This window comes from Rhinopithecus roxellana, chromosome 9, assembly GCF_007565055.1.
Source record: "Rhinopithecus roxellana isolate Shanxi Qingling chromosome 9, ASM756505v1, whole genome shotgun sequence".
NCBI lineage: Eukaryota > Metazoa > Chordata > Mammalia > Primates > Cercopithecidae > Rhinopithecus > Rhinopithecus roxellana.
This window is the reverse complement of record NC_044557.1, coordinates 57,586,732-57,730,910: the sequence shown is the minus strand read 5'-3', so window position 1 is coordinate 57,730,910 and position 144,179 is coordinate 57,586,732. Positions and strand designations below refer to the sequence as shown.

Below are 144,179 nucleotides of genomic sequence, written 5' to 3'. Positions count from 1 at the left end.
TTAAGTGAAGGCATAAGGGTGGGGCCCTGATCTGATGGGACTGTTGTCTTTATAAAAGGAAGGGACCTCCCCACCCCCAACACCTGCACAAAGAAGTCATGTCAGCACACAGCAAGGTGGTGGCTGTCCACCAGGCAAGAGAAGAGGCCTCAGTTTGAAACCTGCCTTGCCAGCACCACCTTGATCTTGTACTTCCCAGCCTCCAGAAATGTAAGAAGTAAGTTTTTTGTTCTTGTTTTTGTTTTTGTTTTTTTTGAGATAGAGTTTCTCTCTTGTTGCCCAGGCTGGAGTGCAATGATGTGATCTTGGCTAACTGCAACCTCTAACTCCCAGATTCAAGCAATTCTCCTGCCTCAGCCTCCCGAGTAGCTGGGATTACGGGCATGAACCACCACGCTTGGCTAGTTTTGTAGTTTTAGTAGAGACAGGGTTTCTCCATGTTGGTCAGGCTGGTCTTAAACTCCCAACTTCAGGTGATCCACCTGCCTTGGCCTCCCAAAGTGCTGGGATTATAGGTGTGAACCACCACGCCTGGCAGAAATAAGTTTTTATTGTTTAAGTCAGGGGTCCCCAACCCCTGGGCTGTAGACCAGTATCAGCCTGTGGCCTGTTATGAACCCAGGCCACACAGCAGGAGGTGAGCAGTAGGCAAGGGAGCATTACCACCTGAGCTCTGCCTCCTGGCAGATGAGCGGCAGCATTAGATTCTCATAAGAACCTAATGAGAAGCCAGCTGAAACCGCCAAAACCAAGATGATGACAGTTAGATTCTCCCGAGAATCTAATGCTGCTGCTCAGCTGACAGAAGGCGGAGCTCAGGTGGTAATGCTATTGTGAAATGCGCATTCGAGGGATCTAGATTGCACACTCCTTATGAGAATCTCAAGTGTGATGATCTGAGGTGAAGCAGTTTCATTCCAAAGCCATCACCCACCACCAACCCACCTCTACCCTCCTACCACCCTACTTGGAAAAACTGTCTTCCACAAGACTGGTCCCTGGTGCCAAAAAGGTTGGAAACCACTGGTTTGAGCCATCCAGTCTCTAGTATGTTGTTATGGAAGCCCTAGCAAACTAAAATAGGTGTTGAAACCACCTTTGCAAAAATTACAACAGTGAGAAAATTATGGTAGTGAAAGAGATGGGATTTAACCAGTCCTCACCTTTCCTTTAGCTGCCCTTAATTATCCTTGGGGTTGGGCCAAGCTAACTTTGTGCGGAAACTAGCCCTTTCCCAAAACTCAACTGCCTTTGTAAACCTAATGAGAGACCGCCAGGCTAGGAGGATAGAGGAACCTGAATTCAGCTAAGGTGTAGACATAAAGGATTGCCAGACACTACTCCAGAGGTGACAAGATACGCAACTTCCTCTATTAGTCCTGCAGATAACATCACTCTTGTAGATCCTAAGATTGGTTTTTTGAGATATCTTTTCAGGCTTTTTGTGTGTCTGATGACTGATGGCTCCACTTGGACCTGCCACCTGCTCCTGTGACCCCACCCAGAAGTGACTCAATGAGCAGGAGGACCATTTCCCACACCTGTATAATTGCACCCCCCCAACCAATCAGCAGCAAGCACCCATTGTCTAGCTACCTCAACCTCTTCTCCCAAACTACCTTCAAAAACCTCTAGCCCCAAATTCTTGGAGAGACTGATTTGAGTAGTAATAAAACTCCAGTTTCCCATTTAGTTGGCTTTACATGTGTAAAACTCTTTCTTTATTGCAGTTCCCCTGCCTTGATAAATCAGCTCTATCTGGGCAGTGGGCAGTGGGCAAGTGCGCAAGGAGAAGCCACTGGGTAGTTATGCCAGGCGTTTGAAATAGAGCGACTCCGTCTTGAATAGGAGGTGGATAAAATGAGGCTGAGACCTGCTGGGCTGCATTCCTAGGAGGTTAGGCATTCTTAGTCGCAGGATGAGATAGGAGGTCACGAGATACACCTCACAAAGACCTTGCTGATAAAACAGCATGCAATAAAGAAGCCAGCTGAAACCACCAAAACCAAGTGATCTCTGGCTGTCCTCACTGCTCATATACAGTAATTGTAATGTATTAGCATGCTAAAAGACACTCTCACCAGTGCCATGATAGTTTACAAATGCCATGGCAATGTACAGAATTTACCCTATATGATCTAAAAGGGGGAGGAACCCTCAGTTCTGGGAAATCCCTGACCCGTTCCCAGAAAACCCATGAATAATCCACCCCTTGTTTAGCATATGATCAAGAAATAACCATAAAAAACATACAACTAGCAACCCTCAGGGCTGCTCTGTCTATGGAGTAGCCATTCTTTTGTTTCTGCACTTCTCTAATAAACTTGTTTTCACTTTATTCTGTGGGCTCACTCTGCATTTTTTTCTTGCACAAGTTCCAAGAACCCTTTCTTGGGATCTGGATCAGGACCTCTTTCTGGTAACAGTTACAATATCCGTTACAATATCCTATGTTTAAAAATCCAATACAAGGCCATGCACGGCGGCTCACACCTGTAATCCCAGCACTTTGGGAGGCCAAGGTGGGTGGATCACGAGGTCAGGAGTTTGAGACCAGCCTGGCTAACATAGTGAAACCCCATCTCTACTAAAAAATACAAAAAATTAGCCGGGCTTGGTGGCGGGTGCCTGTAATCCCAGTTACTCGGGAGGCTGAGGCAGGAGAATCACTTGAACTCGGGAGGCGGAGGTTGCAGTGAGTGTCACTGCACTCCAGCCTGGGCGACAGTGTGAGACCCTGGAAAAGAAAAAAAAAAAAAATACAATACTGTGGGCTGGGCACGGTGGCTCATGCTTGTAATCCCAGCACTTTGGGAGGTTGAGGCAGGCAGATCACCTGAGGTCAGGAGTTCGAGACCAGCCTGACCAACATGGAGAAACCCTCTCTCTACTAAAAATACAAAACTAGCCAGGCATGGTGGTGCATGCCTGTAATCCCAGCTACTTGGGAGGCTGAGGCAGAGAATCGCTTGAATCCAGGAGGCAAAGTTTGCAGTGAGCTGAAATCACATCATTGCACTCCAGCCTGGGCAACAAGAGAGAAACTCTGTCTCAAAAAAAAAAAAAAAAAAAAAAAGAAGAAGAAGAAGAAGAAGAAAAAAAGGCCGGGCACAGTGGCTCATGCCTGTAATCCCAGCACTTTGGGAGGCTGAGGTGGGCAGATCACGAGGTCAGGAGATCGAGACCACTCTGGCTAACATGGTGAAACCCCGTCTCTACTAAGAATACAAAAAATTAGCCGGGTGTGGTGGCGGGCGCCTGTAGTCCCAGCTACTCAGGAGGCTGAGGCAGGAGACTTGCTTGAACCCAGGAGGCAGAGGTTGCAGTGAGCCAAGATCTCGCCACTGCACTCCAGCCTGGGCGACAGAGTGAGACTCCATCTCAAAGAAAAAAAAAATCCAATACTATTACCTTCATTCATATATTCATTCATCCATTCATTCATTTTCTTTTCTCTTTTCTTTTCTTTTGTTGAGACAGAGTCTCACTCTGTTGTCCAGGCTGGAGCACAATGGTGTGATCTCAGCTCACTGCAACCTCTGTCTCCTGGGTTCAAGTGATTCTCCTGCCTCAGCCTCCTGAGTAGCTGGGATTACAGGTGACCACCACCACGCCCAGCTAATTTTTTCTTTGTGTCGTTAGTAGTGACAGGGTTTCCCTATGTTGGCCAGACTGGTCTCAAACTCCTGACCTCAAGTGACCTGTCCACCTTACAGGGGTGAGCCACCATGCCTGGCCTCATTCATTTTCGTAAATGTTTAAGAAACCTCTACTCTGGATGAGTAAAGGTCTAATGATGCTAAAGATGCTCTCTGAGGAGCACACAAATGAATAAGATACTTTCTCAACCCTGACTCAAAGGCCATATAATCGTTAGCATTGTTATTTTAAAATGCACATTTGCACACATTACTCCACTGATGTAGGAAAGATGACAGGACCTGACTCCCGGCCCCTTTCCAGATTTATCTCCTGTCATTCCTCTTCAAGTACCTTGTATTCTAACCACACAGGATTATTTGTTGAACTCTTTCTTTATTTTGGGACTTTGCTTAGTCCCCTGTGGAAATCCTACTTATCCTTCCAGATTTAAGAGAAGTCACACTACTTCCATGAAACCTTCTGGATTCTTCCATGCCGAATTAATTACTCTCTTACTGGTACTGATAGCACCTTTATACCTCTATTGTAGTATTTACTGTAGTCCACAGTTTAATTTTTAACACATCTCTTTCTAAAACTAGAGTGCAGGTGCCTCTAGAGCAGGGGCTTTCTTTTTGTTTGTTAGTTTTTTTCTTTTGAGATGGAGTCTTGCTCTGTCGCCCAGGCTGGAGTGCAATGGCACGATCTCGGCTCACTGCAACCTCCACCTCCCGGGTTCAAGTGATTCCCCCCCACAGCCTCCTGAGTAGCTGGGATTACAGGCACCTGCCATCATCCCTGGCTAATTTTTGTATTTTTGTAGAGACAGGGTTTCACATTGTTGGCCAAGCTGGTCTTGAACTCCTGACCTCAGGTGATCTGCCTGCCTCAGCCTCCCAAAGTGCTGGGATTACAGGCATGAGCCATCACACCTGGCTGCTTTCTCTTCTTTAACTTCTTTCTTGCATCTAGTACAGAGGCCCTCTCAGAGCAGGTACTCAGTAAGCATGAAGAAATGAATATGATGCCTTTGGGAACTTCAAGCCTACGAGAATGAGCCACTCACAAAATTAGTCCATAAGTCAACCAACCATCATTCATTTTTTAAATAAATATTTTAAGGGGAAATAGTGCACTAAGAATTTCGTTCCTCGGCAGGAGCACAATTTATATACATTTCTAAGACATATCAGGAATAGCTTTGGATGCATAAGAAAACAAAACAAAAATTTCCAAATAACAGAGATTTCAGGAAGACAGAAGTTTGATTTTCACTCATGTAGAGGAGTTTAGATAAGGGTGTCTACAGCTGATACAGCCAAACCGTGATCACCAAGGGCCCCGGCTCTTTTTATCTTGCTTTCTCACCCTCCAACATAGCCATTGCATTGCATCTATATTCCAGCTAGCTGGCAGGAGGAAGAGCCAGTGCGGGGCATGTGTGTTCACCCCACCCCAACACTTTCTGGAAGTTGCTCATCACACCTCCATTTCTATTCCACTGGCCAAAACTTAGTCACAGGAGCACACTTGGCTGCAAGGTATAAACTGTAAAATTCCAGGCTGGGCGCGGTGGCTCACACCTGTGATCCCAGCAGTTTGGGAGGCCGAGGCGGGCGGATTGCCTGGGCTCAGGAGTTCACGACCAGCCTGGGCAGCAGGGTGAAACCCCGTCTCTACTGAAATACAAAAAAAAATTAGCTGGGTGTGATGGTGGCACCTGTAGTCCCAGCTACTCGGGAGGCTGAGGTAGGAGAATCGCTTGAACCCGGGAGGCGGAGGTTGCAGTGAGCCAAGGTTGTGCCGCTGCACTCCAGCCTGGGTGACAGATTGAGACTCCGTTTCAAAAAAAAACGTAAAATTCTGGAGTGGGTAGAATATCTAGAATATCAAGTACCAGAATAGTGGAAGTTCCATTTCTAAGGAAGAAGGGAGGAAATGAATTTGAGACAGACAATTAAGTTTCTGTTCTTCTCAACGTACCTATTGCCTGGACCTTGTTTCCTCAGGCAGATAGAAGCTGCTGTACAATGTAGGGTACCCAGAGCCCTGTGTGTAGCTAGTTCACCAAAGTGGTAGATTTCATATGAGAAAATGTGCTCTGCGTTTCATCCTCTGGAATGAACTTGACATTTAATAAATAATAACAATTAAGGAGAAACCTTTGAAATTGACTTTGGACACTGCATTTTCCTCATTCACCTGAAATATCTCCTCCATAAAGGTCAGCTTTGTTATTCAGAAGGTACAACTTGATACACATCTTCCACTAAAATGAAATGCCTGGTGCCACGTTGCCAGTGACGTGTGGGGTTTTTGTTTTTGTCACGGGTATTAGACCCACATTTTAGTTCAAAACAATGACTGAATAAACCAGCAAACTCAGATTGGGTAGGAGTATAAATTCCCAGTCCCAGTACTGGTTTCTTTTTTGTAAATGGAAGAACAATGTCTTCCTCCCAGAGATTTTATGAGAATTAAGTGTGTGTGTGTGTGTATGTGGAACACCTTTCCATTCTCAAAGTGTATTACTGTTATAGGGCTTTGGGGGCAGTAAGCAAATATCAACCTATTTGATGTAAAAGATAAAATAGAACACAATAGCAACCATGCTGGAACTAACAGAGCAGGGGAGCTTCAAAAATAGAAGGGCCTGTTGCATACTGTTTGAATCTCAGGGCTGGACAACCTTCACAGAGCAGGCATATTTCCAGCGTGCCCGGCCACTGGGCAGAACTCCTGGGAGTTCCACACCACTGCAAGTCCTCTCAGAGATGAGTTGCATCTGTTTCTCACCCTGAAGGAAAGAGGGGAGAAGGGGAGGCTGGCAGGGCTGGGCTGGCCAGACGCCAGCTGAGTGTCCCAGAACTGGACTTGGATTGTGGAGGTTGAGGTTGAGAACATTCCCACCCCAGTCAAGGTGTCAAGCCACAGTACACAGGAGAAAGCCTCCAGCCCCAAATCAGGAAGCATATGAGCCTACAGTAAGTGGAGAGTGGCTGGCAGTGGAGACAAGTGAAGGGGTCACACAGAAGAGCTGGGAGTTGAAGAGGAATGAGATCAAAGCAAAAGGAGAGGGAGAACAGGACCAGGAAAGAGAAGTAGGGGTTGGGGGGACAGGCCTGGGAATCTCCTCGAATACCTATAGGGCCTACAGAGTTCAAAGGAATGACCTGGCTTCAAAAGCCACATGGCCTGGCCGGCATGGAACCACCTTAACATCAAAGCTGACCTGCCTTGAGACCCTCCCCTTCCTACGATTCTATTACTGTCAGCAGGATTTGCTGCTATAGTGGAACAACATGGAGTTTGATTACAGACACCACTGGTTTCCAATCTGCATTCCCTGGGCAGGTGGTACAGTTTATGTGCTGCACAAAGGCATCCCAGAGATGGGGGCACACAGGGGAGGGGAAACCCAGTCCATATCTCGGTCACCATGCCCAGGTGTGGGGCTGCACCTGCCCAGAGGGAAGAGGAGGCTCACTCTTTGCTCAAAGGCACCTGCAGGGCTGCCCCTCTCACAAAGTCCCAACATGGGACCGTGGGAGTCCTGGTCTGCCCCTGTATGCTGCAAATCCCCCAAAACTGCAACTTAATTTCATTTATAAAATATTTTAAACTAAATGTAAAAGTATACTCCCCAAAATGCACTTAAGTAAAGACCATCAGACCGCATTATCTTGTTTGGGGACAGAGACACCTTAGAATAAAGTTTCTTGCAATCTCTAAGCACATATCTGAACTCAATGTCAATGTGTTATTTACTTTGATCTCATGGCTCTGCAATGAACTTAGTCACATTCAGGCCTTCACGTAATTGAGTAGTGACCTGGGAGCGGTCTGCACAAAGCTAGAAAAAGGAACCCAGGCCCCATGCGGTGGCTCACGCCTGTAATCCCAGCACTTTGGGAGGCCAAGGCAGGACAATTGCTCGAGTGCAGGAGTTCAAGACCAGCCTGAGCAAATGGTGAAACCCCATCTCTACAAAAAAATACAAAAAATTAACAGGGTGTGGTGACTCATGCCTATGGTCCCAGCCACTCTGGAGGCTGAGGCGGGAGGATCGTATGAGAGCAGGAGGTAAGCTCAGTGAGCCATGATCACGCCACTGCACTCCAGCCCAGGCAACAGAGAAAGACCTATCCAAAAAACAAAAAAAAAAAAAAAAGAAAAGAGAAAGAAACTCATAGGCCAAGATGGGACACTGTGTCTCCCTGGCCCTGTGGGGATGGAAATAGAGGTGATACGGTGGCTGCTGATGCACAACTGTCTTGTTTTCAGGTGAAGGGCATTTCTCTCGTAGAGGGGAGGGCCTTGGACAGCCAATGCCATTTTGGATTTAACTCATACAGTCGTATCTCCTTGCTCTGATTCCACACTCACTGTATTAGCTTGCTAGGGTTGCCATAACAAAATACCACCCACACACAAAAAGTCTACTGAGTGGCTTAAATAACAGAATTTTTTTCTCTGGCAATTCTGGAGGCCAGAAGTCCAAAATCAAGGTGTTAATAGGTTTGGTTCCTTCTGAGGGCAGTGAAGGAAGGATCTGTTCCAGGACTCTCTAGATAGCTGTGGATAGCTGCCTTCTCTCTGGATCTCTTCATATCATCTTCCCTCTATGCGAGCCTGACCCTGCATACAAAATCCAAATAACGACATCAGTTGAGGCCCACACTAATGATCTCACTTAACTTGATTAACTCTGTAAAGAACCTATCTCCACAGAAGTTCAGATTCTGAGGTACTGGGGGTGTTAGCACTCTAACATATATTTTTAGAGGAGCACAGTTCATCCCATAACACCAAGGAATCTTCTAGAGACAATTTGACTTCCCTGAAGATTCTCCTACGTGGAGAGAATCCAGGGACCAAGCAACGAGCACTTCTCATTGTCAATGAATGATTTCTGTTAGTGAAATATTACTAAAAACAAAACTTCCTGCCAACCTAGAAAACCTCTCCACAAAAGTAGAGGAGAGAGGAAACCGTCTTATTATTCGGCAAACATTAAACCAGAATGTAATGCGCATCACAGGCAAACCGCTAAAAAGACGGCAGAGACAGAAAGAAGCCTCACCCTTTATACAGGGGAGCAGATACAACCCCGTCCATGCGTGTTCTTAAGATGAACAGTAACTAGTCCTCACATAAGAGGGCTTGACAGCACCATTTGCCACACGGAGTTCATTGTAAACTCACTTGGGAATTAGGGTGACCACTTTCTCTCCCACTCTGAGATGTATGCCAACTGTTTTAAAAGCTAAATAAACCTGTTGTCAGCTTTTGGCCTAGGAATGACTTTCCCAAGGACCTGGGAGCCATCATTTTAAAATGTAATCATTGTTTTGGCTGGGCACAGTGATCCATGCCTGTAATCCCAGCACTTTGAGAGGCCGAGGCGGGTGGATCATCTGAGGTCAGGAGTTCAAGACCAGCCTGGCCAATATGGTGAAACCCCGTCTCTACAAAACATACAAAAATTACCTGGGCGTGGTGATGGGCACCTGTAATCCCAGTTACGTGGGAGGCTGAGGCAAGAGAATTGCTTGTACCAGGAGGTGGAGGTTGCAGTGAGTCAAGATCATGCCACTGCACTTTAGCCTGGGCCACAGAGCAAGACTCTGTCTCAAGGGAAAAAAAATGTAATCACTGAGAAAAATAGTGCCCCTATCTCCAAGTTTTTGTGGGAGAGTAGAAGCCTACATTTCTATTGGTTTGTTTTCTCTCTTTCTCTAATAATAGAGACAGGATCTTGCTCTGACACCCAGGCTGGAGTACAGTGGCATGATCATAGCTCACTGCAGCCTCAAACTGCTAGGCTCAAGTGATCCTCCTACCTCAGTCTCCCCAGCAGCTGGGGCTACAAGTGTGTGTCACCATGCCCTGCTAATTTTTTCTTTTGTTTTTGATAAAGATGGACCCTCACTATGTTGCGCAGGTAGATCTCGACCTCCTGGCCTCAAGCAATCCTCCTGCCTTAGCCTCCCAAAGTGCTGGCATTTCAGGCGTGAACCACCATGCCCTCCTGGCTTATTCACTTTGAATCAATTTTTAGAAGTTTTAAAACATATTACGAACACTATTCCTTTGTCATATATTTTACAAACATTATTTTCTGTCTTTTCTACTTCTATTTATATTGTGTTTTTTTCCTATACAAACCTTTTTGTTTTTTAACTAAGCAAGCTTGTTAATCTTTCCAGACTTTGTATTTTGTTTGTTTGTTTGTTTGTTTGTTTTTCTTTCCTGAGACAAGTCAGTCTCTGGGTTGGGATTTTGTACTCTACGGCCACAGACAGCAGGAATGCCCAAAGCATTGGTTCCAACAACAGTGACCCAGGACATTCACTGCCATGGTCTGTGGCTGTTGGGTATCCTTTTTTTTTCTTTTTTTTTTTTTTTTTTTGATACTAAATCTTGCTCTATCCCTCAGGCTGGAGTGCAGTGGTGCAATGTCAGCTCATTGCAACCTCCATCTCCCAGGTTCAAAGGATTCTCCTGGCTTCAGTATCTAGAGTAGCTGGGACTACAGGCATGCACCATGATGCCCAGCTAATTTTTGTATTTTTAGTAGAGATGGGATTTTGCCATCTTGGCCAGGCTGGTCTCGAACTCCAACCTCAAGTGATCCACCTGCCTTGGCCTCCCAAAGTGCTGGGATTACAGGCATAAGTCACCGTGCCCACCTGACTGGTTGGTATTCTTGTAGGAAACATGCTGAGTCCCTATGGGTCACAGAAGTAAATTCAGAGATTGAATAAAATGGCCTCCATGTTCCTTTGAGGTTCTCAGATTTAAAGTCATTTCTTCCAGCTAAGCCCCAGCCTAGACAGGAATATTAGTCTGGGTTTATACTAAATAAATGATATGATTATCCAAGCCTCTGTTTCTTTGAATCAATTAAGGTATGCTTTTTTCCACCTTGAACTATCTGCATTTCAAAGAAATTCATTGTCAAGTTACTGAAGCTGTAATAACATTTAAAGAAAATTTCTGGACCATGCCTGATGTGATTCAGAAAAAATTCAGGGAATATCCAAAAATACAAAGGAATGAACAATAATAAAACTTGGCAGACCACTCAATGAAATGTCATTTATTATCTTGCAATTTACCTGAAACCCAATGAATGGCACAGGCCCTTCCTAATATTTCATTCCTCTGCTTTCCACAGTAGATTCTTAAGGTTTTCCAACCTTGCTTGTAAAAAATAATCTTTTATTCCCCTTCACTGCCCATTTCTAATTCTACTTTCTCTTCTTAGCTTTCCTGGACCATCACTGTCTTCTCTAGGTCTCAGGTGTACCAATTCCTTTTGTTTTCAGTATGGACTTCCTAACAATTAGGATGTGGAGGTCAAGGGAGAATGGAACAGGTTGCCTCGGGAAGCATTGAGCTTCCTCCCAGATTGAAAGTGTAAAAAAGAGGCTGGATCGACCGGGCACGGTGGCTCATGCCTGTAATCCAAGCACTCTGGGAGGCCGAGGCAGGCAGATCATCTGAGATCTGGAGTTCGAGACCAGCCTGGCCAACATGGTGAAACCTCGTCTCTACTGAAAAATACAAAAATTAGCCGGGCGTGATGGCAGGCGCCTTAATCCCAGCTACTTGGAAGGCAGAGGCAGGAGAATCGTTTGAACCTGGGGGGCGGAGGTTGCAGTGAGCCGAAATAAAGTCATTGCACTCAAACCTGGGGGACAAGAGCAAGACTTCTCTCAAACAACAACAAAAAAAAGCTGGATCCCACGCAGGAGATGGTGGGGCAGGAATTCTAATTATTACTGGAGTTTGGATTATATGATCTGGAATATTCTTTTCGAAACAAAGACATTGTCTCCAGTATGACTTAGCGCAGGCACACACAGACTCAAAGACTCAAAAACTACTCTGTAGAAGAGAGAATGTCTAGGTTAGAAACATTTCAGCTTAATGATATGGATCAGGACACCTTCAGTCTCTAGTTTAATTCAGTGTCAGATAAATGTGCTTGCTGCATTTGAAAGGCTTAATGATTAAAAAAAAAAGAGGCTGGAAGGAAATACGTGACTTTATATGCATAGAAGAAATCTGGAAGGGCATACATCAAAATGTTTCAACGTTTCATCTCTGAGATTGGCTGCTATGACTGTCATCTGGGATGTCAGATCTAGATGGATGATTTCAATGTTTAATTTTTGTTATTCACTATGTTTCAGATTTTCTGCATGAAAACAAGAATTATGTTTACAAACTAGTACCCACCCACCCCATCTCTATCTCTATCTTTTTTTTTTCTCTTTTGACAGGCTGGAATACCAGTGGCATCAGGACTGACTGGTAGAGGGCAGATCAGAGAGCTGTAAGCAGTGTATATCTAGCAGAAAAAGATGCTGAGGAACAGAGAGCACTACAGACATTATGCTGACACCCAGGGCTACACCCACAAGGAGTTGTCTGGGGACATCAGGTATGGCAGAATGACCCGAGGGGAAGCCAGGCGTGGTGGCTTACACCTGTAATCCCAGCAGTTTGGGAGGCTGAGACTGAAGGATTACTTGAGCCCAGGAGTTCAAGACCAGCCTGGGCAATATAGTGAGACCCCATCTCTACAAAATATTTTGAAAAATTTAGCTAGGCATGTTGGCACACACCTGTAGTCCCAACTACTCGGGAGGCTGAGATGGGAGGATTGCTTGAGTTTTGGAAAGTGAGGCTGCAGTGAGCCATGTTTCTACCACTATACTCCAGCCTGGGGAACAGAGAGAGACTCTGTCTCAAGAAAAGAAAGAAGGAAAGAAAGAAAAAAGAAAGACCCAAGGCCCATGGAGTTCATGTCAGAGAGGGAGCAGACTGGCTGGCTGTCATACAACTTGGTTTTAACTCAATGAAAGGAAGAGCTCTCTCACCCTCAGAGCTTGCAGAAAACCAAATGGAGATCCCTGTAAAAAGTGATCTCCTAAGGGAGCCAGGATGTGATGATCCACTGGGGTACACAGGAAGCAAATAGGTATTTTGTCCCTTACACACTTGAGATGTCCCAAGGGAAGAGCAAGGGTTCCATAGTGTGGAGAGTTGACAAAGACAGCTGCACTCCTTGGCTGGCTTTCAGAGTTATTGTGATGTGTGGTCGACTAAGTGGACCCAGTGAGGATATTGTCTTGATTTAACTAAAGTAGTTCCAACAAAATGGCTAAATGTCTAAAAACTGATGACTGCAAAACATCTAAGCACAAGAGAACAGCAAGGAAAAGGCAGAGCTGGCGCTTCTTCAACACTGAGAATTAGCTCTTTGTCAGCCACACACTCTTTGTCAGCACATAAATTCAAATCTGCTTAGAAGTTGGCTGAACACAGTTGAAGTGAACAGGAAGACTATTTGAACTATGAATTTACATCTGCTATCACTAACAATAAATCAAGCTGGAAGGGCATACTATGTCTTGAGATATTAGCCCATCATACTGTGAGGCCATCATGATTAAGCATTTAGAGCATTATTAATAATAGTATAATTATAATGAGGGCAAAGGGGGTGGATAATGTTAACAAAATAAACTTTGAGATCATTTCATAAGTATTATATCTTTCATCTTTATCTCATCATTTCAATTCTGGGTTTTGTTTTTTGTCTTTGTTGTTGTTGTTATTGTTTTGAGACAGGCTCTCACTCTGTCACCCAGGCTGGAGTGTAGTGGCATGATCTTGGCTCACTACAGCCTCCACCTCCCGGGTTCAGGTGATTCTCCCACCTCAGCCTCCTGGGTAGTTGGGACAACAGGCACACGCCACCATGCCTGGCTAATTTTTGTGTTTTTTGATAGAGGCGGGATTTCACCGTGATGGCCAGGCTGAAATTCTGGTTTTTTGTTTTGTTTTGCTTTTTTTCTTTTTTGAGATAGAGTTTCGCTCTTGTTGCCCGGGCTGGAGTGCAATGGTGTGATCTCAGTTCACTGCAACCTCAGCTTCCCGGGTTCAAGCAATTCTCCCACCTCAGCCTCCTGAGTAGCTGGGATTACAGGCATGCACCACCTCGCCAGGCTACTTTTGTATTTTTAGCAGAGACGGGGTATCTCCATGTTGGTCAGGCTGGTCTCGAACTCCTGACCTCAGGTGATCCACCCACCTCAGACTCCCAAAGTGTTGGGATTACAGGCATGAGCCACCTTGCCTGGCAAAATTCTGTTTTTGTAAATGTTTTGATATTACTTGTATAGAAACTCTAGACATATATAGAAGCAGTATTCCAGGATATTAGCATGTAATAGATTACTGACAGGTGTGCCCAGTGCCACATAGGAAAGGACAGTGGATTGCACCAGTGATTAGACATGGGATCTCACACGCACCAATTGATAGGAGAAAAATACACAGTTTAGAAATAGGAGGCTTGGAGATAATGAGTTCCTGTCATGGGAGCTGTTCAAACATAAGCTATGATACGTGGTCATTTGATGTCATGGTAGAGGGGATTGTAGGCCTCTTTGGAGACTTGGACTGGAGGACTTTTAAAGACTTTCCACCCTGAATTCTACATTTCTATGTCTCTTCTGTATTCTCAGTGTACTTCGGTCAACTTATTTCATGAAATTTATCTCATTCTGCCTTTCATTGTGTTGGATTTATATGTTTATTTGCCTCTTATGGTAGGTTAAGTTTTTTGAGAGAAAAGGTTATTTTGTGTGTTTCTTTGTAACCCCAAGTTACCTGAAACCATGCTTTGCACATTGGAGGCATTCAATAAATGGTTGTTAATGTAAATAGTAAAGCACCATTATTTTTAGTAAAGCAAATAGTATTGTCTGACTTCTTGGAGAATAAAATGATATATGAAAGACCGATGAAAGCAGTGGAGGAAGTTGTTCACAGATTACCTTTTAAGATTGTTTTTGGTATTGAATGCAGATCATTTTCAGTATTGAATGTACCATCACTTATTAAAATGCTGTTTTTGTGCAAAGATGGTGGGACTGCTCCATCTTAAGTAAGATGTGGCATCACACGAAGTTTTACTCTCCCAGCAAGAATAAATCTACATGTATTTGCTGAGGAGTTCTCCTGTGTCAAGAGCTGTGTTGTGCACTTTGAGGATTATATAATAACCATCAATATGGCTTCTGTCTCAAAACGCCCAGGATTCATTTCAGAAGACGACAGAGAAGAGGCACACATGAAGCCAAGAATGCTGAGATAGTAGGTATTACAACATCATAAACTGGTTCCAACTGAATGCTCTAGAAACCAAGGGACAAGGGGATCCCTGCGGGTCAGAACAATCGAGGAAGAATGACTTTAGCATGGCAGGACTGTCAGGATGGCATCCCATGTGTGGGACCAGCCCTTTCTTTGTGATCCATTCCAGACATTTGTTAGGATGCTGGGTAGAATGTGAGCCACAAGTTAGAGAGCTTCTTTGTTGTCAGAATCATCAACGATAGCCTTTTGTTTGCTGCCACAATTAAGCCCCTAACCCAATGTTTGTATCTATAAATGTGGCAAATTGTGGTTGGGATGATGTTGAAAATTCCTTCCAGCTATTAAAAAAATCTGCAATTATATAAGAAAAGATAATTTCCTGAGAGAGGAACAGATCCAGAGAACTTGGCTTGCCAGATAGGTCTGTCAAGGTATGTCCTTCCTTGCCTGAGGAAGGAAACCAAGCCTGAGAGCTACGTGGAAAAGAACACAGCCAGGCTGTGTTCAGGGCAACTGGAGCTGTGTGTGACCCTCGTGAGCCCCCTCTGTCCTGGCTGTGCTGTCGGTGTCTCCAGGATGGGTGGCCCTGCTGAGGCTGTCCTTGCTAACTTGGGTTTGGTAGCTGGCTCTGCAGTAGCGGCAGAGCTGCAGCCACAACGAAAATTGATTTTGTTCCATCCTTCAGTCAAATCCATCTCTGCTGCTAAACATAAGAGCTCAGCTCTTATGGCGGAGACTCTTAAATGACAGTTTCTGAAGGGAGGCTTTGCCATTAATGGATTCAAAGAGCAAGCTATTGTGAGCACAGCAGAACTAGAACAAGTAGACCTCAGGCAAGCGAAATCATTTTTCTATTTGTTGTTATCAGGGATGAGAATGGCTACACAGAAAAACAACTATCAGAGCCACTTGTGTTTTGTTTCTTGTTCTTGTATTTAACAAGTACTAATTGGGCAGTACTTGTTCGTTTATGTAACTGTTCATCGGCTCATTAATTCAACAAACTTGTTGCTGCTCCAACACATCAGGCACTGTGCTATATGTCTGCAGTGTAGAGACCAATAACATCCTGTCCTGCCCTCTTGGAGACACCAGTTTATGGGAAAGGCAGGAGAGAACAATGCACTGTGACAAGTGGATGTCAAGGGAATACAGGGAATGGGTGGTGGCAGCTCAAGGTTTGTAATCAGGGAAGAATTCCAGGCTGAAGCCTGTGTTAAACCTGGAAAGTTTGAAGGTGAAATAGAATAAGAGAATTGAGGCAAAAGGACCAGCTTAGACAGACACAGAGACAAATACAGTGAGTTCTCATATGAAATTCATTCATTCAACAAACTTGTATTGAGCATCTATTATGTGCCAGACACTGTTCAAGGTACTGGGGATACATCACTGAATCCAACAAACAAAGATTCCTGCCTTCATGGAGCTGATATTCTAGCAGGGCAGACAAATAAGAAATAATAAACATAATAAGTGAAGAATGCAGCATGCTAGAAGGTACGAAGTGTCTGAAGAAAGAGAAGAAAGAAAAAATAGACCACGGTGTGGGGTGGGGAATGCCCAGGATAGGTTCAGGCCTCTAAAGGGCAGGATGCAAGGGTCAGGGAGACCGCTCAGCGTTGCTGCTATCCTGAACCTTCCAAGTCTTCCTCCCCAGTCCTTCCTCCAACTTGTGCTTGAGCCATCTTGCTGAAATGGATTATGTCCCTCCTCTGATTCGAATCATTCCGTGGTTGTCCTCTGGTTTCAGGCTCAGGTCTAATCCCCTGAGCGTGGCTCGTGTGGTCTAACCTCTACCCACCTCAAGCTTCTCCTCTGGGGTTGTGTAGCAGGATGAGCCACAGACAAAACTCCTCAGACACCGAGTTAAAGAAGGAAGGGATTTATTTGGCCAGGGGCATTGGCAAGACTCCTGCCTCAAGAACTGAGGTCCCTGAGTGAGCAATTCCTGTCCCTTTTAAGGGCTCACAACTCTAAGGGGGTGCGCGGAAGAGGGTGGTGATCGATTGAGCAAGCAGAGAGTACGTGACTGGGGGCTGCATGCACCAGTAATTAGATCGGAACAAAACAGGATAGGGATTTTCACAGTGCTTTTCTATACAATGTCTGTAATCTATAGATAATCGATTAAGTCAGGGGTCGATCTTTAACTACCAGGCCCAGGGTGCGGTGCCGGGCTGTCTGCTTGTGGATTTCATTTCTGCCTTTTAGTTTTTACTTTTTCTTTCTTTGGAGGCAGAAATTGGGCATAAGACAATATGAGGGTTGGTCTCCTCCCTTAGTTGGAGACATCTGTTGACTTCCTCCCCACCATCTCTCTCTTTTCTTTTCTTTCCTTTCCTTCCTTCCTTCCTTCCTTCCTTCCTTCCTTCCTTCCTTCCTTCCTTTCTTTCATTCGTTCGTTCTTTCTTTCTTTCTCACTCTTGTTGCCCAGGTTGGAGTGCAATGGTGCGATCTCAGCTCACTGCAACCTCCACCTCCTGGATTCAAGTGATTCTCCTGCCTCAGCTTCCCGAGTAGCTGGGATTATAGGCATTAGCCACCATGCCCAGCTAATTTTTGTATTTTTAGTCGAGATGGGGTTTCATCCTGTTGGTCAGGCTGGTCTCGAACTCCTGACCTCAGGTGATCCGCCTGCCTTGGTCTCCTTAAGTGCTAGGATTATAGGCATGGGCCACCGCGCCCGGCCACCGCCATCTATTTCTCCCCCCATGCTTCCCTTTGGGATCCAGTGGTTCCAGAGAAGTTGGAGGCACCCCCAGCACCAAGCAGAGGCCAATCCACAGCCTCCACACCTGGCCAGGGTAACTAGTTGAAGGGGACTTCAGATCTAAAGTGATCTAGTTTGGCTTGTTCCAGGAATGCTGGGGACACAGGGCGTTTCTCCTGTTGTAGACAATGTGGTATGCAGAAGTGAGACCTGGAGCTGGGGCAGACACTTCAGCTCTCGTGGGGAGAATCAGCTTGCAGGTAAATTGGAAGACGGAGGAGAGAAGCAAGAGACTGGGGAAGCAGAGCCCCAGACCCGTGACACATGCGCGTTCCAGGACACAGGGCTCTCAGAGCAGCCTCTGCGTCCCATAGCAGTGACTGCAAAGCCAAACCCTCACGTCCCACCCCAGCCCTCCTGAGTCAGAAGCATGGGGTGGGGTCCAGCCAGCTGCATTTTCACAAGCTTCGCCTGCTCCTTGAAGTTTGATAACCACAGGTCTAGAGCAGTTGTCTTAGCCAATAAATTCACTTTATAGTTTAAGCCCATTTGAGTCAGTTTTTCCATACTTGTGTCACTTGCCCTTTGAACAAGAGGACTCAGGTGCTGTAAAGAAAAATGGGACTTCACTTGTGTTCCTCATGTCCTTGTAAACCTGCTCAGTGCAGGCTGTCCTCTTGCCATTGGGTGAAAATTTGGGCAGGCTGCATCACTTTTCCACCCTGTCTTTTTCTTTCTTTCTTTCTTTTAAAAAATTATTTATTGTGGTGAAATACATGTAACATAAAATCTATCACCTTTAAGTGTATAGTTCCTTTGCACTAAATATATTCATATTCTCATGAAACCATCACCATCATCCATAAGCAGAAAATTTTCACCCCTAATTGAAATCCTGTTCCCATTAAACACTATTTCCTTCTCTCCCCACCCCTGGAAACCACCATTCTATTTTCTGTCTCTGTGAATTTGACTATTTCAGGTACCTCATGTAAGTACCTACAATAGGTACTTATAGGAAACATACGGCATTCCATACAACATTCCAGGTACCTCATATAAGTACCTAGAATCGGTACCTAGCAGCATAATCTGTTCAAGGTTCATCCATGGTGCAGTATGTGGTAGAATTACCTTTCTTTTTAAGGCTGAGTAACATTCCACTGTGTGTGCATTCCACATTTTGTTTATGCATGCAGGTGTCAGTGATCACTTGGTTGCTTCCACGTTTTGACTATTGTGAACAATGCTGCCATGAACGTGGATATTCAAGTATCTGTTCGAGTCCCTGCTTTCCCTTCAGGGAAATTCTTATCACAGATTCACTTCCCCAATCTGCTCTCACTCTCTTCTCTCTCCCCTTGGAGTGAGAGGTGTCCTGAAATTGGTTCTGGATACTTGGAATACTTTCTCTTGCATCTCGAAGCCTCAGTTCGAACAAGCAACTCAGTATCCTGTAAAGCCCATGAACTGTAGCTAATCACCTGTTATCGCTCTGAAAGTCTGAGTCATGGCCTTACCCTCAAAGAGGAAAGAAACTCACATGTATTTTAGAGGCTGCCAAGCACTCTGGAAAGGGCCTTACATGTTTTTATCTCATTATACTGTGTAACGACCTTGTCAGATATGGATTCTTATCTTCTTTTACAGAAGAGGAAACAGCTTCAAGAAGGCAAGTCGTGTGTCTGAGTTCCCACAGCCAGAAAATAGAATCAAAACACAGGTCTGGGTCGGGCACGGTGGCTCATGCCTATAATCCCAGCACTTTGGGAGGCCAAGGCGGGTGGGTCTCCTGAGGCCTGAGGTCAGGAGTTCAAGACCAGCCTGGCCAATATGGTGAAAATACGTCTCTACTAAAAATACAAAAATTAGCTAGGTGTGGGGGTGCATGCCTGTAATCCCAGCTACTCAGGAGGCTGAGGCAGGAGATTCACTTGAACCCAGGAGGTGGGGGTTGCAGTGAGCCGAGATCATGCCATTGCCTCCAGCCTGGGCAACAAGAGTGAAACTCCGTCTCAAAAACAAAACAAACAACAATGAAAAAACCACAGGTACTGTTGGCCTGCTAAGCATTTCCATGATTTCTTCATTCTACTCTATATTCTTTTGTTGTTGTTATTGTTTTTGAGACAGGGTCTCACTCTATTGCCTAGGCTGGAATAGAGTGGCACAATCATGGTTCACTGCAGCCTCAAACTCCTGCCCTCCAGAGATCCTCCCACCTCAGCCTTTCCAGTAGCTGGGACTACAGGCACACGACACCATGCCTGGCTAATTTTTGTATTTTTTGTAGAGACAGGGTCTCACTACGTTGCCCAGGCTGGTCTCAAATTCCTGGGTTCAAGCGATCCTCCCATCTCAGCCTCTTGAAGTGCTGGGATAACAGATGTGAGCCACTGCACCCTGCCTATTATACTCTAGTTTCGTGTCTAACTGGAGAGACAAAACTGTGAACAAATGAAGTGTGGAGGACTGACCACGTGTTAACTCTTAGAAGAGAGAATACCAGGGTGAACTACACTGTTTTGAGAGTAGCCTATGGTGAAGGTTGAACTTGATCAGGACCTTGGAGAATGAATAACGTTTAGATAAACAGAAGGTAGAAGAGAGAACATTCCTGGGGTGAGGGGTACACTAAGGCAAAGGTAGGGAGGAGAGCATTCAAGGGACACACACTGGACCTTCCTAAGTAGTAGGTACCTGTCAGAGAGCAGTAAGCAATAAGGTTAGATCAGAAGGTTCTGCTCACATTTGAACCAAACTGGAAATCCAAGCTTTTTGAAAGCAACATGGCATAACACATACAGTACGGGGTTAGACTTGGACTTGGAACTCTGCCCTGTCCATGTGGAAGTCATTTAAATGCTCTGATGCTCTGTTTCCTTCGCTGTGAGCCAGGGATGATCATAGCTACTCCGTGCGGCTTTTGTAAAAATCCGTGATGGTGTGTGTATAAAGTGTCTGTCCCAGGCCTGGCACAGAAGTGCTTAGACGTGGTAGAGGTTGTTGCTGTCATCACTGTTATTGTTATACTCAGCAGTGCATTCATTGGTAGGGAAGCACTGGGAGTTTCCAGAAACAGGAGAGGCTGACTAGGAAAATTTGTCTAGCAACAGAATGTAGTCCGGATGGCTTAAAGATAATGTGGGAGGCAAAGGAGACTAGGAAGAGATTCTTAGGTTATTGGGACACAAACCCACAAGGGGCTGAGGCAGGGTGGAAGGAACTGGAATGAAGAGGAAGAGATGGCAGAGCTCACTGGGGCTTGGAAGTAAAGTATTAAGTAGAGAAAAAAGTCCAAAACAACACCAAGCTTTCTAGTAAGAATGATGAGGAAGAGGATGGTGTCTACTGGTGTCAGACACTAAAAATAAGGAGGGAGAGCTGATTGCCTGGGAAATACAGAGGCCCCAGGGAAGCTGTGAGGCTCAATTCTGGGCATGTTGAATTTGGAAGGATGATAAGACATTAAAATAAAATAAAACCCACTTTGTTTTATACATGGGGTGAGTTGGAATTGATGCCAGAGTATATGGGGAAAAATCAGAGTGCCAGAGAGAACATAGCAAGAGCGGATTGGGGAGTGAACTGACAACACTCTTCATATAAAAAGTTTTCATTGCCTGAAGTTAGTGGCAGAAAAACCACGCATTTGCTTGCCTGAGGAGGAAGCCACAGACCCCCGGCACCATGAGACCTGAGTGGCCATCCTTTCGTACCTAGTCCGTGGATAGCACTGCACCAGGCAGAGTGGCACGTGCTCCGTGCTATGGCTGAAGGAGGGAAGCCCGTGTTTATGGAAAGTTTCGTGTCTTCACTGCTGGGGAACTCTGATCTTTTGTCTATATATGCCTCATGTGTCAGCTAATATAATGCAAAGTTAATACAACAGCACTGATCCTCATGTGACGATGCTGGCATTCAATATATATTCTATTGGAAATTTCCTGAATATTTCTAGTTTGCTAGGATACTATTCAAGACCACTGCAGTATATATTACTTGAAAGAGTTAATATCGGTCCCCCAATACTTTAACTGTGACCCATTGCTTTAGAAAATTAAAATGGAATTAATTTGGTTTAACAATCACATGATTTTATCCTTCTTAGCTTTTTAGGAAAAAAAGCTTATTTCAGCAAAAATTACCTAATGCAAGAGCTGTTTTGTGAGTGAAGACTTTCTTTTGATTTCAAATCATGTCTATTTCTATGTAAATCACAGTGTTGATAATTTCTCCAAAGAGCCAGAACATCAGAATGTGGTCCATTTATTATTTAAATGAAATGGCATGCATCATTAGTTGAGTCCTTGAGATAGGTTCCATCTTATTGCTATTCTGAGCTCAAGCAGATTGTAAATGAAAGTCTAAATTTTATACAAGCAATGCAATGTCTTTAAAAGTGCCTTCCGGGTAGGAAGGGGGTGAAAGGAGAGAATTTCATTCTTGCTTTTGTTTCGGGGCTACACTGATGTCCAGTGTCAACTTGAGCATTTATTTGTGTGTACAAACAGACAGCAAACACAAACCTGAGATTTCAAATCTCTAACTTTTCTTTTTGGCACATGTTGCACTATCATAAGCTGCTAGACCAGGTAAATAGAATACCAAGCATACAGAAGGATGTTTTGATTTTTATTTAGAGAATTTGAATAATAAAATTTAAGATTTACTGAGGATGTCCCTTCTATGTACTCCCATTATACCCTAACAATCTCCGGCATAGACACACTGGGGTGTGTCTATTTAACTCTTCCTCCATGAGATTGTTGGTTCTGTGAGAGGAGACTGCATCTGCCTTGCTCGCCATCAGATCCCCAGTATAGTTCTTGTGTCAAATTGTAATATGCATGCAATACATATGTGAATATCTAAATCCAGGAACGATGGCAATTAAGCTGTTTCATTTAACTAGTTGCATGGAATGCTAAGATATCTTTCTTTATTATGAAAGGCTGGGCGTGGTGGTTCATGCCTGTAATCCCAGCACTTTGGGAGGCCGAGGTGGGCAGATCACTTGAGGTCAGGAGTTCGAGACCAACCTGGCCAACATGTTGAAACCCTGTCTCTACTAAAAAATACAAAAATTAGCCAGGCATGGTGGCATGCATCTGTAGGCCCAGCGACTCAGGAGGCTCAGACATGAGAATTGCTTGAACCTGGGAGGCAGAAGTTGCAGTGAGCCGAGATTGCACCACTGCACTCCAGCCAGGGCAACAGAACAAGACTCCATCTCAAAAAAAAAAAAAAAAAAAAAAAGGAATGATAGAAGCTTACAGCTATATAGGCCTTATAAGTGATTTAGTGAAGTGGTTTTCAACTTCAGATGCACTTTTTTTTTTTTTTGTGAGATGACTGCAGTGCGGTAGCATGATCTCGGCTCACTGCAACCTCTGCCTCCTGGGTTCAAGCAATTATTCTGCCTCAGTCTCCCAAGTAGCTGGGACTACAGGTGCGTGCCACCACGCCTGGCTAATTTTGTATTTTTAGTAGAGATGGGGCTTCACCATGTTGGCCAGGCTGGTCTTGAACTCCTGACCTCAAGTGATCCACCTGCCTTGGCCTCCCAAAGTGCTGGGATTACAGGCGTGAGCCAGTGTGCCTGGCCCACTTACTTATTTTTATTCATTTTTAGAGTATATATTTGTTGCATACAATATGTTGTTTTGAAATATGTATACATTGTAGAATGGCTAAATCGAGCTAATTAACATATGCATTACTTCCCATACTTTTTTGTGGTGAGAACACTTAAAATCTACTCTCTTAGCAATTTTCAAGAATGCATTGTTCTTACCTATAATCACCGTGTTGTACAATAGATCTTTTGAATTTATTCCTCCTGTCTAACTGAAATTTTGTGCTGTTTGACCAATATCTCAGCCCCACTCTCAACCCCCAGGGCCCACTATTCTATTCCTGCTTTTATGAGCTCAACATTTTTAGGTTCCACATATAAGTGAGATTATGTGGTATTTGTTTTTCTGTGCCTAGTTTATTTCACTTAACACAATATCCCCCAATTCCATCCATCTTATTGACAGAATTTCCTTCTTTTTTCAGGCTGACTAGTATTCCATTGTGTATATGTGCAGTGGACCCTTCATATCTGTGAGTTCTGCATCGGTGGATTCCACCAACTATGGATTGAAATATTTGAGAAAAATATGAATAGTTGCATCTGTACAGAACACGTACAGACTTTTTGTCTTTGTTTCCTAAATAAGACAATGTAATAACCATTTACAGAATGTTCACATTGTATTAGGAGTTATAAGTAATCTAGAGATGATGTAAAGTGCGCAGGAGGATATGCACAGGTTATATGCAAATACCACACCACTTTATGTAAGGGACTTGAGCATCTGTGGATTTTAGTATCTGGGGAAGGTCCTATGGATACTAGGAGATAACTGTACCACATTTTCTTTATCCATTCATTTATTCATGGACACTTAAGTTGATTCTACATCTTGCATATTGTGAATAATGCTGCAATGAACATGGGAGTGCAGATATCGCTTCAATATACTGATTTCATTTCTTTGTATATACACCCAGTAGTGGGATTGCTGGATCCTATGATAGTTCTATTTTTAATTATTTGAAGGACCTCCATACTGCTTTCCGTAATAGCTACACAAAGTTACATTCCCACCAACAGTGTGCAAAGGTTCGCTTTTCTCCACTCTCTCTCCAATACTTGTTATCATATGTCTTTATGATAAGAGTCATTCTAACAGGTGTGAGGTATATTTCTTTGTGCTTTTAATTAGCATTTCTTTGATGACTAGTAATTTTGAGCATTTTTTCATAAACCTATTGACCATTCATTGTATGCCTGCTTTTGAGAAATGTCTATTCAGATCCTTTGCCCATTTTAAAAATCAGATTATTTGTTTTTTCCTGTTGAGTTGTTTGAGTTTCCTACAGTTTGGCTCTGCCAAGTCATATGTTGAAATTTGATCTCCATTATTGGAGGTGGGGCCTGGTGGGAGGTGTTTGGGTCATGAGGGGTCTCTCATGAATGGCTGGATGCCATTCTCAAGGGTCTGAGTTCTCACTCTTAGTTCCCAAGAGAACTGGTTGTTGAAAACAGCCTGTCACCTCCTCCTCCCTCTCTCATTTCTTCTCTCTCTCACTATGTGATTTCTGCACACACAGGCTCCCCTTCCCCTTCTGCCATGATTGTAAGCTTCCTGATCCCTCAGATGCAGATGCCAGTGCCATGCTTCTCATACAGCCTGCAGAACCATGAGCCAAATAAACCTCTTTCTTTTATAAATTACCCAGCCTCAGGTATTCCTTTAGAGCAACACAGAGAGATTAAGACAGCATTCCTTATATTTTGGTGTTTGTTTGTTTGTTTGTTTTGAGACAGAGTCTCACTCTGTTGCCCAGGCTGGAGTGTAGTGGCATGATCTTGGCTTACTGCAACCTCCACCTCCTGGGTTCAAGTGATTCTCCTGCCTCAGCCTCCTGAGTAGCTGGGATTACAGGTGTGCACCACCACACCTAGCTAATTTTTGTATTTTTAGTAGAGACCAGTTTTCGCTATGTTGACCAGGCTGGTCTCATACACAATAAATTTTCCCAACACAATTTACTAAAGAGATTGTCCGTTCTCCTTTGTGTGTTCTTGGCACCTTTGTGAAAGATCGATTGACCATAAACACATGGATTTATTAATATTTCCAGACTCTCTATTCTGTTTCATTGGACTCTGTGTCTATTTTTGTGCCAGTACCATGCTGCATTGATTACTATAGCTTTGTAGTGTATTTTATTTTATTTATTTAAAAATATATTTTACTGCTCCTTGTGAAGCAGGATTACCCCATGGGCAGCATGCTCAGAACGGCAGCCTGTAGTGTATTTTAAAGTCAGGTAGTATGATGTCTCTAGCTTTGTTCTTTTTGCTCAAGATTGCTTTGGCTATTTGGGGTCTTTTATGGCTTTATATAAATTCTAGGATTTTTTTCTATTTTTGTGAACAAATGTCATTGGTATTTTGACAGAAATTGCATTGAATCTGTAGATCACTTTGGATATTATAGACATTTTAACAATATTAATTCTTCCTATCCATAAACTTGGGATATCTTTCCATTTATTTGTGTCTTCCTTGATTTCTTTCATCAATGTTTTATAATTTTAAGTGTATAAGTCTTTTGCCTCCTTGGTTAAATTTATTACTGTTTACATTTTTTGGTAGCTATTGTAAATAGGATTTTTAATTTTTTTTTTAAATTTTACCATAAAGTTTAATTATGGTTCAGAAAAAAAATGAGCAAATAACTTTCTCAGAAAAAATATATTGACTCTGTATAGATCACAGTGATGGGGGGAGGGGCTGGTAGGTTAAATTACTCTATTTTCTTTTTCTTTTTTCTTTTTTCTTTTCTTTTTTTTTTTTTTTTTTTTTGAGATGGAGTCTTGCTCTGTCGCCAAGGCTGGAGTGCAGTGGCACCATTTCAGATCACTGCAACCTCCACCTCTGAAATTCAAGCAGTTCTCCTGCCTCAGCCTCCTGAGTAGCTGGGATTACAGGCCTGTGCCACCAAGCCCAGCTAATTTTTGTATTTTTAGTAGAGACTGGGTTTCACCATGTTGGTCAGGTTGGTCTTGAATTCCTGACCTTGTGATCCTCCCGCCTTGGCCTCCCAAAGTGCTAGGATCACAGGCATGAGCCACTGCACCTGGCTTCTTTTTTGTTTTTTTGAGATGGCGTCTCGCTCTGTCACCCAGGCTGGAGTGCAGTGGCAGGATCTTGGCTCACTGCAACCTCCGCCTTCTAGGTTCAAGCAGTTCTTCTGCCTCAGCCTCCAGAGTAGCTGGGATTACAGGTGTGCACCACCATGCTGGCTAATTTTTGTATTTTTAGTAGAGACCAGGTTTCATCATGTTGGTCAGGCTGGTCTTGAACTCCTGACCTCGTGATCCACCTGTCTCGGCCTCCCAAAGTGCTGGGATTATAGCCATGAGCCACCGCGCCCAGCCAATTACCCTGTTTTCTATTCTGAAAATGATTTTAATAGAAAGTCCCATTTTCAGTCTGAGTATAAAGATACATATGCCCCAAATGGCTGAGAATAAATACAACAGGACATGCAAAAGCTGTAAAGCTAAGGGCATGCAAGAGAAAAATCTCAGAAATACCCAAAGTGACAACAAGGAATGTTTGGCTGGAACTTGAAGTTCTTTCAGTCATCTTTGTCTTCTGCTCCGTGTTTTAGGATGGGTGTGAACTCAATGTAATTTAAATTCCCCTTTTTGTCAATAGGATCTTCTCTGTACAGCTCATCCACTTCTTCATCCATGAACCCATCCCCCATGGTTGTCACCAGCTCTCACAGGTAATCTTCCCGAATTGTGCCAGTTACTTCTTCATCAAACCAAGCAAAAATATTTCTGATGACATCTTCAGGATCTGTGCCATTTAACTTCTCACCAAACATGGTGAGGAACATGGTGAAATTGATGGGGCCTGGAGCCTCATTCATCATGGCATCCGGATACCCATTAGTTGGACTCTTCCCCAGTGAAGCAAGCACATCCTGCAAATCTTCCTTGTTGATGAAACCATCTCTGTTCCAATCAATCATGTTGAAGGTCCCTTTGAACTCCTGAATCTGTGACTGGTCAAACATAGCAAACACATTGGATGTTGTGCACTAAGGGCACTTCTTGGTGGTCTTGGTGTTTCCTCTTTTGCTTGACATGATGGTGGTTAAATCCCAGCACAGCTACGAGAATCTGAGCACCTCACTGAGCCCCTCACTGCCGCTATATGTAATAGGATTTTTAAAAATTTCTTTTTCAGATAATTCATTGTACTACATACAAACTCTACTGATTTTTGTATTTTGAATTTCTATCCTGTAATTTTACTGAATTTGTTTATTAATTCTAACAGTTTTCTGGTGAAGGACTTAGGGTTTTCTATATATAAGATCATGTTGTCTGCAGAGACAACTTAAGTTCTTCTGTTCTAATTTGGATGCCTTTTATTTTTTCTCTCGCCTAACAGTTCTGGCTAGGACTTCCAGTACTATGTTGAATAGAAATGGTGAGAAATCGGGTATCCTTTTCTTGTTCCTGATCTTAGAGAAAAGGCTTTCAAGTTTTCACCACTGAGTGTGATGTTAGCTGTGAGTTTGTCACATATGGCCTTTATTGTATTGGGGTACATTCTTTCTGTACCGAATTTGTTGACAGTTTTTATTATGGAAGAATGTTGAATTTTCTCAAATGTTTTTTCTTCATCTATTGTGATAATCATATGATTTTTGTCCTTAATTCTTTAAATATGATGCATCAAATTTGTTGATTTTTGTATGTTGAACCATTCTTGCATCCCTGGGATAAATCCCATTTGATTATAGTGAATGATTCTTATGATATACTGTTGAGCTCGGTTTGCTAGTATTTTGCTGAGGATTTTGGCATCTATATTTATTGGAAATATTGGCCTATAATTTTCTTTCCTTATAGTATCCTTGTCTGGCTTTGGTATCAGGGTAATGCTGGCCTTGCAAAATGAGTTTGAAGTATTCCCTCTTCTTCAAGTTTTTGAAAGAGGTTGAGAGACATTAAGTATTAGTTCTTTAAATTTTCTTCTTTATATGAAATTGAGTTTGTTTTTTGAAGAGATAAACAAAATTGACAAACCTTTAACTAGACTAAGAAAAAAAGAGAAAAAAGACTCTCTCTCTCTCTCTTTTTTTTTTTTCTTTTGAGACGAAGTCTTGCTCTGTAGCCTAGGCTAGAGTGCAGTGGCACAATCTTGGCTCACTGCAACCTCCGCCTCCCAGGTGCAAGCAATTCTTCTGCCACAGCCTCCCAAGTAGCTGGGACTACAGGCGTGCACCACTATGCCCAGCTAATTTTTTATTTTTAGTAGAGATGGGGTTTCACCATGTTGGTTGGCCAGGATGGTCTTGATCTTTTGACCTTGTGATCTGCCTTCCTTAGCCTCCCAAAGTACTGGGATCACAGGTGTGAATCACTGCGCCCGGCAGAAGACTCTCTCTTTGAAGAAGACTTTCTCTAAATAAATGAAAGAGGGGACATTATAACTGATACCATAGAAATACCAAAGATTATAAGAGATTACTCTGAACAGGAGGTTCCAAGATGGCCGAATAGGAATAGCTCCAGTCTATAGCTCCCAGTGTGAGTGATGCGGAAGATGGGTGATTTCTGCATTTCCAACTGAGGTACCAGGTTCATCTCACTGGGGCTTGTTGGACAGTGGGTGCAGGACAGTGCGTGCAACGAACGACTGTGAGCCGAAGCAGGGTGGGGCATTGCCTCACCCAGGAGGCGCAAGGGGTCAGGGAATTTCCTCTCCTAGCCAAGGGAAGCCGTGACAGATGGTACCTGGAAAATTGGGACACTCCCACCCTAATACTGCGCTTTTCCAATGGTCTTGGCAAACGGCACACCAGGAGATTATATCCCATGCCTGGCTTGGAGGGTCCCACGCCTAGCCTCACTCACTGCTAGCACAGCAGTCTGAGATCGAACTGCAAGGCGGCAGTGAGGCTGGGGGAGGGGCATCCACCATTGCTGATGCTTGAGTAGGTAAACGAAGTGCTCAGGAAGTTCGAACTGGGTGGAACTCACTGCAGTTCATGGAGGCCTGCCTGCCTCTGTAGACTCCACATCTAGGGGCAGGGCATAGCTGAACAAAAGGCAGCAGAAACTTCTGCAGACTTAAACATCCCTGTCTGACAGCTTTGAAGAGAGTAGTGGTTTTCCCAGCATGGAGTTTGAAATCTGAGAACAGACAGACTGCCTCCTCAATTGGGTCCCTGACCCCCGAGTAGCCCAACTGGGAGATACCTCCCAGTAGGGCCAACTGAGAGACACCTCCCAGTAGGGGCCAACTGACACCTCATACAGCTGGGTACCCCTCTGAGACGAAGCTTCCAGAGGAAGGATCAGGCAGCAACATTTGCTGTTCTGTAATATTTGCTGTTCTGCAGGCTCCCCTGGTGATATCCAGGTAAACAGGGTCTGGAGTGAACCTCTAGCAAATTCCATCAGACCTGCAGCTGAGGGTCCTGACTCTTAGAAGGAAAACTGACAAACAGAAAGGACATCCAGACCAAAACCCCATCTGTATGTCATCATCCTCAAAGACCAAAGGTAAATAAAACCACAAAGACGGGGAGAAACCAGAGCAGAAAAGCTGAAAATTCTAAAAATAAGAGCGTCTATTCTCCTCCAAAGGAATGCAGCTCCTCCCCAGCAACAGAACAAAGCTGGACAGAGAATGACTTTGACGAGTTGAGAGAAGTCTTCAGATGATTGGTAATTACGAACTTCTCTGAGTTAAAGGAAGATGTTCGAACCCATCGCAAAGAAGCTAAAAACCTTGAAAAAAGATTAGACGAATGGCTAACTAGAATAAACAGTGTAGAGAAGACCTTAAATGACCTGATGGAGTTGAAAACCATGGCATGAGAACTACATGATGCATGCACAAGCTTCAGTAACCAATTCAATCAAGTGGAAGAAAGGGTATCAGTGATTGAAGATCAAATGAATGAAATGAAGTGAGAAGAGAAGTTTAGAGAAAAAAGAGTAAAAAGAAACGAACAAAGCCTCCAAGAAATATGGGACTATGTGAAAAGACCAAATCTATGTCTGATTGATGTACCTGAAAGTGATGGGGAGAATGGAATCAAGTTGGAAAACACTCTTCAGGATATTATCCAGGAGAACTTCCTAAACCTACCAAGGTAGGGCAACATTCCAATTCAGGAAATACAGAGAACACCACAGAGATATTCCTCCAGAAGAGCAAGTCCAAGACACATAATTGTCAGATTCACCAAAGTTCAAATGAAGGAAAAAATGTTAAGGGCAGCCAGAGAGAAAGATCGGGTTACCCACAAAGGGAAGCCCATCAGACTAACAGTGGATCTCTCAGCAGAAACTCTACAAACCAGAAAAGATGGGGGCCAATATCAAACATTCTTAAAGAAAAGAACTTTCAACCCAGAATTTCATATCCAGCCTAACTAAGCTTCATAAGTGAAGGAGAAATAAAATCCTTTACAGACAGACAAATGCTGAGAGATTTTTGTCACCACCAGGCCTGCCTTACAAGAGCTCCTAAAGGAAGCACTAAACATGGAAAGGAACAACAAAGCCATTGCAAAAACATGACAAAGTGTAAAGACCATCAATGCTAGAAAGAAAGTGCACAAACTAACGAGCAATATAACCAGCTAACATCATAATGACAGGATCAAATTCACACATAACAATATTAACCTTAAATGTAATGGGCTAAATGCTCCAATGAAGACATAGACTGACAAATTGGATAAAGAGTCAAGACCCATCAGTGTGCTGTATTCCGAAGACCCATCTCACATGCAGAGACATACATAGGCTCAAAATAAAGGGATGGAGGAAGATCTACCAAGCAAATGGAGAACAAAAAAAAAGCAGGGGTTGCAATACTAGTCTCTGATAAAACAGACTTTATACGAACAAAGATCAAAAGAGACAAAGAAGGCCATTACATAATGGTAAAGGGATCAATTCAACAAGAAAAGCTAACTATCCTAAATATATATGCACCCAATAAAGGAGCATCCAGATTCATAAAGCAAGTCTGTAGAGACCTACAAAGAGACTTAGACTACCACACAATAATAATGGGAGACTTTAACACCCCACTGTCAACATTAGACAGATCAACGAGACAGAAAGTTAACAAGGATTTCCAGGAATTGAACTCAGCTCTGCACCAAGCGGACCTAATAGGCATCTACAGAACTCTCCACCCTAAATCAACAGAATATACATTCTTCTCAACACCACATTGCATTTATTCCAAAATTGACCACATAGTTGGAAGTAAAGTACTCCTCAGCAAATGCAAAAGAACAGAAATTATAACAAACTGTCTCTGAGACCACAGTGCAATCAAACTAGAACTCAGGATTAAGAAACGCACTCAAAACCGCTCAACTACATGGAAACTGATCAACCTACTCTTGAATGACTACTGGGTAAATAATGAAATGATGGCAGAAATAAAGATGTTCTTTGAAACCAATGAGAACAAAGACACAACATAGCAGAATCTCTGGGAAATGTATAGCACTAAATGCCCACATGAGAAAGCAGGAAAGATCTAAAATCGACACCCTAGCATCACAATTAAAAGAACTAGAGGAGCAAGAGCAAACAAATTCAGAAGCCAGCAGAAGGCAAGAAATAACTAAGATCAGAGCAGAACTGAAGGAGATAGAGACACAAAAAAACCTTCAAAAAAACCATTGAATCCAGGAGCTGTTTTTTTGAAAAGATCAACAAAATTGATAGACTGCTAGCAAGACTAATAAAGAAGAAAAGAGAGAAGAATCAAATAGACACAATAAAAAATGATAAAGGGGATACCACCACCGATCCCACAGAAATACAAAATACCGTCAGAAAATACTATAAACACCTCTATACAAATGAACTAGAAAATCTAGAAGAAATGGATAAATTCCTGGACACAGACACTCTCCAAGACTAAACCAGGAAGAAGTTGAATCCCTAAATAGACCAATAACAGGCTCTGAAATTGAGGCAATAATTAATAGCCTACCAACCAAAAAAAGTCCAGGACCAGATGGATTCACAGCTGAATTCTAACAGAAGTAGAAAGAGGAGCTGGTACCATTCCTTCTGAAACTATTCCAATGAATAGAAAAAGAGGGAATCTTCCCTAAACCATTTTATGAGGCCAGCATTATCCTGATACCAAAGCCTGGCAGAGACACAACAAAAAAAAGAGAATGTTAGACCAATATTCCTGATGATCATTGATGTGAAAATCCTCAATAAAATACTGGCAAACTGAATCTAGCAGCACATCAAAAAGCTTATCCACCATGATCAAGCTGGCTTCATCCCTGGGATGCTAGGCTGGTTCAACACATGCAAATCAATAAATGTAATCCATCATATAAACAGAACCAAAGACAAAAACCACATGATTATCTCAATAGATGCAGAAAAGGTCTTTGAGAAAATTCAACAGCCCTTCACGCTATAAACTCTCAATAAACTAGGTACTGATGGAACGTATCTCAAAATAATAAGAGCTATTTATGACAGACCCACAGCCAATATCATACTGAATGGGCAAAAACTGGAAGCATTCCCTTTGAAAACACAAGACAGGGATGCCCTCTCTCACCCCTCCTATTCAACATAGTGTTGAAAGTTCTGGCCAGGGCAATCAGTCAGGAGAAAGAAATAAAGGGTATTCAATTAGGAAAAGAGGAAGTCAAATTGTCCCTGTTTGCAGATGACATGATTGTATAGTTAGAAAACCCCACTTTCTCAGTCCAAAATCTTCTTAAGCTGATAAGCAACTTCAGCAAAGTCTCAGGACACAAAATCAATGTGCAAAAATCACAAGCATTCCTCTACACCAATAACAGACAAACAGAGAGCCAAATAATGAGTGAACTTCCATTCACAATTGCTTCAAAGAGAATAAAATACCTAGGAATCCAACTTACAAGGGATGTGAAGGACCTCTTCAAGGAGAGCTACAAACCACTGCTCAAGGAAATAAAAAAGGACACACACAAATGGAAGAGCATTCCATGCTCATGGATAGGAAGAATCAATATCATGAAAATGACCATACTGCCCAAGGTAATTTACAGATTCAATGCCATCCCCATCAAGCTACCAACGACTTTCTTCACAGAATTGGAAAAAACTACTTTAAAGTTCATATGGAACTAAAAAAGAGCCTGCATTGCCAGGACAATCCTAAGCCAAAAGAAGAAAGCTGGAGGCATCATGCTACCTGACTTCAACCTATACTACAAGGCTACAGTAACCAAAACAGCATGGTACTGGTACCAAAATAGAGATATAGACCAATGGAACAGAACAGAGCCCTCAGAAATAATACCACACATCTACAGCCATCTGATCTTTGACAAACCTGAGAAAAACAAGAAATGGGGAAAGGATTCCCTATTTAATAAATGGTGCTGGGAAAACTGGCTAGCCATATGTAGAAAGCTGAAACTGGATCCCTTCCTTACACCTTATACAAAAATTAATTCATGATGGAGTAAAGACTTAAATGTTAGATCTAAAACCATAAAAACCCTAGAAGAAAACCTAGGCAATACCATTCAGGACATAGGCATGGGCAAGGACTTCATGACTAAAACACCAAAAGCAATGGCAACAAAAGCCAAAATAGACTAATGGGATCTAATTAAACTAAAGAGCTTCTACACAGCAAAAGAAACTATCATCACCATGAACAGGCAACCTACAGAATGGGAGAAAATTTTTACAACCTACCCATCTGACAAAGGGCTAATATCCAGAATCTACAAAGAACTTAAACAAATTTACAAGAAAAAATCAAACAACCCCATCAAAAAGTGGGTGAAGGATATGAACAGACACTTCTCAAAAGAAGACATCTATGCAGCCAACAGACACATGAAAAAATATTCATCATCACTGGCCATCAGAGAAATGCAAATCAAAACCACAAGGAGATACCATCTCGTGCCAGTTAGAATGGCAATCATTAAAAAGTCAGGAAACAACAGATGCTGGAGAGGATGTGGAGAAATAGGAACACTTTTACACTGTTGGTGGGACTGTAAACTAGTTCAACCATTGTGGAAGACAGTGTGGCGATTCCTCAAGCATCTAGAACAAGAAATATCATTTGACCCAGCAATCCCATTATTGGGTATATACCCAAAGGATTATAAATCATGCTGCTACAAAGACACATGCACATGTATGTTTATTGCAGCACTATTCACATTAGCAAAGACTTGGAACCAACCCAAATGTCCATCAATGATAGACTGGATTAAGAAAATGTGGCACATATACACCATGGAATACTATGCAGCCATTAAAAAGGATGAGTTCATGTCTTTTATAGGGACATGGATGAAGCTGGAAACCATCATTCTGAGCAAACTATCTCAAGGACAGAAAACCAAGCACTGCATGTTCTCACTCATAGGTGAGAACTGAACAATGAGAACACTTGGACACAGGGTGGCGAACATCACAGACTGGGGCCTGTCGTAGGGTGGGGGGAGGGGGGTAGGATATCGTTAGGAGGTATATCTAATGTAAATGAAGAGTTAATGGGTGCAGCACACCAACATGGCACATGCGTACATATGTAACAAACCTGCATGTTTTGCACGTGTACCCTAGAACTTAAAGTATAAAAAAAAAACCCACAAGAAAAAAAAAAAAGAGATTTCTCTGAACAAATTGTATGCCAACAATTGGATAAGCTAGAAGAAATGGATTAATTCCTCAACACATATAACCTACCAAGACTGAATCATGAAGAAATAAAACATACGGCCGGGTACGATGGCTCATGTCTGTAATCCCAGCACTTTGGGAGGCTGAGGTGGTTAGATCATCTGAGGTCAGGAGTTCAAGACCAGCCTGACCAACATGGTGAAACCCAGTCCCATCTGAAAACACAAAATTAGCTGGGCATGATGGAGCATGCCTGCAATCCCAGCTACTCAGGAGGCTGAGGCAGGAGAATCGCTTGAATCCAGGAGGCGGAGGTTGCAGTGAGCTGAGACTGCGCCATTACACTCCAGCCTGGGCAACAAGAGTGAAACTCCATGTCAAAAAAAAAAAAAAAATAGAGAATATATGAACAGATCAGGTCAATAACCAGTAAGGAGATTGAAACAGTAATAAAAAAAGTCTCTCATCAAATAAAAGTCTAGGATCTGATAGCTTAATTGTTGAGTCTATAAACCACTTACTCTTATCACTTGGTATTTTCCTTTATATTGACTTCCTTTTAGGCATTACATTTTAAAAGAAAACTGTGTATCATTTGATAGCTGGGCAATCTGTTTCAACTGCTATACATAGATGAAAAATGAAAATAAAAGTAAGGAGAATAAAATGTAATTAAGTTCTAGGTAGATAAAATTGTCTGCTGATGACACTCAGCCTGAAACTTGTCTCATTAAAAAGAAGTACTTGGAAAAATGTCATTAAGTTGAAACTTTCTCCTTGACAAAATGATTCAAAGAGAATCGAAATGGGGTGACTTTTCTATTATATGTGAGTCATATAATAAATTCTGGAATAATTAATTCTGTTATTAATGAATACATCCTGCATTCACATAGCACCTATAATTACCTCAAGAACCATGGTGTTCTACATAACATACTCTGTAAAATACCATGCTCCAGGCACAATTGGAGAACTGCTTGTTTTACGGATATTTCTGCAATGGCTGTCTAATCAGAATGATTAAAGATCGAAATACATTAAGGATAGAATTCTGGCATTAAAAAATCTGTATAAAATGGGGAAGAAAAGAAAAAGACAACTTTCTTTTGATATGCCCCCAAAAGGAAACGTCTACTGAGAACTTCTTTTATTGAGTTTCAAGTTCTTTACGGATTACTAAGTAATCAAGTCTGATGTCGATTACACACCAGTACACATTGTTTCAGTGCTCTCTTCAAGCAGAAGAAGCAAAAACACTGAGTGCAATTAAAAAGGTGACAAGAAAGAGATGGAAGACCCTACTGTTACTCGCAGCCAAGTCAAATGCAATTAACCTATGTTTTCTAAGGCAAAAATTTTTTTTCAGGCAAAGTTTTTCTTATCAGACATCCCTCAATGGGTTGAACCAGTGGTACAGGACAAATCATGAAGGGGCATGAAACTGATGTGTGCTTCCTCAAGCATTACTCTATAATGAGAAAACATTTCCTGGAACAAGCCTCATACTCTCCATCAAATGCAGACTTGGCACTTATTCCATTTCTTTTTTGGAGGCTGAAAATGCCTTTGTCTACTGGTGCTGTTTAAAAGTTGTCTAATCAACATCGCCATAATGCTGTGTCCCTCCTGCGAAAGCCAGCTGGGATCTCTGGTTCTATCAGGGAGCAAGTTTTAATACAGCCACTTTCCTTTCAACATATTGGCTGGGAAATCTCCCCTGCTGGGAAGTAAAAAGCTTTAATTTTGTGAATCATCAAAGCTTTTTCTTATACATGGTGTAGAATAACCTTTCCTTTGCAGAAGGTCTAATCCAATAGCCTCCCAGACCTCAGGATGTCACCAAATGGCATGTGCGTGCAAGAAGAACAAAGGAGGAAGCCATTCAAAGCCCAGCTGCATATTGCATAACACCTTGAATTAGAAAATCCACGACCCATAAAACGCTTACCTACTTTGTGGAGTTTAAATAAAGCAGAGTGCTGCTCCTCTTTAAAGAACTGCTTTACAGCTATCTTCCTGTCAAAATTCCAATTATTCTATGACTCAGTGGGTAAGTGTTTAGCTTTTTGAAAACTTTTTTTGGGGTAAGAATGTGAACAAGTTTTTATGAGAAGTTTGTAAAGGAAAAGTTTATATAATAATGCTCAGCTGCAACAAATACAATATATTTTATTTCATTATTTGAAATAAAATACTTTCTTAATGTTTTAAGAATTAGATCTTATCTATAAAATTGATGAATATTTTCTTTGGTACCTCTGAAAAACATAGCAATTCCCTCCTATCTAGGAATTAACTGGTATCTGTGACAGGGTTGGGAGTATTCAATATGCACCTCTCTCAGACCTTCGGACTAAGATTTCCATATAAGAAGAATCCCAGGCTGAAAATTTTTATGTACCAGGGATTCATTTTTCCTCATTTTTACAAAACCTGTTCATGGGCACTTTTTGTTTCATCTGTACCAAAGACCAGCTGCTGCTCACTTTCTCCACTTCCATTTAGCTCTGGGGACAAGGCTAGATGATACTTCTCAACCCCCCCAACCCCCTTGCAGATAAGCCTGGCTCTGTGGCTCATTCTGGCCGAGGGAACGTGCAAAGGAGTGATGCACTCACCTTCAGCCTGGCCCATAGAAACCTCTCCCATGCAGTCTTCTTGTCCACAATCCACTCACTAAGTGGCAAAGGATCCAGGCAAAGAAGTAGAGGCTCTGGGCCGGGCGCGGTGGCTCAAGCCTGTAATCCCAGCACTTTGGGAGGCCAAGACGGGCGGATCAGGAGGTCAGGAGATCGAGACCATCCTGGCTAACACGGGGAAACCCCGTCTCTACTAAAAAATACAAAAAACTAGCCGGGCGTGCTGGCGGGTGCCTGGGGACAGAGCAAGACTCCATCTCAAAAAAAAAAAAAAAAAAAAAAAGAAGTAGAGGCTCTAAAAGCGTATCCAAGTCACAATATGAACCATCACATGCCAATCATAAATATCCACAACGCTGAACTTGGAGTGAGAGATAAATTTTTATTGTGTTAGATCACTGATATGTTAGAGTGCTATTGTTTTTGTTTTTAAAGTAGCTGTTAATATAATTACCCGGTGTCCTTGCTTCTTTCCTTTGGTCTCCCTCTGCTCTCCTCTTTGTCTTGCTCCTATTATCTTTCCTTATCATATGATTAGGTGTTTCTGATTTAATAACCAAATCAAAATACCCTTAGTGGATTTAGGATTAAACCCTTGATGGTGTTGAAATAATAAGCAGACTCAATTGATTTAATTCGGAGAAAAGGTTTCACCAATTCGACTTCTTAAAACATTTACAAGTTAAATATTTAAGATAACGTTTATTAAACAACTGCTTGGGTGGATGGGCATTTATCTGGTTTAGAGATCACATAAGAATCAAGGTAATTAGGACTAACATGGTGATCTCAGCGCGAATGACCCAGAGGATGTGTACAAGACAAGCCTCTGCTGATAAGAAGGAAAACTAATGTGCATGAAACTTGGAAAGACAGACTTGGAAACTCAGCCAACTATCTTTATTTGAATGGCCCTGCGGCTTCTGGTGGGCATACATAGATGTTGAAACACAGGATCAAACATCTGTAAGAGCAGGCCAGAATGAGTATTAGTACTGCAAATAACTGGGTGAAGCTTCCAAATTCATTAAAGTTTCAAAAAAGCTTTTCACAAAAAATCTAAAACTAAAATTCCAGTCTGATTTTGCACAAGCTACTTTCTTTCAGACTCCGTTTAGTGGTTATAACTCACCCTCTTCTCTTTTCCATTAGGTGGTTCTCAAACTGGGCTCAGTTAAACCTGTTCAGAGACTGTCTCAAGAAGTGGGCTCCAGGCAATTCACTCTGGATTTAACCAGAAAGGCTTCATTTTGAGCTGTTTTGCAAACTGGGTTTTAGCATAAGCATTTATTTTTGTGTGTGAGTGGAAAGGTTCCGTGACTTTAAAGGGGTATAAACCATTGCTTTACGTCTTAGCTGGACATCACATCTATTGTCAGAGTTTTAGTCTCACAAATACCCAGTGATGTCCAAATCTGAATCTATGGCACATCTCCTTTCTGAGCACCCCCCTCATAGTCCCACTCACATTTCACATGTCCGCTTACTGGATGTCTCATAGACACCTCATCACAATATTCCTGAAATAGAACATATTATGCTGCCTACTCTTCTTCCTTAATTAATGACATCACCATTCACCCGATTACTCAACATAAAACTCTGAATCATTTGGACCCCCTTTCCTCTCCCTCTCTGTATCCAATCTGTCGTTAGGTTCTGTTTTGTAAAGCGTCCTAAATATCCTTTAAATATGTCCTTTCTCTCCACCCTCACTGCCACTGCCTTGGCGTAGGCCCTTGTCATCATCCTTCATCTGGATCATTAAAATACTCTCCAGATGGTTCTCATATCACTCTGCTTCGTGGCTGCCTTGAGGGTTTATATAAAATACAGCAGAACGCACAACAGTTAATATTTACGTTTAGCTTTGTAGTCAACCGATGCTTTCATGTACATTGTCATATTTAAGTCTCACAACATTCCAGCAAAAAGACATTGTGATTATTCTTAATTCAGAACAGGAAAATGATGCCTAAGAAAATTACCTTGAACAAGGAGTCTCACCAGGTCATAGTGATTTGAACCCAGATCCAAAGGCTCTAAAGTTTATGCTGATGACATTAAGCCATACCTCCAAACAGGTATCACCATACCTGAAACAGAAAGTGCACAACCTTTAGTCTGAGAAAGCCTCTTTATAGTCACGCCTCACAGAGCATATTTAGTAGTTAATAATAGAGTTCTAGAGTTAGAACTCACATTATAGTGTGAAACCTTAGAGAAATCTCGAATCTGCAGTTTCTTAATTTCTTAATCTGTGAAGTACAGCTAATAATAGAGTTTATCCTACAAGGTTGTTGTGGGGCTTAAATAAGGTCGTGAGTGTGAAGCCCTTCACACTTGGCCTGTCCCAGAGAAAGTGCTCAATGAATGTTTGTTCTTGGTACCGATTTATCAGCCTCATGCTGCACCATTTCCTTTCTGTCCTCCACCCTTCAAACAGACCAGACCACATTCTCCACTACTTCTTCTTTGAAGCCTCAAAAATTCAGGTTGATGACTCCCCGACCACTTTATACCACTCCTACAGTTATATACTTGGTCAGAGAGTATAGCCTTTAAGTCAGCAGTGGATTGTTTCCTGGGGTTGGTCAATAGGGCCTTGAGAAAGTCCCCACACAACAGAATGTTCTTCCCACAAACTTTCGCTGGTCTCCTACTTTAGGCTTCTCATCTCCTTGCCCTGCCTCTTCCCCATCCCCCGCCATTTCTTTTTTTTTTTTTTTTTGAGGCGGAGTCTCGCTCTGTCGCCCGGGCTGGAGTGCAGTGGCCGGATCTCAGCTCACTGCAAACTCCGCCTCCCGGAATTACGCCATTCTCCTCCTCAGCCTCCCGAGTAGCTGGGACTACAGGCGCCCGCCACCTCGCCTGGCTAGTTTTTGTATTTTTTTAGTAGAGACGAGGTTTCACCATGTCAGCCAGGAGGGTCTCGATCTCCTGACCTCGTGATCCGCCCGTCTTGGCCTCCCAAAGTGCTGGGATTACAGGCTTGAGCCACCGCGCCCGGCCCCCCCGCCATTTCTGACTTTAGATGTGTCCCCTAGGCTTGCCCTGGCTCCACTTCTGATCTCAGCTCCACACCAGTGCTGTGCTTCTGGGCAAGGCTTTGGCATCTTGGTCCTACTGTCTCTGGCGTCCAACCTCAGTCTGTCCTGTTTCTAGCTTTCCTGGAGCTGACAACTCCCAGGGACTGATCAACAATGGTTCAGAAGGGATGATCATAGTTCTTATCATACTGTTTCATGTTATTTCTTTGTCTTTCTAGTCCATTAGGATAAACTCTTCCAGGACAGAAAGACCTTGTCTTTGATCTTAGCAGATCCTTCATAGCACCAGGTTTAGAATAAGTGAGTGCCTGTTGATTGAATAGACTATTCTTTCTCCACATAGAGGCATCTGATAGCACAATCTTCTGAAACTGCTGTTGTACAACCACATTCAGATTAATGGGAGGTACATACAACTGTGGTCATATGTGAAGTTTTTTTCCCTACCAGAATAATATTTTAAAAACCTCACCCCTAAAATAGTTTTAACAAATTATTTTCCTGCTGGGTGCTGTGACTCACACCTGTAATCCTAGCACTTCGGGAGGCCGAGGCGGGTGCATCACCTGAGGTCCTGAGTTTGAGATCAGCCTGGCTAACATGGTGAAACCCCGTCTCTACTAAATATACAAAATTAGTGGGCATGGTGGCGCATGCCTGTAATCCCAGCTATTCGGGAGGCTGAGGCAAAAGAATTGCTTGAACCCAGTAGGCGGAGGCTGCAGTGAGCCGCAATGGCACCATGGCACTCCAACCTGGGCAATGGAGAGAGACTCTGTCTCCAAAAAAAAAAAAAAAAATTGTTTTCCATTATGTGCTGACAAGTTTCTATAAATTCGACTATGTCATCAACTGTCCTCATTTAGTTTCATTCTAAACATTTTCATTGTTAACCCTTTGCTTTTCATCAAGCACTTTGTTGATATTAATCCCTTACTTCTGTACATAGAGTCCTTGAAAGGAGTTTTATGTTTGTGTTTTCTTGCTGCACCTTGTTGAGTAACTTTTTCCAAGTACAGTATATGCTACATAATATTGCTTAAATTGAAATGCACAGACATTTTTGCAGCTACAAAATAACCTCATTTTGTGTTTGATTAAACTATCACAGCTTTCATTAGACACATTTTTCTTTAACCACTGGGCCTTATTTTTATTTATTTGTTTATTTATTTATTTATTGAGACGGAGTCTCATTCTGTCACCAGGCTGGATGCAGTGGCATAATCTCGGCTGATTGCAGCCTCTGCCTTCAAGGTTCAAGCAATTCTCTTGCCTCAGCCTCCTGAGTAGCTGGGATTATAGGCATGCACCACCACGCCCAGCAAATTTTTGTATTTTTAGTGGAGACAGGGTTTCACCATGTTGGTCAGGATGGTCTTGATCTCTTGACCTCATAATCTACCCACCGTGGCCTCCCATGTTTCTGGGATTACAGGCGTATGCCACCATGCCCAACCTAGTTTTATTTTTTTTACTTTTATGTTATTGTTATTATTATTTCTCTGAGACAGAGTTTCACTCTTTTTGCCCAGGCTGGAGTGCAATGGCGTGTTCTCGGCTCACTGCAACCTTTGCCTGCCAGGTTCAAGTGATTCTCCTGCCTCAGCCTCCCGAGTAGCTGGGATTACAGGTATGCACCACCACGCCTGGCTAATTTTGCATTTTTTAGTAGAGACAGGGTTTCTTCATGTTGGCCAGGCTGGTCTCGAACTCCCGACCTCAGGTGATCCGCCCGCCTTGGCCTCCCAAAGTACTGGGATTACAGGTGTGAGCTACCATGCACCCAGCCTTATTTTTTTAAATCTGTAAAACAGTAAGTTTGCTTAGATGAGCACTTTCTTTTCAGCTCTACTGCCTGTAGTGTGTGGTTGTGAGATGTGACTAAAAACTCTGGTGTCTCCTTGTCTCAGGTGATCTCAGAATTAATAGAGGAAAATTTAAAAATTCTATTGGTTTACTAAAAAGAAAAATGTACTTTGAAATTATTACTTTTTAAAATAAATAAGCTTTAGAAAAATGCAAATTAATGCAACAATGAGATACCACTTTTTATCTATCACCTAAAAACATATGGGTTAGGGAAATGCACATTAATGAAATGAGATACCACAAATTGCCTACCAAAAACATGATTATCCCTGGTGTTGGGAGGCATTATTGTACACCACTGGTGGGAATGTAATTTGGTGCAATTTTCATGGAAGGCAATTTGACAGTATGTATTCATTAAAAATGCATATAACAGCTGGGCGCAGTGGCTCATGCCTATAATCCCAGCACTTTGGGAAGCTGAGGTGGGCAGATCACTTGAGGTCAGGAGTCTGAGACAAGCCTGGCCAATATGGTGAAAACCCGTCTCTACTAAAAATACAAAAATTAGCCAGAAATTGCTGGAACCCAGGAGATGGAGGTTGCAGTGAATCAAGATCGTGCCACTGCACTCCAGGCTGGGTAACAAAGTGAAAGTCTGTCTCAAAAAAAAAATATATATATATATATATATATATAACCACCCATCTGCAAGGGGTTAATAACCAGAATATACAAGGAACTCAAACAACCCTATAGGAAAAAAATCTAATAATCTGATCAAAAGATGGACAAAATATTTGAATAGACATTTCTTAAAAGAAGACATACAAATGGCAAAGAGGCATATGAAAAGCTGCTCAAGGCTGGGCACATGCCTGTAATCCCAGCACTTTGGGAGGCCAAGGTGGGTGGATTACTTGAGGTTGGGAGTTCGAGATCAGCCTGACCAACATGGAGAGACCCTGTCTCTACTAAAAATACAAAAAAATTTAGCTGGGCATGATTAGTGCATGCCTGTAATCCCAGCTACTCGGGAGGCTGAGGCAGGAAAATCATTTGAACACGGGAAGCAGAGGTTGTGGTGAGCTGAGATCATGCCATTGTACTCCAGCCTGAGCAACAAGAGCAAAATTCCATCTCACAAATAAAATAAATAAATAAATAAACAGAAAAGCTGCTCAATATCATTGATCATTAGATAAATGCAAATCAAAACTACAATGAAATATCATCATTGATAGCAATGAGATATCAGCTAAAACGGCTTTTATCCAAAAGATAGGCAGTAACAAATGCTGGTGAGGATGTGGAGAAAAGGAATCCCTGTACACTCTTAGTGGAAATGTAAATTTGTACAATTACTATGAAGAACTATTTGGAAGTTCCTCAAAAAACTAAAAGTTGAGCTACCATTATGATCCAGCAATCCTACTGCTGGGTATATACTCAAAAGAAAGAATATCAGTATATTGGTGAGATATCTGTACTACTATGTTTGTTACAGCACTGTTTACAATAGTTAAGATTTGGAAGCAAACTAAGTGTCCACTGACGGAAGAATGGATAGAGAAAATGTGGTACATATACACAATGGAGTACTATTCAGCCACAAAAAAGAATGAGATGCAGTCATTTGCAACGACATAGATGGAACTGAAGATCGTTATGTTAAATGAAATAAGCCAGGCACAGAAAGACAAACACCACATGTTCTCACTTATTTGTGGGATCTAAAAATCGGAGCAATTAAATTCATGGACTAGAGAGTAGCAGGATTGTTACCAGAGGCCGGGAAGGGGAGTGGGGGCTGGAAATGAGTTGGGGATGGTTAATAGGTGCAAAAAAATAGTTAGAAAGAATGAATAAGACCTACTATTAGATAGCGCAGTAGGGTGATTGTAGTCAATAATAGCTTAATTGTACATTTTAAAATAACTTAAAGAGTATAATTGGACTGTTAATAACTCAAGGAATAAATGCTTGGGGGATGGATGCCCCATTCTCCACGCTGTGCTTATTTCACATTGCATGCCTGTGTTAAAACATCTCATGTACCCCATAAACATATACGCCTACTGTGTACACACACAATTAAAAAATAAAAAGTAAAATTGTTCTCATTAAAACAAAATAAAGAAATAAAAAGGCATATAACCTTTAAGCCAGAACTTACTCTTTTAGAATGTTCTCCTAAAAATATAATTGAAAATAGATGCAAAGCTTTAGCTAAATGGTGGTTCGCAGCAGTTTGATTAGAAAAGAAAAGCTCTTTGAGTGCTTGCAAATTGAATGAAGTACCATTTCCCAAACAAGCAAGGACAGATGTTTGGGGCTACTGCTCTGTAAAAATTGTGTGGCTGGATACACAATAGAGAAGAAACATCTAATCACTCCTCTCTGAGGCTGAACCATTGGCGGGAAGGAGGTAAAGGCCACTTTTCTTTATCCCTTCCCCAGCTCCATTTCAGGACAAACCAGAGGAAATTGAGCATCTTACAAGCTGAGCAGTAAAAAGCTAGAAGGTAGAAGAGGAAGAAAGGAGGCCAGGTCAGACCTACTTCCAGACCCCATCTGAGTGGGTGGGTTCCAGAACACCAAGAAGACTAGGGGCAAGGAAAGCTCTCCTGTGCCACCTTGTAATCCCCACATGTGTATGCATCAAATAGAAAGGCTCCCTTCTGCTCATAGGCTGTACTGATGTTTCTTCTACATGGTTAGAATTTATTTTAAAGTTTATGACAAAAAATAATTTAAAGGTCCAACAATGGAAGATGGATTGAAAAAAATGTTTATAGAAGACTTTACTAACATGAAATAATATTTACAATATATAGATGAGTGAAAAAAGCAGGTTACAAAAAGTATATGCAAAGTTATCTCATTTCTATGAAAAACAATACATACACACACATATATATATGTACAGCCACAAACAGAAAAAAAATATGGAATAGTGATATGGTTTCAATCTGTGTCACCACCCAAATTTTACATAGAACTGTAATCCCCAGTGCGGGAAGTGAGGCCTGGTGGGAGGTGATTGGATCATGGGGGTGGTTTCTCATGAATCATTTAGCACCATCCTCTTGGTGCTGTTCTAGTGACAGTGAGTGAGTTCTCACGAAATCTGGTTGTTTAAAAGAGTGTAGCACCTTCCTTCTTCCCTCTTGCTCCTACTCTGGCCTCCTGCTTCCTCTTTCCCTTCTACTGTGATTGTAAGTTTCCCGAGGCCTCCTGGAAGCCAAGCAGATGCCAGTATCATGCTTCCTGTACAGCCTGTAGAACCAAGAGCCAATTAAATCTCTTTTCTTTATAAATTACCCAGTCTCAGGTATTTCTTTATAGCAGTGTGAGAACAGACTAATACTGATAGTATACTTTAAGGTGTCAACAGAATTCTAGGTACTGGTGTTAGATTCAGTAGCTAATAAGACAGACAAGACCCCTACTCATAGTGCTTTTATTCTCATGGGGAAATACATAACATAAAAAATAAGCCAATAAATAAACATATAATATGTGCCACATACTGTTGTCCGTACTGGGGACACAATTTTGTGAACACACCAGGCAGTTATGGTCCCTGTCCTAACAAGTTTTCTTGTCTGCCTTCTGTGTCTGCTACGAATAGCGAAGTGAGGAGGCTGTGGGGACCTAGGAAAGGGACACCTGACCTGGTCACGAGGGATATGGGAAAGCTTCCCGAGGAGGGAAGTGCAGACTAACAGCTAAAAGATGAGTAAGGAGTAAGGCAGCTGCAATAAGAGAGCTTTCCAGAGAGAGACCAGGGCAGGTTTTCAGACCTCAAGGAGAGAGGGAAGGAAGGAGGGCAGACAGACACACGGACTGGCTGAATGACTGACTGCTTTATTCCAGGAATTCATTCTGGTATCTGTGGCACTTAGGGTTTGAGCATGGATGGAACAATGCGGAGTAAAGCAGCCCGGGAAGCAGGTCATGAAGCCATGTTAAAGAGGGCTTGGGCTTGACCTGGAGTGATGTCTCAAAGGTCATCGTGAGTAGTTCAAGGGCTCAGTGAATCAACTTAGCCCTAGTGTGTACTTCTTTAGGAAGAAACAATTTTTTTAAAATAATAGTATCTTTGAAACCCATTTCTGAAGAATATTTAATTACAGGGAGATATACTTATGCTGTGGTGCTTAAAAGAGCAGGCTACAAAATAATGTGTATAGTATACATGGTAACACCCTTATGGAAAAAAGTACAAATATGATATATGTTATTTGTAATGCAAAGAAAACTGTCTTAGGGAAATACGCTAAAACCAAAATGTAATCTGTGATTATCTCTAATGATGGAATTACAGGTAGTTTTTGTTTTCTTTTCTTTATGTTTTCTGTAGTTTTCAAAATTTCTACAATGAAGTGAATATACACTTTTCCTTTTGTTTTGTTTTGTTTTGTTTTGTTTTGTTTTGTTTTGTTTGTTTGTTTGTTTGAGACGGAGTCTTGCTCTGCCACCCAGGCTGGAGTGCAGTGGCCGGATCTCAGCTCACTGCAAGCTCCGCCTCCCGGGTTTACGCCATTCTCCTGCCTCAGCCTCCGGAGTAGCTGGGACTACAGGCGCCCGCCTCGTCGCCTGGCTAGTTTTTTGTATTTTTTTTTTAAGTAAAGACAGGTTTTCACCGTATTAGCCAGGATGGTCTCGATCTCCTGACCTCGTGATCCGCCCGTCTCGGCCTCCCAAAGTGCTGGGATTACAGGCTTGAGCCACCGCGCCCGGCCAACACTCTTTTTATAATAAAAAAAAATATTTAAGTGTGCTTTAGGGACAGAGAGCAGAGCCCTAAGGGTTATACATCACCAAGTGACCTTGCCTATAGGCAATTATTCAGGAGAAAAAAATAGGCTCAGCATTGAAGTCTGTCCAGGCACAGCAGCACACGCCTGTAAGTCCCAGCTACTTGGGAGGCTGAGGTGGGAGGATCGCTTGATCCTGGGAGGTCAAGGCTGCAGTGAGCTGTGATTGTACCACTGCACTCGATCCTGGGCATGGGCAACAGTGCAAGACCCTATTTCAAACAAAACAAAACAAATAACAAAAAACACTGAAGTCCGGGTGGGACTCCAGGACTCACATTTTTTATTTGCAGGAGATTTTACTCACATTTTGCTGTAACAATTTGAATTGCAATGTGAGCTGCACTAAAGGAAGTGCTGTTTTTTGACAGCACACATAAATTTCTCTATTGACAGATAGGTTTCACCAGTAAAACTAATATGTATGCACATATTTTTGCATGCCTAAGCATATCATTTGTATATACTTTAAACTTTTAAGTCCTGTTTCTAAGAATTCTGTGCCACACTCGTACTTGACAAGCCAGGTAAAACAGCTAAATTAGATCATTTCTCTATTAAACTATTCTCAGCCTGGCTATGGCTGTCCTGAGGAGACTTGAGTGCTAGCTCTCCACTGAGGGGCTTGCCAGCGACCTTGGACCTACCACAAAACTGCTTTGGGCTTCAGCTTTCTGAACCACAAATGAGCGAGGTAAGCTACGATTGCTAAGGTCGCCTAAATTCTATGATTTTGGGACTTCTTTCCCATTGTAAAACTTGACAACATCCTAAAAACAGAGTGAAGACTGAACACTTTCATTTGTTGACTAAAGAAAAGGCGTCAGGCTTCTTTTTCTGAGATGGAGTCTCCCTCTGTTGCCAGGCTGGAGTGCAGTGGCGCGATCTCGACTCACTGCAACCTCTGCCTCCAGGGTTCAAGCAATTCTCCTGCCTCAGCCTCCTGAGTAGCTGGGACTACAGGTGCGTGCCAACACGCCTGGCTAATTTTTGTATTTTTAGTAGAGATGGGGTTTCACCGTGTTGCCCGGGCAGGTCTCGAACTCCTGAGCTCAAGCAATTCGCCCACCTCAGCCTCTCAAAGTGCTGAGATTACAGGCATGAGCCACCGTGCCCGCCCAAGCATCAGGCTTTTAAAGAATTAAAGCTAGCTTTATTTAGAAGTCTTCCTGGGGACTATGGACCAAGGCCTGGAGCCTGGGAGCAGTCTCTTGGCTCTGGCACAGGTTTTCATCCCACTGCTTATATATAGGTGGTGGGGGTTCAATACCTGCAAAATCACATCAAACTTCCTCAGAAGTTACATTAAAGAAGAATCACATCACGGTTTGGGTGTAAGAGTACATCTGGTTATAAATTACTGAGGCATAATCACTAACCCCATCTGACGTTATCTTATGTGTAGGACAAGGCAAGGACCAGGTTGTTTATCTTTTAAGGAGTGTAGTGACTCAGGCAAGAGACATGGGGGACCTATGTGCTCTCTTCTGTTTTGTCTTCAAAGCATCTTTCCAGAGAGCTGCGTGTCCCACAGAGTCAGGGACTTTATGAAATTGTGTTGCCAGGAAGAAATGAACAAATATGGCTTCTTATGTGTGCTACTTTGTCTCATATATTTTACAAGTTTTACAGAAATGAATCAAGTGCTATTTTATTATGCTTAATTTTAAAAAAATTATTTATTTATTTATGTATTTTTTGAGACAGAGTCTCACTCTGTCACCCAGGCTGGAGTGCAGTGGTGCGATCTCGGCTCACTGCAAGCTCCGCCTCCTGGGTTCACACCATTCGCCTGCCTCAGCCTCCCGATTAGCTGGGACTACAGGTGCCTGCCACCATGCCAGGCTAATTTTTTTGTATTTTTAGTAGAGATGGGGTTTCACCACGTTAGCCAAGATGGTCTTGATCTCCTGACCTCGTGATCCACCCGTCTCAGCCTCCCAAAGTGCTGGGAGAATTTTTAAATTTTTTATTTATGTATTTTTTGAGATGGAGTTTCACTCTGTCGCCAAGGCTGGAGTGCAGTGGTGCAATCTCGGCTCACTGCAACCTCTGCCTCCCAGGTTCAAGCTATTCTCCGGCCTCAGCCTCCAGAGTAGCTGGGATTACAGGTGCCTGCCACCACACTCAGCTAATTTTTGTATTTTTAGTAGAGACGGGGTTTCACCATGTTGGCCAGGCTGGTCTCAAACTCCTGACCTCAAGTAATCTGCCTGCCTTGGCCTCCCAAAGTGCTGGGATTACAGGCGTAAGCTACCACACCCGGCCCAATTGCTATTTTAAAAAGAAATGTCTGAAGTTGCTTTCACATTCTGGAAGGTGGAATAAACAAGTCTGCTCTTTTGCTTGAGAAATACCTAGAGGGGTCTTTTGATTATAGAAGGTGATCTCTCCAAGGCATATTCTGGAAAAAGCGGATTCTGGCAGATAACTAAATTGTACTGTAAGTAGAGAGATGGTGGAGTTGCAGTGCTAAAATGAGGGGTGGCTGTATCAATGGAAGTGACTTTAGCTCTTTCCTGTAGCCTCCATTGGAGCCTCTACCCAATCCAAGTAGAATAAAATCTAAGTAAAAACAGTGTGCTTCAAAGCAAAGCAGACTTTGAGATAAGACCTCTAGCCCCAGTTCCCAATCAGGCTGTTCTTGCTGAGCTCCTTCTACTGTATAGAGAGTTTCTGAGTCTCTGCTGGCGAAGGAGAAAGGTACAGGAACCCTGGGGACTCCAAGAAGATGATACAGAGGAATGAGGGTAGAGAGGAAAGTTGGCCCTAGGAGCACAGCAGCAGGCCAGGCCCTAAAAGGATGGATAGTAATGTAAATTTCCTGTACTGGAGAGTTGACTAAAGGACTTGGAGGATGGCAAGACCTGATGTACAGCTTGAAGTTGTTTTCCAAGCAGTGCCCCTCTCCATCACCCCTGACTTTCAGCAAAGGTTAAAATATGCAATTTTCTAATGTTAATGGTGCTTCGGAGAATGAAGGAAAGGGAAACCTGTAGGGGATTCACCGAGTGAGGTGAAGTGGTAGAAGTAAGAACAATAGCTGCAGGGCAAGATGGGAAACGGGAATTCAGCAGAACCTTTCAGAGAGAGAGATTACTTGAAGAACAGAAGCCACCAGGCCTTCTGCACACTCTGCTCCTCTGCTGTGACGTCCACCACACACACAGGCTAACAAGCACATGCACACACACACATGCACATGCACACAAGCACATGAATGCACTCATGCACACCCTCCCAGGAATCCTGAGAACCCTGGAAGGAGGCAGGGCTTCTCATAACATTTGGTTTGGGAACTGGATACTCACCATTTCATTTGTATATTACACGACAGGGTATTCTCAATAGATTGGAAGATTGGTGAATGGCTTTCATTTGACTGTAAATGACAGAAAAAATAGTCCCGTTATATTAGTAATATTAAACCATCAACAGCTGTTATTTTTCTTCAAAAGAGAGTCAAAATGTCCATTGTAATAGAAATCATTTGTCCAATTGTTGGCAAAATGTTCGACAAGTTCCATGTCTGTTTTAATCTCTTGCTTCATCAGCTGAGCTAAATGCACACCTTGTACTCACATGTGCTTGTTAACCTGGCCATTCTTTCATTCTCCAGGCCCCCTGTCTTCCCTGGGCCTTTTCTAAGATAACTTAAACTTAAGGGGGCTCAAAGAAAGGCCTGGTCCACTCACATGGGTTGTCTCCTCTTACTTGGCACAGTGATTTTAAAACTGGAAATGATTTTAGTGCTGGGTGCTTTCTATGCTCCCCATGTGGTGTGTGTGAAAGTGGGAGCACTGAACTTTTGAGTGTAACAGGAGTGAATATCCCAGATGTGCTGTGGGTCTCAAGGACCTGGCTTCACCTGGATTTACTCTGTTCGTGTCCATGATAATCACAAGCTGAGGAAGGTCCAGACCCTCACTGTACTGTCACTTCTAAAATCAAAACACGAGATCATGAAATGATTGTGTGAAGGCAGAACTTTCTTGGATTATTCATGGAAATACGTGGGCAAATGCCTTTTGTGTATGATGATTATAACAAGAATTCCTGCCAGGGAGAGCTTGGCCTGTGTTAGGAAAATACCATCCTGCCTGAGGTAAAAACAGTCTACAGAAGCTGGGCTTGGCTTGTTATATTATAAGAAGCTCCTGGGTGAACCCAGAGGGAGGGTCTAAGTGTGGATAAAATGATACTCAGTGTGCTTTTTCCTATTCTCTTACAACAATCAACACACAAGATTTCTGTGATCAAATGTCTGGGAGTTTCTCCCCAACAAGCAATCAGTTCTGCAGCGGACACCAACCTGGCGCTACAGTTCAATTTTGACACTATCTGTCTGGAGATAGTGTCAGATCCCACAGGTTGAAGGCTCAGTCACCCCGGCTCCCAGATACCAGTCACATGTCAGGGCCTCCAGAAGTCCTGACAGACCGGCTTCAATTTGGGATTGCTACAACCACTCTTTAGGTTGGGTTAATTCGCTAGAGTGGCTCACAGAACTCAGGGAAACACATTGACCAGTTTGTTATAAAGGATATTGCAAAGGATACAGATATGTAGAGTGAGGTATGGGGGGAGGGGCGCAGGGCTTCCACAGGCACTCCACCCTCCAGTTATCTCATGTGCTCAGCCATTCGGAAATTCCCCAAATGCTGTCCTCTTGGGCTTTTTATGGAGATGTCCTTGGATAGACATGATTGACAACCATGTAGAAATGTGTTTGGACAAAAGGATATGATCTAATGCTCATAGACTGAGTGGGGAGACCCAGCAAAGCCTGTCCTCCAGGTTATGGGGCAGGACCCCTTCTGAAATGGGAGTCTTATGGCCTACAATCACACAAGGTAGCTCAGGGAATTTATGGTCAGCTCCAAAACAGAAAAGTAGGGGAAGATTCCTGTCTTGGGGAGAGAAAGAAGGCTGGGGGAAGGTCAGAGAAAGATTCTATTTTCTTTTTTTTTTTTTTTTTTTTTTTGAGACGGGAGTCTCGCTCTGTCGCCCAGGCTGGAGTGCAGTGGCCGGATTTCGACTCACTGCAAGCTCCGCCTCCCGGGTTTACGCCATTCTCCCGCCTCAGCCTCCCGAGTAGCTGGGACTACAGGCGCCCGCCACCTCGCCCGGCTAGTTTTTTTTGTATTATTTTAGTAGAGACGAGGTTTCACCGTGTTAGCCAGGATGGTCTCGATCTCCTGACCTCGTGATCCGCCCATCTCGGCCTCCCAAAGTGCTGGGATTACAGGCTTGAGCCACCGCGCCCGGCCGAAAGATTCTATTTTCTAAAGCCTGATTCTGAGGCCTAAAGTGCCCCCCAAGATTATAACAAAATACTGTAACAAGGGCTATGGGAGTTATGAGCCAGGAACAGTGGATGAAAAAAATATATATTTATATGTATATTTATACATTTATATAAATTTTAATATATTTATTTATATATTATTATATTTATTTATGCTTTTATATAAATTTTTATATACTTATTTATATATTATTATATATATGCATATATTTTCATCCACTATATATTAAAAATACCATGGAGAGAAGGGGAGAGAAAAAGAGAGAGAGGAAGGGAGAGGAGATGTTGTGCTGTTTCATAATGGGGCCTCTTGAATCCTCAGAAAGTTAAAAAAAAAATCAGAATGCTTGGTGAGACTGCATTTCTTGTGGGAACCAGAGAGGAACTGAGGAGCCAACCAACTCTAAGCCTCCGTGATCACAGGGAGAAGAGGCCCCTGGCTGCATTTGAGGGATATGGCCATACTTAGAGAGAGTTAGAGGAGTAGACCCAGTGAGCAGGAGTGGAGGTGCTGTAGCAAGTGTTAGTGCTTGGGAAGTGAACACGGCTCATTAGTGAAAAGATACACACACACACACACACACAGAGCACCGATAAAGGAAATCTCCTGATTTTTGAAGAAAGACTTGAGTGACAGAGCTCAAGGAAGTAGTTTGTTCTGTCCATCTGGGACATGCGGTGACAAATCCTTACAGGAAGAAGAAAACTATGCCTATTTCTGCCCTTGAATGGAGTGCAGGCATTCCTGGAAACTGCGACAGGTGTACTACTACAAAGAAGAGTCTATTTTCCCCCTGGGACAATGGTTATAACAGAGTGGCATCCTGACCAATAACTCAGCATCACATAAGCCATAAATAGAACCAATTGCATGTCATAAAAGCAAAGTATTAACTTATATAATTACCTCAAATTGTAAAATTATTTCTTAATTTCTATAAAATAGGCATAAATGTAATATACACATAATGTTACAAGAGACTCCAATATCCTATAAAATGAATAACCATAAAAACAACTAGTGTTAACATAAATATAACATGAAATGTTATAATGAAAATGAACTAAACACTTGACTAACGATACTTTTGTTTGCCTTCTTAGCAGTTAAATACAGTTTTATGGCCCAACATATAGGTATAATCTTAAAAGGGCTATTCAAGAAAGTGAGTTAATACTTCTTTTTTTTTTGAGACAGGGTCTTGCTCTGTCACCCAAGCTGGAATGCTGTCGTGTGATCTCAGCTCACTGCAACCTCTGCCTCCCAGGTTCAAGCGATTCTCCTGCCTCAGCCCCCCCAGTAGCTGGATGTTGGTCAGCCTGGTCTTGAACTCTTGACCTCAAGCAATCTACCCACCTTGGCCTCCCAAAGTGTTGGGATTACAAGCGTGAGCCATTGCCCCGGCTTCTTTTCTCTCGATAAGTGTTCCCGAATTAAGCAGTGCTGCTTGAAGTCAGTCAATTAATCAAAAGTTCCTTAAGACACACGGTAAATATTTACTACTTGTTTGTTGCTCTTGTTGTTGTTGAGGGTGATGATGATGATGGTGGTGGTGATGGTGGTGGTATCTTCTCCGAAAACACTTCATAGCATGTAGCTACATGTTCTTTTAAGAGGTAGGACCTTCTGAAGGATATCAAGTGAAGTAAGTTCATACTATGGTGTACCTGACATGGAACAACTGGGGGGCAGTGGTTTGGAGGTACTTTATGAGTCAGGATTGCATTAAGCTGCATGGAATAGAGACCTGTCTGTAAATAGGGCTTTGTCCTTCCCAGTAACAAGAAGTGGATGCAGCCTGGGGCTGGCACAGCTGCTCAAGATAGTGGTCAAAGACCCAGCTTCTCTACCCGCCTGCTGTACAAACTCACGCTCCTGCATCTCCAGGCATCATGAACACATTCCAGGCAGGAAGACAGAAGAAGGGCAAAAAGTGTGTACCAGCATATTTATTCCTTTTTTTTTTTTTTTTTTTTTTTTTTTTTTTTTTTTGAGACGGAGTCTCGCTCTGTCGCCCAGGTTGGAGTGCAGTGGCGCGATCTCGGCTCACTGCAAGCTCCGCCTCCTGGGCTCACGCCATTCTCCTGCCTCAGCCTCCCGAGTAGCTGGGACCACAGGCACCCGCCGCCACGCCCGGCTAATTTTTTTGTATTTTTAGTAGAGACGGGGTTTCACCGTGTTAGCCAAGATGGTCTCGATCTCCTGACCTCGTGATCCGCCCGCCTCGACCTCCCAAAGTGCTGGGATTACAGGCGTGAGCCACCATGCCCGGCCATTTATTCCTTTTTATGAGGAAATCAATAGCCTTCTCAGATGACCCATCAGCAGACTTCTCCTTGCCTCTCATTGGCCACTATGGAACAGGGCTTCTTAGCCACAATGGAAACTAAGAATATTCCATCCCAAATGAAACCAGTGTTCCATAGTAAAAAAAAAAAAAAAAAAAAAGAAGGGGAGCCAGGCACCGTGGCTCATGCCTGTAATCCCAACACTTTGGGAGCTGAGGCGGGAAGATTGCTTGAGCACAGGGGTTCAAGACCAGCCTGGACCACACAGTGGGATCCTCATCTCTACAAAAAATACAAAAATTAGGCAGGCAAAACATTAGGCAAAAAATACCAAAAAAAAAAAAAAAAAAACCCAAAAACAACCAGAAAGAAAGAACAAATACCAAAATTAGGCAGGCGTGGTGGCACATGCCTGTAGTCCCAGCTACTCAGGAGGCTGAGGCAGGAGGATCACTTGCCAACCGCCCAGGCTGAGCCTGGTAGGCTGCAGCTGCAGCGAGCTATGATTGCACCACTGCACTCCAGCCTGGATGACAGAGTGAGACTCTGTCTCTTTTTTAAAAAATAAAACAAAATAAAATGAAGAAGGGGAGAATGGATATTCCACAGGCAACTATCAGTATCCTCCTACAGGTTGATTTATTTTGAGGTAATAATTCAGGGCTTCACTGCAGCATAATTCATACTATGAGTCATGTTTAAATGGCAAGGTCATAACAATTTTTTCGCATATGTTGTCTGAGTTTAAACTGCTGTACTTTTTATAAATTCTGCCATGCTCACCTTCTCAAGATTATTATCTGCCATTTAAAAATATATAAAACTGGCCGGGCGTGGTGGCTCATGTCTGTAATCCCAGCACTCTGGGAGGCTGAGGTGGGTGGATACCTGAGGTCAGGAGTTTGAGACCAGCCTGGTCAATATGGTGAAACCTTGTCTCTACTAAAAATACAAAAAATTAGCTGGGTGTGGTGGCATGCACCTGTAATCTCAGCTACTTGGGAGGCTGAGGCAGGAGAATCGCTTGAGCCTGGGAGGCAGAGGTTGCAGTGAGTTGAGATTGTGCCATTGCACTGCAGCCTGGGCGACAAGAGCGATACTCCATCTCAAAAAATAATAATAAATAAAAATAAAAATATACAAAACTAAATTTTAGGATAAATGACATGTCCAAGAACAAGTGGGCTCTAATGAACATGAATCATCTTCATCCAGCATTTTACATGTAGAACATTATCAATTGCAGATCATGACATTAGAGAAAGAAGAGGACTTAGAGATCATTGGACTTATAAATGAAACAGAAGCCTAGAAAGTGTAACTGATTTAGCCAATGTCTAGTTATCAATAGAGATAAGACTAAAACCTAAACTTTTGAACTTCCAGTTCAGTGTACTTTCCACTACCCAATTAAATATATATCTAACTTTGGAGCCCATTTCTTTTGGGAGGAAGAATTGAGTCACACAGCTTTCACTTTATCCCCATCATTTCAGATTCTTTTCTAACCCACTTACTTACAGAGTCCCTCAAGACCTGAATGACAAGCTTGTTACTTAATGACTTACTGAACACATCATTATGGAATAAGTTATACTTCCCAAGATAGTACAACTATATAAATGAGTCTATTATGATCCGGTTATTCTGCATGTAAGGCAGTTAGCTTTAAGGTTTCTTATTTCAGTTCTCAGAGCTCACCATCACAGGAGGCCAAATAGGCAGCCTCCTTTGATGTTGTAATTTTGTATGGGAAGGCTTTATGTGTACACCCAAATGGTCAATTGGGAAAAGATGGTGCAATCCATGTGGTCTATCCTTCCCTCAAGAGAGATAACTCCTTTCAGCATCCCTGTCGCATTTCCATAATGCATATGCAGAAGGATGTAAATGTCAGGAAGCCACTATTATTTGAGCAGCTCTAAATTATCTAAAAATTCTTCCCTCTTGAGCTGAAATTCACCATTTCATAGCTTTCATTTATTGAGCCTAGTTCTGTACCTGGGAGCTATATGGATATCAGCTCCTTCTTCTATGGGACAAATATTTGAAGAACACCATCATGGTTCTGGTTCATTTTTTCTCCAGTTCTTTCTATTATGCATGGGCATCTCAGCATCCTTCACCATCCTGATTACCACCCTCCCAATAAAATCCAATTATCAAAGTACTGAGACCCAGACACGTTCAGAACCAGAAACAATACCATGAATAAGGTGTGAATAGCACCCAATAGGGCCATTTCCTCCTTTATTTTGGACACTCAATTAACGTGGCCTTAAATTACATTAACAATCTCATCCCAGTGTTGTTCCATATTGAGCCTGTGGTCAGTTGAAACTGTTACTGTTTTTTCTGGAGCACTGTCCTTGCGCCAGCTCTCCTTCTCTGGAATGTCGTACCTATACTCCCCTCAGGCATACCACAGAAGCGGTCAAATAAGTAAATATGTCACATGAATTTGTTTTGTGGCTGTCAAAATAATAATTCAGTCAAAATGACGTACTGTATTCATTGTATGCTGACCTATTCCAGGCACTGTGCTAACAACTGTACTTCTATTATCTCCCTCAATCCTTATGACAACCCTTTTGAAGCAGATATTATCCAGGTTGACAGATAAAGAAGAGGCTCATAGGCTGGGTGCGGTGGCTCATGCCTATGATCCCAGCACTGTGGGAGGCCAACGTGGGTGGATCATTTGCAGTCAGGAGTTCGAGACCAGCCTGGCCAACATGGTAAAACCCCATCTCTATTAAAAACACAAAAAATTAGCTGGGTATGGTGGCGCATGCCCGTTAATCCCCGCTACTCGAGAGGCTGAGGTGGGAGAATTGCTTGAACCCAGGAGGCGGAGGTTGCAGGGAGTTGAGATCGCACCACTGTACTCCAGCCTGGGCAACAGAGTGAGACCCTATCTCAAAACAAACAAACAAACAAACAAACAAAAACAACAACCAAAAAGAGACTCATAGAGGTGGGAGAGTTTGCTTATGATCATATGCAAAGGAAATAGAGAGGTTGGGAATTCAAAGCCAGGCCTGTCAGAATTCAAAGTCTTTGCTCTTAGCTATAATTCTACTGTGCCTCTTCTTCCTTAGCATACAGAAAAAAAAAAGTGATTAAATGATGGCTCTTCCTGCAGTTTTATAACCAAGGAGAGTAGACAGAATAAGAGGAATGGGTTTGGAGTTCCATTTTGTTTAGATTACAGGACAGATACTCTTGGGCGTAAAATCTTATAGCCTTTTACCCTCTGCGAGTTAAAGCTAAAGTGTTCTAGTCATTTATAGAAATATTTAAAATGTCAATTTAATGAGTCTCCCTGGCAGCTGGCATTGTTGTGCTCATGTGATACAAGGTAGCTAAAAATATATAGAAAGGCATCTAAATTCTTATTAAAATATCAAAAATCAAAGCGCCGTGCAAACACTGGCCACGATTATCTCCCATCAGCTGGTTTGAGTTTCAAAGCTCAATAAGTGACATAAGAGGAAAAAGAGCTCTATGATTCATTTTAAAACCTTTTTTTTAAAGCCCTGGTCTGCTACCAGCTGTCCCTTAACTCCTCACAATGAGAGCAGCTGCAAAAGAAAACTGCCAACATGAAAACATGATCAGAATAATAGCTGACCCCAGCAAGGAGCAGACCTTTCCCAAACAGGATTAGATCACTGACTTTGGCTTTGTGTTCTGAGCTTGGTCTGTCACCCTTCTAGGTAACAATCCTTTGAAACTGTGTGTAATGATGGCTTTGAGAGAGGCTCCAAAAAATGAGAACTGTTCAGTGGATTGAACAACATTCAGCTAGCTAAAAAAAAAGGACAAAATCTTGTTCTGTTTGCTGTAATGGGGAAGACTGAAAACCTGAATTAAACGGAATAAGGCACTTAGTTTTTTTCTTACTTTGAAACTATATTCTTAACTCTAAATAAATCCCTTTTTGAATCCAGTCAATTCTGTCAAATGGTCAATCTAGACCCTCGGTAGACAAGGCTACCCCCACATCAGGGCCTTTGCACATGCTGTTCCTTCTATCTGGAAAATTTCAGCCTCATTACCATCCTATAGTCCTGGCTAGCTACTGCTCTGCTTTGTCTCCGTTAAAGTATCTCCTCCACAGGCCTTTCCAGACTACCCAAACTATCATAAGTATGCTAGTTTTATGTTCTTGTACCCTACAGATGGATAGTGCTCTATAGTAGGCAATATAACGCCCTCACACACCCCCACCCACCCACCAAAAAAAAAAAAAAAATCCATATTCTAATCCCCAGAGCCTATAAATACGTTACCTTACACAGCAAAGGGGACTTCACCAATGTGATTAAGCTAAGGATCTTGCAATGGGAAAATTATCCTGAATTATCCAGTGGGACCAATGTAATCACAGAAGTCCTTGCAAATCAAAGAGGGGGTCTTCCTTAGAGCCTCCAGAAGAAACCCAGCCAGGCTGACAAGTTGATTTCAGTGCAGTGAAACCCATTTCAGACTTCTGCCACCCAGAATTGTAAGATAATACTTTTACGTTGCTTTAAGTCACTCAATTGTGGTAATTTGTTACAGCAGCAATAGGATAAGAACACAGTACTTACTGTGCTTTTATTAATTTGTTGTTCTGTCTTTTCTGTTTAACTATAAGCTCTGTAAAAGTAGAGGCAAGGTCTTATCTACCTCCAAATCCTTAGCACCTAGTGTCCCATTGGGGAAATTGTATATAGAAAAAGGGTGTTATATACTTTTGATAAGAGTTTGATTTTTAAAGAGACTTTAATGTAATATGTATTTCATTAAAATGAAGGAAGATTCTCGAATCATTAGATAATTCGGTCTTAAATTTTTTCTGAAGCATGACCTGTTTTGTGACCCTATTCCCTAGGAGATGGATGAAAGTATATCATCTCTAATTTTAGCATTCAATTCCCTAATCTGGGTTTTAAAAACTCAGCACTAGATTTAGAATGCACTGTAGTCATCTGAGCTGCCCAGCACTCTGGTGCAGTAAAGGGAGAGATGACTGAAGTTAGGAGGGGGACAAGGAGTGAAGTGGAGGACAGGGAGAATGGCGTTCCTCTTGCCTCCGCCGTCCTGTGAGCACACCTACCTGTGAGCTACAGTCAGAAGGGCCCCGGCCCGGTCCTGAAAAGCTTACTGTGCGCTCCGCTGCCATCTGCTGTCAGCCATGGGTTTGGTTAAATACAAACTGCAAAGGCTTCGGGTCTTCCTGTCTTTAAGATTCAGGATAGTCCAACCAAAAGTTACAGATTAACGTGAATCCCCTCACTTTACATAGTAAACGGTATGAAAGTTCTTCTGCTCCACACATTCTTGCCCACACATGGTATTTTAAGTTTTTAACTTTTAGCCATTTTGTTGGTTTTGTAGTGGTATCACATGGTTTTATTTTGCGTTCTTATGACTAACAAGGTTGAGCACTTTTCACAGGTCTTTACTGGTCATTTGGAAACCTTCTTTTGAGGGATGGCTGCTTAAGTCTTGCTCATTTTTCTATCGTGTTGCCTGTCTTCCTTATTGATTTGATGAGTTCTTTATTCAGGACAGGAGTGCTTTGTCCAATCTGTTTGCAATTTTTTTTTCTCTTATCGAGGTTTGCCTTTTCATTCTTATAATGGGATCTTCTGATGTACAGTGTTCCTGATTTTAATGTAAATTCCAAATTTACACATATAAATTTATAAAAGTATAATTTAATGCAAATTGTAAAGTCCAATTTACAAATCTTTTATTTTATGGTTCATCTCTTTTGGGTCTTAATTTTGAGACAGACAGGGTCTCACTCTGTCACCCAGGCTGGAGTTCAGTGATGCGATCTTGTTTCACTACAACCTCCACATCCCTGGGCTCAAGTGATCCTCCCTCCTGAGTAGCTGGGACTACAGGCACACGCCACCATGCCTGGCTAAGTTTTTGTATTTTTGGTACAGACAGGGTTTCACCATGTTGCCCAGGCTGGTCTTGAACTCCTGAGATCAAGTTATCCACCCACCTCGGCCTCCCAAGGTGCTGGGATTATAGGCATGAGCCACCATGCCCAGCCTTTTTGGGATCTTAAGAAATCTTGGCAGGCTAGGTGCAGTGGCTCACGCACAGGTGTGTAATCCTAGTGCTTTGGGAGACTGAGGCTGGAGGAAAGCTTGAGGCCAGGAGTCTGAGTTCAGCCCGGGCAACATAATGAGACTCTGTCTCTACAAAAAAATTTAAAAGTATCCAAGCAGAGAGGCATGTGCCTGTAATCCCAACTACTCTGGAGACTGAGGTGCGAGATCGTTTGAGCCTGGGAGGTCGAGTCTACAGTGAGCTATGATTGTGCCACTGCACTCAAACCTGGGCAACAGAGAGTGACCCTGTCTCAAAACAAAACAAAAAACTAAAAGACCTACATGAAAGTCATGAATATATTCCCCTTTTATCTTATAGAAACTTTACCATTTACCCTTTCACATTTAGATTTAGCATCTACCTGAAAGTGATTTTTGTGTAAGTATGACATAGGGGCATGTGTTTTTTCCACTGGGATATTCAATGGCACATCGATAAACACCTTTCTCTTACTGCACTGCATGCTACCCTTGTCATGTGTGTGCATATACATATCCACACACCTGTGGACTTCTTCCTGGACCTCATTCTACTGATCATCTGTGATTATTTATCCATCCTTGGGCCACAGCCATGTATTCCTTGTAATGATAATAATTACAATGGAAGCAATAATTATTATAAAAATAACAGAAGCAGTTATTTTTTAAAACCCACAGACAACTGTGTGGCAGGCAGTTTGTCTACCGCTACTTCTAGCACACTCAGTAAGGAGACAGTGTCTTAATGTAGTCTCTAGTGGGTCTAATCTGGGTCTCTCTTTCTGCACTAAATATTAATGGGAACTACTACTACTATTACTACTACACAGCTTATATTCACATAGCATTTACTACGTGCCAGGCACTTTTCTAAGCACTGTACGCAATAACTCATTTTATCTTCCCAATACGTCTTTGAGGCAGGTACTATTTATCTCTTTTACAGATGAGAAAATTTAATCATGACTTGCTCAAATTGCCCAGCCAGTAAGTGGTGCAGCCAGGACTTAAACACAGGCCAGTCTGGCTCCAGGGTCTGTGCTCTCAACTACTACCCTTGGTGCCTCTCTTATGGGCAGTGGGCAATGTATTTTCTTGCAAACCACAACATGCAGCCAGGCAACAGAGAGCAGGAGCACTTATCTCCAACTTGGTTAAACATTCCATGCAAGTGATGGAGATGTGGCCCAACATAAAAACCTTTAATGATGTGACTCCTGGTTTCCTTTCCAACCTCATCGCCCTCCAAAGCCTCCAAACATACTGCTCTGTGTTCTTTTATGTAGTGATGAGTGAGGAATGACAAGGGGAGACAGGAAAAAGTTTCTTACACTCACAGGTCCTAGAAACAGATGGCATGGCACATCACGCACAGCCACAGGGGAAAGCGCCAGTCAGGAGGCGGGAGCACCAGGAGCCAGGGGAGAGCCTGGGCGCTTACTGGAGTTTCCGAGGAAATGGTAAGGCGGGGTCAACAGTTTGGGATCGGCTTGTTGGAATAATTTCAGTGTGCTGTATACTACAAAGGGAGTCCCTAGTTGCCTGTTACCTGGTCCTGGGATGATTTAAGGAAGAGGAACATTGCCTTCTGGGGTTTCAGGGCCACAGAGGTGTGGCTCAGGGCTATAGTTCGTGTATCAAAGGTATGCTCCCACCTGAGTCCTTTGCTATCTAGAAGAATTGGGGAGCCCCAGGAGGGGCAATCACTCCCCAGAAGGGAAGTTTCTTAAAATGACAAAACATCTTATACAATTTTAAAAATATAAGCAGTACACTGTACTCTGTATTCAAACTGTCCGTAGTGCCCCAAACTGCCATGTGCTGCTTTGTCTCTGAGCACATACTGTTCCATGCTTTGGTTGCATTTGTTTGTTTGCTTGCTTGCTTATCTTAAAATCTTAGATCAAATCCGCTTCTCTGAGGTCAAAGCCCTGATGACCCAGAAGTACAGTTAAGAGCTTTCCTTACATCACACCCCGGGACTGCAGCGCGTTTCATATTGCTGTCATTATTGGTTAATTTACCTGTTTCTCCTACTAATCATAAGACCCTTCTGAGGTGCTGGGAGTGGGAAGAGGTAGAAGCATTGTTGGAATGAATGAGCAAATGAAAAAACTCTCCCTCGCAGAGACAATATTACGCTCTTCCTGTTCTCTCCACCCTCTTATCATGAACTGTGTCTCCCACAGGGGTGTTTTCTTCTTTTATGTTTTACGTGTATCGCTGACCTCTATCTGGGCCTCTTCCTGGTGGAGCTGGGGGTGGCTGAGGAAGAAGGCAGACTCAGAATTTTCATTGGTCAGTTATTGAGATCAGTAATCTGAGTTTTAATATCATATTATTAATTTATTAGCAATATAAAAATATACTTTGGGGCAGATATTTTAAACTAAAAATAAAAATTCCAGCATTCATATTTACTCAACGTTAAAATCACATTTTAAGAAACTAATCCTGGCCAGGTGTAGTGGCTCACACCTGTAATCCCAGTACTTTTGGAGGCCAAGGTGGGTGAATCTCTTGATCAGGAGTTCAAGACCAGCCTGGGCAACATGGTAAACCCTTGTCTCTACAAAAAAACCCACAAAAAATTAGCTGGGTGTGGTGGCGCACACCTGCTGTTCCAGCTACTTGGGAGGCTGAGGTGGAGAACTGCTTGAGCCTAGGAGGCGGAGGTTACAGTGGGCTAAAATCGTGCCACTGCATTCCAACCTGGGTGACAAGAGGGAGACCCCATCTCTCTCTCTCTCTCTCTCTCTCTCTCTCTCTCACACACACACACACACACACACACACACACACACACACACACACGAAACTAAGCCTTACAACAAGTGGTAAGCAAAGGATATTATTTTCATTGTAGAGATGTAGAATGAAGCTCAATGATGGCAAATTACTTTGTTCAAGATACCAAAGTTTGTAAGTGACCGGCAAAATTCTAATTTGAATCCAGGTTCTGTTGCTCAATTTGGAGCATTTTCCATTAAGCCGCACTGCTCACTGCTCCTTGACTTACATTTATTTCCCCTCAGCTTATATTTGTCACTATTTATAAAAAAGATACATGCTTCACGCTTGTAAGCACTGAGTTAATGATCATTTTGAATGTTCCTCAATGTAGGTAATCAGCAAAGCCTTCTGAAAAGGTAGTTAGGACAGCAATGCCAGAGAAGCAAGCATTTACAAATCTCCCATAACAGAGACACTGGTCTACAGAAGTATTTTAGGGCCCTGTACATTTCTAAGGAGCACACAAAGTACACAACAGCTTATAAAGAACCTCTCTAGGTTTTGTTTCATTATGAAATGATGAAGAGACATCAAATGTTTCTAGAAAACCAGTAAAATCAGGGATATAAGATTCAAAGTACAGTGACTGGGTACTACAGAAATAGACAAAGGGTAATGAATCTAGTGAATAACTATGCACATGATCAGGAAATGTAAATTGTGACAATGTGAACAAAGGAGTTGATAGTGTATGAAAATCTGAACACATTTTTATGCATCTAACCAAAATAAAAATATCATACAAAATTAATTTAGAATGATTTTAAATGTTTTCTCTGTTTTAATTTATCAGCAAGTAAGCCAATTGATCCTTTATTGTGAAATTTAATACTTAAAAACATTTGCACTAAAATTAACTTCTTCTATGTTGAATGATGGTTGAATTTCTTTCATACCCTTCTGACTGAGAGGTTTTAAAAATCCATGCTGGTACATGTATTAATCTCTGCAGCTTTTATAAAGGCATTCCTGTACTGTGATCCTTCAGAAACTGCACTTTCAAAGACTTCCTTTTCAGTCATCCTCAAGATTCAGGGAAATGTAAAAGATTCAACTTTGGCAATGGCTGGGACCTCTGCCCCAATAATGCTATATTCCTAAATGCTACTCCATGAGATATACATTAATGAAATAGAAAACAGAAACACCAAATGTTTTAGTATATATTTTCAAATGAGAAAATATAAACAATATTTATACAGTATTCCATTTTAAGTATTTACACAGCATTAACATAGAAAGCAGTGAGAAACATGATACATTTACAGTTTTTTGTTTTTGTTTTTTTCTGAGACAGGGTCTTGCTCTGTCGTCCAGGCTGTAGTGCAGTGGTGCTATCTGGCTCACTGCAGCCTCCATCTCCTGGTTTCAAGCAATTCTTGTTCCTCAGCCTCCCAAGTAGCTGGGATTACAGGCCACCACATCCAACTAATTTTTGTATTTTTTGTAGATACGGGGTTTTGCCATGTTGGCCAGGCTGGTCTTGAACTCCTGACTTGAAGTGATCCACCTGCCTTGGCCTTCCAAAGTGTTGGGATTACAGACGTGAACCACAGCACCCAGCCTTACTGTTTGCTATTTACAATCTTTAAACATAATTGAAAAGCAAAACTTTGGAAGATAACTCTTAAAATATTAAGTAATTAAAATGTATAAAAAATATTGGGAAAAATGTCACGTATAATAACTTAATAAATGTAAACTATATTAGAAATGCAAATACATTGCATGGAAAGAGCATACTGACCTAATACAGGTATACAAAGGAATGAAAAGATATCATTTCATGAGATGCATATTAATCCAACAGTGAATTAATCCACTGCCAACTAGGGTAAGCAATTAGAATAAGGCAAATTGAATCAGCAATAATACAATTTAAAATTTCTAAGTAAACCTGAAAATATCTTTCAACATTTATTTAACCATAAGCACACAAAACATGAAAATATCAAACTGAAAACTAGTCTTAAACTTGGAATCAAATTACTTTGTCAATGTGAGAAAATTCAGGCAGCTCTCAGTTTATAAAATAATCCACAGAGAAAATTGATGGGGACTGTTTTAATTATCATTAAAAAGTATTATGCTGAAAGCAACATTTAGATTTTTTTTTGGCCTCACTGTCAGTGTTAATTTATTATTTACTGCATTAAATACCACACGCAATGGGAAAACAATATTTTCTGTTTTATCACATATATTCCCAAGTTATAAAAATAAATCTTTCTGCAAATAAAAAACAAAAACAGAATAGTTTGCATTAAAAGTTTTAAAAATATGGCAAACTAACCTGGTATCATGACATTTTTTTTGGCCATGATTATACTGAGTCTTTAAGTTATTTATTCAGGAAGTTAAATCAAAAATCTTTGATCCACCAATGTTTTGGACACCAAATTCTTTTGTCCTACTGTATTACGGATATATCTAAAAATCTGGAAAATTAAAACAATTCAGAATGAAAAGAAATATAAACAAAATTAAATATGCACATCAGTTAAAATATCTAGATTAAATTAGCTAATTCTCTCAACTATTTTCATGTATCAGGCATCTGAATCCCATGGTGATACATAAAATTATTTCAAGATGATAATTTTGTTCATAGTTTCAAAGCAATGTATGTTCCCATTTAGAGTAAATTCTTATGAATTAATAATACAAATTCTCTCATGTTCACAGGGATACACTTTAAAATATTTAGAAAGGCAACTTTCTTCTAAGTCTAAAACTAAGGAAACATCAAAAGAATCTACTCGTTAGGGATAGAATTTCTGCACAATTCTAGATCACTGTCAAGGACTAATAAATTGCATCTTACTTATATATACTTCTTTGACATAGTGGAGAATATTTAGTTGATAATAACACCATTTCAAGAACAGATTTGCCATTTCTTGAAATCGCTATTTCAGGGTCCACACTCATACACAAAGTTGCTTTTCATCTACACAGGTAGGGCAGGTGTCAAAGCTGCAGGCTAAAGGGGGCTTCCCTTTGGTGCTGAGCCCTGAGCTAGCTCTCCAGTGCCTGTTTTTTTTGTTACTTAACATCTGGTGGAGAGGGTGGATGGGACTCTAATTACTGTTCACTTGTAGCATCTAGGAGACTAGTAGTTAAATGTCTTCCTATAGGATTCCTCTTCCATGTATAATCAAGCAACTGATGCCCTCCACTAGACCCCAGTATTTCATTGACCCTAAAGGACAGAGTACAGTTGGTTGAAATGTTATTCCTCCTTTTAGTGGGGTTAGTCATATTCTAAACCTTTAAAAAATTGTAGTAAAAGTAGACATTGTTACTCTCTGCTATGAAAATATCTACTTCTAACATATTTCTCTCAAGAAAATGAAGGGAAATGTAGAAAAATTTTTAAAATTTACCTCTTGTTGTAGATATGTAAGGAAGGACGCTAAAATAAAATTTTGGCAAGCCAAATCCACAACACAGAAGAACAGCAGATCAAAAATAAGAAGGGTAGCTTCATTTCCATAATACAGGACACTGCTGAAAGAATAACCTTCATCTATTAAAAACGTTTAGAAAATATAAATTAGAAATTTAAAAAAGGAACAAGTCTGTGATAAATTTCTGGTGACAAAATCTGGATATTTAAAAACAGCACATTAGAAACATACTATATACAATACTTCATGGCTTACACAAAAATAAACAAAAATTTTAAGATTTGCTCATCTAAAAGAGGTTAGTTAAAAAACTCATAACACCTCCTAAAAAGCAGTTTTAACATTAGGACCAATGGTTGGTAACTGCTGGTAGTGTAAGTTTCAAAGACCAGTTAATAAATAGCCTTTCTCTATTTCTTTTTGTAACTAAAAGCTAAATTAATCTTACAAACATTCCCTGAGATAGAGTAAATTAGAGAAAAAACCCAGCAAGGCACAGAATAGTACACAGTGTTCAAGAGTTCAAGAATTTATTTCAAATAGTCCCCTTAAGGTTTTGCTCTAAGTTCTCTTCTCACTCCACTCAGCTAGGTTCTCTTTCATCCTTATTGGGATGTGAACACCCTTTTAAAAAGATTATGATGAGGCCGGGCGCAGTGTCTCATGCCTGTAATTCCAGCACTTTGGGAGGCTGAGGCAGGAGGACTGCTTGAGGCCAGGAGTTCAAGACCAGCCTAGGCAACATAGCGAGCCTCCATCTCTACCAAAAAAAAAAGAAAAAAGAAAAGCGGGATCTGGTGGTGCACACCTGTAGTCTTAGGTATTTGGGAGACTGAGATGGGAGGAGTGCATGAACCCAGGAGTCTGAGGTTATAGTGAGCTATTAATATGATTGTACCACTGCACTCTAGCCTGGGCAACAGAACAAAAACCTGTCTCTAAACAAACAAACAAACAAACAAAAAACCACAAAAGCCTGATGAAAGCTAAAGACCCTTTCACCAGGAAAAAACAAACAAACAAACAAAAAACTATACATATACAAGTCTTGCCAACAATTTCAGGGAAATCCAGAAAACCACTGAAGCAGCCTGGGGATACCCAGTTAGGAACATCTGCTTTATACAAGGGGGCATCTGGAGTGCTGGTAATGTTCTCTCTTAAAAGGGTACTAGTTACAGGGGTATATTCAGTTTGTGAAAATTCACTGACCTATAAGTTACATCCTTACAAAATATGCACATTATACTTGCATATATAATCTTAAAAATAAACCTGTTTTACATGCTGTCTCTTGGTGATTTTCTACTAACACTGCTCCAGCAATGACTTCATATGATAGCAACTCCTCAATTTATTGTGTGCTTCTACTTTCTCCTACGACCTGGTCCCTTATATTTAATGCCTACTGGATACCTCTTCCTAGATGTCCTAAAGTACCTCAAGATGCAACATACTGAAAACTAAATTCATCCTCTTTCCCTCAAAACCTGGTCCTCCCTCTGTATTGCCTCTGTTATTGAAAGGCACCACCACCCACTTAGTCACACAGCCAGAAGTCTGGATAATTTTTGACTAGTCTTTTCCCTTAACATTTCTGGCAATCCTTTCTTTTCTAGCCCCACTGCTACTGCCTTAGCTGATAGTCTCATCATCTCTTGATGAAGACGAAGATAGTGAGGCAAGGAGCGGTGGCTCACACCTGTAATCCCACTTTGGGAGGCTGAGGTGGGCAGGTTACTTGAGGTCAGGAGTTTGAGGCCAGCCTGGCCAATATGGTGAAACTCCATCTCTACTAAAAACACAAAAATTAGCCAGGTGTGGTGGCAGGCGCCTGTAATTCCAGCTACTCCGGTAGCTGAGGCAGGAGAATTGCTTGAACCTGGGAGGTGGAGGTTGCAGTGAGCCAAGATTGTGCCACTGCACTCCAGCCTGGACAACAGAGCGAAACACCATCTCCAAAAAAAAAAAAAAGAAGAAGAAGATAGAGAGATGGAAGAACACAGTTAGAAAGAGGAGGAAGATATGAGGAAGACGAAGGAAGACTGAAGGAGAAAGGAAGAAAAAAGCAGGAAGAAAGAAAGTGACTATTGTATTATTAAAAATAATAGGGCCGGGCACGGTGGCTCATGTCTGTAATCCCAGCACTTTGGGAGGCCAAGGTGGGCAGATCACCTGAGGTCACGAGTTCAAGACCAGCCTGACCAACATGGTGAAACCCCGCCTCTACTAAAAATACAAAAATTAGCCAGGTGTGGTGGCACATGCCTGTAATCCCAGCTAAGTGGGAGGCTGAGGCAGGAGAATTGCTTGAACCTGGGAGGCGGAGGTTGCAGTGAGCCAAGATCACACCATTGCGCTCCAGCCTGGGCAACAAGAGTGAAACTCCATCTCAAAAAATAATAATAATAATAATAATAATAATAACATTTCCTTTTCTGAGTGCCTGTCCATAACAGATACTTTACTGGGTTCTTTATATTAACACATAGTAACTCCACAAAACTTTTAGAGGATTGTAACCAATTTTACAAAGAAGGCATTAAAGTTCAGAAAGGCTAAGCAAGTTTCTCAAAGTTCACAAAGCCAGTAAATGGTAGAGTCAGGTTTTGAATCCAAGACCAGAAGACTTTGAAAGCTACAATACTTTTGTTTGTCTGGTTTTGTTTTACAGAGACAGGGTCTTGCTCTGCCATCCAGGCTATAGTGCTATGGCATGATCATAACTCACTGCAGCCTTGAACTGCTCAAGTGACCGCCTGCCTTGGTCTCCCAAAGGGCTGGTATTACAGGTGTGAGCCACTATGCCCTGGAGGAAAGCTATAATCCTAATGTCTAAACTATGCTGTTACAATTTTGCATCTATTTAAACTCAACTTGTAACCTACTGACAGAGTAATTCTTCCAATTTACAAATCAGATCTGCTTAGCACCCTTCAGTGATATATCCATGTTCATTAGCAGTGGTTTCTTTTTCTTTTTTTTTTCCCCGTTTTTTTTTTTTTTTTTTTAAATAGGGTTTTGCTCTTGTTGCCCAGGCTGGAGTGCAATGGCGCGATCTCAGCTCACCACAACCTCTGCCTCCTGGGTTCAAGCAATTCTCCTGCCTCAGCCTCCCAAGTAACTGGGATTACAGGTATGCACCGCCACTCCTGGCTAATTTTGTATTTTTAGTAGAGACAGGGTTTCACCATGTTGGCCAGGCTGGTCTTGAACTCCTGACCTCAGGTGATCTGCCTGCCTCGGCCTCCCAAAGTGCTGGGATTACAGGCATGAGCCACCGTGCCCGGCCCCATTAGCAGTGGTTTCTAAATCATTTTGATCATGCATCCCTATCAGAATAAGATGTTGAGCATGCAACCCATAATAGATATAATAGAAATATTTTATTAATTACTACTCCATATAAATTTAAAAATAGATTAATGGTGATTAAATTGCAAATATACACAAATAGACATTTTAATATTTTCTTCTCACACCTCCATGGATCAACTTATATACATCTTGCAGGGCAAAAAATTTAAAAAAAAATTTTAGAAACAACAGGTTTACAGGATAGAGTGAAACTCCTTAGTGTATCAGGCAAGGCCGTTGTAATTTGGTCTCTGCTTTCTTTATCTTTCAAGTACTCTCTTCCACTGTGTCCCACTTCATATCAGACTTTATAAAGTTTGAAAGTGCATAATGCACTTTGCGCACTGTTTTTGAATCCCCTTTTCCCTGTCTGCATGAATGTCTTTGCCTCCCTCTCTTACCTTAATCCTCTCGGTTGACAAACAGCTACTGAGTTTTTTGTTTTGTTTTGTTTTGTTTTTTTTAATCTCTTTTTTTTTGAGATGGAGTCTCGCTCTGTCGCCCAGGCTGGAGTGCAGTGGCCGGATCTCAGCTCACTGCAAGCTCCGCCTCCCAGGTTCACGCCATTCTCCTGCCTCAGCCTCCCGAGTAGCTGGGACTACAGGTGCCCGCCACCTTGCCCGGCTAGTTTTTTGTCTTTTTTAGTAGAGACGGGGTTTCACCGTGTTAGCCAGGATGGTTTCCATCTCCTGACCTCGTGATCCGCCCGTCTCGGCCTCCCAAAGTGCTGGGATTACAGGCTTGAGCCACCGCGCCCGGCCGCTACTGAGTTTTTAAAACTCAGTTCAAACTTCTCCATGTTGCCTTCTTCCGGCTTTACCTCATATCTGGTTAGATTTTCTATGCTCCCTTCTGTCCCCGGCACAACCTGTGCCTGTACAGACTTCTATGCCAGTACCACCCTCTTTATTCACATGTTTGCCTTCTATAGTCTATTAAACAAGATACCCAAGGTAGGGATCATTTGTCTGTGTATCTCAGACTGACACAATATCTGGCATGCAATAACATATGGGTAAATGATATCTAGGCCAGGGCATTGGTTATACCACTTCTATTCTTACTCATACAATAGGTCATCAGTCATACTACAAATGACATATATACTATCTTTTTAACATGAAACTAGGTTTAATCACTATTCCTGTCACAAATATTAGCAATTTTTACAAACTTGGATAAGATAAAAAGTTAAGTATTAAAAATTAATCACAAATGTTATTCTTCTTTAAGTGTTTCATATGTTTGGCATTAAACGAACATTCCAATAAAATCTGAATTTTATTTGTTTTACTATCTCTTCCATGTGGACTGTTGATTCTGAAATTCACCTTTTCTACTTTCTTATAGAATCTTTTATGTGTTTGTTTCCTGCTATATGACATAATAAAATAGAACACAGAAAAGAATTATAATTCATGAGGTTAACTGAGTTCATTATGTTTCCCTTTGTTTTCATGTAAAGTTGTTATTATTATTTGAAACAGAGTTTCACTCTTGTTACCCAGGTTGGAGTGCAATGGAGTGAACCCAGCTCACTGCAACCTCCACCTCCCAGGTTCAAGTCATTCTCCTGCCTCAGCCTCCCAAGTAGCTGGGCCTATATGTGCCTGCCACCATGCCTGGCTAAGTTTTGTATTTTTAGTAAAGACGGGTTTCACCATGTTGGCCAGGCTGGTCTGGAACCCCTGACCTCAAGTGATCCACCTGCCTCGGCCTCCCAAAGTGCTGGGATTACAGGTATGAACCAATGCGCCTATCCATAAAATTATTAAATCAAAAGAAAAATATCAGCTGGGCTCGGTGGCTCATGCTTATAATCCCAGCACTTTGGGAGGCCAAGGCGGGCGGATTACGAGGTCAAGACATCAAGATCATCCTGGTTAATATGGTGAAACCCCGTCTCTAGTGAAAATACAAAAAGAATTAACCGGGCGTGGTGGTGGGTGCCTGTAGTCCCAGCTACTCGGGAGGCTGAGGCAGGAGAACGGTGTGAACCCGGGAGATGGAGCTTGCAGTGAGCTGAGATTGTACCACTGCACTCCAGCCTGGGTGATAGAGCGAGACTCCATCTTAAAAAAAAAAAAAAAAAAAAAGAAAAGAAAAATATCTACAAGCACTTTTTTCTCAAACTTTGAAAATAGTTATCAAGTTCTACAAAGGGATTTAAAAGATACCATTGTAAAAGATGCTTTTTTCCATTGGTTCCATGAATTCCATTCCAAGAATTCTTTCAAGAAGCAACTTATCTTTTATAAAGTAATCCATTTCCTTATGAACCTAATTAAAAAAAAGACAGCATCATTTCAAAAACAGCAGTGAAATAAATGCTTTGCAATTAATGTAAAATCAGGCAGGAGAGAAAATGAAAAATGAATAGTACACAAAGAAAATCTGTTCTTCAAAAAGACTGAATTTACTACACTGAAACCTGTAACAAACTTCTCTATAGGAATGTTTTAAATTTTAAATGCCCTTAGTAGTATTTAGGGCTAGATATACTGAAAATCAATTTATAAAATGCTTTTCAGAAGTACAATCATAGCATAACACAAGGATTTCAATAATGAATAATACAGTAATATTTTGGTAACTGGCTAACAAAATTCCAGTGCAGACATAGTATAAGGGAATCATCATTATATTAACAGACACAGAAAATTTCATTTTACTTTTGCATAACCTAACTCTATCCCTAAGCTGTAGTTTGTTAATGCTAGAAATGTCTTTTAAAAATATGTTATTCCTAAGTATTGAATGTGACAGACAAAAGAAGGGAAGGTCCTAAGTGGGGGGGTTCTAAGTTTACTGACTTGGTTGACTTGAAGAAATAATTGACATTCCCACTTAACCTTTTAAAAACTGCATTTGATCCCAGCTTAAATATAAATGTTGACATACATACATGGTCAATGAAGGAGCCAAGAAATTTATTCATCATATGATATGCCTTTATACTCTGCTCAAAAGTATTTGCTGATGAACTCAATAGTCTAGCAGGACCATTTTTCTAACGTAAAAAAGAGAAATGAATAAATACAAAGTCTTATGTTCTTGGTATCTAAAAAACATTAAATATTGACGGAATATATCTGAACTGTACTTTATACAAACCCTTATTAGTGTCTCATGAATTCTGTCATAATGTTGTCTCATCTGGTTAGAAATTGCAATCTCAAAAGTCTGACCATCTGTGTTGGGTACCAAACCTCGCTGGCTACACAAATTTTCCTGAAAAGTTAAAGAATTTAAGTTAAGATCAAAATGATAAAAAATTTCCTGACTTAAAAAGAAAATACAGACTGTTTTTTAGCTGTTATCATGTATTACAAGATTCAGGTGCTAAGTGAAATTCACTGAAACTGTATTTGAGAAACAGATTCTACCATTATCCTAGGTTCCCAGATTTTGCTAATTTCTACTTTATTCTAATTCATACTCCCTTGCAGGTCTCTATATCATCTCCTTTGCTCTACTTTAAATAAAAAGAAAAATATATGTATATTTATCTATAATATATAAATATATCTATTTATATATTTATCACATATACATTTATATATTTAGGCAGAGCATATATATATTTTTAGGTAGAGTATATATATTTAAGTAGAGCAAAGGAGATGATATAAAGACTATATATATGTTTATTGTATATTGATATTCTTAGCTTCCCTTATAAGGAAGATTATTGCTCTTTTAATGTATGCTGAAAGGTCTTGCTTTGGAGTTAACTAGTTTTATAATTGCAAATGATCTTTTTTGTTTTCTAAACATTTTTGAGATGCTTCCTTAATTAATTCCAATAAAATGTAGTGATACGTGACCAAACAGTTAATGTTATGAACCAGATATCCATATCAATTTTGGGTTTCCCTTATACAACTTGGATCCTGACAACCACAAATATGTAAAAAATTTTTGATTTGATTGATGCGTCAAGGCTCGACTCAAGTTCTCTGGCCTACATAAAGCCTGTCTACCTACTCCAGAGGTTAATATTTTCCTTCTTTGTCTTTCTATACAGTGAAAGGGAGAATACATATAGTGAACTTCTTTATTTAAATTTTTTTTTCTTGATTAAAAACATTCATGCCATTGCAGAAAATTTACAAAATAAAGAGAAATACAAAAAGGAAAAGAAAAAAAATTACCTAGTCTCAACACCCAGAAATATAGATATATTAAGGAATTTCATTTCCAGTCTTTTTTCTAAGGGATGTACATATAAATAGCATAAAATTGGGATCACAATGACTTCTTTTTCACTTAACGTTATAGCCTGAGCAATTCCCCATGTCATTAAATATTCTTTAAAACATGATTTTACCATCTACTTAAGATTTCACCATAAAGGTAAGCCAATTTATTTAATATTCTCTAATTTTTACATACTTTTTCCCTTATAAATAACTCCTGTGATAAAGATCCTGAATTTAAGTAGCTGTTCATATTGCTAATTTTTCCTTGAGTTAACATTCATAAAATCAGTGAATTAAAGATCATGAACCTTAAAAAGCTCTTGGTATATAGGTTGCCCAAACACTTTCAAGGTCTGCATAAATTCAGCCTGCCACCGGTAGCTTTGTGGTTGCCCATTTCACTGTGTCCTTGATGCTATTAAGTATTAGCTTTTCTAAAAATATTTTGCTAATTTGAAGAGGGGAAAATCATTATTTTTATATTCAGCTCTCTGATTATGAGTTAAAATCTTTTTAGAGGTTTATTAGTGTCTATTGGTCATTTTTCCATTGAGATTTTAATTTAGTGTTTTCTTAGTGATTTGCATAACTTTCAATATTGTTATCAATATCTTTGTCATATGTATTATAAGTATTTTACTCTAATTTACCTTTTATTTATGATTGCTTGATATGTAAATGTACTATGTTAATAAAGTAACACCAATTAATATTTTTTTGATGCTTTCTATTCTTTATCCTTAGAATATCATCCTCCAGTCTGAAATATTCTTTTCTAGGTTCTTATGGCTTCATGTTTTACATTTAACTTTTTAATCATAAGGTAATTTCTAATGTTTAATCAAGTGATCCAGTTCAATGTATTAAATAAATTCTTCTCTGAAATGCCATTATCACGTATCAAATTCTTACAAGTCACAGGTATGGCCCTTAATCACGAAATCCTCTTGGTTTTTCCGCTTAAGCACATCCTATTCTCTAAAAAATTTTATTATGGAAGTTTTCCAAATGTACATAGTAGAGAGAACAGTAAACCACTCATTACCTAGCTTCAGCAATTACTAATATCTTATCAATTTTGTTTCATCTATCCTCCCAAATTTTCTTTTTTCTTAGAGTATTTTGAAGTAAAACCCAGACCACAGTCATTTCATCTGTAAATGCTTTGTATGCATTTCTAACAAGGACTTTAAAATAAATAACTACCATGCCATTTTCATACCTAACAAAATTAGTTATTCCTTAACATTTAGTCCACTAAAAGTCTCTCAGATTTTCTAAATAGTTGGTTTGTCTGAATCAGGATCCAAATAAAGTCCACACATTATATCAGATTGGTTTGTTTTTCAAACCTTTCTTATAATGTTCGTACACTGGCACCATCATCCTTCCTTTTCTTTTCATGCCATTGATTTGTCTGGAGACACTGAGTAATTTATCCTGTGAGGCAGCCTATACCCGGACCTGGCTAATTACCTTCTACGGCACTATTTAATTTGTCACTTTATCGCCTGTATTTCCTGTAAACTGGTGATTAGGCTAGAGGGTTGATTATACTCAGGTTCAGTTTTTTAGGCAAAAATACTTAATTGGTGTTATATACTTCCTACTACATCATGGCAAGAAGTGTATAGGTCAGTTATCCTTATTTTTATTTACAGGGCGTCTAAATTACGTCAACCTGATCCCTCATTATAAAGTTCCCTGTCAACAATCACTTAATTGTTTAGCATCCACTGATGATGGCAGATTACATTCATCAATCCATTAGTCGCTGCAAAATGGTAAGTTTTCTAACTTAGAATTCCTTCTACTTTCTTCTATAAAGAGGAACTTTCCCTCATGAATTATTTGGTTACTGTGAAATACAGTTCATATAGGAACTACAAGATAAAATCAGATTCTTTGCCTTTGTGGATGTTCAGGGTGAGCTGGTTCCTAGCAATTTTTTTTTTTTTTTTTCTGAGACAGAGTCTCGCTCTGTCGCCCAAGCTGGAGTGCGGTGGTGCGATCTCGGCTCACTGCAAGTTCCGCCTCCCGGGTTCACGCCATTCTGCCTCAGCCTCGTGAGTAGCTAGGAATACAGGCGCCGGCACCATGCCCAGCTAACTTTTTTGTATTTTTGGTAGAGACAGGATTTCACTGTGTTAGCCAAGATGGTCTCGATCTCCTGACCTCATGACCCACCCGCCTTGGCCTCCCAAAGTGCTGGGATTACAGGCGTGAGCCACCATGCCCGGCAGTCCCTAGCAACTTTCAAAGTGATCAATAGGCCAGGTGCGGTGACTCACGCCTGTAATCCAAGCACTTTAGGAGGCCAAGGTGGGTGGATCACCTGAGGTCAGGATTCAAGACCAGCCTGGCCAACATGGTGAAACCTCGTCTCTACTAAAAATACAAAATTAGCCAGGTGTAGTGGCAGATGCCTGTAGTCCCAGCTGCTCAGGAAGCTGAGACGGGAGGATCACTTGAATCCAGGAGGCAGAGGCTGCAGTGAGCCAAGACTGCGCCACTGCACTCCAGCCTGGGTGACACAGCGAGACTCCATCTCAAAAAAAAAAAAAGTTATCAATAAAGACTTTTTTCAAAAAAACAAATCCAAGATTTATAAGAATCCATTTCTCAACTTAAAAACAAAAAGATGTAAAACATTTTCATACCGCTTCTCTTTTAAGGTTCACATTCATTTCTTCCATATTAGTATCTGCATGCCCATGTACTGATCTACCATGAATGTAATATCCAAAACATTTGTGGGATAACAGAAACACTGATATCTATAAAAAGAGAATAAAAAGAAGCAATTAGCAACTCTTCTGCAAAACAATAAAAAATTAAGTTTTCCTTAAAATTGCTTTCTTTTTCCCAAAATAATGAAGATTGTATTATTGGGAAATATATAAAGAGGATAATACAGTAAACAAGGATAATAAGGCTTTTTTTAAAAGTGTTTGAAAAAGAGATTGAAGATATTTTCCAAGAAAGGGAGAAATAAGTCTGTGCAACATAGGGAAACTCTTTCTCTACAAAAAAAAAAAAAAAGTTGAGTTGGTGGTGGTGCACACCTGTGGTCCCAGCTACTTGGGAAGCTGAGGTGGGAGGATTGCTTTAACTCAGGAGGTCAAGGTTGCAGTGAGCTACGACTGCACCACTGTACTCCAGCCTGGGTTACAGTGCGAGACCTTTTCTCGAAAAAAAAGAAAAAAAAAAAAGGAAAAGAAGAAACAGCGTTGATATACAAACAATTTTCAGGGGTGCTGGAATTAATGAACTACTTGGCAGCATAAGAAATTCATAATTAAGAAACTGTAAATAAAGATAAAAAAAACAGGCTGGGCACAGTGGCTCACACCTGTAATCCCGGCACTTGGGGAGGCTGGAGGCAGGTGGAGTTCAAGACCAGCCTGGCCAACATGGTGAAACCCCATCTGTACCAAAAATACAAAAAAAAAAAAAAAAAAATTAGTCCAGCAGAGTGGTGTGCACCTGTAATTCCAGCTACTCAGGAGATTGAGGTGTGAGAATTGCTTGAACCCGGGAGCCAGAGGTTGCAGTGAGCCAAGATGGTGCCACTGCACTCCAGCCTGGGTGACAGAGCAAGACCGTTTCCAAAAACAAACAAACAAACAAAAAAGATGAAAAAACTAAGGCAGTAAATATTAACTTGTAATATTATTAAAATATTAAAATTATATAATATAAAAATTATAATATCTCTGGAATTAACAACCAGTGGAAAATTGGACCAAAAATTCAATCATACCAAATCACTTTTAAAGCCTCTCTTAACAAACTCATGACCTTTAAAAAGGGAAAGTAACAGTTGCAAGATGAAGTCAGAAAGTACTTACATTACTCATAGAGCATAAATCAACAAACTGTCGAATTTTATCTTCTATAAATCTCTCATAAAAGACAGCAAAGAACACGATCTGAAACATTAAGCCAAGTTTATGTTTATTAGCTTTTAGGATTTTAATTTTCTGTTACAGCAACAGTGCAGTATCTTAAGAAAAAAAAGTTCCAACCAAAAGCACAGTGGTCTTTAACAGTTCCTATGTGATAAAGTCCTACTTATCATTTCTGAGTCTTCTGTCGAAGGGAGGAGGATTTTGAAATTGTGTTGAGTCATTGAGGGAACCTATTTTGAGTTCTGAAAACTTTCTGTGTCATTAAAACAAGCTATGACAAACATGTGGGAAGAAAGAAAAAGTCTTTTAAAAATGTAGGACAAATCAATGCATCGATGGTCAGATTTATGTTTGGTTTTGTCATTTTGCTCATCTAAATTCCAAGACATGAGAAAATTCTCTACTTTTCAAATTAATTTTCTCTGCCAGAACAGCACATAAAAAGCATATATCTAGTATTCTGACTATAAAGTATTAAAAATTCATATGGAATGGTTTCCAGTGTTTTCTTAGATTTAATAGTAGAAACAGAAATTTTATAAATAAAAATTTTACCTGGTACATCTTTTTAGACATGTTTCACAAAAAGGTAAAATTTCCTAACTCCTCCATTTAAAGCTGTCCCCACTGTCCCCCATTCCTACCCTCCACTCCCCTCCCTTCTTTTTACTCTCTATCTCATGTCCCTGCTGCATCTCTTCACAGCACTTGGCACAATCTGTCATTTGTTCCTATAACAGCATATCCATAAGCTCAGCACAGCATCCAGTACACAAAATGCACTCAAATATGTGAATGAATAGAGTGAATCTACAGTAGCTGACTGCTGAAAATGTTTTCCTACATACTCTATATACATATTGTAAACCTCTTTAAAGGATGTCAAAAACAGCAATATTCAAGGTTTAAAAATTAAAAGACACCACTTAAAAGCTGAAGAGGCTGGGTTTAAGGAAATAGAAGGAGTGAACAATAAAGCCTGACATTATTAGAATCAAGAAGAGTTTAGACAAATTTACAAAACTGTAACAGGTTGTTAAAGGAACTCTCAAAGATTCTTGACAAATATATAAACACCGATCATTTTAGAGTATTACCATAGAGAGAAAAGGTTTACTATCCAGCTGACAGCAAAGTGAGATGCAAAGAATGAAGTTAGATGGTGGTGTCTGAGATTGCTAGGTGCTGTCCCAACAACCCTTTCTCCTTAGTAACAGATCCCTTCCTTGAGCAGGATATACTGCTGCCCAGCTGAAAGTTAGTGCAGTTAGGTGTGGCCATGCTATTAAGTTCTAGCCAAGAAGATGTTGAAAGGCACTTCTGAAAAGGCTGTGAAAGAAAAGGTGAGCTTACCTACTTCAATTCCCTCCTGTAACTTCATTGGCCATTATGGACCATGAAGGGACTGTGGAGATGGAAGTCCCTTGTGGCTGGGCAGAAGGACAGGCTTCTGGGTCCTGACAGTAGCACTAAGCCACCATTCCACTCCAGCCCTGTACTTTGGACCTCTGCTTATCTTTTTCATGGGAAAGATAAGGTTCTCTTTGATTTCAGCCACTCTTATTTTGTTTTTGATTGTGTTATATTCAACCAAATATGAAAAGTTTCAGATGATACTGCTTTAGACTCTCTACATCCAGATGAATCTGATATACTCACAAAATATATTGGTATATTGTACAAAATATTTCCTTACTATTACATTGATGGTAAACATCAAACTCCATACTCTTTTGATTCTATCTTGTTTCCAATTCTAATATGTTTGTTTTCTTTTTCTGGTTGTCAGTTGTCCTTTACTAACTCTATCCCTGTAGTTTCAACTTTGAGTAAGTCTCATCAATTAAAAATAAATATATATTTAAAAAGTTAATACACAGATTACTGAATACCACCACCTGGACCTAATTCTCTAAGAATATGCTCTCTTAAAAATATTTCAGTCTGGCTCATACCTGTAATCCTGGCACTTTGGGAGGCCGAGATGGGAGGATAGCTTGAGCTCAGGAGTTTATGACCAGCCTGGCCAACATGGTGAAACCCCATCTCTACTAAAAACACAAAAATTAGCTGGGCATGGTGGCAGGCCCCTGTAATCCCAGCTTCTTGGGAAGCTGAGGCAGGAGAATTGCTTGAACCTGGGAGGCGAAGGTTACAATGAGCCGAGATCACGCCACTGCACTCCAACCTGGGCGACAAGAGTGAAACTCTGTCTCAAAAAAAAAAAAGAAAATCGCTGGGTGTGGTGGCATGTGTCTATAGTCCCAGCTACTGAGGAGACTGAGGCAGGAGGACTGGTTGAGCCTGGGAGGTTGATTCTGCAGTGAACTATGATTGTATCATTGCACTCCAGACTGGGAGACAGGGGAAGACTGTCTCTAAAAACAAAAACCAAACAAACAAAAATCTCAAAAGATCCTTAAAAGTAGGCTGTTCTAGGTAGATAGCTATTAGCCAGCTATAGGAAGTTAAAAGTGGTCTCTCTAGAGGTCCTATCTTCATGTGCTGATTATAAAAGTTAAGGAAATTTTAAACAGAAGGACTCTCTCTGTTTATGAGTACCTGAAAGTTAGATGCTTGCTGCTGCTTTTCTTTTTCTTTTTTTTCTTTCCTTTTTTTTTTTTTCTTTATAGCCTCTACTAGATCCATGGGACCTGAGGCTAAAAAGACTTATTTTTACTTTTGGTCATTTTAATAAATATTTCAATAAAAACTCCACAAGGGGTACGAGCAATTTGAGTAAGGTTTCATGATATATAAATAAATGTAAACAATAAGTTATGTTTCAAAAGAAAACAACATATTTAGGGTAGTTTATCTGTCCCTGTATTTACATATAAACTAAACAAGGAGTCTGTCCTATGACTATAAAGCTGCAGACTCTCAAAGGCCCTTCAGAGCCCCACTATCGACAAGAACGTGAACTCTGAAATCAGGCTGTCTGAGTTCAAATTCCAGTTCTGTCAGTTACTAGTCACATGACTTCAGGCAATTTTTTTAGCCTTCCTGTGTCTCAGTTTCCTCATCTATAAAATGAGGATAATAACAGAGCTTATCTCTGTGGGCTATTATAAAGATTGAGGCATTATTAGGTATAAAGCAATTACAATTGTCCTTTAGTATGTTGGGATTGAGTCCAGAACCCCCAAGTATACCAAAATCCACCCATATTCAAGTCCCACATTCAGTCCTGCTGGAACCCATCTACACAGAAAGCTGGCCCTCTACAGATGCAGAATTTGCCTTCTGTGAACACTATATTTTCTACTCTCAATGAGTTCAAATAGTTTAACCCCATGTTGTTCAAAGATCAACAGTAATTACACTTGATCTTAGCCTAAAAGCCAAGAAGTGATGGATCAACAGTAGTTAACTAGTACAGTGACTAACACAATGTAAGAATTGACTACTGGCTGGGTGCGATGGCTCACACCTGTAATCCCAGCACTTTGGGAGGGGAGGAGGGTCACCTAAGTCAGGAGTTCAAGACAAGCCTAGCCAACATGGTGAAACCCCATCTCTACTAAAAATACAAAAAAATTAGCTGGACGTAGTGGTGGGCGCCTACAGTCCCAGCTACTCAGGAGGTTGTGGTGGGAGAATTGCTTGAACCTGGGAGGCAGGGGCTGCAATGAACCAAGATCATGCCACTGCACTCCAGCCTGGGCGACAGAGCGAAGGCTGTTTCAAAAAAAAAAAAAGAACTGACTATTAGCTTATTGCTCTTGTCACCTTCTTTCTGCTACAGAAAGAAGGATGTGGTCAATGTTTGATGATAATCAGTAAGTAGGCAGAGTTATGAAGAAGCAATGCTACTTAGAAGTACTATTACCTGTATAATTCCTTACCTGTATAATTCCAATGGCTAGCCAAAGAGCAGCAGACACTGCATATCTCAAAATGCGGCTATAAGGAGCTACATAGCTAGATGGACTTCTAGAAAGACTAGAAGATGAGTCCATTAATGCCAAGTTCTTGAATCCCACAACCTGGAGTAAAAAGGAAAAGTAATAATTTAAACAGACCTGGATAAAGAAAACTACTCTAGACTGAAAATAGAAAACCTCTCCCTACTCACCTTGAAAAACTAAAATATCCAAGTTTGTATAAATAGTAGAAAATCTAGATAAAAATAATTATTATCCAGTATCTTAACTACAAAGTATTTATTACACAATATTTAGTTAGTTCATTTGGCATTCTTCTCAATATGACTAAGGGTCAAATATAACCTTATTGTCATACACACTGACAAGACTACAAATTTAATTAAAAGGATAAAACTTTCATTAGTAAACTACCAATGAGTGAAACCAACAACTAGTATTTCATGAGTATTTGACATGTGCCAGGCACTGTACTAAACATTTTTATACTTTAAAACAGTATATTACAAAATGTCTTCTAAAGGGCATAAGATTCTTTGAAAAAGTAATCTATGTTTAAATACATTTGGTCCATCCATTACACTCACCTCCATGCTTCCCACCCTTGTAGAATAAAGGCTCTGAGAAGTTTTACAGTAAAAGATGCTACATGATTATACTGAATCCAATATTTTCTAAACTTACTTGACTACAAAACTTTTTCACGTAACATCTTTTAAAGCTGAGGAAACTCCTAAACACACACACACACACACACACACACACACACACACACACACACACCCCTTCAAAAAGAAAAGAAGTATGTGAGGTAACAGATAAACTAGCCTGATTTAGCCATTCCACAATGAATACATATATCAAAACACTGTATTGTAAACTATAAACATATGTAAATTTTATCTGTTTATTTAAGAAAAACCAAAATACTACTTCAAGTGAATTTTGGAAGTATTGCTCATATTATTTAAAAGCTCTAAGCCGGGCGCGGTGGCTCAAGCCTGTAATTCCAGCACTTTGGGAGGCCGAGACGGGCGGATCACGAGGTCAGGAGATCGAGACCATCCTGGCTAACACGGTGAAACCCCGTCTCTACTAAAAACTACAAAAAACTAGCCGGGCGACGTGGTGGCGCCTGTAGTCCCAGCTACCCAGGAGGCTGAGACAGGAGAATGGCGTGAACCCGGGAGGCGGAGCTTGCAGTGAGCTGAGATCCAGCCACAGCACTCCAGCCTGGGTGACAGAGCAAGACTCCGTCTCAAAAAAAAATAAATAAATAAATAAAAGCTCTAAGGATACAAACAGTCTTCTACTAGTTTTACAAAAGTAAAGGAAGGGAAAGGGGAAAGAGAATGGAAAGAAAGAAGAAAAAAGAGGGAAGACAGACAGACCTAAGAGTTCATGATTTATATTCAATCTTAATTAAGCAGATTATTCCTGAGAAAACCTATTCCCATATAAACGGTTTCCATGTTCAGTCTTATACTTAGTACTGAATACTTTAAGAATTTCAACTAAATCCATGAAATAACTGCAAATGTATAATAAATATGTTGCATCTTGTTCATTTTAGCCCCAGCTCTTAGCACAGAACATAGTCCATAGTAAGTTTTCAATAAAAATTAGTTGAAAAATATCAAACTTATAATAGTGATTCTAATGCAGAGGAGAATATGGATCAGGGAGTAGGGAGCTTTTTCAAAACATAGATACCTGGGGTTACCTCAAAGCTACTAAATCAAACATAGTCTCTAACGGTGAGCCTGAGCATAGGTATTTTACAAAAGATCCCCAAGGGATTCTGATACAAACTATTGGTTTTAAAGCCACTCCTTACACCTAGAGCAGTCAAAACACACAGAGACAGAAAGTATTATAGAATGGTGGTTGCCAGGGGTTAGGTGTAGCAGGGAATGGGTACAGGGTTGTTTAAGGGGTATAGAGTTTCAGTTTTGCAAGATGAAGAGTTCTAGAGATGAATGGTGATGATTTTGCATGACAATGCGAATGTACTTAACACCATCTTTTTTTTTGAGATGGAGTTTCACTCTTTTTGCCCAGGCTGGAATGCAATGGCGCGATCTCTGCTCACTGCAACCTCCGCCTCCCGGGTTCAAGCGCTTCTCCTGCCTCAGCCTCCCGAGCAGTTGGGATTATAGGCATGTGCCACCATGCCCGGCTAATTTTGTATTTTTTGGTAGAGACAGGGTTTCTCCATGTTGGCCAGGGTGGTCTCAAACTCCCGACCTCAGGTGATCCGCCTGCCTTGGCCTCCCAAAGTGAGACATGAGCCACTGCGCCTGGCTGACTTAACACTATTAAACTCTACACTTAAAAATGCTTAAGATGGTAAACTTAAAAAAAAAATTGTGGTAAAATAAATAACATAAAGTCACTCCTTTTTAATGGCTTCACAACAATATTTCAACCTTTAGAGAAATCTTCCACTGTCATGAAAACTTAGTTGGAATTAGTTTAATATTTGTAAGGTACATGTAAGTTGCATATAATCACATCAAACAGTTTGTACCTCCAAAAAGAAGAGGACAGTAAGTACTTGAAATAGTGAATTAATTTTTCTCACAGTCTGAATTTCATTCCATTCATTTGCTACAAAATATGTTCTCCATATGCTTACAGGAACAGTGGCACTTCGTATACCACCCTCACCTGGTCAGAAAAATAAAATGAGTAAAAGAATTCTACCTCCTTTGCTCTGCAAGGATAACAAAAGAATTTTGGTACAAATGTTTATTTCACTTACCTTCAACAGCTTTAAGAACCTTTCCTTTAGGTCGCTCCCAATCAATAAAGAATACATCTATTGTAATCTGGGATATGAGCTTATGCAAAAATTGTAGTGCCTGAGAATGACATATAATAAAACACCTGAAAAAGTACCAGCATTAAGCCCACTTATAAAACCAATATTGACTCTTTAAGAAACATACTGTTATCACAAGAACATATACTTTTATAAGTGAATTCACATGAAGTTATAATACCACTAGGGGATCATTAGAAGCTCATCAGATAACCTGGAATCACCAAATTCACAGAATTTTCACATACATTTTAATTTACCTTTCCTTTTTATTTATTTCTTTAAAATAGGAATACGAAAAGAGGCGACATTTTTCCTCCTTACATAGGGACTTATATAATTGACTCTTTCCCAAAGATTCTAGAAGCATACCTCATTTTGTAGATCAGTTGACTTCTTTATAAGTAAAGATATTTTCAACTATAGTTTGTTTTTCCTAGTTTTTGAATGCTCTGTTTTTTCTATTTCTACTATTAAGATTTCTGATTTTTATATAATGTGTTGTTGAAACACATCTTTCTCATTTATAGAAGCAATATGTTTAAACTGAGGCATTCTTTCTAGTTGTTGCATTATTGACCAAATAAAGGATAAAAATCTGAGTATGGGATACTTCACTTCGAGAAGCTCCCAGTCAGTGGAAAAAGGAGACACTTAATATTCACAGTACAATGGGATAAGGACTACCAAGAGGCATATAAAGAGCTTCACCTACATTGATAGAGAACACTAAGTTGAGGATGGGGGTCATAGGAAGAAAGGAGCAAAGGAATCTAGAGACAGACAAAACAGCTTTAAGATCTCAACACTATCCTTGATTAATGGAGACAAAATTCATGCCTGAAGACATTTTGTCCCATTGTGAATGTATCATCAGACTTTAAGGAAAGTTATATACTGAAATATCATTTTATCAAATAAGCCATACAAATTTATGGCTTCTTTGAAAAAAATATTTAAGGCAGATTTTCAGACTGAGCATCTACTACAAATAAAAGTAAATTTACCACATAAAATAATTAATGCTTTCTTTCAAAACCAAAGTGAATTTCACACCAAAGATTTTTGAAAGCATTTTAATTTTAAAGACTTACTAGTTTATTAGCAGGCCTTTTAAATTTGGTAACCTGTCCTTTAAAACTTACCTTCAGAGCAAAGGCACATCCAACATAAGTGACAAAACGTTCTTCCTGAACTGGCATTGGTAGCAAAACAGAGACAGACTTCTGTGCCTATAATAAAAATTACTTGATTAAATATAATCACACAAAGTTTTTTTTTGTTTATTTTTGTGGGGGGAAAGGAGGGTCTCAGTATGCTGCCCGGGCAGGACTCGATTCTGGACTCACAGGATCCTCCCACGTAAGTCTTCCAATTGAACAAGGTTTTTATTAAGCACAATTTAAAAACCAAAGAAAGCATAAAAGAGGAAGATAGTGATGTAATTGATAAGCTCAGCACACTCAAGGAATGGAGAGTTGGGCACTTTTCTTAATACTGTTGATCAAAAATTCTCCCAAACAAAAATAGTTCCTTTATAAAGAAAATTTTTCAATTATTCTGATACTGGCAGTTGGGGTAAATTCAGAAACTCACTCACTTTGAAGAAAATAAGCCAGTAAAGACCTGTTCCCACTGTGATGATAAAGAAAACATTGGCCAGATCACCAGCATAGTACACCAAGAATTTCATAACTGTCTGCAATTAAAAAACAAGAATTATAGCTGTTTAAGACTCAATGTATAAACCACTTTTAGTAATACTACCACTTTTATACATCATCCACTACATTTCTTAAGCCTGAAACACCTTGTTTCACATATCCACATATGATCTGGCTATAAAGACCACCTGCTTCCTCCTCCTTGCTACCTTTTGGTTCCTTACCTTTCTGGCCATTCCTGGTAGCCTCTTTTTTCAACTCTTCTCATCTTTCACTATCTAAGAAAATTGAACTGCTTCCTAATTTTCTCTTAGTCCCCTTTAATCTCTCCTCCACACTAACACCAGAGTTCGTTTTCTAAAATGTGAATTAGATTGTGTCACTTCCCTTGTTAAAAATGAACAACTCCTCATTGCAATATAAATTCCTGATCCACAAGGTCTTTCACAATATGGGCCAAAATTAACTTTTTAGCCTCATCTGCCAGTTCCAGTCATCTAATTAGTCAATGACTAACCACTCCATACTTTCATCTCGAATACTTTGTGGAATAAAATGGGCATTGTTTTCCCAAATATTCTTCTCTTCCTCTCTCTGGTAAGCTCTGATGATTTCTGAGAGCACAGACTATGTCTGTCTTCGCTCACTATCACAGCCTCTAGTTCCTGGCAGAGTGCCAGACACTTAGACAGTAGAGCCTCAGTGACTATTGTAGAATGAAGAGATAATCCCACTTAAAGTTCACTTCTCTGGGAAGCCTTTCTGGACTATCCCAAGTAGTAAATCAAGTCCCCCTGCTGATTCCTTAGCTCACTGGCTTTGGAATCAGAAAGATACTTTGGTTAAAGCTACCCTGTAACCTTTCTCATGTTCTTCGTCAGCAAAATGGAAATATCTATTACTGAGTTGTTGTAAAAATCAAGTGAGTAGAAAATTTAACCTTTGCCTCAATTTCCTCATGTGTAAAATGCAAATAATAATAACAACCTAACTTCAAAGAGCTACTGTGAGGATTAAGAAAATTACATACATAAAGCTTTAAAAAGTGCCTGGTACATGGTAAATATTTTTTAAATGTTTGATAAAAATAAAAGGTTAAATATGAAGTGAAAGTATAAAGTTAATAGAATAAAATGTAGACTATCTTTGTGATCTTGATATAGGGAAGGTTTTCCTAAACAAGATCCTAAAAGCACTGAAAAAATATTCAGATATGATGATATCAAAACTAAAAGTTTCTGGCCAGGCATGGTGGCTCAGGCCTGTAATCCCAGCACTTTGGGAGGCTGAGGTGGGCGGATCATGAGGCCAGGAGTTCAAGACCAGCCTGACCAACATGGTGAAACCCTGTCTCTATTAAAAATAAAAAAAGTAGCCAGGCAAGGTGGTGCATGCCTGTAATCCCAGCTACTCAGCAGACTGAGGCAGGAGAATCACTTGAACCCGGGAGGTGGAGGTTGCAGTGAACCAAGACCGTGCCTCTGCACTCCAGCCTGGGTGACAGAGTGAGACTCTGTCTCATAAAAACAAACAAAAACAAAAACAAACCTGAAAGTTTCTGTTAAACAAAGGACCACATGGATAAAAATGACAGATGGGTCACATATTTATTTGTTCATATATTTCAACATCAGAAACCAAAAAGGGGTTACTATTTAGAAAATAAAAAAAATCCTTCACATAAACAAGAAAAACTGGAAACATAATAGAGAAGTAGGCAAGGGATATAAACAGGCAGTTCACAGAAGGAAAAACCTGAATGATTAAAATGTATATGAAGAGTACAGAGAAATGAAAATGAAATCAACAGTGACATACTACTATATGCCATGAGATTGGCAAAAATTGGAAAGGTTGGAAAAATATCAAGTGTTGCCAAGTTTGTGCAGAAATAAGAAGAGCACTGCTGGTAGGAATATAGACTGGCATACAGTATGGTGGGAAGAAAATGAGGTACGCATATACCATATGACCCAGCAATACTTATCCTAATTACATACCCCAGAAAAATTCAATGCAACTTCGTTACTTATCCTCTAGCTGTGTCTTATGAAAAGGATCCAGAATAGTCAAAAGATTAAAATATTATTTAAAAACTCCTGAGATTATACCTGTAAATCAATCATGGGACTCCCAATGCGCCTCTTCCATCCTGCTGTCTTCAAAAGAGATGCTAAAACAGCTAGCCCACCCAATACACCCAAAGCAATCTAAAAAACAAAAGAACAATTGAGAATTTATGTAATTTCTCTCATTGGTGCTCAAAAACACTGTGAACAGAAAGTAAGGAAGTGCTCAAAAAAATGGTGGGGTGGGACATGTTGAAAGGACACAGGAGTCAAGTTGGAGGAACTTGTAATGCCCAAATGTGGGACAATTTGAACAAGAAAACAAATAATAACATATCATAATTACTAGAATAAAATAAATACGAGTTCACACTGATTTAAAAATAAATAATTGAATAAATAATGTGAGCAAAGGGAGAGTTTCTCCTTATAGTAAAGTTCCAAAATAATAAATAAAAAAGTAATTAGGGAAACAGAAAATCACCATCAGGCAAATATCACAGTGAAACTTTCTGCAGGTAAGAATCATCAATGGATGCTATTCAACAAAATTAGAGGGCTGGGCGCGGTGGCTCACGCCTGTAATCCCAGCATTTTGGGAGGCTGAGGCGGGTGGATTGCCTGAGGTCAGGAGTTCAAGACCAGTCTGGCCAACATGGTGAAACCCCGTCTCTACTAAAAATACAAAAAAATTAGCCTGGTGTGGTGGCATGCACCTGTAATCCCAGATACTAGGGAGGCTGAGGCAGGGGAATTGCTTAAACCAGCAAGGTGAAGGTTGCAGTGGGCCGAGATCACACCACTGCACTCCAGCCTGGGCAATAGAGTGAGACTCCATCTAAAACAAAATAAAATAAAATAAAATAAAATTAGAGGGCCGGCTGAGTGCGGTGGCTCACCTGAGGCTGGGAATTTGAGATCAGAATGACCAACATGGAGAAACCCCATCTCTACTAAAAATAAAAAAATTAGCTGGGCATGGTGACACAAGCCTGTAATCCCAGATACTCAGAAGGCTGAGACAAGAGAATCACTTGAACCCAGGAGGGAGAATAGGAGAATAAGAAGAATAAGAAGCAGGATGTTTGCATAATTTCAAAGAATCTTCCCCATGAGATACTTATTTTTATTTATTATTATAGCATCACTTTGATGGTCTTTGCCAAAACTATATGAACTCAATCTGATCATGGGAAAATACCAGACAAACCCAAATTGAGGGCCAAAATAAGGGACCAGTACTCTTCAAAAGTATTACGGTCACAAAAGACTAAGAATCTGTCACACATTGTAAAACACTAAGGAGATATGACAGCTAAAAGCAATATGTGACACTAGATTGGGTCCTAAAACAGAAAAAAATTCAATAGTGAAATTCAAATAGTATGTAGATGAGTTAATAGGACTACATCAATATTAATTTCCAGATTATGATCATTGTGCTAAGGTTATGTATGCTAACATTAGGGGAGGCTGGGAAAAGAATATCTGGCAAATTTGTTTTAGCAACTTTCTTGCACATCTGAAATTATTTAATTATAAAATACACTGTATATATTTTAATAGGTTAAAATAAACTTACATCTGTCTGGACATGTGCTTCTCCATGATCCATTTCATATGTGACTGAGAAAGAAACCTGGTATTTAAAACAAAACAAATTAGCTATACTGAAATTATGTAATACAAACTTACTTTTCTTATAAAAACACATTTGTAGCTGGGTTTTACCATAAACACTATAGTTTCTAACTATCAATATTACTAGAGTTGATTTACTTACATGTAAATAGATACGCTTTTGAGAATTATTTGTGCTACTTTAAATATCTCTTTCACGCACATTAAAAACGGGGCTTGTTAGGAGGTAAGTTAAATTCATGCACAGACTAACCATATTTCATTTTCTGATAGACTTCTGTAACTGAGGAATTTGACTAAACTTGTACATTAGGAATTTAGCAACTGGGTAAACCACCAGTTGCTAAACCGCAGATTAATCAAAGATCTGAACAAAACCTTAAAGATACCACTACGTTAAGAGACAAGAGAAAGAAGAACCTAGTAAAAGGTCAGAGAAGAGGACTGTGAAGGGTAGGAGAGGAAGATACCTAAGTCTTACCATGGTCACAGAATAGGGAGTTTCAAGAAGGAGGAGGACATTGAGTACAGTTTCAAATGTTGTATAAATGTCAAGGTAAAGAAAGCCACTATACGTGGAAACCATCACTGACTTTCATGAAAGAGGTTTTCAAAGAAGTAAATGGCAAGAGCCAGACTGCAAATGATGAAAGAGTAAATGGTTGGGAAATGAAGAGATACATTAGCAAGCTGGGCAGCTGGCAGAACTGAGTACAATGTTTGTTTGTTTGGTTGGTTGTTTTAGTTTGCTTTTAAGATAAGGCAATCTGAGAGTTTTTATAAACAAAGGAAAGGGACTCGTAGAGAGGCTGTCTGAATAAGACATTAGGGATGGAACAGGATATTGGAAAATGTACTATAAACGAGTTAGATAGAAGATTAGTTTAGGAAGAGAGGAGGGGACCTTCTTTCTTGGAAACAGGAACAAGAAATGGGAAGGACAATGAAACAGAGATTCTGAAATATTAAAGAGGAAATCTTAAGGAATTCGTATTAGATGCTCCTGATCTGCTCAAGACCAGATAAAGGGCAGAGACATAGCTGGATGTTTACAACTGACGTAAAATTTTGCAACAGCTGCCATGAGAAATTAAGAAATGATGAAAGAATTGTATATTTTATAATTAGAGTAATTTGAGGTAGACTTCATCAATGTAGTTTCGTGACTTAACTTTTTTTTTTTTTCTCTTTTGAGACAGTCTTACTACTCTGGAGTGCAGTGGTGCAATCTTGGTTTACTACAATCTGTACATCCCAGGTTCAAGCAACAAGAATTCTCCTGCCTCAGCCTCCCAAGTAGCTGGGATTACAGGTAACCACCACCATGCCCAGATAATTTTTTTTGTGTTATATTTTTAGCAGAAACAGGGTTTCACCATGTTGGCCAGGCTGGTCTCTAACTCCTGACCTCAACTGATCTGCCCACCTTGGCCTCCCATAGTGCTGGGATTACAGGCGTGAGTCACCACAACCAGCAGACTTAACTTTTTTCTATTTGTTATTTTTCAATTTATCAAGGCTTAGTTTAGAATTATTTTGGACAAGAATAATATTTAAAGAAAAGACTCAGAAGTGTTTTACATTAAAATAAATATATATATATATACACACACACACACACAATTGTTTTATTTTTTTTGAGACAGAGTTTTGCTCTTGTTGCCCAGGCTGGAATGCAATGGCACGCTCTTGGCTCACTGCAACCTCCTCCTCCCGGGTTCAAGTGATTCTCCTGCCTCAGCCTCCCAAGCAGCTGGGATTACAGGCATGCACCACCATGCCTGGCTAATTTTGTATTTTTAGTAGAGACAGGGTTTCACTATGTTGGTCAAGCTGAAAATAAATATATTCTTGATTACTCATAATACCACTCCAGGAAGTTTTAAACCAGGCAGTCTTTTGTTGTTACCAAGTATGTTTTGGATTTTCTTCTCTCATTACAGTGTATGCAAGCTCGGTCAATGGAAACTAATTTTAGCACTGGATTAGGTAATACAAATGAGGATGGAAAATCTTTAAAAGTTATACTATATGTGTATTTTTACTTAATTAAAGTTTGAATCCAATAGCAGTCAAGTACAAGTACAAGCACAACAGAGAGGCCAAAAGCACCGGCTGAAGGAACTAGAATATTAAAATACAGAAGTAAAATAGTAGAAATTCAAAGCTCTTACAGAGTTTGGAGGTAAGAAATGCTATGCTCCACTTCTCATGTTTTTAGGGAAAGAAGGGAATAGCCAGTTAATCTCTAGGAGGAAAAAGTATAGAAGAATTACCTCTGTTTTTTTACCTCTATCCCTCTCTCATTTATCCCTCCTCAAAGCAAGGATGCTTTATCTGACTAGAGAAGTTGAGAAGAGGAACTGAGCATGTGTGGCTCAACCTTCTCTAAGCTCATTCTCTGCAGTGCAGCCTAAGAGGTCTCACTTCCATATACAGGCCCACCCAGGCAGAAGAGGCCTTCTGTCCTATAGTTAAGTTTAATTTAGTTGGCGAAGTAGTGGGAAACCTATTTGGCTGCAGGTCCAAACTACATCCTCTAGTTCATGTTAGCTGTACTAGTTATAACGCTGATAATTATCATCTCCTTCTGCCTGTTGAAGTATGTCTCTATTAAGTAGGTCATAGATTGGTGAGCACACATATGCCCACTGTAAAGTCTGAGTTCCTGGCTTAATTGGGCAAAGACACAAGATCTTTTTTTTTTTTTTTTTTTTTTTTTGAGATGGAGTCTCACTCTTTTGCCCAGGCTGGAGTGCAGTGGTGTGATCTCGGCTCACTGCAACCTTTGCCTCCTGGGCTCAAGCGATTCTTCTGCCTCAGCCTCCAGAGTAGCTGGGAGATGCGTGCCACCACGCCCGGCTAATTTTTGTATTTTTAGTAGAGACAGGGTTTCACCATGTTGGTCAGGCTGGTCTCGAACTCCCGACCTCAGGTGATCCACCCACCTTGGCCTCCCAAAGTACTGGGATTACAGGCGTGAGCCACCACACCCGGCCCACAAAATCTTAACAAAAGCAAGGTGGCCAAAAAGAACAGGAGCAGACATTGCACATCTCAGCATACTCCAGTAACCCGAACAAGGATACTGGGCTGCTGGTGAGACTTCTACTGAAAAACATAATCCATTCTTACTTTTTTATACTCAGGATCCATACGAACTCACCTCTTACCATTATTAGTAAAAAATAATTAAGACTTGACTATATGTAGAGAAAGGTTTATTTAGAACTTAAAAAAAAAAGACTGTCTTTTGACCAAAATGTAAACTGAATCAGTATTATACTCTATTTATACATATAAGGGCACTGATTAGTCAGGAACTCACCTTCACAGACTGGCTGTTGGCATCTTTGATATCAATGTCACTGTAGGCAATGGTGATTAAGGGAGGGTAGATGTTTCCATTTATTGTGTTGGGTACAAGGTGGACGCTATTTAAAAGAAAATACATTTATAGTAATCAGTATATCCAGGCCCTTAAACATACATTTAATTTACCATTTCTTTTGAATTTAATATGAATTGTGTGATGATCTCAGAATCAATCAGTTAACAAGGACTAAGGAAGGTTACACATAAACTAATGATGACAACACAAGCTATCTTCAGTGATCAAGACTTGAACATTAAAATATATCATCTGATGGTGTAAGATTAAAGAAAAAACAAACTAAAAATGTACCATCTGAGATAAATTAGAAGCTCAATCCAAGTCCTATGAAGTTTACAGATGAACTCACTGAAGCACTATAAACTATCTTTGAGGAATAATCAAAAGTACAGTGCTACATGAAGCCTAAAGAAAGGCAGATAAGATCTTGATTTCAAAAGAGAAAGATAACAAAATAATATATGTCAAGCCAGGTGCAGTGGCTCATGCCTGTAATCCCAGCACTTTGGGAGGCCAAAGTGGGAAGATTGTTTGAGCCCAGGAGTTCAAGACCAGTCTGGGCAACATAGCAAGACCCTGTCTCAAGATAAACAAATAAATAAATTTTTTAATTAAAAAAAAAAGTGTCAGCTGTAATATGGTTATGGCACAAAGTGAGGTTCATTTTGCCAAATTCAATGCATTAGTACTGTATAGTTTGTGAATTCAAAAAGGAAAGTGCCAATCACTAGGGGCCAGCATGGTTTCATCAAGAACACATCAAGTCTGATTAGGTGCATTTTCATTTTTACTAGAACACTGTATTAGCAGATTGAAGAAATGCCGAAAACACAGTACATTTGGATTTCAGCATGATACATAACAAAGTTTCTGCACTGTTTACCTCATAAGATTATGAGAATCAAAACGAAACAACTGAAAAAAAAGTATATTGAAGTACTTCAAAGTACCAAACTACTGTGAGATGATGGTGTTGATTTTCATCAGTGTATTCAAGGTACACATCATAAAACATTAGAGTGGGAAAGTCACTAAGATTTTAGAGATCTCACACTGGAAAACAAAGAAAAATTTAAGTGGTGCAGTACTAACCTAAGGTACGATCACAGTTAGGTTATCCTAGGAAGAGGGGGGTGTTGATAACTAATCTGGGTAAACCCAGAACAAAAGTCACTGAAAGAAATGAGGATAGGGGAGTCCTAAATATCACCAACCATCTGGCAAGCTCTTTCTAAAACACCAATTTCAGCTCACTGGTATTTACTTAGCTATTCACACCCATTCTAATTCAGCAGGTCTAGAGGGGGACCTGGCATGTGAATTTTGACCTAACTCCTCACACTCTTCTGTTACATAGTTTCCCCCTTGGCTATTCACTTTTACTGGTCTATGCCAATCTACACATATACTTAAAATAACCTGACCAACTGTTCCAATTCAGTTGTCCTTACTGTTTTCATCTACTAAAGACTGGCAAACACTTCCATTATATTTTCCCATAAATAATATCATTAGACATTTGTTTACCTCAGTGATATTTGGGTAGCAACTCGAATTACTCTTGGCTGACTTCCTAAGTCATTTTCTCGTCCACTTACTGCATCCACTAAGAAAATGCGCCGAGTTAGAAGCCACTTGCCAGAGTTGCTGTCTTTTATAATAAAAAGAAAAAAGTTTACTGTACAAATTTAAAACAAAATTATTGTTTTAGATAAGATGGCTGCAAAAAGCTACTAGTATAAGAAACACCTGACAATGGCCTTCTCTAACTCATGTGAATGTCTTCTTTTTTTTTTTTGAGACGGAGTCTCACTCTGTCGCCCAGGCTGGAATGCAGTGGCGCAATCTTGGCTCACTGCAAGCTCTGCCTCCTGGGTTCACACCATTCTCCTGCCTCAGTCTCCCGAGTAGCTGGGATTACAGGTGCCCGCCACCACACCCAGCTAATTTTTTTGTATTCTTTAGTAGAGATGGGATTTCATCATGTTAGCCAGAATGGTCTTGATCTCCTGACCTCGTGATCTGCCTGCCTCAGCTTCCCAAAGTGCTGGGATTACAGGCGTGAGCCACCGTGCCCGGCCTCTTTTGTTTTTTTTTTAGACAGGGTCTCACTCTGTTGACCAGGCTATAGTGCAGTAGCATAATCATGGCTCACTGCATTCTCAACTTGGGCTCAAGTGATCCTTCCACCTCTGCCTCCAGAGTAGCCGGGACTACAAGAGTGCACCACTACACCAAGTTAATTTTTTTTTTTGTAGCAACAGGTTCTCATCATGTTGCCTAGGTTGGTCTTGAATTTCTAGGCTCAAGCAATTCTCCCCTCTTGGTCTCCCAAAGTGCTGTGATTATAGGTGTGAGCCACTGCGCCTTGGACTTGAATGTCTTCTGATTGTTTGAACTTTGCATAGATTTGGAAGGCTTTTCCCTGCAAATTACCTGAAAAAGCGGAATTTTATAATATGAGTAATAACGAAAGAAACTAATTTGTCCAAAAAAGCATATTCAGGACAGTTTGAAGAAAAAGCCCCAATTTACAGTTCTACTAATGTTTCTCAGGATATACCCTTAGCAACAGTATAATTTCTTAACAATATGTCTGGTAATAAAATTAGTAAAAGTTTCTAAATCCACCATCAATATATTGTTTTATTTTTTGGCACACTGTATAGAACCATATAAGAGAGAATTCATGAGCTTTCTTATGTGGTTTATTAAATTATCATGTAGGTTACCTTATTTATTGATTTCTGCTCAGGGAAAAAGTGGTATGTATGGATGTCTTACCTTGGTTCACAAATATCTTATTGTGTTGAAGATTTAGGTTTAACACAGGCACAGCCAAAATATATTGATGTTGATTTTCATCAGCATATTCAAGGTACACATCATAAAATATAGGAGTGGGAAAGTCAATTAAGATCTTAGAGATAGGAATCTCACACTGAAAAGTAAAATTGAAAATAAAAGCACATAAAACAGCAACTTAAAGCACTAAAAAGCAAAAAAAAAAAAAAAAATTACAATTGAAAATTAGCAAGCATATTTATTATCTTCAGAATGTTTTTCTAGTTGTGCAAAATATCTTTATACTACCTTGTTTATATGCATTTCCATTTGCCTTCCAAAACCTGAATACTGTAAATATGACTATTTTATAAGGACCAAAAACACTAATAGTAAAGAACTGCTTTGAGAACTTTGAAAACTTCTTGAGCCTCAACTCAGATGAAGGAGGTATGCTTTCATTCTCAGTATTAAGTGTACATCAGTGAAAAGGTTTAAAACTACTGTCCTATGGGATAAATTCCCAATTTTTTCTCCTGCTGTACAATGATGTCTATGATCTGCCTTCCATTAACCAAGCCAGGTTTATCTCTCATTACTCCCTATCTGTCTATGGTGGTCCATTCATACTAATCAACTTGTAGTTTCTAAATATGCCATGCTACCGTATGCCTCTCTGTCATTAAAATGTGCCTTCTGTCTGACATTTCCTTCCCCACTGTGTTCTCCTGGAAAACTCATATTCATTATACAAGCTCAAGTATCACTTACTTTGTGAAGTCTTTCTATACTTCCCCAGGAATCAGTACCTTGTACAAACCTATAGAATGACACTTATTATATTCTTTGCAATTATTTGTCTATATAACTGTTTTGCCTACTACACTACGAAGAACTTGAGAGTTGGCCAGGTTCAATGAAATAAAAATGCTTTTTAAACCTGATGGAACATTGGCTCCACTGTTTATGTGACACAAGTCTTTGAGTAAATTACCTAATTACTTGGCATAATTTCCTCATCTGTGAAGCACAGATATTATGTATCTCACATAGTTATTTTATGAATCAAATGGGATAATAATGATAAAACGTTGAGCACACAGAGACAGGCATTACATAAATGTTGATCTTTCTGGCCTATGTTAGAAGCACAATAACATTTATTTTGAAAACAGCAGCAACAACAACATGTAAATCATTTCTGACAAAAGAAGTAAATTCATGTTCATGGTAGAAAATTTGGAAATTATAAACAAGAAAACAAAAATAATTTCTGACCCCACTATCCAGAGGTAATCACTGTTAGTAGATTCTTCCAATCTACTTTCCATAATGGTATTTTTTGTTGTGGTTTTGTTCTATGGTTGTGTGTGGAACTTTATCAAGATGTATTTTTACAGACTAATGAATTGATATGGTTTGGCTGTGTTCTCACCTAAATCTCATCTTGAACTGTAGTTCCTATAATCCCCATGTGTCATGGGAAGGACTGGAGGGAGGTAATTGAATCATGGGGGCGGTTACCCTCATGCTGTTCTCATAATAGTGAGTGAGTTCTCATGAGATCTGACGGTTTTATGAGGGGTTTTTCCCTTTTTTGCTCAGCACTTCTCTTCCTGTCACCATAAGTTTCCTAAGGCCTCCTCGGTCATGCTGAACTGTAAGTCAATTAAACCTATTTCCTTTGTAAATTACCCAGTCTCCTGTGTGTTTTTATTAGCAGTGTGAGAATGGACTAATACATGCATGTCTTTCAAGTATTTAATGGCTCATAATATTCCTTAGTAAGATAATGTAATTTCAAAATATGTACCAAAGTAAGGAATGTCAGAGAAGGAAGGAGAAAGAAAAAAATGGAGGAAGATGAAGGAATTATTTTTGTTTGTTATTAGGGGGTAGAAGAAGAGAGTAACCCTTTATTAGTCATTTAAAAAAAGCATTTTTACCTTATTTCAAAATGCTCAGAAGTAAGCATTACTTTTTAAGACCTATAAGCCTAGAAGCAGATAAACAATTTATTACGAATATGTAATATTATATGATGTTTAAGACTTTAGGCTGGGCGAGGTGGCTCGCACCTGTAATCCCAGCACTTTGTGAGTCCGAGGCTGGTGGATCACTTGAGGCCAGGAGTTTGAGACCAGCCTGGTCAACATGGCAAAACCCCATCTCTAAGAAAAACACAAGAATTAGCTGGGTGTGGTGGTACATGCCTGTTGTCCCAGCTACTCAGGTGGCTGAGGCACATGAATTGCTTGAACCCAGGAGGCAGAGATTGCAGTGAGCCAATATCGCCCCACTACACTCCGCCCTGGGCAACAGAGCAAGATTCTGTCTCAAAAAACAAAACAAAACAAAACAAAACAAAAACCTCTATAGATAACAAGGTGCTCTGTTTATGCCACTGAAATCAAGCTTTTCTGTACCCAGGTAATAAAAAATTATATTAATTAGTGAAATTATTCATCACTATTAAAAACATTTCTGGCCAGGCACAGTGGCTCATGCCTGTAATCTCAGCACTTCGGGAGGCTGAGGAGGGCAGATCACCTGAGGCGGTGAGTTCGAGACCAGACTGACCAACATGGAGAAACCCCGTCTTTAGCCGGGCATGGTGGCACGTCTGTAATCCCAGCTACTCGGGAGGCTTAGGCAGGAGAATCGCTTGAACCTGGGAGGTGGAGGTTGCAGTGAGCTGAGATCGCGCCACTGCACTCCAGCCTGGGCAACGAGAGCAAAACTCTATCTCAAAAAAAAAAAAAGCAAAAACAAGAAAAAAAAATTTCCAATCTCAAAATTTAAGTATTATTCCAATTACTGCTGATATGAAATTTTGAAAAATAAAGCTAAAATATAGTCTAATATCATTCAAACTTACATTTTGTTGGTAGGTTGTTCCAAATGAATAAGCAGCATTTAGCCTTGTTTCTGTGTCTGGACAAAGCTACAGTAAAATAATACAACACATAAATATCTCTCACAACTGTTTTCTATTCTTATACTCACCCAAACATGGATATACGCTCTACGTCATACTTATGTAATGTATCAAGGATATGAAAAGTTAAGGGAACATCTGTTATAAATTAAAGTCACAACTTTAAAGAAATAAAACTTAGCCAGGCATGGTGGCTCACGCCTCTAATCCCAGCACTTTGAGAGGCCAAGATGGGCGGATCACGAGGTCAGGAGATCAAGACCATCCTGGCTAACACGGTGAAACCCCGTCTCTACTAAAAATACAAAAAACTAGCCGGGTGTGGTGGTGGGCGCCTGTAGTCCCAGCTACTCGGGAGGCTAAGGCAGGAGAATGGTGTGAACCTGGGAGGCAGAGTTTGCAGTGAGCCAAGATCACACCACTGCACTCCAGCCTGGGTGAGAGAGCGAGACTCTGTCTCAAGAAAAAAAAAAAAAAAAAATTAGCCAGGCGTGGTGGCTGGCACCTGTAGTTCCAGCTCCCAGTTATTTGGGAGGCTGAGTGAGCCAAGATCGCACCATTGCACTACAGCCTGGGTGAGAGAGTGACACTCTCTCTCTCAAAAAAAAAAGAAAGAAACTTAAGAAATTCTAATTTAAAGCATAAGAAAAAAAATCAACTGTAGTATGTAACTGATGCTTTATTCATACAATAATCTAATATTTTTATCTTTGCCTCAGGCAAAAATAATGCACATTATTAATTCTTTAACTAGAATTGTGCTTACCTGTAAAACACCTCCTTCTAAAGTTTGCCACTTGAGAAAATTTCCTCTTATATCATAGGAAGCAGCAACAAACTTCAGTTTTGTATTCTGATTAAAGAAAACAAGAGCAAAATCAGGTCAAATACTCTGAAAGTCATACAATGTCCTATAAAGAAATGTTCATCATTGACAAATTACATTCAATTACCTTTATTTTGAGGCTCAATTAATCTATTTCTATGACTAAATACACCTAAAATAATTGGACTTTTTTTTGCATGAAAATTATTATTCTAGAATTGAGAGGCAGCCCTAGTGACAGATAGCCTCCTTTCGAACCTGTTAAATAGGAGGCAGTGTGGGAAAACAGTATCTCCTCATTCTGGAAGGTCAAAAAGTTAGAGGTAGGAATTTGGCCCTGTGAAGTGCTGAGCAATGTCACAGAGCCCCAGTCAATCTTTGGAAGCACTTCTTTAAGGTATGGAAAAACAGGACAGAGATTTTTTACATTTGGTGTTGAAAACTACTCTTCCCAACCCTACAAATACTACTTCTTGTCATAACCACATAATCCAGAAGTATCCACATATTCAATACGACAGCTAAACTCTATACTGTTTAGTTCTTGTAAGTTGTTGACATTTATATTTAGTTTAGTAACTGAGTTTGTAGCAATAACCTAAAAAGGTAAGAATTGTAACTTTCTTATTACCTTTTAAAATTATAAATCAAAATGTAGTTATCCTCGAATGATATTAGACATTTTTACCTGGTTTTCTCCTTTAAAACTGAAATTTGTAGGAAGAGAGGTAGAACTGAGGACTTGAGGTGCTAATCCTAACTGGTCTCCATAAAACAGCCAAGGAAGATTCTGTCTCCTATAAACAGTTACAACTGTTTTAATAATGGAGAATAAATATTTCTTATTAATATTTGTGAATATATTAATAACTGCACTGAATTCAGTCAAAATAACATTTCATCAATTAAAATATCCTTACCAAAATGAAATAGAATGAACAGTGCTTAGTCCAGCAGTATTTTCAAAGATAAACTGAAATAGTCCACATGCATCAAATGTGGCAAAGTCGTAAGAATTCATGTTCATCACACATATATTTCCAAGAGCTTGACAAGATGTTAGATTGGCATATACCTACAACAGAACAATGGCAAAGAAAAGTAACATGAACCTGAACAGTCTATGCAAAAGTTGATATAAAAATTTTACTTTGTGCAGGTCCGTTCCAAGACAGCCAAGTAGGAACAGCTCCGGTCTGCAGCTCCCAGCGTAATCAACGCAGAAGATGGGTGATTTCTGCATTTCCAACTGAGATACCTTGTTCATCTCATTGGGACTCGTTGGACAGTGGGTGCACCCCATGGAGGGTGAGCTGAAGCACGGTGGGGCATTGCCTTACCTGGGAAGTGCAAGGGGTCGGGGGATTTCCCTTTTGTAGCCAAGGGAAGCCATGACAGACTGTACCTGGAAAAACAGGACAACTCTACCTAAATACTGCGCTTTTCCAATGGTCTTAGCAAACGGCACACCAGGAGATTATATCCCGCCCCTGGTTCGGCGGGTCCCATGCCCACGGAGCCTTGTTCACTGCCTGCACAGCAGTCTGAGATCCACAGCGAGGCAGCAGCCTGGGGGAGGGGCATCTGCCATTGCTGAGGCTTGAGTAGGAAAACAAAGCAGCCAGGGGAAGCTCGAGCTGGGCGTAGCCCACTGCAGCTCAGCAAGGCCTGCTGCCTTTGCCAACTCCACCTCTGGGGGCAAGGCATAGCTGAACAAAAGGCAGCAGAAACTTCCACAGACTTAAACATCCCTGTCTGACAGCTTTGAAGACAGCAGTGATTCTCCTAGCATGGCGTTTGAGCTCTGAGAATGGACAGATTGCCTCCTCAACTGGGTTCCTGACCCCGTGTAGCCTAACTGGGAGACGCCTCCCAGGAGGGACCGACTGACACCTCATACAGGCGGGCGTCCCTCTGGGACGAAGCTTCCAGAGGAAGGATCAGGCAGCAGTATTTGTTGTTCTGCAATATTTGCTGTTCTACAGCCTCCGCTGGTGATACCCAGGCAAACAGGATCTGGAGTGGACCTCCAGCAAACTCCAACAGACCTGCAGCTTAGGGACCTGACTGTTAGAAGGAAAACTAACAAACAGAAAGGAACAGCATCAATATCAACAAAAAGGACATCCACACCAAAACCCCATCTGTAGGTCCCCAACATCAAAGACCAAAGGTAGATAAAACCACAAAGATAGGGAGAAACCAGAACAGAAAAGCTGAAAATTCTAAAAACCAGAGTGTCTCTTCCCCTCCGAAGGATTGCAGCTCCTTGCCAGCAACAGAACAAAGCTGGATGGAGAATGACTTTGACAAATTGACAGAAGTAGGCTTAAGAAGGTCAGTAATAACAAACTTCTCCAAGCTAAGGGAGGATGCTTGAACTCATTGCAAGGAAGCTAAAAACCTTGAAAAAAGATTAGATGAATGGCTACCTAGAATAAACAGTATAGAGCAGACCTTAAATGACCTGATGGAGCTGAAAACAATGGCACAAGAACTACGTAATGCATGCACAAGCTTCAGTAGCTGATTCCATCAAGTGAACAAAAGGGTATCAGTGATTAAAGATCAAATTAATGAAATAAAGCGAGAAGACAAGGTTAGAGAAAAAAAGAGTAAAAAGAAACGAACAAAGCCTCCAAGAAATATGGGACTATGTGAAAAGACCAAATCTACGTTTGATTGGGGTACCTGAAAGTGACAGGGAGAATGGAACCAAGTTGGAAAACACTCTTCAGGGTATTATCCAGGAGAACTTCCCTAACCCAGCAAGGCAGGCCAACATTCCAATTCAGGAAATACAGAGAATACCACAAAGATACTCTTTGAGAAAAGCAACCCTAAGACACATAATTGTCATATTCACCAAGGTTGAAATGAAGGAAAAAATGCTAAGGGCAACCAGACAGAAAGGTTGGGTTACCCACAAAGGGAAGCCCATAATACAAACAGCAGATCTCTTGGGAGAAACTAAGCCAGAAGACAGTGTGGGCCAATATAAAACATTCTCAAAGAAAAGAATTTTCAACCCAGAATTTCATATCTAGTCAAACTAAGCTTCATTAAGTGAAGGAGAAATAAAATCCTTTACAGACAAACAAATGCTGAGAGATTTTGTGACCACCAGGCCTGCCTTACAAGAGCTCCTGAAGGAAGCACACATGGAAAGGAACAACCGGTACCAGCCACTGCAAAAACATGCCAAATTGTAAAGACCATCGATGCTAGGAAGAAACTGCATCAACTAATGGGAAAAATAACCAGCTAACATCATAATGACAGGATCAAATTCACATATAACAATATTAACCTTAACTGTAAATGGGCTAAATGCCCCAAGTAAAAGACACGGACTGGCAAATTGGATAAAGAGTCAAAACAAATCAGTGTGCTGCATTCGGGAGACCCATCTCACCTGCAGAGACACACATAGGCTCAAAATAAAGGGATGGAGGACGATCTACCAAGCAAACGGAAAAAAAAAAAAAAAACAAGCAGGGGTTGCAATCCTAGTCTCTGATAAAACAGACTTTAAACCAACAAAGATCAAAAGAGACGAAGAAGGCCATTACATAATGGTAAAGGGATCAATTCAACAAGAAAAGCTAACTATCCTAAATATATATGCACCCAATATAGGAGCACCCAGATTCATAAAGTGAGTCCTTAGAGACCTACAAAGAGACTTAGACTCCCACACAATAACAATGGGAGACTTTAACACCCCACTGTCAACATTAGACAGAACAACAAGACAGAAGGTTAACAAGGATATCCAGGACTTGAACTCAGCTCTGCACCAAGTGGACCTAATAGACATCTACATAACTCTCCTCCCCAAATCAACAGAATATACATTCTTCTCAGCACCACATCGCACTTATTCCAAAACTGACCACATAGTTGAAAGTAAAGCATTCCTCAGCAAATGTAAAAGAATAGAAATCACAAGAAACTATCTTTGAGACCACAGTGCAACCAAATTAGAACTCAGGATTAAGAAACTCACTCAAAACCGCTCAACTATATGGAAACTGAACAACTTGCTCCTGAATGACTACTGGGTAAATAATGAAATGAAGGCAGAAATAAAGATGTTCTTTGAAACCAATGAGAACAAAGATATAACATACCAGAATCTCTGGGACACATTTAAAGCAGTGTGTAGAGGGAAATTTACAGGACTAAATGCCCACAAGAGAAAGCAGGAAAGATCTAAAATGGACACCCTAACATCGCAATTAAAAGAAGTAAAGAAGCAAGAGCAAACAAATTCAAAAGCTAGCAGAAGGCAAGAAATAACTAAGATCAGAGCAGAACTGAAGGAGACAGAGACACAAAAAAACCCTTCAAAACATCAATGAATCCAGGAGCTGGTTTTTTCAAAACATCAACAAAATTGATAGACCGCTAGCAAGACTAATAAAGAAGAAAAGAGAGAAGAATCAAATAGACGCACTAAAAAATGATAAAGGGGATATCACCACCGATCCCACAGAAATATAAACTACCATCAGAGAATACTATAAACACCTCTATGCAAATAAACTAGAAAATCTAGAAGAAATGGATAAATTCCTGGACACAGACACCCTCCCAAGACTAAACTAGGAAGAAGTTGAATCTCTGAATAGACCGATAACAGGCTCTGAAATTTAGGCAATAATCAATACCCTATCAACCAAAAAAAGTCCAGGACCAGATGGATTCACAGCCGAATTCTACCAGAGGTATAAAGAAGAGCTGGTACCATTCCTTCTGAAACTATTCCAATGAATAGAAAAAGAGGGAATCCTCCCTAACTCATTTTGTGAGGCCAGCATCATCCTGATACCAAAGCCTGGCAGGGACACAACAACAAAAAACAAGAGGATTTTAGACCAATATCCCTGATGAACATCAATGCAAAAATCCTCAATAAAACACTGGCAAACTGAATCCAGCAACACATCAAAAAGCATATCCAACACGATCAAGTTGGCTTCATCCCTGAGATGCTAGGCTGGTTCAACACACACAAATCAATAAACATAATCTACCACATAAACAGGACCAACGACAAAAACTACCACATGATTACCTCAAAAGATGCAGAATAGGCCTTCAACAAAATTCAACAGTCCTTCATGCTAAAAACTCTCAATAAACTAGGTATCAATGGAACATATCTCAAAATAGTAAGAGCTGTTTATGGCAAACCCACAGTCAATATCATACTGAATGGGCAAAACCGGAAGCATTCCCTTTGAAAACTGGCACAAGACAGGGATGCCCTTTCTCACCACTCCTATTCAACACAGTGTTGGAAGTTCTGGTCAGGGCAATTAGGCAAGAGAAAGAAATAAAGGATATTGAATTACGAAAAAAGGAAGTCAAATTGTCCCTGTTTGCAAATGACATGATTGTATATTTAGAAAACCCTTGTCTCAGCCCAAAATCTCCTTAAGCTGATAAGCAACTTCAGCAAAGTCTCAGGACACAAAATCAATGTGCGAAAATCACAAGCATTCCTATACACCAATAACAGACAAAAAGAGAGCCAAATCATGAGTGAACTCCCATTCACAATTGCTACAAAGAGAAAAAATACCTAGGAATCCAACTTACAAGGGATGTGAAGGACCTCTTCAAGGAGAATTACAAACCACTGCTCAACGAAATAAAGGAGGATACAAATAAATGGAAGAACATTCCATGCTCATGGATAGGAAGAATCAATATCGTGAAAATGGCCCGACTGCCTAACGTAACTTAATAGATTCAATGCCATCCCCATCAAGCTACCAATGACTTTCTTCACGGAATTGGAAATAACTACCGTAAAGTCCATATGGAACCAAAAAAGAGCCCACATTGCCAAGACAATCCTAAGCAAAAAGAACAAAGCTGGAGGCATCACACTACCTGACTTCAAACTGTACTACAAAGCTACAGTAACCAAAACAGCATGGTACTGGTACCAAAACAGATACATAGACCAATGGAACAGAACAGAGCCCTCAGAAATAACACATCTACGACCATCTGATCTTTGACAAACCTGACAAAAACAAGAAATGGGGAAAGGATTCCCTATTTAATAAATGGTGCTGGGAAAACTGGCTAGCCATATGTAGAAAGCTGAAACTCGATCCCTTCCTTACACCTCATATAAAAATTAATTCAAGATGGAGTAAAGACTTAAATGTTAGACCTAAAACCATAAAAACCCTAGAAGAAATCCTAGGCAATACCATTCAGGCTGTAGGCATGGGCAAGGACTTCATGACTAAAACACCAAAAGCAAAGGCAACAAAAGCCAAAATTGAAAAATAGGATCTAATTAAACTAAAGAGCTTCTGCACAGCAAAAGAAACTACCATCAGAGTGGATAGGCAGCCTACAGAATGGGAGAACATTTTTGCAATCTACCCATCTGACAAATAACTAATATCCAGAATCTACAAAGAACTTAAACAAATTTACAAGAAAAAATCAAACAACCCCATGAAAAAGTGGGTGAAGGATACGAACAGACACTTCTCAAAAGAAGACATTTATGCAGCCAACAGACATGAAAAAATACTCATCATCACTGGCCATCAGAGAAATGCAAATCAAAACCACAACGAGATACCATCTCGTGCCAGTTAGAATGGCAATCATTAAGAAGTCAGGAAACAACAGATGCTGGAGAGGATGTGGAGAAACAGGAACACTTTTACACTGTTGGTGGGATTGTAAACTAGTTCAACCATTGTAGAAAACAGTATGGCGATTCCTCAAGGATCTAGAACTAGAAATACCATTTGATCCAGCCATCCCATTACTGGGTATATACCCAAAAGATTATAAATCATGCTACTATAAAGACACATGCACCCACATGTTTATCGCGGCACTATTCACATTAGCAAAGACTTGGAACCAACCCAAATGTCCATCAACGATAGACTGGATTAAGAAAATGTGGCACATATATACCATGGAATACTATGCACCCAGAAAAAAGGATGAGTTCATGTCCTTTGCAGGGACATGGATGAAGCTGGAAACCATCATTCTGAGCAAACTGTCACAAGGACAGAAAACTAAACACCGCATGTTCTCACTCATAGGTAGGAACTGAACAACGAGAACATTTGGACACAGGGCGGGGAACATCACACACCGGGGCCTGTCTTTGGGTGGGGGACTGGGCAAGGGATAGCATTAGGAGAAATAAGTAATTTCTTATTTCTTATAAATGATGAGTTAATGGATGCAGCAAACCAACATGGCACATGTATACCTATGTAACAAACCTGCACGTTGCGCACATGTACCCTAGAACTTAAAAGTATAATTTAAAAAATAAATAAATAAAAAGAAAAAATATTACTTTGTTTTCATTTTGCCTGTTCTAGGGCAGCCATGGTGACCCACAGCTGTAATCGCAGAACTTTGGGAGGCAGAGGCAGGCAGATCACTTGAGGTCAGGAGTTTGAGAGCAGCCTGCCCAATGTGGTGAAACCCTGTCTCTACTACAAATAGAAAAATTAGCCGAGTATGGTGGTGGCATGCACCTGTAGTCCCAGCTGCCCGGAAGCTAAGGCAGGAGGATCTCTTGAGCTCAGGAGACAGAGGTTGGAGTGAGTCAAGATTGTGCACTCCAGTCTGGGCAACAGGGTGAGACTCTGTCTCAACAAAAAAAAAAAATTTTTTTTTAACCTATTTTAATGATAATTTATTTTTGTTTGTATTCTTTTGCTTGTTAAAACCTTTCCTCTAGCTTAAGTAGAAAATAAACTTTCCACTTGGGAAGAGAAATAACACAAACATTTTCATTGTAAATTTTAGGCTAAAATATAAAGACAAGAAACTGAAAGAAGAACTAAGGAAAAACTCATAGCATGGCATTAAAACAAACTCAGACTATATTTGAAAGAATAATAATTTATATATTAGATCTTACACATAAAATCTAATCCATTTTGTTTAAGTAATCTGCTTTATAAACAACAAAATGAGATCATTTGTTGAGTTTGCCTCTCAACCTTCTTTCTCAGTTTTCCCTATCAGGAAAAGGCAATTCCATTTTTACAGTTATTCATGTGAAAAACTTGGAACTTTTTTTCTCTCTTGCCCCTTATCCAGCTCATGAGTAAATTCTGCCAGCTAAATCTTCAAAGCAAAGCTGAAGGTAAACGCTTCTCTCATTTCTATAATACCACCCTTGTGCAATGGTCCACTGCCTCTCACTCAGATTACTCTAATACTCTCCTAAATGGTCCCTTACCCCAAAAATTCTATTCTCCATGCTACAATGATCCTTTCAAGAACTGAAGTTCTATCATGTCGTCCTTTGCATGAACTCCTTGTATTTCCCTTAAAATAAGCTCCAGGGCTTTGCTGTAGCCACTCCCTACATCCTTGACCTCATTTCCACTCGTTTCCCTGCTCACTCTGCTCCAGCCACTCCAGCCTCCTCCTCCTCTCTTAGGCATGAATAAGCCAGTAAACTCTGCTTTGAGGTCTTTGCTCCTGCTATGGTTTCTGCTTAGAACATTCTTCTCCTTGATGTTTATATGGCTCACTCTCACTTTTTTCAGTTCTTTGCTCAACTATAACCTTGTCAGAGATGTCTGTCCTGATCACTATATAAAATATCATCCCCCACCCCCTCTATGTACTTTACTCTTAACTATTTGCCTTCATAGCACTTAGCACAACCTGACATTTACTTAGGCTGTGACTCCATGAAGGCTTGTTTTTTTCTTTTTCTGAAATATCTAACCTGATTTAAGAATTGGGCCTGGCACACAGTAGGTCATCAATAAACATTTACTAAATGACAGTCCATTTCCCCTGTCACTCCATTTCAGCTAAAAAAGCTTGGAGACGGCCAGGCGCGGTGGCTCAAGCCTGTAATCCCAGCACTTAGGGAGGCCAAGACGGGTGGATCATGAGGTCAGGAGATCGAGACCATCCTGGCTAACACGGTGAAACCCCGTCTCTACTAAAAAATACAAAAAAAACTAGCTGGGCGAGGTGGCGGGCGCCTGTAGTCCCAGCTACTCGGGAGGCTGAGGCAGGAGAATGGCGTAAACCTGGGAGGCGGAGTTTGCAGTGAGCTGAGATCCGGCCACTGCACTCCAGCCTGGGTGACACAGCGAGACTCCTGTCTCAAAAAAAAAAAAAAGCTTGGAGACATCCAATATGTGTACACTAAATAACATCTTCTTTATGTATTCCCTTTCAGCCCACAAGAAAGGGTTTATTCTTCTTATAAGATTATGACCAAGAAGCTATAGCTACTTAGAAATAAAACTTTTATTATCTGGGTAAATAAATGGTATAATTCTTCAAAATAAAATGAAATTTATTTTTAAAAATTCAAACTTACCGAACATGCAGCTGCTGATGATTGCAAATACTTTGCAAACCATTCTGAAGTTAAAGACACGCCCTGTAAACCAAAAGATAAATATTAAGTTCAAATGACCTCAATGTGCATATTGTTGAATGGGAAATGTCTCACATTACTTTCACAATGTTAGTAGAAAAAAGATACCAATAGGAATACAAGAATTGATTTTAACCAACGTCAATTATTATAAATAAGACCACATTACAAAATAATCACACTTAGGCAAAAGATATAACGAGACAAAATGTGTCTATAATCCAAAAATACTATATGCCTATTTCACTAACATAAAAAATAAAATGGCAAAAGAAAAAATAACAGATCCTGACTTAGTATTGAGTGGTTAACATTTACTGGTTTAGAATTATTGTAAATACTGTACCGAACTGGCAAGCTATAAAACAAAATGGGGGGAAATAATTTCACATCTCCAAAGTGGTGGTTCTCAAACAATGGTGGGCATCACAATCACCTGCAGAACTTTCTAAAAACAAAACATGCCTGGCTTCATCCCAAACAAAAAGGAATCAGTATCTCCAGATGAGACCAAGGCAATTACATGGGTTTTGAAGGCTACAGATAAAAACCTCTAGTTAAAAAACATTGCTTTAAAGCTTATCTGCACATCTTGCTAAAATATGAGAAACTAAGAAGCACCATTCAGAGAAAATTGTCTGGGCACACACATAAGTGATACAACTAAATTATATGAATATGGCACCACAGTGATCAGAGAAATCTATAATAAAATTATGAGGTACTATTTTTGTATATTTAATAAGCAGAAGTTATTTTGTAAGAAAAAATATGCATAGAAGGCTAAAGAACACATGCACACAAACTGGTAAAAAATGAAATGCAACAGAACAGTACTGACAAATGCATGTAAAATGGAGCCACATACAATGCCACTGATAGTGTTAAAGTTGCGTGATACTTTTATAAAGCAATATCCATATACTCTAACCCAGAAATTTAGGAACACTTAGGAAATTTATCTTAAAGCAATAATCCCTCTAAATGGGAAAACATATTTATGTGCATAAAATGGCTGATGGCAATATAGTTAATAACTGAAAACCTAAATATCCTCTGGAGATACCATTATACAAATTTTAATGCATAAGCCAGAATATTGTGGAACTATTAAAAAATATAATTATACAAGGTGAGTCTGGAACATGGTATAGAGAAACCAAGGAAATCCCTAAAGTTACTGTCAAAATAACACAGGAGCTATGCTGAAGAAAGTTCAAATTTGGTACAACTTGAACTTCAAAAAGAAGAATAACAGTAACAGATTATAACACAATGAGTAAACATTCTATGAGTTCATAATAAAGCTTTTTTTTAAAAAAAAAAAGCACAGAGAAAAAGTAAAGTGCTTCTACAGACAATTGCTAGCTAATAAATGTAGAGGGAATAATAGGATTGTTATTAGAAATGACCAGTTTGATAACTGATACAGGCAAGATTCATTAATGAATACTAAAATGGATATGGATATTTACATTGTCTCAGACTAACGTATTAATCACAATACCTTTACAATGGAGAGAAGTGACAGACACAACTATGACCAAGAAATCAATTTTTTTTTTTGAGACAGAGTTTCGCTATTGTTGCCTTGGCTGGAGTGCAATGGCACAGTCTTGGCTCACTGCAACCTCTGCCTCCTCTGTTCAAGCAATTCTCCTGCCTCAGCCTCCCGAGTAGCTGGGGTTACAGGAGCCTGCTGCTATGCCCAGCTAATCTTTGTATTTTCAGTAGAGTTGGGGTTTCACCATGTTGGCCAGGCTGGTCTTGAACTCCTGACCTCAGGTGAGCTATCTGCCTCAGCCTCCCAAAGTGCTGGGATTACAGGAGTAAGCCACCACGCCCAGCCTAGCAATCAAATTTAGTATCACCAATAACTGGACAACCTGACAGACATTACCACATACCCCCTGTTGTGATGCAATGGGAGGTATACAACATCTATATAATATCTTGCAAAAATATGTTTCACTGAGTCTAATCACGAGAAAACAATCAGAAAAACACAGAGGAGAAAATCACAAAAGCAAAGTGAAGCAGGGATATGTTCTAAATTAAAGGACATTAGAAAGACTAACTGCAGTTAGTCCTTGATTGGATCCTAGGTATCCCTTCCCCGAAAAAAGGCAGGGAGAATAAAGAACACTTTTGAACAACTGGGAAAATTTGGGTATGAATGGGTATCAGTTAATAATATGTTAATTTTAAATTCCTTGGGTGTGATTCTAGGAAAATGCCTTATTCTTTGGAGATTCACACTAAAGTATTTGGAGTGCAATGTCATTATGTCTACAACTTATTTTCAAATGGCTCAGGGGAAAAAACATTGTGTGTGTGTATATATTTATATATATAGAGAGAGAAAGCAAATATGGCAAAACATTAATAATTTGTTAATCTAGGTGAAAGACATATGCATAGTCATTGTTTAATTCTTTCAGTTTTTCTGCAATTTTGAAATTTTTCAAAATAAAAGTTGGGAAAACCAAAAACCACAAAGATAGTTCACTATTAATGTCTTTGAGGGAAAGGGAATGGGGGGAGACACTAACTCATGTATGTGAAAATTTTTTCTGATTAGCAAGTATATTCCAAGAGTAGGATGAGTAGGATTGGATGCCTTGTTATAAAATTATACAAACAGAATTATGTTCCAATTTTGTTCTCTAAGAAAACTTCCGACCTTAATGTTCAAAGTAGACTTTTCCAATTAGGAAGAATGTATGTTATGGAGTCAATACAAATGTTTCAGTCTAACTGGCAATTACAGTCTCAACATAAAACTAATAAACATGTATTCTGGTTTATCAATTAATCTAATCTCATCTGAGTTTAATTACTTTAAACAAGCCCTTAGAATCTGACTGACTTACAAGTACATGGATAAAATTGAGTTCTTATTCTTGCAAACTGAGACTAGGCTAGGGTAGTCAAAACAACTTAACTAGATTTTGCTTACACGTTTTATAATCTGGCTACACGGCACCAGTCTGAAAAGCAGTTGCAACATGACTTAAAATCAGGAATCTCAAATCCATCCTTAGGAAAGAATCAGTGTTCAGAACTGGTATGTTTAGTGCACAATTGCTGTGGTGATGTCATGCTCTCCCTGGCCAAGTCTGAGCCTCGACAGACGAGAGACAGACATTCATGGCAAATGGAACCACTCTTCTCATTCCTCCTATGGGCCCCTCGCCTCTCCTCCCTGCCCTTGGGCAGTATGTGGGATGCAGGGATGTGGAATCCGGTTGACCTCGTTTCCTCCACCCTCTGCCTCATGGCATCCTGGCAGGACTGGGGGGTCCTCTGAGACAGCAGGCACCCCTTGCTGGCCTCTTACGGCCATTGCCTTGCAGGCAGCCTTTCTTCACGGTGGCGGGAGCTGCCCCACAAGCCGGTCAGGCTGCTCTTCCCTGCTCACACCAGTGTTGGCTCTGCTAGACCTTTGCTGTGCTCCTGAAGTGCTCCAGGTTGTCCTTCAGGTGCCCCAGGCCGAGCAGTGGTGTCCTTCCTGTTCCCAGTGCCCAATCCTCCAGTCACCACTGCAGTGTCTGCCTGTGGGACCTGGAAAGTTTTGGGGAGGGTCGAGGTGGTTTTTTTTTTTTTAATTTAGTTTAAATTATTTTTAACTTTAAAAAAATCTGGTAAGTTTAAATGAAATACATTAACTGAATCAGAACAACATTTAGGATGGAACAGTTCCTCCCTACCCACCTATCAAAGAAGTCTATAATGGGTCAACTGCACGGTGCTAGCAGAGGAGGGAGAATGTGGGGGTGGAACAGAAAGTGAGGGGGTTGGAAGATTGGTCACATTGAGCATATAAATAAATTGAGGATAATGAATCCCAGATTTCTCACTCCTGGAGAAGATACTTCAAACCTATCAAAGGGAAAGGTTAGAAAGAACCCTGAAGTATTGCTTCAGAATTAAAGGGATCAGTATGAGCTATTTTATTTATTTTATTTTGAGACAGAGTCTTGCTCTGTCACCCAGGCTGGAAGGCAGTAGCTCGATCTTGGCTCACTGCAATCTCCACTTCCCAGGTTCAAGTGATTCTCCCGTCTCAGCCTCTCGAGTAGCTGGGATTACAGGAGCGCACCACCACATCCAGCCAATTTTTATATTTTTAGCAGAGACGAGGTTTTACCATCTTGGCCAGACTGGTCTCAAACTCCTGACCTCAAGTGATCCACCTGCCTCGGCCTCTCAAAGTGCTAGGATTACAGGCCACCACGCCCAGCCCTTTTAGTATATATACACAGACACAGAAATAGTCATAGATATGTGTATGTATATATGTGTATATTTCCTAGCTATGTTTGCTGAGAGGACATACTAAGTGTGTTAATCTAGGTTTCTAAATATTTATCCTACAAAACTGATTAAGGAAATGGCTGATTCCGGCCAGGTGCAGTGGCTCATGCCTGTAATCCCAGCACTTTGGGAGGCCGAGGTGGGCATCACCTGAGGTCAGGAGTTCGAGACCAGCCTGACCAACATGGAGAAACTCTGTCTCTAGTAAAAACACAAAAATTTAGCTGGGTGTGGTGACGCATGCCTATAATCCCAGCTACTCAGGAGGCGGAGGCAGGAGAACCACTTGAACCCGGAAGGTGGAGGTTGCGGTGAGCTGAGATTGTGCCATTACACTCCAGCCTGGACAACAAGAGTGAAACTCTTTCTCAAAAAAAAAAAAAAAAAGAAAGAAAGAAGGAAAGAAATGGCTGATTCCAGGTCTGAGGCAGGAAAAGTACAAGATTAGCCTAGAAATCTTGTACCATAAAGTAAGTAAACGTTCAAAGAATGATGGGAACTTGTCAAAAAAAAACAAAAAAAAACACGCAGGAGCCAACTTGAAGGGACTTTTATTCCAGATGTAGGACAATTTGAGCACCTAAACAAATAATGAGTATGCTGGATTATAACTAACTGAATAAATTAGGAACCCACACATCCACGTGGACATGAATTTTAAAAAATAAGTGTATAAATTGGGAAGAAGAGATAGTTCTTCCTTATAATAGAATGTCAATTAATAAATGTGGAAGTAATCAAATGTGGATGGAAATCAAAAATTAATCTTTGGCAATCATCACAGTAGTGGTCAACAATGGAGACTAATGCTAGTGAGTTAAAGGTTAGTGAGGAAGTGTAATCTCAGAAACACTCCTCACAAAATACTAATCAATTACAAATGGTAAATGGTAACTTTATGGTAGTCATGGTGACTTTAGGGCAGGTGATCAAGGTTAACAGCATCAGTGGTGGCACAGGTAGACACTGTGTGCCCCTGGATGTGACGCAGTCCACTGAGAAGAACATGACATCTTTTTTGTGGCTTTCATCTAAGCAGTTACTCAGTATGAGGAAAGTATCTGTAGGATGGTAAGGCCTGTAATCTTCAAAACCGTTGCATTCATGAAAGATAGGGAAACACTGAGGACCTAGTTTCAGATTGGAGGAAGCTAAAGGGACATGACCACTAAATGATTGGGGATCTCAGACCAGAAAGAACAAAGAGTCATTGCTGGGACTTCCAGCAAAATTATTTCAACTTAAATTTTTTGAAAAAGGAAAATTAAAGGCCTGCAAATTTAATAATCATATACAGATATGCACTCCAATCTGGAGAAGAATGCCCCGGAAGACACATATCTTGTTACAGATCAGCCAATTTTTGGATAATCTCAGAGCTCCCTGTGTATTTTAGCTTTTATTTTGCTGTCTTGTAACTACTTGGTACTTGCCTGTCTTCCTCACAAAACTATACTGGAGGAGAGGAATTTTTGCCTGATTCATCAAGATCCTAGATCCCACCCTCATTATTGCTATCCTCACAGTCTTCTTAATCACTCCTATATTCAATAATAATATTAACAGTAATGATATTAACAACCAGATCACACCTTGTCCACCCTTAACTCTGGCGTTCTAAGCATCTTCAATGTTCATTCATTAATTCCTATTCTAACTCCCAGTCATCTAACTCCTGTTCTCTTGGATTTGCAACTTCTGTAGTTCCAATTCCTCTACTTACTTTCCATTTTATACCCTAGAAGTGGTTATCACCAGCACCTGCTGCCAAAGCTCTAACTCTAGGCCTCAATGCTCTCATCCATAAAATAAGAAACAATTGGCTGGGTGTGGTGGCTCATGCATGTAATCCCAGTACTTTGTGAGGCCAAAGTGGGTGGATCACGAGGTCAGGAGTTCGAGACCAGCCTGGCCAACATGGTGAAATCCTGTCTCTACTGAAAATACAAAAAATTAGCCAGGCATGGTGGCAGGTGCCTATAATCCCAGCTACCTGGGAGGCTGAGGCAGGAGAATCGCTTGAACCCAGGAGGTGGAGGTTGCAGTGAGCCGAGACTGCACACAGCACTCCAGCCTGGGCAACAGAGCAAGACTCCATCTCAAACAAAAGTAAAACAAAATAATAAGGAACAATCTGACCAAATTAAGAATAATCCTGATTTCTCTAATGATTACTCTGTACAGACACTGTGATAAAGGTATTTTTATTATGTCCAATTTACAGACAATCAACTGAAGCTTTGAAATCTTCTCAAGGTCCAAGGATACAAAACTAATGACTTGCAAATCCAGGGTTCAAATCTAGAGTTTCTGGTGCCCATAAATGCATTATACTGCATCCTACACAGAACATATACCAGATATTTCTGGTGTAAACATTCTGTAGCACACTGAAAAACAAACAGGCTATGGTACAGACTCAGTACTATACTTAGAAATCATAATGCTGAATTATTAGACTAATGTTTCTTAGATTGATTTTTTTCTGTTTTAAAATGATTTATACAAAAGTGTTTCTCATTCTAGCCTGAAATTAATTACTAATGGATGAAATATAGAAAATTTCTTAACAACAGACCAAAAAAATTGAAGCATACTCACAACTTCTCCATAACGTGCAGTTGAAATTCTACGTAGAGGAAAATTCCCTGTGTTGCTGAAACATAATCCCCCTGTCTTCATAAATAAATGAGGGAAAAAATAGAAGCTTACGAAAAGGCATAAGCAATTGAATTAAAAATATATACACTTTATCAATTTGGTTAGCCTTACGAAAATATTAGGTTCTGAACATGCACAGGACCTGCTGGTATTAACAAATGTTGGCTCACATCGGATGCACCTGTTCAATATAACAAAAATAATTTTTAAAACGTTAATAAATTATACTAAACCTAATAGAAAAGCTGTCTTTCTAAACAATGGATTAGAGTAGATTCATTCAGTAAGCAATTATGTAAATATGTTAAACAAATTTAAAATAACACGGATTTGAATAGTTTTAGGCCATTCTGTGTTACAAAGTATAAAGTATGTAAAACTAGTCAATAATAGAAGAGTATTTTTTAACTACATGGAATGTACAGAATGAATAATTCTGAATATCAAAGATAATTAAGTCATTCAACTAACAAAAGAGACCAACAAACTCATATAAATGAAACCCAATCAATTTTTACAATTAGTTATATCAAATATACTTTCCTTATTTTATGTGCCACAAAGTAAAAAGGTAGCATAAGCTGAAGAGAAATGCATCTCTAGCTCCTATTAAAACTATAGCCAACACTTTTAAATAAATTCTATTTATCATCTTTGTTTATTTTAGAAAAATACTTCATATTTTTCATTAATGAATGAGATAGATGGGGAAGGGTACTGGACCAGTGATGAGTGAATATATAGGTATTCTTCACTTGCAAAATAGAGCAGGTAGGAGTGGGGCTGGGGCATGACATAAAACAGACGAGGCTTGGGGAAAGATTAGAGGGGCAAAAAAAATTGGTATTTGGATGCCGTAACTCAGGTCAGCCTTAGAGAAAAGATGATCCAACACTAAGTAGCCCTCAGAAAAGCTGCTCAACTATATTCTATATTAAACTTGGAAACTAAAGAAAAAACTGTGCCTGGAGGGAAGTCATGATGTAGGCCTCTAAAAAAATTAAAGAAGCTGAAATTGGTATATATGCTTAAATTAAAGGGAAGTACATAGGCAGGCAGGGATGTGTGCGCGTGTGTGTGTGTGTGTGTGTTTCACAAACACATGCACAAAGGGGGAACAGGAAGCAACAGAAAATGGGACTATAAGTCAGGGTACCTGGGCCATTATCAGTATACATTAAAGTTTTATGTATTATAGTGCTTTAGTACAGCACTTAGCACATAATTATATTATAGATTATATACCAATTACATAACAACAAACAAAAATAGCTACCCTTTACAGAGTGGTTACTATGTAGCACTATACTAAGAACTGTACTTACTTATTTCTGAGCCATTACAGCCTATGAAGTGGGTGGCAATAGTACCATTCCAAAGACAAGGGATTGTAAAGTAGTGAGCTATCCAAGGTCAGACAACTAATAGACTGGACCAAAATTTGAACCCTAGCGTGTCTCATGCTCTAGGCCTCAGCTTCTGTATCTGTTAATGTCTACTTCTATCCTTCCTTGGGTTATTGTGAAAACTAAGTGAACTAAGTGATATGATAGGAAAACACTCTTAAAAGTACAAATTATACATTAGTATAAGATGATATTAATGAAGTCAGCCCCATCACACTGCTTACCTGTCTCCTAAAGCATTTGCTACCGTAAAAGAGTTTTCATTTCCATCACAGAGCTCACAAGTTGCTTGAGACAGCAATGTTCCATTAATATCTCTTTCCACTAAACAGTTTAGAAACAAAAAAAAAGATGTTAACTCATAGGAAACATGTAAGCTTCTACATATTCAGAAAATATTTAACAAAACCCAATTGTAACTATTATTCTACTAATTTTCAAAACACTTTATTTGCATTAAAGGCATAACAAGTATCTCCATAATAAAGTATAGAGAAGTGATCCCTTCATACCCATCCATGCCTCCAAAAAAAAAGAAAGAAGTGATGCCTTCCCTATTTTCACATAGTAAAATACAGAAAGTCATTTTCCACATCATCATAACAATTAAGTCAGTATTTTTTTCCTCAGAATTGTCTTACCTCTTATCTATACATTTCTGTCACACTGGGATAGTGAAGCAAGTATTTTCATAGATTACTGATAAGTTTCTGCAACTTAGAAGGCTTTTAGTAGTATCTATTAAAGTTTCAAATTCACATCCTTACAACACTATAATTTTGTTTTTAGATACCTAACCTACAGAAACATTTGAACATGTACATAAGTATATTCATTGAAGCATTATTTGTTAGAAACAACATGAATATTTAAAATAGCAGAATGGTGGTATATCCATGCTACAAAATACTATGGAACAGATGAAAAAGAATCAGGTAAGGCCAGGTGAGGAGGATCATGCCTGCAATCCCAGCCCCTTGGGAGGGTAAGGTGGGTGGATCACATGAGGCCAGGAGTTCAAGACCAGCCTGGCCAATATGGCAAAACCTTGTCTCTACTAAAAAAATACAAAAATTAGCTGGGTGTGGTGGCATGTGCCTGTAATCCCAGCTACTCAGGTGGCTGAGGCATGAGAATTGCTTGAACCTGGTAGGTGGAGGTTAAAGTGAGCTGAGATCACACCACTACACTCCATCCTGGGCAAGAGTGAGACCCTGTTTCAAAAAAAAAAAAAAAAAAAGAATCAGGTAAATCTAACAGAGTATCAGAGTATACCATTAACTGAAAAAAGTATGCTAGAACAATATTTGTGTATGAAACATTTATGCAAACATACCACTTATGTTTCTTGAGGCTATATAATGTAGATCGTTATAACAGGAAAAAAATTCTGAATGTGCACACACACACGTGCACACACACACGTACACACACACACACAAATAACCAGTTACTTCGGGGTTGAAGGAGCAATAGAAAAACAGTATTGGGAAAAATGGTCAAAAAGGACTTTAGTCTTATCCATAATGTTCTAAGTTTTTGCATGGTAGTAAAAAGTAATTTTAACAAAAGTAAAGATGAGCAACTTGTTCCTCCTACAGTCATCCCTGTCTCAATAAATGACAGCTCCATTTGACCATTTACTGTGGTCCCAGTCCTTAAGAGTCTCCTCATGTTCCATATTAAAAAAAAATAATAAAAAAATTAATGTGCAAATTCTGTCAGCTCTCTCTTCAAAATATATTCAGAAACAAAATTATTTTCTCTACCTCTACAACTAATATCGTGGCCTGCTGGGTACAGTGGCTCATCCTGTAATCCCTGTATTTTAGGAGGCCAACACAGGATGATTGCTTGAGGTCAGGCATTCAAGACCAGCCCGGACAACACAGCAAAACTTCATCTCTATACAGACACACACACACACACACACACACACACACACACACACAGCCAGGTGTGGTGGCACGTGCCTGTAGTCCCAGCTACTCAGGAGGCTGGGGCAGAAGGATCACTTGAGCCCAGGAGGTCGAGGCTGCAGTGAGCTGTGATCATGCCACGGCCCTCCAGCTTGGGTGATAGAGCAAGAGTCTGTCCACAAATAAAATATAAAAATAAAAAAGAAAAAAGAAAAAAGAAAAAACTCTGGCCCAAGCACCATCATCTATCACCTGGGTTTTCCGTAACAGCATCTTAACTGGAGTGCTGGTTTTGTGCTCCACGCAGAAGCTAAAGTGAAGCTTTTAAAACTTCAGTGTGATCATGTCATTCTTTTGCTTAAAACCTTCCAAATGGCCTCCCATCTCACATAGGACAATTTCAAAGGCCACTAACACAGCATAAAGGTCTTACATGATCTGCACACTATCACCCCAAATTTTCAGACCCAGATGCTTCCACTTTACTTTACTTCTTTGCTTTAGCCACATTAGTGTACTTTCTGTTCTCTGAAAAATGCCAAATATACTCCCATCTTAGAACCTTAGTACTTGCTATTCCCTCTGCTTAGAATGATGTTCCCCAGTCATCCTCATGGCTCTATCCCTCCCTTCCTTCAAGTCTTTCTTAGATTTCACCTTTCCAGAGAGGACTTCCATGATAATGTATGTAAAATACCCTATTCTCTCTCCCTTCTCTTGCACCATAGAGAATTTTAATCATGTAATAGTACCCTCTAAAATAGCAAAATACTGTTTCCACAGCTGTAACCTAACCCGAAGGGGCCAGAAGATGTCAGAGCCACTGTTTAGAGAAAGCAGCAAACAACGTTCCTTTCCCCTATTTCTCATCCACAGATATCTCAAGAGCATCTAATTTAGGGAATGAAGAATTATAAGAATTACAGTAACATAGCTACAGTAATAGAAACATAACTTGAGTGGTTAACTATATAAGATTTCAAACTAGTTTTTATTCTTCCAGTAATTAACTGGCTTACACACATGGCTGATAGCAAGTGTACTAGTATGTATTTTCTCTTGATGTTAACTTGTGCTGTCCAATACAGTTACTGTTGACTGTGGTTACTAGCCACTTGTGATTACTGACCACTTGAAATGTGCCTAGCCAGAACTGAAATCTCAAAAATTTATTAAGAACAAAAGAACGGGCTGAGCATGGTGGCTCATGCCTGTAATTCCAGCAATTTGGGAGGCCAAGGCGGGCGGATCACCTGAGGTCAGAAGTTTGAGACCAGCCTGGTCAACATGGTAAAACCCCATCTCTACTAAAAAACACAAAAATTAGCTGGGCGCAGTGGCAGATGCCTGTAGTCACAGCTACTCAGGAGGCTGAGGCAGGAGAATCACTTGAACCTGGGAGGCAGAGGTTGCAGTGAACCGAGATTGTGCCACTGCACTCCAGCCTGAGTGACAAGAGTGAAACTCTGTCTCAAAAAAAAAAAAAAAAAAAGAACAAAAGAATGAAGATATCTCAAAAATTGTTCGCCTTGATTACCTGTTCAAAGGATAATATTTTAAATAATATTAGGCTAAATAAAGTATATTATTAAAATTCATTTCATGTTTCTTTTTGCTTTTTTTAATGTGTAGACAAGAAAATTAAAAATTACATATTTGGTTTGCATTGTATTTCTACTGAACTGCACTACTTTAAATAAACACCAGCATATTTGGCCTTAACAGTTTTTATTCCAAATTTATAATTAAATCTGACTTACCTTCATCTTCCCATAATCCTAAAATTTACAGTAGAAATAGTACATCATGAAGTGTAATAAATTTCATATTGCCATCCAACTCATAAAACTTTCATTAGCCCCATCCCTAAGAATACACCCCCCAAATACCGTGAGAATCAAGTTAATATTTTCAATGGAGGCAACAGTACCAACGAAACTACTAAGAAGCCGGGTGCGGTAGATTGCTTAAGCCCAGGAGTTTGAATCTAGCCTGGGTAACATAAGAAGACCTCGTCTCTAAAAAAAATAAGACCAGGCAACTCTAATCCCACATATGGGGAGGTCAAGGCAGGAGGACTGCTTGAGGTCAGGAGTTCGAGACCAGCCTGAGATATATAGTAAGACCCCCATCACTACAAAAAACATTTGTTGAAATGAAAAAAAAAAAAATTGAGATAATTTAAAAATTAATCTTTGAATGAGTAATATATAAAATATAAAAATAAAAGGCACAAAAGGATTTATTTTATTTTATTTTTTGAGACAGTTTTGCTCTTGTCACCCAGGCTGGAGCACAGTGGCATGATCTCACTCACTGTAACCTCCGCCTCCCAGATTCAAGTGATTCTCCTGCCTCAGCCTCCCAAGTAGCTGGGACTACAGGCACCTGCCACCATGCTCAGCTAATTTTTGTATTTTTAGTAGACATGGGGTTTCACCATGTTGGCCAGGATGGTCTCGAACTTCTAACCTCAGGCGATCCACCTGCCTTGGCCTCCCAAAGTGCTGCAATTACAGGCGTGAGCCACCGCACCAAGCACAAAAGGATTTAAAATGAAAATTAAGTCTCTTTCCCGCCATTCCCAGGCACTCAGTTCTTCACTCAGGAGGCAGCATTGTTACCAGTTTCTTATGAATCCTTTCAGAAATAGCCTGTGCATATACAAGCACATATGCATATATAATGGTCTTTAAAAAGCTAAATAGTGGAATACCAAATACATAAAACAGTGCTGATAAATAACAGGTACTCAATAAATACTTGTAGATGAATGAATAAATTATTCTATATCTTGCTCTTTTACTCAATATATCTTAGATTTCTTTCCATAGTAATATGTGTAGAACTGCCTCTTTATTTTTCCACAATTGTATTCTATACCATTGTATGACTATATCATAATTTATTTGGCTGATCTCATCTTGATAGACTCTTATATTGTTTACAATCTTTTGTCTTAGGAATAATGTTGCAAGAAAAAAACATTCAACACTTCTTCAGGCATATAGTTAAGTGTATCCAAATGAGAAATTTCTAGATGAGAGCTTTCTAGGCAAAGATAATCTGTATATTTAATTTTGATAAACACTGTAAATTTTCTCTCCACAGAGGCTGCACCAACTTATAATTTTCCCTATTAATACATGAATAACTATTTCCCTGTATCCTTATAAATACATTGTCAAAGTTGAAAAAGTTTCTTTTTGTTGTTTTCAGATGGAGTTTCCCTCTTGTTGCCCAGGCTGGAGTGCAATGGCATGATCTTGGCTCACTGCAACCTCCACCTCCCGGGTTCAAGCAATTATCCTGCCTCAGCCTCCAAAAAACTGGGATTACAGGCATGTGCCACCATGCCTGGCTAATTCTGAATTTTTAGTAGTGACTACGTTAGTCAGGCTGGTCTTGAACTCGTGAACTCAGGTGATCTGCCCACCTCGGCCTCCCAAAGTGCTGGATTACAGGTGTGAGCCACTGTGCCTGGTTGAAAAAGTTTTATAATAAAATCTGGTAGGTTAAAAGTAAAATCTCATTTTAGCTTTAATGTACATTTTCTTACTCTGAGTAAGGCTGAATATTTTTTCTCATGTTAAAATATTTTTTTCTATGTGAACTTTATTTATGATTTTTGGCTATTTTAAAAATTGGGCTATTCATCTTACTTTTATTTATCTGTAGGACCTTTACATTTATTGAAGAACTTTGACCTCTGTCTATTGTATGCATTAATATTTTTCTTTAGTTTGTAGTTTGGTTTTTGGTATTATAATTTTTATGGCATTTTATAAATTTACCAATTTTTCCTTCTGTGGTTTTTCTTTTTTCTTTTGTCTTTTTTTTTTTTTTTTTTTTGGAGAGACAGAGTCTCTCTATGTTGCCCAGGCTGGTCAGGAACTCCTTGGCTCAAGTAATCCTCCCACCTAGGCCTCCAAAGTGATTGAGTATTTCTGGTCATACTTAGGCCTATTACAACAAAACTATACAAGTTTTTCCTACATTTTCTTTAAGAACTTTCATATATTCATATTTAGTATTTGACTCATTTGGAGTTTAATTTTCTCAGAAATAAGGTAGAAACCCAACTTGGTGTTTTCTCAGTTTTCCCAGCACCATTTATCAGTTTTATCCCCACTTGGATGAAATGCCACTTTTTGCACATACCAAATTCCCATATGAATTGAATCTATTCTGATTGTCTAAGTTCCATCAATCAGTCTGTGTACCCATAAGCCTGTCATACATGTGATTATAGTAGCTATATAACATGCATATTATCTGATGGGATAGTTCCTTCTTTCCCTTCCCAGAATTTTCTTAGATCTCATATATCTTTCCTGATAAACTTCAGAATCTATTTGTATATTACCCCAAAACAAACAAATAATATCCTGATAGAATTTCCAAGGGTCCTTTAAAATACACAGACTGGTAGGAGAGTTGGCATCTTTCTAATATTTAATCTTCCCATGCAAAAACAGAGAATGCATTTTCACTTATAAAAGCCTGCCTTCATATCCCTCAGCAATACTCACAAATTTCTTCAATTAATTATGTTGTACATTCCTTCTAAAGTATATGCCAAGGTTGGGCGCAGTGGCTCAAGCCTGTAATCCCAGCACTTTGGGAGGCTGAGGCGGGCGGACCACCTGAGGTCAGGAGTTCAAAATCAGCGATCAACATGGAGAAACCCTGTTATCTACTAAAAATACAGAATTAGCCAAGCGTGGTGGCACATGCCTGTAATCCCAGCTACTCGGGAGGCTGAGGCAGGAGAATCGCTTGAACCCGGAGGGAGGCTGCAGTGAGCTGAGATCGCACCATTGCACTCTAGCTTGGGCAACAACAGTGAAAACTCTTGTCTCAAAAAAAATCCAAAAATTAAAATTAAAAAAAAAAAAGATATACCTACTTATTTTTTCTTTTTTGTTGCTATTATATATGAGATATTTTCTTTCATCACTGTTTATAGTAATTTTTAGTCATTCTCTTGGGTGTTTTAAACATACAATCAAATCATCTGTAAACAATGGTATTTTACTTTTTTTGCTTGTTTGTTTGAGACAGGGTCTTACCCTGTCGCTCGGGCTGGAGTGCAGTGGCGCCATCTCAGCTCACTGCTGCCTTAACCTTCCAGGCTCAAGCGATCTTCCCACCTTTGCCTCTCGAGTAGCTGGGACTACAGGTGCATGCCACCATACCTGAATAATTTCTTTTTTATTTGTAGAGATGGGGTTTCACTGTGTTGCCCAGACTGGTCTCGAACTCTTAAGCTCAAACAATACACCTGCCTTGGCCTTCCAAAATGTTGGGATTAACGGCCTATCTTTTCTTTTCCAGTGATAAATTTTTTTTTCCTCTTACTTAAGTGCATAGTTTGCATCCTTTTCCAGGTCCTGACATTAATAGGAACGCTTACACTTTTTCCCTATTAGGCATCAACTTGGTTTTTGAGTTGAGGCATACATATTTTATCATGTTATGTTAAAGAAGTAACCATCTAATCTCACACAATTAAGAGTTTCAAAAAACTCAGACAAAACTCTATTTTCTTCTCAATGCCTGCTGATGTCTTAAGTATCACTAAATTTGTACAAAAATAATTTTTATAAACACTATTAAGGGCTGGACACAGTGACTGATGCCTATAATTCCAGCACTTTAGGAGGCTGAGGCAGGAAGATCTCTCGAGGCCAGGAGTTCAAGACCAGGCTGGGCAACATAACAAGACCCAGTTTCCACAAAAAATTTAAAAATCAGCCAGCTGCAGTGGTGTATGTGTGCAGTCCTAGCTACTCAGGAAGCTGAGGCAGGAGGATTGCTTGAACCATTACAAAAATAGTAAGTAATCGTTTAACTATTTAAATTAATGCCCTTTTCAAAAACAAAAACAAAAACAAAAACACAAACGAAGATTTATCACTACTTCTTTGTAAGGAATCTAATTCTTACCTAAAATATGGCCAGTGGGACAGTGGCATTTTCCTTCGGCAGTTAAGCCACTAGGGCAAGAAATGCAGTTCCAGCCATCTTCTGTAACACCTTTCTAAATTAAAAGAAAAAAAAAAAGGCTTTCTCTTTTTTAATTAACTTTCTTCTTCATAATCATGTAAGTTCAAAATGCCATAACAGTATGTAACTGCAGTGAACATTCAAATAAATCATACATATATGAGCCACATAAAAATTCCCTGGAGAGATAATTCATGCTTATATTCCAAAATTAAGCTCTATATTATTACTATGTCCTGACAACTATTAAAGGATTAACTCTAGATAACAGTTCTCTCTTCTTCAGGATCTTTAATTCAAACTGGATGCCTACTTTCACAATTATTTGTCATTTCGTTTTTCCGTTTACAAATATAAAACACAACACAAAAAGATTGAATCAATAGTCAGTTAATAGGTTAATCTCACCTGTTCTAAAACATTATTCTAATTTTTAAAAATTCAAATACATAAAAAATTTAGTCCAGGCACGGTGGCTCACATCTGTAATTTCAGCACTTTGGGAGGTCAAGGTGGGTGGATTACTTGAGGCCAAAAGTTTGAGGCTAGCCTGGCCAACGTGGTGAAACCTTGTCTCTACTAAAAATACAAAAATTAGCTGGGTGTGATGGTGTACGCCTATAATCCTACTTGGGAGGCTGAGGCACCAGAATGGCTTGAACCAGAAAGGTGGAGGTTGCAGTGAGCTGAGATCATGCCACTGAGCTCCAGCCTGGGCAACAGTAATACTCTGTCTCAAAAAAAAAAAAAAAATTCATTTATGATTCAAAATGGGTAAATTTTATGAAATATAAATTATACACAGTTGTTGAAATTGATTCATGAGAATATTTTCTTCTATCCATTTATGGCTTGTACTAGTACACTTTTTTTTTTTTTTTGAGACCGTCTTCGCTCTGTCACCAGGCTGGAGTGCAGTGGCATGATCTTGGCTCACTGCAAGCTCCGCCTCCCAGGTTCAAGCGATTCTCCTGCCTCAGTCTCCCAAGTAGCTGGGACTACAGGCACATGCCACCATGTCCAGCTAATTTTTGTATTTTTAGTAGAGATGGGGTTTCACCATGTTTGCCAGGATGGTCTTGATCTCCTGACCTCGTGATCCGTCTGCCTCGGCCTCTCAAAGTGCTGGGATTACAGGCGTGAGCCACTGCGCCCAGCCTAGTAAAGGTTTTTGATAAAGTATGACAGCATTCAAAATTGGGCTTATTATAGTATATGGTTTACGAAAAGCCTGGGGCAGAAAACACAATAATTACAAACACCGTTGTACCCAAAGTTTATAAAGAACAAAAACAATGCCACAAATTATTTTAAATTTTAGTTGAAAAGACTGAATTTATCAAGAAATACTCCTATTTTGCAATACATTTATATAGGACTATTTATTTATTTATTATTTATTTTTTTTATTTTTTTTTGAGACAGAGTCTCACTTTGTCACTCAGGCTGGAGTGCAACGGTGCGATATTGGCTCACTGTAACCTCTGCCTCCTGGGTTCAAGTGATTCTCCTGCCTCAGCCTCCCAAGCAGCGGGGACTACAGGCACACGCCACCATGCCCAGCTTATTTTTGTATTTTTAGTAGAGATAGGGTTTCACCATATTGGCCAGGCTGGTCTCCTGAGCTCATGATCCACCGGCCTCAGCCTCCCAAATTGCAGGGATTACAGGCGTGAGCCACTGTGCCCGCCCTATATAGGACAATTTAAAGACTACAGTAACTTAAACAATGTCACTGAAAAACAAATCTGCTGTGAGACCACTTTTTATTAGCAGCATTTTATCATGGGTAATTCAGGTAGGATCAACATTTGCAAAGATATAAAATAAATGGTAATCTATTATAAAGATATAAAATAAATGGTAATTAAAAAATGGTAATCAGACCTACAAGTAATACAGATAGCTGTAAATTGGGACAACTGATAACTTCATATTAAATTCCCAGAATTAATATTTTTTATATGACAATAAGAAGAAACATTACTGTAAATGTCAGAACTGTTACACAGACTTTTAATTATCCAACATGATTGAAAATATATTTGTTAATTGAGAATTATATATAGTAACTATTTACTAATTTTCAAAAATTACAATATAATGAAATTACTAACAAAACAGAAACAGACATTATTTAACCTATTTATTAGTGCAACTTGGTATTTCATGAAATAATTACACCTCAGATATCATTATGAACATCAATAATCATATAAACTGTTGACATGGTAGGTCTAAGACAACTCCATTTGCATCAGTCAAAGAATATACACATCCCAAATTGCACACATCCCAAACTGCTCTATATATTCCTTATTCATCTAATTTTCTTCATAATTGAGTTATTCTATGAGTAAAAACAAAAACTTAAAATTTTTACAGCTTTGTGGTTTTTGGGATTTCAGATTTTAAAAGAAATGCATTTCTGTTTTCTCCAAGTTTGCATAAAATTTCGCTGATTTCCCAAAACTTACTCTAGTAAAAATAAAGTTAGCATAGTAATTTTAAAGTTTGTGGGGAAACATTAAACATTAAATTATAGTTTGAAAAATAAAGATATTTAACTTATTACTTTTACAGTTAAGTTATTTTAAAATAAATTATGCATACCATGTTTTCTGGGCACTTTTTACAAATAACAGCAGGTCCTCCATTATTAGAGATCATCTGAAATCCTGGTAGACATACACATGAAGTTCCTAAAAAAAAAAAAAAGCCAACTTTATCCTTGATAAATAAAAATAAAGTTCCAAGATAGTGAAACTTTTAATAAGTTTGAAGATCTTGAGAAGCAGTATAGTGATTAACAGCAGGATTCTGGAGCCAGTACTGCCTGGGTTCAAAACCAGAAACATACTTCTTGAGTTCCAAACTTAGTACTCCTACTCGGTTGCACGACCTTGAACAAGTTACTAAACTCTCTGCCTTGGCTTCCTCTACAATAAAAAGGAGAAAAAAAATCGGTACCTACCTCATAGTATGAGTATGAGTATAAAATTAGTTATTATACGTAAAGGTCTTAGACTGTCACACAGCTGGTATTGTGTTGCTACCATTTTAAGTGCAAGTATAACTAAACTATTAAACTACTTAACTGCTGCTGGAAATTTTACATTTCTACGTCACTAAACAATATATATGTATTCGGGCCAGGCGCGGTGGCTCACGTCTGTAATCCCAGCACTTTGGGAGGCGGAGGCGGGTGGATCACCTGAGGTCAGAAGTTCGAGACTAGACTGATCAACATGATGAAACTCCATCTCCAGAGACTAGGGGTCGACCAAGGCGGGAGTGTTACTTTTGCCAGGGCCCACCTCAAACCGTCTTACCTCGGGCATCCTGCCTCTGGTTAGCTCCACACGGAACACAGGAGAGCGCGGAGATATCAAAATACTGGTTGTTGTCGCACTTCTCCGGCTGCTGGAAAGGGAAAGAAAAGGTCTGGGCCTGTAAGAAGCGAGGGAGGGACAACAGGAGGAACACGGTCACGGCCCGGGCGGATAAGAGGGACCAAGCCGCCATTGCCACCTCAGCCCCACCGCCCGTCGCCATGGTACCGACGCTGGAAGCCTCACAGGCGTCAGCCCCCCATCAGCCTCTGCGGCAGCTCCGCTGAGCTGATTGGACAACCCAAGTCTGGGTACCGGAAGTCACTGCTGGTGTTGCTTGGTTGCTAGGTTACCAACCCTGCGCGAAGTTGGCAGGTCCAGTAAAGAGTGGGTTAGAGGTCGGCTAACCCTGAAGCCCAGCGGTATTTTCAAAAGTGTATAGAGTTCCTCTACTTACGATAGGGCTGCCCCCTCCCCTCAATAAACCCATCGTAAATTGAAAATATCATAATTTGTCGAGTTATATTTACATCAGAATTTATTCAGACTAGGTAATTTTCACGTTAAAGGAAACATGACTTGTAGTTTAACAATTTGATGTCAAAAAAAACCCACTGAGTTAAAACTCAGTGAAGGATTACTATAGCTCAAGCACTGAAAAAATAAAAAATCTTTCCTGCCAGGTTTGAGCATAGGAAATCATGTATGTGAGACAAAGTAGGAAACGGAAGAAACCATGTTTGCTCATTCTGTTGCCAGCGGAATTTCACAAAGCCCCTGACTCAGTGACTGAACACAGTCCTCCAGAAGAATGCCCTGAAGACAGTACGAGGATAGAGCACAGGTTTCCAAAACTGTTGCTTGAATCACTTCATTTTCTAAAAAGACACGTTCAGTGATCATAGCTCTTGCCTCTTCCTGTAGGTAAGATAACATCTGACAGGATTAAAGATTATGCCTCTGTAACCTATAATCAGATGTACTCTCCAACCAAAATTTTGATGAGATTTTGCTCCAGTGTAACTTCTGAGCATGTTTAATGTAACTTTTGAGCACATGCAGAATTCCATCCCTTGATAATAGAAACTGTGGGCAGAACCGCTGCTTTGGAGCAGTATAACATAAACTCTTTGAACGACTCCCCAGTGTTGCATTCCTCAGTAAGACTCCGAATAAAACTAACTTTGAGTCTTTAAAAGCCTTATTTTTATCTTTAGTTGACATGTATATAAAATGAGATCACCTTTACACCTCTTGTGAATAAAAGAATCTAAGCCTGGTGCTGTGGCTCATGCCTCTAACCCTAACATTTTGGGAGGCCACCGCAGAAGGATTGTCTGAGCCCAGGAATTCAAGACCAGCCTGGGCAACATAGTGGGACTCCACCTCTACGAATAAAATTTATTTTAATTAGCTGGGTGGGTGGCACATGCCTATGGTCCCTGGCTACTTGGAAGGCTGAGGCAGGAGAACCATTTCAGCCCAGGAGGTCAATGAGCCCAAAGGCTGCAATGAGCTGTGATCGTGCCACTGCACTCCAGCCTGGATGTCAGAGACCCTGTATCAAAAAAAAAAAAAAAAAAATCCTGGACAAATACATGGAAACTTTTAGAGTTAGAGACCACTTGCGAGTCTAAGGTAGAAATCTAGAGTCTAAATTGGAGCCATGGAGGAAAGGAGAGGCAGGAGAGGATGAATAAAGGAGCTATTCAGGAAGAAGAATTATAAGAATTTTATGATTTGGACATAGGAAGTAAAGAAACAGAATCAAGGATAACTTCCAGGTTTCTGATTTGGGTGGCTGGGTAGATGGTTGTGATATTAAAGGAAGATACCTGTGGCAGATAGCTTCTAAGCGAAAATTTATTGGATAAATAAAATTTTAAGGTAGAAATGAAAGTTATAGGAATATTTAACATGGTGGGGCGCTGGGGGGTGAATAATAACAGAAATAATAGTTATTAATAGCTTGTTTTTGTTATCAAGCAAATGAGCTCTGTATCCAATGTGCGCACAGAAGCCAATACTGTGTGGCACAAGCTTTTGAGGAAAAAAAGGCTTTATCTGCACAACTGTTCAGCAAGGATATAGGAGTGCATTCAAATCTGTCTCCCTGATTTGGCGTCTGGGGTAAACTCATTGGCTTGGAAAGCCAAGGGAAAGGATTTACGAATGTGTCCTGGCAGGCTGATTGGAGGACTTAAAATTTGACCATTTAGAAAAAGGTACGTAGAGGCCGATTTTAGGCTCGATCCTCCAGTCAAATGAACCCATCACTTTTGAAAGAGTTCCAAGTTCAGGTTACAGTCATGTCCTGGTCTTCTTGGTTCCAAGGAAAGGATTCATTGGTTTTGGGTGTTGTTAGAGGTCCAAGCTTTTTCTATTGTACATGCCTGGGCTACATGACTTGCAGTTTTTGGCTCTGTTATATCTAAAAGGTAACACGATATTTTGTTATCAACAGAGTAGGCCCAGTTTGGGCTAGTCCCACGGAGACACTTTTAATGTGTCCGGTATTACAATATCTCATTTGATCCTAAATTGGGACTGTTATCATCACCTTTAATTTACATGAAATAACCAAGGCTTCGAAAGTATAAGTGACTCTAAGGTCACACTTAGTTCATGGTTCTAACCCTGTTAATTTGACACCAGAGCCCATACTTTTCTTCGGTTTGTTGTTGTTGTTGTTTAATTTAGGTTCAGAGGTACATGTGCAGGTTTGTTATATAGGTAAATTGAGTGTCTCGGGGGCTTGGGGTACAGATTATTTCCTTACCCATGTGATAAGCATAGTACCCAACAGGTAGTTTTTTGATCTGTACTCTCCTTTCACCCTGCACCCTCAAGTAGCACCCAGTATCTATTGTTCCCTTCTTTGTGTCCATCTGTACCCAATGTTTAGCTCCAACTTATAAGTGAGAACACACAGTATTTTATTTTCTTTCCTGTGTCAGTTTGAGATAGGAGGTTGGCAGGACTGATTTCACAGGATAAGGTCATAAAGACCTGGCTGATAAAACAGGATAGGTAAAGAAGAGGACTGAAACCTGCTAAAACCAAGATGGTGACCAAAGCGACCTCTGGTCATCCTCACTGTTCATTATATGCTAATTATAATGGATTAGCATGGTAAAAGACACTCCCACCAGCACCATGACAGTTTGTCCATGCCATGCCCACTTAGAGAAGTTACCCTATATGGTCTAACAAGGGAGGACACTCTGTTCCAGGAACTCCCCACCTTTTTCCTGGAAAACTCATGAATAATCCACCCCTTGTTTAGCATATGATCAAGGAATAACCATAAATATACTCAGTCTAGCAGCCCATGCCATTGCTCTGCCTATGAAATAGCCACTCTTTATTCCTTTACTTTCTTAACAAACTTGCTTTCACTTTATTCTGTCAGATTGCTCTTGAATTCCTTCCTGCATGAAGCTGAGAACCTACATGGCCACTCAGGCTGAACCCTAATTTTGAGGTTTGTTCTGTGACAAGTTCGCTTTGGATAATGCAGAGCCCACACTCTTAAGCCCTATTTTTTATTGTTGCCTTTGAATCTCTGGATGTGCTTTTCTGGGCAGGAATAAAGAAAAGCTAAAGGCAAGTAAGTTCAAGACAAGATTAATGAATTAAAATATTACAAAGAAGGTGAAAAACAGAAGTGGAGGTTGTGCAGAAAGGGGAATTAGTGAGGTTCAGATCTTACAGCTGGGGCACTTTGTGTGGTGAACCCTGTGCTTATTCCCAATCTCCAGACACTTAGTGTCCCTTTTGATTTGTTAACCTTTTGTGTGTAACTTGTTTTTTACTCACTTGAAGTCTTCAGGATGTTCCTCTCTGTGCCCCACCTTCTCATTTTTCTTAATTTTACAGTGATACATCTGGGCATGTTTCATTGTCATCTTTTGTGTGGAACACATGTTGTAACGTTGCAGTCCAGCAAAGAAACTCATGACCTTTAACACTGGGAAATGATTTCTTCTATTAACTATTCCTTTGAAGACTTTCTCTCTATTTTTTTTTTTTTTTTTTTTTTTTTTGCCTTCTGGACACCCTATTTTTCAGATACTAGACCTCATGGACTGTTCCTCTAATTTTCTCAGATTATTTTTCCATTTTTCTTTTTTCTTTTCTTTATTTCGAGACGGAGTCTCGCTCTGTTGCCCAGGCTGGAGTGCAGTGGCGTGATCTCGGCTCACTGCAAGCTCCGCCTCCTGGGTTCATACCATTCTTCTGCCTCAGCCTCCCGAGTAGCTGGGACTACAGGCACCTGCCACCACGCCCAGCTAATTTTCTTCTTCTTCTTTTTTTTTTTTTTTGTATTTTTAGTAGAGATGGGGTTTCACCGTATTAGCCAGATGGTCTCGATCTCCTGACCTCGTGATCTGCCCGCCTCGGCCTCCCAAAGTGCTGGGATTACAGGCGTGAGCCACTGCACCCAGCCTCTGTGTGTGTGTGTGTGTGTGTGTGTGTATGTGTGTGTGTGTGTGAGAGAGAGAGAGAGAGAGAGAGAGACGGAGTTTTTTTGCACTTGTTGCCCAGGCTGGAGTGCAATGGCACCATCTCGGCTCACCACAACCTCCACCTCCTGGGTTCAAGTGATTCTCCTGCCTCAGCCTCCCGAGTAGCCGAGATTACAAGCATGTGCCACCATGCCCGGCTAATTTTGTTATTTTTAGTAGACACAGAGTTTCTCCATGTTTGTCAGGCTGGTCTCGAACTCCTGACCTCTGGTGATCCGCCCACTTTGGCCTCCCAAAGTGCAGGGATTACAGGCGTGAGCCACCAACCTCAGGCTTCATTTTTCATTTTATTTTGTTTGATTCTACTTTCTGGAAGATTTTCATGAGCTTATCTGTCAAACATTGCATTGAACTTTTCATTTCTTCTATTATAAATTTAATTTCTAAGAGCTCTCATTTGTTTTCTGGCTATATCTTAATTATGGTATTTTTGAATTCTTCCATGCTGCAATATTTTATTTCCCGGAGTACATTACAAGTAGTGTTTTAAAGTTTTCCTCTGTTGCATAATCTGTTTCTTCGAAGTTATGTTTTGTATAAAAGGCTTTCCTCCTAAATCTGGTGATCTTTTGCCATTTACACACATACAAACGTGGGTGGCCAGGCGCAGTGGCTCATGCCTGTAATCCAGCACTTTGGGAGGCCGAAGCAGGTGGATCATCTGAGGTCAGGAGTTCGAGACCAGCCTGGCCAAAATGGTGAAACTCCATCTCTACTAAAAATACGAAAATTAGCTGGGCGTGGTGGTGCATGCCTGTAATTCCAGCTACTCAGAAGGCTGAGGAAGGAGAATTGCTTGAACCCAGGAGGTGAGGGTCGCAGTGAGCTGAGGCTGTGCCATTGCACTCCAGAACGGGCAACAAGAGCAAAACTTTGTCTCAAAAAAAGAGTAAGTACACTGACAAGCTAATTAGAAGCTCTACAAAGATAGGAAGGGCTTGTTGACCAGGCAACAATCTGTAGAGTGACTTGCCTGGGTTGTTTCTTAGGGCACTCCCTCATTCTTCCTGTCCCCTTTCCCTATCCTATTGAGATGACCAAATTTCTCAGAAAGATTCTTCTCCTTGGAGATTTTAATCCTGGGTGTAATATTTAGAGGGTGTGAGTTTCATCATTCACATGATGCCTTTCTTTTACATATATTAAATAGAATCCCTGTTTGCAAATGCACTGAGAATAAACTTTCAATCTTTTGTTGGAGTGGGAGAGAGACAGGTTTCTAGGTATTGGAAGGAAAGTGCTTTGAAAGTTGATGTTCAATCACTTCTGTTTTCACTCCCCTCCACAAACAGAAGATATTATTGTCTCCTAAGCCTTTGAGGACTTCTCTGGTGCATATAAGATTGCTTCTTAGCTCTTCCTACTGTTAATTTAGGATTCAGCTCTCTTGGATCCACAGAAGAAATTATCACCTATCCACTTGCTTCCTGCTTGCAAAGTTTTATTGCTGTTCCTCTTACCCTATTCTCTTTATTCTTGTTAGTTTTTGTCTTTTCAAAAGTTTCTTCTCTGTTATTTATTAGAATGTCCAGAAGGAGTGGAGATAAATACCTGTGTTTAAACTGTCACATTAAACTGGAAGCCAAAATAACCTGTTAACCTGTCTTCATGAACATACTCTTACCACTCTCTAATCTATTCTCCATACCTCAGCTGGAGTACTCTTTTGAAATGCAAGTCCTAATATATCATCTGCCTGCTGTTTTTCCGATGGAAAGATCAAAGTCCTTAACATGAACCCTAACCCTCAGCATGGTCTGACTTCTCCTTGCAGCCCTGCATTGTCCTGTGTGCTCCTGTGCTCTGTACCTGCACTGGCCTTCTTTTCCTTCCCAAGCCTTTTCACTTCTCTGCCTGGACCACTCCCTCCCCTTCCCAGCAATTTCCTTTTATCTTTTTAACTCCTCCTTTCCAAGCAGCTCATTCATTACTTCCTCGGGGAACATCTCCCACCCTTCCTGACCAGGCCAGGCTCTCCTGTGAAATTCTTTCAGAGTACCATGGACTTCTCATCCATAGCACTTATCACTGTAGTAAATTCACATTTAGTTGGGTAATTCTTTCATTAGTTTTACTTTTCAGAACTGCAGGCTTTGTGAAAGCAAGGATCGTGTGTGTGTGTGTGTGTGTGTGTGTGTGTGTGTGTGTGTGTGTATGTGTGTATGTGTGTGTTTTGGTCACCACTGCCTCCTTAGCACAGCACTGTGCTTGGCATATTGTAAGCATTTATTTCTGTCATTATTTTATTTTTATTTATTTTTGTATTTATTTTGAGAAAGGGTCTCTGTCACTCAGGCTGGAGTGCAGTGGGATGGACGCAGCTCACTGTAGCCTCCGCCCCCTGGGCTCAAGCAATCCTCCCACTTTAGTCACTCAGGCTGGAGTGCAGTGGCATGGACACAGCTCACTGTAGCCTCGGCCCCCTGGGCTCAAGAAATCCTCCCACTTCAGTCTCCTGGGTAGCTGAGACCACAGACAGGCAGTAGCATGCCCACCTAATTTGTGTATTGTTTGTAGAGATGAGGTTTTGGCACATTGCCTAGGCCTCAAACTCCTGGACTCAAGTGATCCTCCTACCTCAGCCTCCCAAAGTGCTGGGATTACAAATGTGAGCCACCACCCCTGGCCAATTTTATTTTGTTTTCCTATTTTTTCTTAGAGATTGGGTCTCAGGCTGTCACCCTGGATGGAGTACAGTGGTGCCGTCATAGCCTACTGAAGCCTTGAACATCTGGGCTCAAGCAATCTTCCTGCCCCAGCCTCCCAAGTAGTTGAGACTACATGTGTGCACCACCACACCTGGCTATTTTATTTTTAAAATTTTTTGAGAAGCAGGGTTGGGGGTGTCTCACTATGTTGCCCAGGGCTCACCTGAAACTCTTGGACTCAAATGAACCTCCTGCCTTAGCCTCCTAAGTAGTTGGGATTATTGGTGCGAGCCATCACACCTGTTTTACATTGTAAGCATTTAATACACATTTTTTGTAGTGGAAAAAATAAAACGTGTCTCATTCCTTTCCTTTAGTTTATTGTCGACTTCCAAACTGTGAGGGGAACTTGATGTTTTCTTCTCTCATTTCATCACAAGGAAGAGGATAGAGGGCCAATATGGGTTTGGGTCCAGGACAACAGAGCCTCTGAAACTGCCTTTGCAAAGATTATGACAGTGAGAGAAATCTAACGTGGCTTCACCCCATCTTGCTTCTAGCCTCACAGGCTGGGGGTGCTCATTCCTGGGTGAAGGCCAAGCTAACTATGGGAGGAATTTAGTTTCTAGTTTAACTTGAAAGCAAGGATGATAATAGCCCTTTCCTAAAACTAACCCCTCTTGCTCAGGGCCCAAAAATTGCCCTTGTGAAACTAATGAAAGGGCACAAGATTAAGATTATGGGAGGGGCCTGAAATTTGCTAAACTGTAGATGCAGTTTCTATAATCCCTTATTGCTCAGGAGTCATGTGGCCAGAGGTCACAAGATTTGTGACTTCCTCAATTGCTCCCATAGAAAACACCACTATTGTAAAACCTATGACTGGTCTTTTGAGATATTTTTCAGACTGACCCCACCTGGATTCATGACTCATGACTCAATTGGTCCTATGCCTGCCCCCGCAACCCGTCCCCCACATAGAGGTGTACTCAGTGCAAGAGGATTGTTTTCCAGTCCTCTATGATTTCATCCCCAACCAATCAGCTGCACCCATTCCCTAATCCCCTGTCCACCAAACTATCCTTGAAAAACCCTAACCTCCAAACCTTTGGGGTGACTGATTTGAATAATAACTCCATCTCCCACATGGCCAGTGTTGCATAATAAACTCTTTCTGTACTGCAATCCCATGGTGTCAGTGAATTGGTTTCATCTGTGCAGTGGGCAGTAGAAACTTCTCAGGCGACCACATCTCTGACCACTGTCCTAAAGGACGGAAGATTTTTTGTGTCCATATGACATGGTCTTTGTCAGACAGAGTAGGAACAGGGCACAGTTTCAGCTCACTGTCACTTAGAGTACTCTTTCATGCATTCCCACTGATCACAAAATCCATACCACTATCACACTGCTAAGAGTCCTTTTACTTAAAGAATTCCAGGAACTGGCCTTAGGAGATAAGCAAGGTTGTGGAGTGCCCTACCTTGGGAAGGAATATTAAACAAATTATTTATAGCCTTGTTGCCTCAGGCCAATCCACCAGGTGGCCCATTACTCAAGATAAGCACTGCAACCAGTAATGCTGACCTGCAAACCCTAATCCTGATGACAATTCCCATGCTTTGCCTAATAAAAAAGCCCAACTGACTCTTTTCTTTGGAGAGTCAGTCAAGGAATTCTCTCCCTCTTATGCCTTGGCATAAGCTCCAATGAAACCTTGCCTGGGAAATCTTTTTTGGCCTCGTATCAATCTCTATTGCATTGAGAGCCCAAGAACCTATTGCTGTTAACATTTGAGTTTACACTTTTTGGTTTTCTCCTTAAATTCTCTCTCTCTGTAGAGTTTGTTTTTAGAGCTTTAGGTCTTCCTCTTGCTGCTTTCTTCTGTTTTATACACCTGGGATTGGATGGTACCCAGGGGGAAAGGAAGGCTAAGCAGAAGGACATCCTGTTTTACATGGGGTCTTGCCCCATTCACTAAATGGATTCACCTGAGATTTGTGATCCAAAGCTCCAGCAGTAAACCAAGAGATTTTATCCAGTATCCTTTCTACATACCTCCTTTCTGAACCTATAACATTGATAGAGTGTCAGTCAAGACCCCAGAGACAAGACTCCCATTTAACTCAGGCAAAAAATTACCCAAGTTGGAATTTGGAGGTCCTGTTCAGTTCTATCTACCACAAATCATTTGTTAATTCTGTTGAGTCTCTTGAATCTAACTTCTGTCACACACAACTGACCAGACCAAGCTCCTTTATTTGATCAGCAGTGTCCAAATCATGCTCCAATAATCCCTAGGAGTTTTGTAGTTGCATCTCTGAGGACCACTGCAGGAGACAAGTTGGCAAAGAGCATGAGGGACATCAGAGAAACATGCTATGTGACTTTCTTGGTGCTTTACTACGTGTCTTGCTTAATGTTTATATGTATATGTGTGGGTGTGTGTATATGTGTGTATGTATGTGTATACTAATTTTATCTACACAACAACCCTATTATTATCATCTTCCTTTGATATATGAAGAAATTAAGGCACAGAGAGATTCAGCAACTAAAGTGATATAGGTGACAAGTAGAATAGGCTTGGAACTATGATATTCTGATTTCTGAGCCAGCTTTCTTGATTTCTACTTTATACTGGAGTTTACTGTGTGCTGAGGATTGTGCTGAATGTTAATGACTTCATTCATTTTTCATGACTGCCCTGTACAGTGGGTACTATTATCTTTACTCTTTCTCTTTTTGCTTTTTTTGTTTTTGTTTTTGAGACAGAGTCTTGCTCTGTCACCCAGGCTGGAGTGCAGTGGCACGATCTCAGCTCACTGCAATCTCTGCCTCCCCGGTTCAAGCGATTCTCCTGCCTCAGCCTCCTGAGTAGCTGGGACTGCAGACATGTGCCACCTATGCCCGGCTAATTTTTTGTATTTTTAGTAGAGACTGGGTTTCACCATATTAGCCAGGATGGTCTTCATCTCCTGACCTCATGATTCGCCCGCCTTGGCCTCCCAAAGTGCTGGGATTACAGGCATGAACCACTGAGCCTGGCCTTATCTTTACTCTTTCTTTCTTTTTTTTTTTTGAGACGGAGTCTTGCTCTGTTGCCCAGGCTGGAGTGCAGTGGCCAGATCTCAGCTCACTGCAAGCTCCGCCTCCCGGGTTTACGCCATTCTCCTGCCTCAGCCTCCTGAGTAGCTGGGACTACAGGCGCCCGCCACCTCGCCCGGCTAGTTTTTTGTATTTTTTAGTAGAGACGGGGTTTCACCGTGTTAGCCAGGATGGTCTCGATCTCCTGACCTCGTGATCCGCCCGTCTCGGCCTCCCAAAGTGCTGGGATTACAGGCTTGAGCCACCGCGCCCGGCCTATCTTTACTCTTTCAATGAAGAAATATAAGGAATTTGTTCACAGTCATGGAGTGGCAGAGCTGTGTTCACACTTGGGTCTGCCTGCCCTGAGAGCCCACTGACTTAATCCCATTACACACACATCTTCCTGTGTGTAATGACTAGTGGATTGTGTGTGCTTTCTCCTCTGCTAGAATGTGAGCTTTTTGAGGAAAGAGGACAATACCTTTTTTATCTTTGTCTTTCAGGAGCCTTAGCAAGGTTCTTCTTCTATCTTTGTCTTTCAGGAGCCTTAGCAAGGTTCTTCTTCTTCTATCTTTGTCTTTCAGGAGCCTTAGCAAGGTTCTTCTTCTTCTATCTTTGTCTTTCAGGAGCCTTAGCAAGGTTCTTCTTCTTCTATCTTTGTCTTTCAGGAGCCTTAGCAAGGTGGCGGTTGTTTTTGTTGCTCTTTCTTCTTCTCCTTCTCCTTCTTCCTCTCCTTCTCCCTCTCCCCCTCCCCCTCCTTATTCTCTTCTCCTCCTCCTCCTTCTTCTTCCTCTCCTCCCTTCCTCTTCCTCTGCTGCTGCTGCTGCTGCTGCAAATCCTCCTCCTCCTCCTCCTCCTCCTCCTCCTCCTTCTTCTTCTTCTAATGGAACTGTGGTACAGAGGACTTAGCAAGGTTCTTGACTCATAGTCAATGATGCTTAATAAATGCTAGATTTGTTACCTACACAGTGGGTGGATTTGTTAGCTTGGAAGGCGACAGTCCAATGACCACAACCAAGGAGGATTTAACGAGGGGATTTCATTACTTGCAACAAGTAAAGAGGACACTGGGGATAGTTCCTAAAGCAGTGCTTCTCTGAGCAACACTGAAAACAGTGCTTTTATTGGGCTGGTTAGCTCAGTCATTGTATGTACAGGTGGAGTAAAGGCAGCAAAGACACAATTGTCGATCATGCTTCTACATAAGTTGCATGTATAGAAAATGGTGAATAAGCTCTTCCCTGGGCGGGGATTTTAGCAGGGTAGTAAAGGGAGTTGACCAAAGTTAATCTTCAACTCAGGCATTTCTGGATCCGAACGGTTTTTGTTTTTCTTTTTCTGGGGCTGAGCTTCTTCCTCGAACTTTTTTGAAACAACAAGAATGCAAGGTGAAACAGTTATAAGTGGGTACTTTTTCACAGTGCATACTCAAAACCCAGGACCTTGGGTTACAAATTGACTGGAAGTCAAGGTATGGAGGCTCTCAGAGTAGAAATCAAGGAATGAGTTGAGAAGATAAAGGTCCCAGAAGTTGAGAAGATTAAGGAACTCTGAGACCAAGTGATAAAAGGCTCTTCGTGTGGATGCTAAAGACCGAGGAAGGGCAACTGAAAACTCTCTGACACCAAAATTGTCCATGAAGAGTGGGTGGTGGTGCAGTGTGGCGAAACACCCGGAAGGCTAATTATCCAAGCAGAGTCACAGAATGGCCACAGCTCAGTGTGGTCACCATGTTTAGGGTCTAGTCTTCTGTTTCTCCATTTGAGAAACTTAATTTTCTCTCGATTTCCCAAAATGATTAGGTTTTCATGCTGACACACCAAAGGCATAAGAAACTGTTCAATAACCAGAATATCATGTGATTATGCTCAAATTACCTTGACCAGAATTTTCTTGTTCTGATTATAATGGTATGATCATCTAAGAAAGGCAAGGGGCAGACTAGAAAAGGCATTCAGGCGGGGCGTGGTGGCTCACGCCTATAATCCCAGCATTTTGGGAGACAGAGGCAGGCGGATCACTTGAAGTCAGGAGTTCAAGACCAGCCTGGGCTACATGGCAAAACCTCGTCTCTACTGAAAATAGAGAAAAACTTAGCCAGACATGGTGGCACATGCCTGTAATCTCAGATACTAATGAAGCTGAGGCACGAGAATCCTTTGAACCCAGTGTGCCAGGATTGTACCATTGTACTCCAGCCTGGGTGACAGAGTGAGACTCTGTCTCAAAAACACCCAAAATGGACAGACATTCAATACAGTGTCCTCGCTGGAGAAAGTCTGTGTGAATAGAAGGAGGCTGGCAATGCCTGTCAGAGCTTGCTCAGGGGACAGGGTCTGATTTGAGCACACTTGGTCAGGTGAGTCCTATAGTAAGTGGTCATTAAATGACAGCTGTTATTTTTGTTAAGATGAGTGAGGATGTCTCCAGGGAGCCTTAACTGAGAAACGCCTTTTGAGATTAGGTAACTCTTGTTCTATTTCTTAGAGTATTGCTTCTGTATTCTTGTTTGAAGGAGTCTGCCTCTGAGGACAGAGTCCTCTTTCTGTGCAATACAGAGTAATGGCTTCTGCAGGCAAACAAGTAGGGTTCAATTTTGCCTGGCTTTTTGTGCAAGCTATGTAATCCTCCATGCCTCAGTTTCCCTTATCTGTAAAATAGGAATAATAATAGTACCTACCTCCAAAAGTAGTTGTAAAAATAAATTGAGATCATGCATATGTCCTGGCACATAATAAATTCTCAATAAATGTTAACTTTTTTTTTCTTTTTTTTTTGAGACAGAGCTTTGCTCTTGTCACCCAGGCTGAAGTGCAGTGGCATGGTCTCGGCTCACTGCAACCTCCTCCTCCTGGGTTCAAGAGATTCTCCTTCCTCAGCCTCCTGAGTAGCTGGGATTACAGGTGCCCGCCACCACACCCAGCTAATTTTTGTAATGTTACTAGAGACAGGGTTTCACCATGTTGGCCAGGCTGGTCTCGAACTCCTGAACTCAGGTGATTCACCCACCTCTGCCTCCCAAAATGCCGGGATTACAGGCGTGAGTCACCATGCCTGGCCAATAAATGTTAACTTTTAAGGTCATGTTCCTGAGACTGCAAGGCCAGGACCAAACTATGGATTACCAAGGTAAATGATATCTAGTCAATGAGCCTAGCTCTTCAGAATGACATCCTCTGCTTCTCTATAGATCACCTTGACATTTCAAACAAGTCACAAATACTTATAATAGTCTCACTTATTTACATATATCTGAGACATACATATTTACTGAACGTTTCCCACAACCCTACTAGTAGTATCCCCATTTTACAGATGAGGAAACTGAGGCACAGAGAGGATATTTGTCCAGTGAGTAAAAGATGGCTCTCATTTGTGTTAACCATCTTTTTATTTACTTATTAAACTACCTCTTCTTTCTTATAATCTTATCATTCAAGAATGGGTATTTTGCAGTGAGAAAGGGATCCACAACTCACTTTTTGTGTCATCTGTAACAATGTTTTTAAAATGTACTTTCTGCTTAACGAGCTTTGAATCCATCCACAAACGCATCAAGTAGCTATATAAAGTGGTGGACAACTTTGTTATTTGCAAATGATAAAACCAAACACAAGGTTGTTCACCAGCTATTATGTAGCAGGCATCACAGAGTATACCTGTAATAGTGATTTTTCATTACTTAAATTTCAGTACTGGCTCATCTGTTCTCTTGTTTCAAAAATCCAGAAGATGGGAACAAATTTATAAAGACACTTTACAAGGTTATTAATATCTATAAAACCGACTAAGCATGCATTTATTAAGCCCCCAGGTGTTGGGATTGTACTTGGTGAACATCTAAGGCAGTAAAATTACCTTTTCTGTGGTATTCTACGGTCTACAGGAGCTTTTTTATTTTTATGTTTTGAGATGGAGTCTCACTCTTTTGACCAGGCTGGAGTGCAGCGGTGCGATCTCGGCTCACTGCAGCCTCCATCTCTCGGGTTCAAGCGATTCTCCTGCCTCAGCCTCCCGAGCAGCTGGGATTACAGGCGCCCGCCACCATGCCAGGCTAATTTTTTTTTTTTTTTTTTTTGTATTTTTAGTAGAGACAGGGGTTTCGCCCTATTGGCCAGGCTGGTCTCGAACTACTGACCGCAAATGATCCGCCCGCTTCGGCCTCCCGAAGTGCTGGGGTTACGGACGTGAGCCACCGCGCCCGGCCACAGGAGCTTTTTAGAAGATGCTTTACGCCACACAGTAATGCAACACTGAAAACACAAGTCGCCTTTTCTCTGCTTCTGCATCT

General features: G+C 40.4%; 1 protein-coding gene and 1 pseudogene across 2 annotated transcripts; both read right to left on the bottom strand.

The window, feature by feature from the left end:
• Positions 1-26,736: 26,736 nt before the first annotated feature.
• LOC104658547 lies at positions 26,737-27,264 on the bottom strand (annotated as a pseudogene).
• Positions 27,265-64,792: 37,528 nt separating this feature from the next.
• On the bottom strand, positions 64,793-129,901 carry TMEM67 (transmembrane protein 67). Of its 2 annotated transcripts, XM_010358626.2 has the most exons (28): positions 129,622-129,901; positions 128,903-128,991; positions 126,230-126,323; positions 118,586-118,685; positions 117,067-117,136; positions 116,896-116,970; positions 109,918-109,980; positions 101,474-101,628; positions 101,242-101,350; positions 100,494-100,580; positions 99,668-99,733; positions 96,790-96,946; positions 95,533-95,656; positions 93,940-94,045; positions 90,553-90,609; positions 89,013-89,111; positions 86,838-86,936; positions 86,383-86,469; positions 85,178-85,277; positions 84,944-85,083; positions 82,375-82,515; positions 78,467-78,547; positions 77,276-77,392; positions 73,528-73,644; positions 73,319-73,423; positions 72,591-72,693; positions 67,033-67,175; positions 64,793-66,084 (listed from the first exon to the last, which is right to left on the bottom strand). In XM_010358626.2, the coding sequence occupies exons 1-28, from the start codon at positions 129,842-129,844 to the stop codon at positions 66,004-66,006; spliced, it is 2,988 nt and encodes a 995-aa protein (XP_010356928.1). In that variant the 5' UTR covers positions 129,845-129,901; the 3' UTR covers positions 64,793-66,003. The 2 variants fall into 2 exon arrangements, with proteins under 2 accessions (XP_010356928.1, XP_030793890.1); XM_030938030.1 differs by lacking the exon at positions 86,838-86,936.
• Positions 129,902-144,179: the final 14,278 nt, after the last annotated feature.

Coding starts and splice junctions, on each gene's coding strand:
- TMEM67 (XM_010358626.2), bottom strand. CDS start 129,844: ATGGCGACGGGCGGTGGGGCTGAGGTGGCAATGGCGGCTTGGTCCCTC. Junction 109,981..116,895: donor CTGCACGTTATGGAGAAGTT/GTGAGTATGCTT, acceptor TTTGGTTTACAG/GGCGTGTCTTTAACTTCAGA. Junction 66,085..67,032: donor TTACATATCTACAACAAGAG/GTAAATTTTAAA, acceptor TTAATTTTCCAG/ATTTTTAGATATATCCGTAA.